This window comes from Pseudogymnoascus verrucosus (genome assembly GCF_001662655.1).
Source record: "Pseudogymnoascus verrucosus strain UAMH 10579 unplaced genomic scaffold scaffold_70, whole genome shotgun sequence".
Lineage (NCBI taxonomy): Eukaryota > Fungi > Ascomycota > Leotiomycetes > Thelebolales > Thelebolaceae > Pseudogymnoascus > Pseudogymnoascus verrucosus.
Window position 1 is genome coordinate 1 of NW_017263721.1, and position 130,481 is coordinate 130,481.

General features: G+C 48.0%; 38 protein-coding genes across 38 annotated transcripts; 20 read left to right on the forward strand and 18 right to left on the reverse strand.

Annotated features, from left to right (window-relative positions):
* Positions 1 to 96: 96 nt before the first annotated feature.
* VE01_10278 (uncharacterized protein) lies at positions 97 to 1,991 on the reverse strand. Its single transcript, XM_018279681.2, has one exon. The coding sequence runs from the start codon at positions 1,878 to 1,880 to the stop codon at positions 372 to 374; it is 1,509 nt and encodes a 502-aa protein (XP_018125764.1). The 5' UTR covers positions 1,881 to 1,991; the 3' UTR covers positions 97 to 371.
* A 255-nt stretch (positions 1,992 to 2,246) lies between these two features.
* Positions 2,247 to 4,609, forward strand: VE01_10279 (uncharacterized protein). Its single transcript, XM_018279682.2, has 2 exons — positions 2,247 to 2,641; positions 2,694 to 4,609. The coding sequence occupies exons 1-2, from the start codon at positions 2,377 to 2,379 to the stop codon at positions 4,538 to 4,540; spliced, it is 2,112 nt and encodes a 703-aa protein (XP_018125765.2). The 5' UTR covers positions 2,247 to 2,376; the 3' UTR covers positions 4,541 to 4,609.
* On the reverse strand, positions 4,536 to 5,953 carry VE01_10280 (uncharacterized protein). The gene is made up of 2 exons (XM_018279683.2): positions 5,458 to 5,953; positions 4,536 to 5,337 (listed from the first exon to the last, which is right to left on the reverse strand). Exons 1-2 carry the CDS (start codon positions 5,660 to 5,662, stop codon positions 4,634 to 4,636), a joined length of 909 nt encoding a protein of 302 aa, XP_018125762.1. The 5' UTR covers positions 5,663 to 5,953; the 3' UTR covers positions 4,536 to 4,633.
* A 130-nt stretch (positions 5,954 to 6,083) lies between these two features.
* On the forward strand, positions 6,084 to 8,377 carry VE01_10281 (uncharacterized protein). Its single transcript, XM_059464142.1, has 2 exons — positions 6,084 to 6,312; positions 6,484 to 8,377. The coding sequence occupies exons 1-2, from the start codon at positions 6,310 to 6,312 to the stop codon at positions 8,170 to 8,172; spliced, it is 1,692 nt and encodes a 563-aa protein (XP_059319280.1). The 5' UTR covers positions 6,084 to 6,309; the 3' UTR covers positions 8,173 to 8,377.
* A 201-nt stretch (positions 8,378 to 8,578) lies between these two features.
* VE01_10842 (uncharacterized protein) lies at positions 8,579 to 9,957 on the forward strand. Its single transcript, XM_018279684.2, has 2 exons — positions 8,579 to 8,903; positions 8,965 to 9,957. The coding sequence occupies exons 1-2, from the start codon at positions 8,876 to 8,878 to the stop codon at positions 9,780 to 9,782; spliced, it is 846 nt and encodes a 281-aa protein (XP_018125763.2). The 5' UTR covers positions 8,579 to 8,875; the 3' UTR covers positions 9,783 to 9,957.
* On the reverse strand, positions 9,365 to 11,890 carry VE01_10282 (uncharacterized protein; the record flags this gene model as incomplete). The annotated part of the gene is made up of 1 exon (XM_018279685.2): positions 9,365 to 11,890. The coding sequence occupies one exon, from the start codon at positions 11,888 to 11,890 to the stop codon at positions 9,863 to 9,865; it is 2,028 nt and encodes a 675-aa protein (XP_018125760.1). The 3' UTR covers positions 9,365 to 9,862.
* On the reverse strand, positions 11,658 to 14,137 carry VE01_10283 (uncharacterized protein). Its single transcript, XM_059464143.1, has 2 exons — positions 13,604 to 14,137; positions 11,658 to 13,558 (listed from the first exon to the last, which is right to left on the reverse strand). Exons 1-2 carry the CDS (start codon positions 13,795 to 13,797, stop codon positions 12,499 to 12,501), a joined length of 1,254 nt encoding a protein of 417 aa, XP_059319279.1. The 5' UTR covers positions 13,798 to 14,137; the 3' UTR covers positions 11,658 to 12,498.
* Positions 14,138 to 14,420: 283 nt separating this feature from the next.
* Positions 14,421 to 20,488, forward strand: VE01_10284 (uncharacterized protein). Its single transcript, XM_059464144.1, has one exon. It carries the CDS (start codon positions 14,946 to 14,948, stop codon positions 20,046 to 20,048), a length of 5,103 nt encoding a protein of 1,700 aa, XP_059319278.1. The 5' UTR covers positions 14,421 to 14,945; the 3' UTR covers positions 20,049 to 20,488.
* Positions 20,489 to 20,952: 464 nt separating this feature from the next.
* Positions 20,953 to 24,266, reverse strand: VE01_10285 (uncharacterized protein). Its single transcript, XM_018279688.2, has 3 exons — positions 23,024 to 24,266; positions 22,688 to 22,971; positions 20,953 to 22,621 (listed from the first exon to the last, which is right to left on the reverse strand). Exons 1-3 carry the CDS (start codon positions 24,128 to 24,130, stop codon positions 22,129 to 22,131), a joined length of 1,884 nt encoding a protein of 627 aa, XP_018125759.2. The 5' UTR covers positions 24,131 to 24,266; the 3' UTR covers positions 20,953 to 22,128.
* Positions 24,267 to 24,662: 396 nt separating this feature from the next.
* Positions 24,663 to 25,648, reverse strand: VE01_10286 (uncharacterized protein). The gene is made up of 2 exons (XM_018279689.2): positions 25,309 to 25,648; positions 24,663 to 25,232 (listed from the first exon to the last, which is right to left on the reverse strand). The coding sequence occupies exons 1-2, from the start codon at positions 25,517 to 25,519 to the stop codon at positions 24,925 to 24,927; spliced, it is 519 nt and encodes a 172-aa protein (XP_018125756.1). The 5' UTR covers positions 25,520 to 25,648; the 3' UTR covers positions 24,663 to 24,924.
* A 133-nt stretch (positions 25,649 to 25,781) lies between these two features.
* Positions 25,782 to 28,145, forward strand: VE01_10287 (uncharacterized protein). The gene is made up of 5 exons (XM_018279690.2): positions 25,782 to 26,742; positions 26,806 to 27,144; positions 27,198 to 27,569; positions 27,624 to 27,725; positions 27,773 to 28,145. The coding sequence occupies exons 1-5, from the start codon at positions 26,653 to 26,655 to the stop codon at positions 27,974 to 27,976; spliced, it is 1,107 nt and encodes a 368-aa protein (XP_018125757.1). The 5' UTR covers positions 25,782 to 26,652; the 3' UTR covers positions 27,977 to 28,145.
* Positions 28,146 to 28,277: 132 nt separating this feature from the next.
* Positions 28,278 to 32,056, forward strand: VE01_10288 (uncharacterized protein). The gene has a single exon (XM_018279691.2). The coding sequence runs from the start codon at positions 28,451 to 28,453 to the stop codon at positions 31,067 to 31,069; it is 2,619 nt and encodes an 872-aa protein (XP_018125754.1). The 5' UTR covers positions 28,278 to 28,450; the 3' UTR covers positions 31,070 to 32,056.
* Positions 31,034 to 31,742, reverse strand: VE01_10289 (uncharacterized protein). The gene is made up of 2 exons (XM_018279692.2): positions 31,608 to 31,742; positions 31,034 to 31,544 (listed from the first exon to the last, which is right to left on the reverse strand). Exons 1-2 carry the CDS (start codon positions 31,655 to 31,657, stop codon positions 31,115 to 31,117), a joined length of 480 nt encoding a protein of 159 aa, XP_018125755.1. The 5' UTR covers positions 31,658 to 31,742; the 3' UTR covers positions 31,034 to 31,114.
* Positions 32,057 to 33,366, forward strand: VE01_10290 (uncharacterized protein). Its single transcript, XM_018279693.2, has one exon. It carries the CDS (start codon positions 32,185 to 32,187, stop codon positions 33,283 to 33,285), a length of 1,101 nt encoding a protein of 366 aa, XP_018125773.2. The 5' UTR covers positions 32,057 to 32,184; the 3' UTR covers positions 33,286 to 33,366.
* Positions 33,367 to 34,534: 1,168 nt separating this feature from the next.
* On the reverse strand, positions 34,535 to 34,951 carry VE01_10291 (uncharacterized protein; the record flags this gene model as incomplete). The annotated part of the gene is made up of 1 exon (XM_018279694.1): positions 34,535 to 34,951. The coding sequence occupies one exon, from the start codon at positions 34,949 to 34,951 to the stop codon at positions 34,535 to 34,537; it is 417 nt and encodes a 138-aa protein (XP_018125772.1).
* A 1,214-nt stretch (positions 34,952 to 36,165) lies between these two features.
* Positions 36,166 to 43,366, reverse strand: CCH1 (calcium channel protein). Its single transcript, XM_018279695.2, has 2 exons — positions 37,246 to 43,366; positions 36,166 to 37,189 (listed from the first exon to the last, which is right to left on the reverse strand). The coding sequence occupies exons 1-2, from the start codon at positions 43,056 to 43,058 to the stop codon at positions 36,565 to 36,567; spliced, it is 6,438 nt and encodes a 2,145-aa protein (XP_018125775.1). The 5' UTR covers positions 43,059 to 43,366; the 3' UTR covers positions 36,166 to 36,564.
* A 467-nt stretch (positions 43,367 to 43,833) lies between these two features.
* On the reverse strand, positions 43,834 to 47,090 carry VE01_10293 (uncharacterized protein). The gene is made up of 5 exons (XM_018279696.2): positions 46,672 to 47,090; positions 46,517 to 46,611; positions 46,340 to 46,457; positions 46,187 to 46,285; positions 43,834 to 46,135 (listed from the first exon to the last, which is right to left on the reverse strand). Exons 1-5 carry the CDS (start codon positions 46,849 to 46,851, stop codon positions 44,153 to 44,155), a joined length of 2,475 nt encoding a protein of 824 aa, XP_018125774.1. The 5' UTR covers positions 46,852 to 47,090; the 3' UTR covers positions 43,834 to 44,152.
* A 227-nt stretch (positions 47,091 to 47,317) lies between these two features.
* HIR3 (Histone transcription regulator 3) lies at positions 47,318 to 53,406 on the forward strand. Its single transcript, XM_018279697.2, has 2 exons — positions 47,318 to 51,608; positions 51,661 to 53,406. The coding sequence occupies exons 1-2, from the start codon at positions 47,575 to 47,577 to the stop codon at positions 53,249 to 53,251; spliced, it is 5,625 nt and encodes a 1,874-aa protein (XP_018125769.1). The 5' UTR covers positions 47,318 to 47,574; the 3' UTR covers positions 53,252 to 53,406.
* Positions 53,407 to 54,052: 646 nt separating this feature from the next.
* Positions 54,053 to 55,956, forward strand: VE01_10295 (uncharacterized protein; the record flags this gene model as incomplete). The annotated part of the gene is made up of 3 exons (XM_018279698.2): positions 54,053 to 54,305; positions 54,374 to 55,770; positions 55,832 to 55,956. 3 exons carry the CDS (start codon positions 54,053 to 54,055, stop codon positions 55,883 to 55,885), a joined length of 1,704 nt encoding a protein of 567 aa, XP_018125768.1. The 3' UTR covers positions 55,886 to 55,956.
* Positions 55,957 to 56,721: 765 nt separating this feature from the next.
* Positions 56,722 to 58,153, reverse strand: VE01_10296 (uncharacterized protein). Its single transcript, XM_018279699.2, has one exon. It carries the CDS (start codon positions 58,056 to 58,058, stop codon positions 56,910 to 56,912), a length of 1,149 nt encoding a protein of 382 aa, XP_018125771.1. The 5' UTR covers positions 58,059 to 58,153; the 3' UTR covers positions 56,722 to 56,909.
* A 115-nt stretch (positions 58,154 to 58,268) lies between these two features.
* On the reverse strand, positions 58,269 to 60,134 carry VE01_10297 (uncharacterized protein). Its single transcript, XM_018279700.2, has one exon. The coding sequence runs from the start codon at positions 59,921 to 59,923 to the stop codon at positions 58,550 to 58,552; it is 1,374 nt and encodes a 457-aa protein (XP_018125770.2). The 5' UTR covers positions 59,924 to 60,134; the 3' UTR covers positions 58,269 to 58,549.
* Positions 60,135 to 60,982: 848 nt separating this feature from the next.
* Positions 60,983 to 62,896, forward strand: VE01_10298 (uncharacterized protein). The gene has a single exon (XM_018279701.2). It carries the CDS (start codon positions 61,236 to 61,238, stop codon positions 62,658 to 62,660), a length of 1,425 nt encoding a protein of 474 aa, XP_018125767.1. The 5' UTR covers positions 60,983 to 61,235; the 3' UTR covers positions 62,661 to 62,896.
* Positions 62,897 to 63,208: 312 nt separating this feature from the next.
* On the reverse strand, positions 63,209 to 63,529 carry VE01_10299 (uncharacterized protein; the record flags this gene model as incomplete). The annotated part of the gene is made up of 2 exons (XM_018279702.1): positions 63,209 to 63,399; positions 63,469 to 63,529. 2 exons carry the CDS (start codon positions 63,527 to 63,529, stop codon positions 63,209 to 63,211), a joined length of 252 nt encoding a protein of 83 aa, XP_018125766.1.
* Positions 63,530 to 64,160: 631 nt separating this feature from the next.
* Positions 64,161 to 66,371, forward strand: VE01_10300 (uncharacterized protein). Its single transcript, XM_018279703.2, has 3 exons — positions 64,161 to 65,059; positions 65,109 to 65,302; positions 65,359 to 66,371. The coding sequence occupies exons 1-3, from the start codon at positions 64,801 to 64,803 to the stop codon at positions 66,070 to 66,072; spliced, it is 1,167 nt and encodes a 388-aa protein (XP_018125746.1). The 5' UTR covers positions 64,161 to 64,800; the 3' UTR covers positions 66,073 to 66,371.
* Positions 66,372 to 66,601: 230 nt separating this feature from the next.
* Positions 66,602 to 69,509, forward strand: VE01_10301 (uncharacterized protein). The gene is made up of 6 exons (XM_018279704.2): positions 66,602 to 66,783; positions 66,978 to 67,104; positions 67,173 to 67,300; positions 67,362 to 67,642; positions 67,705 to 68,663; positions 68,714 to 69,509. The coding sequence occupies exons 1-6, from the start codon at positions 66,761 to 66,763 to the stop codon at positions 69,254 to 69,256; spliced, it is 2,061 nt and encodes a 686-aa protein (XP_018125753.1). The 5' UTR covers positions 66,602 to 66,760; the 3' UTR covers positions 69,257 to 69,509.
* Positions 69,510 to 69,971: 462 nt separating this feature from the next.
* On the forward strand, positions 69,972 to 72,994 carry VE01_10302 (uncharacterized protein). The gene is made up of 4 exons (XM_018279705.2): positions 69,972 to 70,176; positions 70,225 to 71,385; positions 71,481 to 71,893; positions 71,950 to 72,994. Exons 2-4 carry the CDS (start codon positions 70,692 to 70,694, stop codon positions 72,835 to 72,837), a joined length of 1,995 nt encoding a protein of 664 aa, XP_018125744.1. The 5' UTR covers positions 69,972 to 70,176; positions 70,225 to 70,691; the 3' UTR covers positions 72,838 to 72,994.
* On the reverse strand, positions 72,970 to 74,423 carry VE01_10303 (uncharacterized protein). Its single transcript, XM_018279706.2, has one exon. It carries the CDS (start codon positions 74,319 to 74,321, stop codon positions 73,053 to 73,055), a length of 1,269 nt encoding a protein of 422 aa, XP_018125743.1. The 5' UTR covers positions 74,322 to 74,423; the 3' UTR covers positions 72,970 to 73,052.
* A 248-nt stretch (positions 74,424 to 74,671) lies between these two features.
* Positions 74,672 to 77,348, forward strand: VE01_10304 (uncharacterized protein). The gene is made up of 3 exons (XM_018279707.2): positions 74,672 to 75,125; positions 75,173 to 75,200; positions 75,256 to 77,348. The coding sequence occupies exons 1-3, from the start codon at positions 74,728 to 74,730 to the stop codon at positions 77,116 to 77,118; spliced, it is 2,289 nt and encodes a 762-aa protein (XP_018125752.1). The 5' UTR covers positions 74,672 to 74,727; the 3' UTR covers positions 77,119 to 77,348.
* Positions 77,349 to 77,718: 370 nt separating this feature from the next.
* VE01_10305 (uncharacterized protein) lies at positions 77,719 to 79,711 on the reverse strand. The gene is made up of 3 exons (XM_018279708.2): positions 79,487 to 79,711; positions 78,589 to 79,198; positions 77,719 to 78,534 (listed from the first exon to the last, which is right to left on the reverse strand). The coding sequence occupies exons 2-3, from the start codon at positions 79,119 to 79,121 to the stop codon at positions 77,898 to 77,900; spliced, it is 1,170 nt and encodes a 389-aa protein (XP_018125751.1). The 5' UTR covers positions 79,122 to 79,198; positions 79,487 to 79,711; the 3' UTR covers positions 77,719 to 77,897.
* A 1,090-nt stretch (positions 79,712 to 80,801) lies between these two features.
* VE01_10306 (uncharacterized protein) lies at positions 80,802 to 82,425 on the forward strand. Its single transcript, XM_059464145.1, has 3 exons — positions 80,802 to 81,095; positions 81,151 to 81,304; positions 81,377 to 82,425. The coding sequence occupies exons 1-3, from the start codon at positions 80,895 to 80,897 to the stop codon at positions 82,162 to 82,164; spliced, it is 1,143 nt and encodes a 380-aa protein (XP_059319277.1). The 5' UTR covers positions 80,802 to 80,894; the 3' UTR covers positions 82,165 to 82,425.
* A 1,271-nt stretch (positions 82,426 to 83,696) lies between these two features.
* Positions 83,697 to 85,406, forward strand: VE01_10307 (uncharacterized protein). Its single transcript, XM_018279710.2, has 3 exons — positions 83,697 to 84,269; positions 84,331 to 84,407; positions 84,476 to 85,406. Exons 1-3 carry the CDS (start codon positions 84,131 to 84,133, stop codon positions 84,923 to 84,925), a joined length of 666 nt encoding a protein of 221 aa, XP_018125749.1. The 5' UTR covers positions 83,697 to 84,130; the 3' UTR covers positions 84,926 to 85,406.
* A 622-nt stretch (positions 85,407 to 86,028) lies between these two features.
* VE01_10308 (uncharacterized protein) lies at positions 86,029 to 87,891 on the forward strand. Its single transcript, XM_018279711.2, has 3 exons — positions 86,029 to 86,867; positions 86,921 to 87,392; positions 87,507 to 87,891. Exons 1-3 carry the CDS (start codon positions 86,509 to 86,511, stop codon positions 87,825 to 87,827), a joined length of 1,152 nt encoding a protein of 383 aa, XP_018125748.1. The 5' UTR covers positions 86,029 to 86,508; the 3' UTR covers positions 87,828 to 87,891.
* Positions 87,892 to 88,328: 437 nt separating this feature from the next.
* Positions 88,329 to 90,566, reverse strand: VE01_10309 (uncharacterized protein). The gene has a single exon (XM_018279712.2). The coding sequence runs from the start codon at positions 89,922 to 89,924 to the stop codon at positions 88,488 to 88,490; it is 1,437 nt and encodes a 478-aa protein (XP_018125747.2). The 5' UTR covers positions 89,925 to 90,566; the 3' UTR covers positions 88,329 to 88,487.
* A 407-nt stretch (positions 90,567 to 90,973) lies between these two features.
* Positions 90,974 to 92,122, forward strand: VE01_10310 (uncharacterized protein). The gene is made up of 2 exons (XM_018279713.2): positions 90,974 to 91,214; positions 91,269 to 92,122. The coding sequence occupies exons 1-2, from the start codon at positions 91,007 to 91,009 to the stop codon at positions 91,754 to 91,756; spliced, it is 696 nt and encodes a 231-aa protein (XP_018125776.1). The 5' UTR covers positions 90,974 to 91,006; the 3' UTR covers positions 91,757 to 92,122.
* A 584-nt stretch (positions 92,123 to 92,706) lies between these two features.
* VE01_10311 (uncharacterized protein) lies at positions 92,707 to 94,033 on the forward strand. The gene is made up of 3 exons (XM_018279714.2): positions 92,707 to 92,988; positions 93,051 to 93,408; positions 93,550 to 94,033. Exons 1-3 carry the CDS (start codon positions 92,801 to 92,803, stop codon positions 93,886 to 93,888), a joined length of 885 nt encoding a protein of 294 aa, XP_018125777.1. The 5' UTR covers positions 92,707 to 92,800; the 3' UTR covers positions 93,889 to 94,033.
* Positions 94,034 to 95,209: 1,176 nt separating this feature from the next.
* VE01_10312 (uncharacterized protein) lies at positions 95,210 to 96,703 on the reverse strand. The gene has a single exon (XM_018279715.2). The coding sequence runs from the start codon at positions 96,479 to 96,481 to the stop codon at positions 95,444 to 95,446; it is 1,038 nt and encodes a 345-aa protein (XP_018125778.2). The 5' UTR covers positions 96,482 to 96,703; the 3' UTR covers positions 95,210 to 95,443.
* Positions 96,704 to 97,332: 629 nt separating this feature from the next.
* On the reverse strand, positions 97,333 to 100,398 carry VE01_10313 (uncharacterized protein). Its single transcript, XM_059464146.1, has 6 exons — positions 98,759 to 100,398; positions 98,250 to 98,711; positions 98,101 to 98,196; positions 97,803 to 98,053; positions 97,715 to 97,751; positions 97,333 to 97,654 (listed from the first exon to the last, which is right to left on the reverse strand). The coding sequence occupies exons 1-6, from the start codon at positions 99,911 to 99,913 to the stop codon at positions 97,382 to 97,384; spliced, it is 2,274 nt and encodes a 757-aa protein (XP_059319276.1). The 5' UTR covers positions 99,914 to 100,398; the 3' UTR covers positions 97,333 to 97,381.
* Positions 100,399 to 101,261: 863 nt separating this feature from the next.
* Positions 101,262 to 110,580, forward strand: VE01_10314 (uncharacterized protein; the record flags this gene model as incomplete). Its single annotated transcript, XM_018279717.2, has 14 exons — positions 101,262 to 101,327; positions 101,377 to 101,472; positions 101,536 to 102,465; positions 102,523 to 104,418; positions 104,476 to 104,880; positions 104,928 to 105,083; positions 105,136 to 105,571; positions 105,620 to 105,636; positions 105,687 to 106,321; positions 106,376 to 107,045; positions 107,177 to 107,773; positions 107,822 to 108,484; positions 108,531 to 109,736; positions 109,785 to 110,580. Coding segments are annotated over 14 exons (8,569 nt in total), but the record flags the coding sequence as incomplete, so codon positions are not given.
* Positions 110,581 to 130,481: the final 19,901 nt, after the last annotated feature.

Below are 130,481 nucleotides of genomic sequence, written 5' to 3' on the forward strand. Positions count from 1 at the left end.
GGTATATCTGATAACGACGAGTCGATTATTCTAGGGATAAATATCACTTTATACAGCATTACTACAGGTCTCACGACGTTGGAAAAAAGAGGTCTTGGCTATTCTTGGCTATTCTTAGCATGTATCCGGATACTACTCGAGAGTATCCGGATACGCCGGATACTCCTAAAATATCGCCGGGTAGGTAATTACTCGAGGATATACCCGGATACCACGGGTATTTTGGTATCCGTGCCGAACACTGGAAAATGTTCATTCCGACGATAACGATTATACTCGTGATGCGCTTTAAATGTTATCCAAGTTAGATGTAAAAGAAGCCTAAACGTAACTAGATCCTAATCTCTACTCAAGCCCCATCCACTATATCTTCAAACGAAGTAACGAAACTTGAGCGAATTCTCGCCATCAGAAAGCTCGCTAGTACTGACATCTTGAGCCCTCAAATTAGTACCTATGGCCTCATTTCGTCTCCTATTCTCGGCTCTCATCCAAAGGCCTAAGATCAACACTGAAGCAATAGCAATGACGTTGCAAATGCAGGTAGTAATCAAAGTCGGAATATATTTGGGAGCATACTCGACACGAAAAGTGGCTGCTGAAAGGATACCAGCAAAGTTGCCGAGGCCAACAAGGAGTCCGGTGGTTGCAGCACGGCTATTCTCGTCGAGGTTGTTGTTGTTGTGCCATGTTTGGACGAGACATGACGGGATGTATGCCCCTGCAGCCATTAAAAAACAAGCAAAGTATGCAACACCCTTATGGTCCAGAACATCGATAGTAATGAGTATAATCATACCAATAAGGCTGGTAATTAAGGAACCGATAATGTGGAATGTGCGCTCGCGGAAGTAATCCGACGATTTGGCAACGAGAAGCAGTACGATGAATCCAACGGCGTTCGGGGCTACTGTCCATAGATTTGTCTTCACGGTTGAGTATCCAAGGCGCTGGACGATTTGTGGAAGAAAATTCGAAGTGGTGGCAAAGGCGACTGGATAGACAAAGGCTATTACGCACCACAAAGCAAATTTCCAATCTTTCCAGATCTGGAAACAATCCTTCAGATTAAATTTGGTGCTGACCTTATTGGAAGAGTCGCGCAGGGATCGGGCTGTTGCTGCAGCTTTCTCATCTTGGTTCAAGAACCATGCAGTTTGAGGAGAGGCAGGAAGCCAGAAGAAGGCGATGACGCCGAAAACCAAGGTCAGGCTACCCTCAATGATCATGAGATATTTCCAACCTGGGATGGTAGTATTTATATGGAACACTCCGAAGGCTATAAGGCCGCTGAAGGCCGCTGCAAGAAGAGCGCTGCCGAAAACAATGGCGATGCGGAAGCCGAGTTCCCCGCGCGAGTAGAACAGTGTTAAGTAAAAAACCACACCAGCGAAGAAGCCCGCTTCACAGGCACCCATGACTAGACGGCAGACAAGCAAACCGCCAAAGTTAAAGGCAGCACACTGGAGGAGAGACACGGATCCCCAGGTGATCATCAAGATGGGCAACACCAATGCAGCTGTGAATCTCTTGGTGAGGATGTTGAGAGGCAAGTCCAAAGTGCCAAAGGGGATGTAAAAGAGAAGAATGAGTAAAGAGTATTCGTTCCCAACAAAGTGGAGATCCTTTGAGAGGCCATCCGTCTCCGCATTTCCAAGGTTGCTGCGGTCGACAGCGTTAAAGAAATACATCAAGGCCAAATAGGGGAGGAGATATATATCCAACTTTCGCACGTAAGATCTCTCTGAGGCCTTGTCGATATGGTCTGTGGTGGCCTTGTCGACATGCACCGAGGCCCCTGATTCGATGTCGGTAGTGGTGGCTGGACCCTCTTCCAATCTCTTGTCCAAAGAAGGAAAGACTTTTAGAGATAGAGACATGGTGATGGGATAAGATTAAGCTCTCACAGTCCGTTAAGAAAGAGCCTTGGAGTATAGATATGATACTCTATGGTATGGACTGAATGAAGATCAAAGAGTGAGAAATTTAATTGATGTTTTGATAGAGCAAAAGAAGATGGGTGTTAGCTATACTTTTATTTACTTCTATCTAAACTTATCTACTGTTACTCAACTCCGTTATCATGTCAAGAGACGTCTTGCAAGGTTCTGCGACGATCTGGGGACAGGGTGGATGAAGCAATCTAGCGGAGTATCCCGGAGAATGCCGGGCGAGGCGTTTTCCACTAAATACCACCCACGTTATCTGTAAGTAATGGGACTCCCCACTAAATACTACCCCGCTTTATCTTTAAGTAATGGTGGATGATCTTCGTCAAAGGAGAAATCATTTAGATGGAAAGTGACCCCGAGTAGAGGGAAATCCAGGATTATATTCTTTCTGTGGGGGCTGTTATCCTGTCGAACGTCGATAGTCATGCCACCGGGCATATCCAACAGTGTCCAGAGCCAAACTCCCTCAACGAGGACCCGATCGTTTGGAGGCTGTTTGACTTGCCGCGCCCGGAAGGTGAAGTGTGATGAGGTCCGGCCATTTTGCGGCCAATGCATACGAGCTGTTGTCTCGTGTGAAGGGTACCTGGCCAGGCTAAGATGGCTCCCATACTCGCTCAGTGCATGTTCCACAGTAACACACAAGGACGACGAAGATGGGGGCCATAGTAGACGAATGCTGTTCACAGGTATGTGATATCAATCCTGTTCTTTCAAGCGTAATACTGACAGTTGATGCAGAAGAAGAACGCATGCTTATGTCAAATCATTTGACACAGAGTGTCGGTTACTATCATCTAGACAAGGCACTCGAAGAAGTTGAATCATCATCTAGGGTACAGTCTGCTGTGACCGCCATCGTTGGGCCATTTGGGTCCTTCCATGTGTCGGTGTTGAGCAGTTGTCCAAATTCAGACCAATCTGCCCGTCCTCGTGTAGTAAGTTCAAGCTCGCAGCAAGACTCCGAAGATGAGAGGGCCATCACCTCTGCCAGCCCTCTGATCGCCCCCGACGGTTGGGCCCAGGCTACCTCTAATAACGACCCATTCGAAGATTCTTCACTTACCTGGGGTCTGACGGATAACGGTACAGCTTCCTTCACCTCTCCAGTGTTAACCTCGCTCCTCGAGATGGATGGATTAGGATCTGGCAACTGGGGCGTGGGATTCCCCACAGATTTCTTACAAGACGTGACTATATCTCAGTCACCCAGATCTCTGCAAGTTCGAGGAAGCATAATGGACTGTGGCCCAATACCGGAAAATATGCACTTTCTCTTGGATCATTACAAGAACCAAGCGGAAACCTCTTTCTCTCCTCTACGAGTGAGAAAACCGCCATGGAGTGTCCTGCATCTCCCCAGTGCTTTATCAGCCTTCTCTGAACTCACATTATTCAAGGAGACTAACAATGCCAAGGCTGCTCTGCTCTACGCAGTACTTGCGGTAAGTGCGTTCCATCTAGACAAGGTTGTGGCTTCTGCTGGCAGTTCCAATTACTGGTGGACGGTGGGGGAGGACTTGCGTCATAGGGCAAAAGCCCAGTTACAGTCCTGCAGCTATAATGAGTTAGTCGGTCCAGGTCGCTCGAAGTACAAAGAGATACTGATGGCTATTCTGACGATGGTCACCATATGTGTCGTCAATGGCCAACAAAATGAAGCCAGGTCATACCTGCTCAACGCAGAGCTGCTCATCTGCACGAGAGGAGTAACAAAACAGTTTAAATCTCGCAAAGTTAGAATGCTGCATTACATCTATCTCTTCCTCCGAGTAATGGAAGAGAGTACATACATCTACCCACGAACCTGGCGGCCACTTGTCACTCCCGACTACAGCCCCTTAATGCGCTTCCCATCTATTCGAACATACAGCGTCGGACAAGGAACAGATATCGACACCATCAGCGGCGGCAATTTCGAAATCGGTCTCTTCGGCGAATCTTGCGAAGCCCCCACCTCCGAGACACTCTTCGAGAAAATATACGGAATACCTGAAGCTATTCTCTCCCTAATATCGCAAACAACTAGCCTGGCAAATGAAATCTTGGCTCTAGGCGGAGATGAAGCCTGCCTGCCACCGGACCTCGCCCATCGGAGCAAAGTCCTCGAGAACGAAATCTGTTCCTGGGCGCCGCCCGCCAGCGTGTCCGACTACGAACCCAACAACGATGCAATTCCCGAAAACCGCACCATAATGCCGCATCTAATCCTCGGCATCCACTGCTCACTGGTCATATATTTCTACCGCCGAATACGCAACATAGCTCCCCTTCTTCTCCAAAGTTATGTCCAAAAGACGATTGAACATTTGGAGAGTAACGAGCAGGCTAAGCTGGACAGCTCAGTGATTAATACAGGGATTGTATGGCCGGGATTCATTGCTGCGACGGAGGCTATAAGTCAGGAACTGCAAGAAAGGTGTGAGAGGTGGTTGAGGGAGTGCGCTAGACAAAGCGGGATGCGCAATTTTGATACAGCAGCAGATGTTGCTAGGGAGGTGTGGAAGGCTAGGAAGGAGAGCAGGGATATGGGTGTTAGTTGGGTTACGTTGATTAGAGATCGTAGAGTAGCTTTAATTTTGACTTGACTTGATGGATATTTAGATTTATTGGGATCAAATTGGTTCGATAGATAATAATGTAAGAACACTTGCTGAGCGTCGCTCGACAGGAATTTATCTCTAAGTGTCGACTTTACCTCTCAACCGTCTCTCGCGGTTCCCAACTGAACACTCCAGTTCCCACTGCAGATCTGGTTGAAACTCGCAATAAAGTGTCTCCGAGTCGCTAGTCATGCGGTGTGTATACTCTGCCACCTCATCATCGACGTACACCTTAGTAATGCCATTCGCAGCCGCGGCCTCTACTAGAAGTTGTACCTCACAGCTCTTCTCCATGAGCATAAACAAGTAAGCCGCTTCATCGACCGTCTTCCCAACAGTAAATAGCCCATGGTTCCTCAGTATCATACCCTTCCCCTTCTGACCCAAGGCCGTTGCCAACCGTTGTGCCTCAGCTTCATCGAATACTACCCCACCAAATTCGGAGTAGACAGCCTGCGCATCCCCGTAGAAATGGGTGACGTCTTGATTTAACATCTCCAAACGGCGGGAGAATGTGCTCCATGCCTTGCCCGCTTTGGAATGCGTGTGGCATGCTGCGATCACGTCGGGTCGTGCTTTGTGTACCGCAGAATGGATTTGGAATCCAGCTGCATTGGCAGGCAAGCTAGTATTGCCGCCGATGGGTGAGCCGCTGTAGTCAACCAAGATCATGTCGGATGGTTGGAGTAGACCGAAAAACTTTCCCAATGGATTGGTCCAAAATGTATGTGGGTTTTCAGGGTCGCGGACGGAGATGTGACCCGACATGCCTTCAGTGAACCCTGTGTTGAGGGAGAGTTAGATCAGCTAATGAACGCCAATACGAGGGGAATGGGGAAGAATGAAGAGGGGTGGGGAAGAATGAAGAGGGGTGGGAAAGGATGCGGATGGGATGTAATTACCTTTCCGAGCGAAGACCTGAAAGGCTAGAGCCATATGCTCCAGCATCCAGTGTCGCTGCTTTTCGAAGTCATTGAAGATGGGAATCCCTGGTAGGCAGACTCCTTTTGAGATAGCTTGAAGAGCCGTTTTATCTGTAGTTTCACACTCCTGCTTCTCGTTGCTGTCGGTCAAAATATGGTTCTGATGAAGCGCTGATGGAGCCATTTTCGTTAGCTAAGAGATATGAAACCTTCCTTAATATTGTTAATTTCAAAGAAAGATGGACTATGCAAAGCAAAAGGGCTCAGTCAAAGGAGCGGCGGCGAATGTCGACATATATCGTTCTATGGGAAAAGCGATCCATTTCTCCATATTTACGCCATTTACGGCGGTAACATCATCTTGCATCATGGCGGAGAAGGCCCTAGGGCAATGCATCACAAGAATCTCCAGAAAAATGATTCCTCAGTCGGTGTTTGGCAAGTAAAGCCAGGGAGAGCTTGGGCGGGTGAGCAGATGCCAGAGGCAGGTCGGAACGGGAAGGTCATCCCGAGTGACGACGGCGATTCGTCAACAATATTACATAATATAGATTCGGAAGGAAGGCCTCCCCGAGTTTTGCGCAACTGATGGATGGTGGGGTAATCGCATTATACATCAAACGTAACAGTTGGGGGGGAAGTTCTACTCCACTTCAGATTTCTGAGATGGGATTTGAGCCTTCGTCTTCATACATAGGGACCTTGGGTTCCGAGATATTGTAAAAAATCAAAAGCAAGATCATATCCGTGCCAAGTCCCAAAACACAGCATTCAAACATCAGCGTTCTTTACTGCAGCCTTTGGCCGAGCATCAACTGTATCTCGATAGACATGGTATGTAGAATGTAAATTTCCCTTTTATGTCTTACGTTCTCAGTTTGAGTGAATGGACGCGTGCAGTAAATGTAGCGAGGTCTTTTTAGTTGTCGGATCTGAAGACAGAGGCTATTCATAGGCGTTCAAATAGCATACCACGTAGAGGACGTTAAATCTAACTTCTAGCAGGGTTTTAATATCGTTGAATTATCCATTGCAGACCTTCAGCAGGCCCTCACCTCAGACCTAATTACCAGTGTTGAGCTGGTTGACAAGTATCTACAACGTATCAACACATATGATTCCAGCGGCCCATGCCTCAATTCCATTACCAAAATTAATCCCAACGTTTTCGAAGAAGCAGCCGCATCCGACGACAGACGATCAGCTGGGCTCCCACCTCGCCCCCTCGAAGGGATCCCGTACACGCTCAAGGATGGTTTCAAATACAAAGGCATGACTGTTGCTGCTGGTTCCCCAGCATTCAGGAACCTAGTACCAAATGAAGATGCTTTCATTGTGAAAAAGCTAAAAGAAGCTGGCGCCGTACTTATTGGAAAGACGAATATGCCGCCCATGGCTGCAGGAGGTATGCAGCGTGGCTTGTACGGCAGGGCCGAAAGTCCTTACAACCCCGAATACCTTACAGCTGCGTTCTCCTCTGGCTCTTCAAACGGCTGTGCTACATCCACAGCTGCTAGCTTTGCAGCGTTTGGTATCGGATCTGAGACTGTATCATCAGGAAGGTCACCGGCGTCTAATAATGGATTAGTTGCATACACACCTTCTCGCGGAGTTATCTCGTGTCGTGGACTATGGCCTCTCTATCCGACTTGCGATGTTGTGACGCCGCACACGAGAACAGTTGAGGATATGCTCACAATTATGGATGTTCTAACAGCGGAGGACAAGGCTAAGAAAGGCGATTTTTGGAGAGAACAGCCCTTTGTTACACTACAGCAGGTGAAGCACCCGGCCACTTATAAGAGTATAATGGCGACTTCATCTCTCTCAGGCAAGAGAGTTGGTGTACCAAAAATGTTCATTGGTGGTCTTGATCTAAAGGGAAAGCCTACACATGTCAGTCAACCTGTTATTGACCTTTGGCGGAGAGCAAAAGCCGACCTTGAAACCCTCGGAGCAACAGTCATCGAGACAGACTTTCCTGTTATTTCAAATTACGAAGACGACTCAGTATCTGGCCAGAACAACAACGTCGAAGGATGCCCACCAAGCTGGCACAGCCGTGAGCGTAGTGAAATCTTATCTTATGCGTGGGATGATTTCCTTATTGCAAATAGGGATCCGAATTATCCATCTCTGGGCAGCGCGGATCCAGCACAGATCTTCCCCAAGCCTGAAGGATATATACCTGACATGTTTGGGGAGGTCAAAAACATAATCCCGTACCCAGATATAGTCGCTTTCATCAAAGACGGCAGACGAGAAGGACGCACTCTATTCGACATAGCTGATATGCCTCAAGCTCTTCGAGCCCTCGAAGATCAACGTAAACGCGACTTTGAGGACTGGATGGACAGCCTAGGCCTCGATATGGTTGTCTTTCCAGCGAATGGCGACGTTGGAAAAGCGGACGTCGAGACGAACTTGGCCAGCGCTGAGCATGCATTGAAGAATGGTGTTAAATATTCAAACGGAAACCGAGCACTGAGACACTTGGGCATTCCAACAGTTAGTGTCACAATGGGTATGATGGCTGATACAGGCATGCCTGTCAACCTCACTTTTGCTGGAAAGGCCATGGATGACATCAATTTACTAAGATATGCCTACGCATTTGAGCAAAAGAGTAGGAGGAGGGTACCACCGCCCATCACACCACCGCTTTCTTCCGACGAAATTCCTAGACTAGGTTGAAACTCGGATTTCTTGATATTAAACGGACAATTGTTAGACTGTTGTTCCTATAAACTATACATTAATCGATAGCTCTACAAAATAGGTGTCCTATTGCAATATCCTTGGTTTTTCTTACATAACTAACACTACATTATGCCTCCTACTTGCCATCGCATAGTTTTTACTACGTAATAGTTAAAAGGATCTAATATTTGCTACTACCAACTGCTCGCTATATGTTGTATCCAGCCTTGCAGGCTCGTTTATGTGCCTGCTATGAGGGTGTAGTCACATCATGCAGAACAGCAACCACTTATAATCATCCACGTAATAGGATTCTAACATTAAGCGCCACTTAGGCAACAAAGTATCATCTAGAATTTCAAGGCTATGGTTCGCCATTAAGTAGTCCCATAAATAAGCTGCTGCCTCATACTGGATTTGAACGAGCCGACTACATCGAGGATCTAAATGAACTATGTATCGAAGCATGGCAGGATAAGGGAGCGTATTCCACCAGAGATCAATATCGCATGAGATTCAAGATATAATTCGAGAAAAACTTTCAAATGTAGCGCCTGGAAATTCTTTGGAAGATTTGAAGGCCGTGATAGAGAGGCTCTCCGCAGTAACCACAACTTTCGAGTCTGTTCTAGCAGATGTCATTGCACAGGATCAGGAGCCTCCTCTCAAAAACAATGCTTCTCCGATAGTGAAAGAGATGAAGAATGTGCTCGAATGGACCGAACGTTCGTTTTTTATATCCTTGTTTCGTGTATTCTAAGACTGAGCTAATATGTGGTGTTGTAGTTCTTAACACCAAGGCCGACACCACTTCCTCCGAGCCTGAATACCTCTTCCGCGCATACAAGTATACAGGCACAGAAACAGGGCGACCTACGTTTACCCCGGAGATAGACGTACCTTTTAGCCTTGGGCATAGGAGTACTATTCCTGTCGATGAATTTATAAGGGACTTGGCCGGGCATCTTAGCAAGACCCGCATGGAGACGGAAACATATTTTGTTTCAATGAGTCCAATGCTCGAGTGGACACTCCATAAGGCAGGACAAATAAGGGGAAAAAACAAAAATACAAAAGTTGGCCTTGCTATATTTGATGTTACGAAGCTATGCAATAACTCGGATACAACTATCTTCCGTGTTTGGGATGTTCTAGAATTTCTCATACAAAAGAGCAAAGAATACATGATCCCACAAGACGTCTCACGATGGGCAAAAAATTGCAACGAGTATGTGTCTGTTGGTAAAATCCCCGACAACGGCTTAGTAAGATGGGTGAAGTGGGAAGAACTGTATCCGTCTCCTGTTACTGTTATTTCTTCTACGTTCGTCTGGTCCTATACTATTAAGGTGTTCCGTGACAAAGTAGTCCAACAAACGCTTGAGATAGACGACATCTGTGGCAGAATTATAAATCTTGGGAAGGTTCTAGCTGGTCCGCATGACAATCTCATCTTACCGTTAGTGTTGCTGATTCTTAAGCCAACAATCCGATTTTGGGGCTTCAGTACTGAGATGTCTGACGATGTTATTGAGGCGAGGATACATGATCTCCTCGATGACACAGCTGCAGAGAAGATAGTTAAGCTCAACATCAAGGATTAGACTAAGGAATTAGTATCTTCTCGTTTCTGTTCCTTCTATAATAATCCACGCACATGGCAACTCATATACCAAGTAATATCTTACTCTATAACTCTCATCCACTCGCCGCTCCAACCTCCTCCGCCACTCCTTACCCACTTCATCGTTTGTTGTGCCACTTCTCTAGATGGCAAAGGATGAGTTATAGCTTGATCATAGGACTCATTAACTGAGTTTCCCATTTTGTTACCGGTGTAGCTAGACTTTGACGTTAACACGCGGTGTGATACATCTTCCGTACCTGCGGCAAACCTCATTTCGGCGCTATTGATACCATGACTTTCAACATCATTTATCGGTATATGATTACCCAAAGACCTCACTGGGCCGACAACAGAAGGCTCGCGAGACGCTGGGAGAGGGACTAGGTGGGCATCGAGGCCGTTACGTTCAAACGCCGGTGATGAAACCGGAGATTGTTCAACAATCACATCGCGGACACTTGGTGCCCTCGACGAAGCACGTGAACTAGCTTCATAAAGGAAGAAAGAAGGAGTAGGAAGATCAATATGAGGGGATGGCGTGTTCCGCTGGCCAAATTCCGCGGAAACTGGAGATAGGATTGGGAGACTAGGATGTGGCGTTTCCGAGGCCTCAGAGGGCGTTATAAGACCGAGTTGAGGTGGTGGCGAGGAATGGATAGCTTGAAACATTTCATCAGGGCGCTCCCAGGAACGCGGGTGCTGCGGTGTTGGCGCGAATGGATCGTTTCCGTCATGTGGGTATGGGATATTAGTGACCTCCCAGGGGGGTGGAAGATGCGGAGTTGGTGAGAACGGATCCCTCACATCGTGCTGGATTTGAACGTCGAGGTCCGCGTCGTGTGGCGTAAGGACGACTGGAAGATTTGTCGGTATCTCCAGTGGGAGATTATGAGAACCGTTAGCGTTGTCATCAGCATCTAGCGTCGGGACTATGATGGGAGCCTGGATGTCATCGGGGTTGATACTGCTCTCTAACTCAGCCGGCTCATCTTTGGGAACGTCCCCCTCGGCACTGTCATCAGGATCAGGGGCTGGAACTAACATATGAGATTTGATATCATCAGAGTTTAAATCGCCCTCTGATTCCAATGGCGCATGATTCGAAGGGATTGGATCGGAACTGTCACCGGGGTCAGGCTCTGGGACGATGATAGGGGGTCTGATATTGCCGGGCTTGATGTCGCTCTCGGATCCTGGCAGCGTATTCTTGAGAAGAGCAGGCAACGGGGCCGATCTATCGTTATGGTTGCAGTCTAAATTGTCGCCAGCGTCTGGAGCGGGAACGATAGTGGGCTGGCGGATGTCATCGGGGTTTATATCGATTTCTAATTCAGGCTGCGTATCCTTCGGAGGGACTTGCAATAAATTTGGCCCAGGATCACAGCCGCCTTTGGCATCGTTGTCAGGGCTAGGAGCTGGAACAATGATCGGAGGCTGGATATCTTCGGGGTTGTTGTCGCCATCAAACTTCAACCCCGCGGCTATAACCTCTTCTGCGTCGAAGAGCATTTCCACTTCCTCATGTTGTCTATGAGGGATTTCGCCAATATTAATATGCCCATCGTCGCCGGCGCCGTCGAGATTTAAACCTGGCATTCCCTGGTGAGCACCAGCACAGGTCTCACCATGAGAAAGGATACCACCATCATAACCAGCAGACTGAACAGTATCATTCTCAACTGTCCCTTTCTCTGGTTCCATAATAGCAGGAGTATCCTTTGGCAACTCCCCCTTTGATATCCCACCACCATCTTTCCCCGCATCACCACCACCACCACTTGAAGCATCCCCGCCTTTCTCCACCTGTCCCCCCTCAACACCCCTCCCCTTCCGAACCCCCTTCCCCCCCAATCCCCTCAGCCCAAGCAACCGCATAACCCGCGCCCCCAAACCAGGGACATCTCTCAACGCCTTATCCCTCTGCACCTTCTCCTCCCTCATTTTCTCTTTCCTCATCTCGCGTTCCCTTCTGATCTCTTGCGTCTTTGCAGTCCGTTGTGCGGCGGCTGCGAAGAAAGCTGCTTGTGTTGGGCGCGGACCGGTGCCGCCGGTTAGGAAGAAGAGGGTTTCGTGGGGGGGAGGCATGGTGGATGTGTGGGGATAGGAAGGAGGCTTGGTGGGATGATGGTGGGTGTGTAGTGCTGGATTTGTAGTAAAATTGTTTTGCCATGGAAGGTTTGGAGATAATTGGAGATGTGGGTGGAAAAGCTTGAAATATATAGATACTTCAACGTGTAATCAGGTGTGAATGAGGCAGTTGGCGGTAAATATATGGTTGACAAGGAATCATACACTTGCTGCCTGGTGGCATAGGGATTCAAACAAACAGCGTTAAAGAATACGCTGTGAAAGAGACCACTCGGTGATTCACCACGGAAGCATTAACAGTATGGAACGTGAAGTTTACTTAATACTGAAGATTCAGAGTATATCGCTGTTGTAGTCCGGGCTAATCGTGCAGATAAGAGGAATGAAGCTTTGTGCATCCTGCAGGGTCAATTGATAATGGGACACCGAGGCCGTAAATATCATCAACTAGAGTACCTATAATTTCCCTTGTGCAAAATCCAAATTTGAATACATCCTGCTCTGCTTCCAAATAAGCCGCTTCGCAATCCAACTTGCTTAACACCAACCAAATATAAACCATATATCCCAAACAGTATACAAATAAAAATAACACCAGTCAGGACTCAAGAGTCAGCTCCCCACCCAGTCCTCGCCTGCCGTCCAGTCGCGATACTAACAGCAGCGCCCACCACACCTTGCAAAAACGCCGCCCCAGTGCTCTGCACCCGCGCGTTATCATTCCCCGAAATCGCCATCTGCGACGTCTGTGCCCTGTACACCTCGTCCACCCAGCCCTGATGCTGTCCCAACACGGCACGTCTGAGGGCATCGCGCCAGCTGGCTACGAAGGCCGGTTCAGCCATGACGAGGGGCTTGGCGGTGCAGTTATTAAGGTTCTTGGCGTTGATCTTGTCGGCTTCCTCGCGGCGGTAGGGGAAGGCGGCTGTGATGCCCGTGTAGCGCTTAGTCATAAAGAAGAGGGCGGGCCAGGTGAAGAGCCAGAGGAAGGTGAGATAGGTGAACCAGCAGAGATACTTGTTCTGGCGGAGGGTATTGATGCGGTGGGGAGAGTAGATGATGATTTTTGAGTTTGTGGCGACGGCGTGGACCTTGGTGTGGCCGCGGTAGGAGGTGCTGTCAACGATACGGCGGACAAGGCCTTCGACGACGGAGGTGTCATGTAGGAGGACGGTGCGAGTGATTTCGAGAGACTTGATGGACGACTTGTCCTCGACGTAGGCTTGGCACCATGAGTGAATCATGCTCTCTCCGTCTTCGGGCTGCCAGTTGATGTCCTTGCTGTTGGCGAGGACCGTGCCGCGGTGTGCTTTCTCGCCGGCCTGTGGGGTGAGGAGGTAGCGGCATTGCGTACCGCGCTGGTCGGTGCAGTGAGAGGCGTTGGTCTTGTGAATGGGGTTCGGGCAGATGAGCAGGTGCGTCATTGGCAACTTGATGTCGAAGTCAACGACTGTCTCTTTCTTGTTGCCTTTGTCACCACGGCCCCGGAAGGTCTCGGTGTGCGTGCCCTTGAGATATAGGGTATAAGTTGGCGGGTATGCGGCCTGTTCGGTGATAAATGTCGACAGAGTCTCGACTGAAGTAGAGAATGGGGAATATGTCGTGGAAATAGTCTTGAGGTCGCTGGAGACAGTGGATTCCGGGACGGCGGGGATAACATGGTACCTGGGTAGTTAGCATTGTGTGAGACATTGGGGTGGGGGCACGAACGAGATCTCATGCTGCGTCTGAGGGACGATATCAGGGACGTCGTGATACGAAGGGAGATGTTCTTCCTCGGGGTATTCATCCATGGTCACGGCCGAGGCCATTGAGGCCGTTTCGGCGCGGTCCGGATCATCGCGGTATGACAGCTGCGGTCCCCTGGAGGATTTTCCCGTAGGAAGCTGGATCTTGCCTCCCATACTGACTGACTGAGGGTGATTGGGCAATGGAGTCGACTGGATGCTGGTTGTGTCTAAGCGATCAACGGTACTGGGTACGGCCGAAAGATAGCACGTCTAGAGCATACAAGACCATGCAGAGGATGAAGACGTTGGAGAGAGTCACGGCTATGAGGATATAGGGATTGAGGGAGAGGGTAGAGAGGGAATACATGAAGAGAAGAGAACGGAGAGGAGGGAGAGAAGAGTAGGGGAAGTGAAGAAAAGTAGAGATAACCAGGATAACGAGCGTAGCGGCTGGTGCCTATGGGAATGGGGAAAAGAGGGGGGATGTGCGGGATCAATGGGGATGGTACATGGGTGGTAAGCACGAAATGCTGCGCCGCAGAAGTAGATCCCCAGTGCTTTCCGAATGGTCAAAATTGCCAAAAATGGCCAAACAAGGAAGTCGTCGCGTGGGTGTGGAGAGTTGCTATTTCTGGTCTTTCTGCCCACTGGGCTCCACGCGGCCTAGGCGGTCTAGGCTATTTTGGGTCGCCGGGTGGCGGTGAGTGGCGCTTGTCGTTTTGAGCGTTTAGCGTTTAGCGACTATTGGTTTTTAGAGGGTTTTAGGGATATTTAGGGTGGAGATAGCTTCGGGATCAAGGCAAAACAAGCTCCTCAGCAGCTCCCTTGACCCCAGCTCCCTTAATGATCCTCGTTCGTACCGTCTAAGCTCGACTAGCTTCTTTTTCCTTTCAACATATCAATTTCTCAACTTCTCCTTGTGAAACCGTCGATAACCGTTGAACCCTTAACCCTCATTCCTTTTCACCAACAGCCCTTCTCTTTCCTTCATATTGATACATATGCTACTGTGCTTCGGACATCTATTACTATATTTTCCACTTATTTACCGTGCATACCTTCCTTCCTTCGAGACAGGGGTCCCATCATACGCCAAGCGTATCCCCCCATAGCTAATGCGGGGTGGTCAGGGCACTACTGTTGGCCGTGAGAGTCACCGGAAACTCTATTTCTAAATCTAAACTATAAGTTCGGGCCCACCCTCGATGCTTTATAGACTCGTTAATTCGTGAGCTATTCATCTCCCTACACTCGAGGTTCTAGGAGAAGCTCTGTTTTCCCGTCCAAATATTGAATTTCGCGTTGACGCGGAGCTCTAAAACATGGCACCGGCCAACATTGAAGCCTCCCTTCAGCCAGGGCTCATCCTCCGCATGAGCCCGGCTGACTTTGCCTCCCACCTTTGCGGCCTTGTTGCGAGTGCTCCCGCTGATCAAGGTGACGCAACTGTCGCTGCGATCACGAGCCAATTGCAATCCCATGTGCACAGCAACGCCATCCCGCCCATACTCTTTTCCATATGGCTTCCCATGGCCCTGGCCCATCTGCCTCAACTACTTGGGGATGTACTCGGCGACAAGGAGTCAAGCGGCATGCGGAAAGCTGGTACGAGACAGTTGCGTCGAATACGCAGGGGCCGGAACTGGTCCGAGAACGAGTGGAAGGCCCTTGGAGGGATTGAAGGCGTCCGGAGCCTCTTCAATAATTTATCTGTGTCAGATGTCCGTCCGCTGGTTATGGCCATTTCTGTGGGTGCGAGAACCAGAGGGGCCGCCGGAGACGAGGCAGTGGACCATATTCTGGAGGCTCTTACAGGTGGGAGTAGCGAGGTGCAGCGACTTGAGTTGAACGACATTGCGAGTCTACTTGTGTCATGCAGCACTCCCTTTGTTACTAAGTGGCTGTCGAAGGAGCCCCTGCCATCGTTCCCTCTACGTGCCCTGTTTAAATGGCTTGTGGGAAGCCGACCAGATCTAGCACGGAACATCGCGACAGGCGCCGCGAAGGTTCATCCTGAGGTCAGATCTTCCTTGGTGACGAACCCCCCAGCCGGACTTATTTGGTCGCCTGCGCCATATAAACCAAAATACACCACTGTCGAATTATCACCAAAATCACCCCCAGGGATGCGTTTCTGTTTCGACTTGTTACATTCGTTGCGAACAGAACCGATGTCTAAAACGGGCCCTTCTGCGGAAGATATCCTCAAGTTTGTACAAATTGCCGAAAATCAGGCTATACGGCATAAGACGCCATTTGACGATATACTGTCGTTAGTCCAAGTCGGCTTGGACGTGGCTGAGCTCCAGGTTGAAAAACTAAAACTTAAACTGACTGATCCACGCCTGGTGGCATTAATATACTATTGGTCTATGGCGAAATACCCCGATTACATCCCGGATTGCTCCATCAATCACAAGAAGGGCCCTCTGTCAGCGGCATCGCATCCATCGCGGCCAAACGCCAAGCACCAGGCGGACCTAGAAACGCTCATTGTGCATATCATAAAGTCAGCTATCCCATATAGCAACGTGTATTACATGATATATGAACTCTTTGAACTACTGCCAAAGAAGTCGTTTGCGCCCTCTGCAGGACTGCCATTGCTAAAGCTTTTATATTGCCATATACCGACTGTACGGGTTGACTTGGACAGCCCGCACTTGATTGATGAAGAATGGCGACGCATTGACTTAGATGCCGCTATTTTGACCAAGCTTCCCTCCAGCGACTCCAAATGGCTTTTTGGCCGACGACCCAATTTGCTAGACGCGGGGAGTTTGATCACATTCTACCAGAGAGGTTCGCCTTGGACAAGTGTAGATACCGATACACCCTGGTGGTTCAAGCACGGCCTGCTAAAGATTATGTGGGAAGTCGAAGACGCCCAGCCGAGAAGTGGCTTCTACGAGACTCTCAAATTTCTTGAAAAGGTTAAGACAGAAGCCGAAAAAAGCCGAGATCCAGATATCAGAGCGAGTTGGGCCCTCAGAGCCGCTGAGGTGGCTGTAAGTAGCAATAGTGTTGCCATCATGAGGGACGTGACAGTCTGGTCTAGACGTTATCAACGCGACCATAACGTCTACCCTGTTATCACTGAGAAACTACAACACTGGTCGGCTGGCGATGTCCTATCATGTGTAACGCTTCCTCCGAACCGACGACCAGCATCTCTTTCAGAGCTCAAGGCTCTTGTTGACGAAGCAAACTCGATTCTCTCACTTCATATTGAAGCAGCCGTTCAATACCTCAGGGAGCCTAGTTTCATACCCAGCATGTTTATCAGCTTGGACAGATTGTTACGCGAAGTTTTAGACACGCGAATAGATGGGGTGCAGACCCTCCGGAAACTAGGCTTGGGAAGCAAAAGCGAGCTTGTGTCGATTCTGATCGAATCAATGATGCCAGTATTATTGCTCTACGAAGAAACGTCCTTGGTCGATGGGAACGGACCATTGCGTTGGGATACTCCGAATGGCCCTCTACGAACGGAACCAATTTTTAGCCCTCGCCGCTTATTTGCTCTGCCGTTTCTTGACAACTTAGCCAAACGCAGAGACGAGTTATGGGCCCAGGCACGCCTAAAGCGGAACGATCTTGTTGCAACTCTCGACAAAGGCTGGCCCAGAGGGTTGCCAATCCAATATCTGTTTCCTGAGGACCAGTGGATGGTACAGGCCCTTGCAAATCCTGAAGCAGCACCATTCGTAGCGGAGAGAGTGAGAAACGTCATATTCTGCGATGCTGAAACTGCTCTGGTACCAATCCCCCACAACACGGAAGCCATTGGTTTGTTTGTCGACAAGCTGGATGTTGCAATACGGTCGTATGTTGGCAGCGGGTCGTCGGCTGGGGCGTTAGGACGGATTGAACGCGTCTGGGAGCACTACTCTCACGTCGTTCCTGCGGCTGCTGGGCACATTCAGTTTGTAAAATCGGTCTTAAAGGATATTGCTTCATCAGGTGGAATAGAGTGGTTGAAGGACGACGTCGTGTCTCCCCTGCCACCGTCCTTGCCTGTCTCCGAAAACAACTTCGAGGTTGACCTGGAGCCGACGGAGTGGGACCCTCGGCCCAATGGTGGCGGCCGTGACGACAAGATTACCAAAAATAACAAAGTAGACGAAAAACCCCAAAACCTACTCCTATCTCGAGTTTCGGCTACCAAAAGTGTGCACTACCGGTGTTCATGGTACCAGCAAGAATTCAGTAAACCAGTACACTCAACTCTGACAAAGTCAGTTGACTCAGAGCCAGGTTTCTGGAGGACATGGATCAAGGAGATCCATAAACTACCAATGTCGAGCAGAGATGCCCTCGTGGCATCAGCTATGTTGTATCTTGATGCATTCGTGGCTGGAAATAGTCGTCTTCTTTCCAACCAATTTCCTGCTGGTGCATTCCATCCTCGATATCCACCAATGTACCTAGACTACGAATTTCTCTCCAGTGCTGGAAAATCAAGCAACACCGAAGTGTACGTCAAGGATGCTATTATTGCTCTTCGGAAACTGAAATCGATTGTTCCACCACTGTTATTAAGAGACTTGGCAAATTCGATGCTCAACAAGCTTGTCGATATGGGGAATGATGAACATAATCATCAGCTCGAATCCGCTACGTTTAAAATTATCTCACTTCTTTCGCACTCGGATCAACCTCACCTTGCCTCTGATCTAGGCCTTAAGGTAATTGAGAAGATGCCGGATTCTTCATCATGGCACCGGAGGGTTATTTCCGTAGGACTGTGCAAGAGATTAACTTCTACGCAAGTCGAAGACATGCTGCATAAGTTTTCCCACTACATCGTCGATTCACTCAAGGGGCAGCATGCAGGCCATGAAACCGAGAACGTGGAATATAGCCAAGACCATCCTAAGCGCAAATACGCAAAAGTAACAACCATAAAATTACTGGCGGAGTTGCTTGAAAACGGAGATTTAGTCTCGAACAAGATCTCTCTGGATATCCTTCGGTCTCTATTTGTTACAAGCAATCACATCGACGTGAAGGTCGCAGCCCTCAGTGCAATTAGAGAACTACTTGGAAAAAGTGTTCGTTTGGGCCTTGAGCCAGACCTCAGGGCCTACAAAACTTTCACTTCGTTTGCTTACGCGGCAACTGGCCCCGACGAGAGATCAGTTGTTTCAGAAGCCGAATGGCTAGCTGCGGAAAATGGAGGCCCTCTTCCCAACTGCGACAAGAAACGGCCCCTCCTCGAGCTTTTTCTTTGGGCAAAGAGTAGAATACCCGACAAGTTCCATGAAGATTACGTGAGCAGTGTCTTGTTGAAGATTCTTGATGAATCTACGAGGCAGCATACTCGTTGGATGCGGATATTTCTTGGAAGGTTTAATCTGTCAGCTAAAGAGGCATCTTTCGCTTCCTTCGGCCCCTTCGAACAAATTTTTCATTCCCACCCCCCCGGCGTTGAGAACTATGCGGACAAATTGCTGTTAGAGTGGCCGGAGTACATTTCAAAAGATTATCTCCTTCTAAACCGGGAATTGTCATTGTCACTGGGGTACCGCGACTGCGAAAAACATGCACATATTAATAAAAAGATAACTGCCGAAGACCCGACATTATGGGAGACGAATGCTGGTGATCATTGGAGACACTACCTCGAGACTCATACGGAGTACAGAAGTGCATTTGAACCTCTTGGCCGGCTCATGCGACAAAATATACAACCTCGTGTCCCAGACGGGATAACCCTCGAAGATGTGGAAGAAGAATACTTTCAACGCGTTGCAATCGCAGCTAGGGACCCCCGTTGTTACAAAGACAGAGATTCCATTGTGTCCCTGGAGCCATTTGAATACGCGATTAGCCTATTGGTATCCCCTGGTGACTCGAGGCACAATTTAATTAGCATATTAGTATCTTATGGTGACACGGGGAACATGGTAGAAAGCAAACGCCGACTTTTGGAAAGAATCGTTACTGACGTTCGGGATCTGCATACCAAAATCAGGCCGGACGAATCATCGGAGAGGCCTCCGCTTCTCCCTTCCCTGTGGAATCTCCGCTGTAAGCTCGCTATGACCTCTCCATTGATAGAGTTGGTAGAGCGCGTCAACTCTCTGTGCGAAGAATGTGCTCAATCATCATTTGCTATGGGCCAGTACCAGCAACTTGTCAACGCTGTTAGCACCATTCCGTCCGACAGCAAGACCTTCCTCTTAGTCAAGCTAGGAGTGGCGGCACAGAATCAGCACGATACTTTTGCGGGGTGTATCAAGGCGCAATTGGTGCATCACCTTCTTCAGGGGACCAAAACTATAACTGCACCGGATATGCGTATGGAGGTTCAAGCGCTGTTGGCGTCGTGGTTGGATAGCACGAATGATAATATCCGCAGGCTTGCTTTTGGCCAGGCGGAAAGGTTTTCTAAAGTCAAAGCAAAAATCACTTTGGCGTGAAACTTGTCATCACTATCCTGATTCTGAAGACGCAGAGGAAGACTTGGAAAATTAGAAGATGAATTCGAAGAGGGCGACAATGGCGAAAACAAGAACGAAAACGGGGAATTGTAATTTGCTGTTGTGCAAGGCGTGAAATGCACCTTTACCAACAACACGATGGGTTGGTGAACATAATATATTTGAATGAGTATCCCAAATTAAATATACTTACAACTACATTTTATTTGAATGAGCTGCCTTGGAAATTAAGTATGGGTTTAATCTAATGTGGAAATTTACGGTGAAATCAAGAGCAAGGTGAAGCATACAAGACAGCTTCACATGAGTGCAAAGTAGGATGTATCATTTTATTCGCTATTCCACTATATAAGAGATAAACATCTCAAAGCCATATAATCTCAAAATAACGTGTTATTAATATTTTACAAGATAAAAGGGGTCGCCCGTGTGGCTGGTTGTAGTATTTCTATTCATCCTGTCAAAATCGCTTGAGATCGACACAATGCTTCCACACCGCGGACGGCTGTGGGGAAGCTGAATATTGTGCTTTGGTGCCACTGGGGCTTTGAAGAAATAAGCCCAACGCGAGACATATATTTTAGATCGATTCGAAGAGGACGATAGCCGAGAATTCAATATAAAGGGGGGGTAGGTATGAAGCACATATTCAACCGAAAGAGAGCTGCTATTCCCAGGCAATGTCAATTGCTGCACAATTACATGACAAGAACATATAGATGGCGATTTAGTACCGTTTTTCATTATATGTACTTGTAAGCACATACTGACATTAGACTTTGTCGCCTGTATGTGGGGCCGGGTATGCACAGGGACCGCCATTCGGGCGGGTCATGCGTCCCAGAGATTTAGTTTAGTAATCTAGCCATAATACGAGGTCCAACTAAAGACGAGAGAAAGAAATTTGATCCATGGCCCTAAAGCTCGGGTATTAGATGGGCGGGGAATAGCCTTTAGGCCGGGCATTGCCAGAGCATTGCCGACGATCTTATAACATACTTACCATTGATACTTGAAGGCAAAGAGTTGGCGGATGGAAAGGCAAGTGGCCCAGATTTATAATACATCGCCAGATCAAAATATGAATTATCCATATAATAGAAGATATATAGAAGATAAACAGGGGTCGTACTAGATATTAAATAGACCCCAAGTAACTAACTGCACCCAACCATATCACAACTACCGCAATCCCTACCACATGCCCCACAGACTACTATAACCATGAGCTTCCCCTCTTGGACACATATAACCCATCATGATGTCTACACACCTATCGACTCTTCCAGCCTTGAGCTATGAGGTAATGGAAATGTGGTCATTGTCTCCGGCGGCGGGCGCGGCATAGGGCAAGAAACCGTGCTCGCATTTGCCAAATCAGGTGCGAGAGCCGTCACCATCACCAGCCTCAGCGAGAGCGCAATTGGCGCCGTTACAGGCGAGAACATTAACCTCGGATGCGAGGCGTGCTACTATTCCGCTGGCGCGGCTGACCAGACGCGGATTTAGGAGGTGTTCACATCGACCAAGGCGAAGAGCAAGATCCCACAGCAGGACATAGGTAAAGATGTTTTGTTATGCTTTCGTTATGGTATTTTGTGTTCCAACGCTGACTTATATCCTTAACACAGTTGATGTCCTGGCGGGTTTCTCCGTGTGGCCAGCCAGTGCCGAATCCAACTCTGTCCGTGGGAGAATGCTGTGGGAAAGCTGGGATGTGGATGAGTTGAATACCAAAACCGACGACATACTGAATGAAAATTTATTAAAGATAGTACTCAGCGGTTTGTCGTGAACTTCTTGTGATTGGGTCGTTGTCGTCGTCGCTCGTTGGTCCGATTTCCGGAAAAATATATCACATCGCGTTGAGCGGCAGCAAAAGTGCAGTTTACTGTGCGCCAAGGAAGTGTGAATCATTAGATAAATTTGTGGTAAGATATGAGAAGCAAAACTTCGTACAGTGTCGTTGGAACGTCCCCCTTGAGTATTACGAGGTCGCGTACCCTTGCACCTCGCCATCGCACGCTGGGAGGTTTGAGTTCATCGCCGCACATTGGCTTTAAGTCATGACAACTTCAAGGCTGCCATCTGAGCCAGTCGAGCCATTCGAATTGTTAGCTATCGTTCCATCGTCGCCTGGCCTCTGCAAGGACAGTACGTCGCGAGCGATAGTTTGTATTTCTCCCACCGTTACATGACCAATGGGCCATACCTTTCCTAATACTTTGATGGCACCTAGACCCAACCTGACGCGATCTCTTGCCGCTTTATATTCGGCGCCCTTCAATTTGAAGCGGCAAGCCGACATTTGAGCTAGTATCAATAATGTCAAACCGCATATAGCCAGAGGCGAGTGCGTAGTAAATGAGCTTGGTAAGGTAAATAGTCCAGTGCCTGCTTCTGCGGCTTCGAGCACTTTCGTGGTGTGGAAGTCAAAGGCTCGTTGCTCCTCTTCTACCAGTTTCTCCGATGGTGGATGTGCACATCGAGAGTTACGTTCGACAGAGCCATAAGCCAGCTGGGACCGCGGCCGATGAAGATAGACCTTAAGCCTATATAAAGTCAGGATCTAATTCCTGGGTTGAATCGTGATCGCCATGAAGAGGAATATAACTCACGTGTTATAAAGCATAATGGCATGAAACATAACCTCATCAACCTTCCCAGGATCTTCGACAACGAGCTGCTTCTCTTTTGGGAGGTACATGAACCAATTCATCAGTTTCGCATCAGCACTGATGACAGCAGGCTCGAAGGTACCCTGAGGTTCCGTCCCCAATGCCAGGATCGAGCCAGCGATGTAGCCCAGATCGACTAAGTAGGCGCAAGAAGAAAATTTGAGTTCCTCTCCGGCAAATTCACGGGAATTGTACTCTTCCAAAGTGTAGGGTCGTGGTATGTTCTATAACCGGTTAGCAAACCCGTAGCACCACCCAAAAAACAATCATGCTTACCCCTGCGTTATAATCGGCATCCTCACAGGGCAGATTGACATCTGATTTGATGTCCTGCAATGCGAACGATGGGCAGTTCCGAATACCAGCAAAGATGCTATCAGTCAGAAATAAAAACCACCATGTCCTCCTCCAACTTTCAGCCAGTACAGCACTACCCTCTCCATTCGAAGTTGCAAAGGCCTCCGAGTTCATATTGATGCTAAGAGCTATGCGGATTGCACGATCGAGTATAACACGTGCATTTGTGAATTCATCACAGGAGTGCACCGCAATCGCAAAGGTTAAAAGAGCCTGAACGGAAAAGCCATTGGCAGGCAGAGAATCTATTAGTAATGGACTCTCCGCCCGTTCCTGCATGGAGCTCCTATCGGAGCCTTGGTCGAAGAGCGACCCGATAAACTCCAGTACTGGCAGAACATGCTGCAGGGAGTCGCTGTCGGTCTGTAACCGCTGATTCAAAAACTTTTGAGGAAGGACATAGGGATGAGCATCATGGAAGAAGGCGTAATACAAATCCAAGAGTTTGGATGAGTTTTCTGGCTCTGATATGCACCCCGCTGTGGTTTCATTGGCAGTACCAACAGGAGAGAGATCGATCGGACTCGTCCTCAAATAGAAGCTGCTGCTCGTGGAATCCATAGAATGCGTAGTCGAGTTCGCGCCACTCGCGGACCTAGACTGCCGCTCCTCGCTCTCCACCTGCGTTCCTCCATTCGATGAAATCTGGCGTTGCTCCAAGATGGCCAGCTTGCCGCGCCCTCGCCTCGACTCGGCGTAGACGCACGTTTTGCCACTTCCGATGCACTGTGTGCACGCCGGAGAAATTGCATCACATTTAGTATGACGGCTACGGCATGGAATGCATGCCAGAGAGACACGAGTCTTGGGTCGTGGCCGAGAGTCCGTTGAAGACGTTGCGGGGGCTGGAAAGTCTATCGGCGGGAACTGAGAGCCTGAAGCGTTGAATTCAAAGGGATCATTAAAGTCTGCGGCAGAGAAGTCGTAATCCAGCCCTAATTGGAACAAGGCTACCCTGTTAGCAACCGCGCCGTATTGATCCATGCCGTCTGGATGGGACCAGGTAGTTAAATCCGGGGTATTCATTTGCCGCCACACTTGATCTACACCGTTGCATACGTTGGAGTTGCAGGCTAGTCTTCGCAATTGAACAGCTGTTGTGGCCTATATGTCTATATAACCGGAAATTTACAACATATATGCCTGGTAGTGGCGAAGGGACAGAAGGGGGATGTATACGGGATAAGGGATGCAGTCAGCTTCGTCGTTACGATATTTGGATGACTCTTGGTGCTAATCCTGTTTAGTACTAAATTAATATTCGCACCCCTTAGTGTGGATAGACCCACAATTGGGTGGTGTAAAAGCTTAGTCATTTTTGTCAATCACAGCCATATTCAGTCGGGTAATTCTTCACTCAGGGTGTGTATAAGACTCTTGGAGTTGTCATATCTGCAGGCTAGCTGGATTCATAACTCGTAAAAACCTAAAGTTGTGGACTTGAAAATTCTCCAGGGTTCTAATATCCAATATCAGGACATAATAGATACAATAGATATCAGTTTCACCATTGAATATTCGATCTCTGGACGCCACCAAAATATGACACTCGAATCATCTCCCGCTGGTGCCTGGGCCGCCTCGGCCGAGGGTCCAAATGAAAATAAGAGACACATTATTTCAGACCACAGGTTACTAGGAACGTATCACACACGTGCTGGTTTTGAGTTCAATGATTTTATATCCCTACTTTATCCCGCCAACTCATTCATCCACATGACAATGAGAATCTCTCGCCCAGTATTTCATTTATAGAGCTATATAAATCAACGAAAGCTGCAAGATTTTCTATTACACTTGCGAAATCGCTTCAGATTACATCAGACTTCCTTATATGGACTCCCATGGCCATCCTTATGCATAATAACCAATCCATTAGCGCCGGGTTCAAGTATCGCCATCTCCATCGTCTTCTTGTAAAACTTTATGCAAGGTTCACCCTTCGTGAACAGCATTGCGCGGCGGAGATCAGGCCACGAATCTAGGGTCTCGTTGATACATTCCAGCAGCCATCGACCTAGGCCATTCGCCTGATGTTCGGGGATGATGAAGACGTCCGTGAGGTAGGCAAAGCTGGATTCGTCCGTGACGAGACGGCCGAGACCGATCTGGGTGAGGGAACCACGGCCTAGAGAGGGGTCAGGATGAGAACCGACCGAGTTATGGGGTATAATAAGTTGAAAGAGTAATATTATTCTACTTACCTGCGATATCGGAAGAGGATTCGGGTAGGATATAGACGCCGAAACAAAGAGACTTGGACAGCATCTTCTTCATTCTGTCTTCGGGCATACCCTTCGTCCAGTACATGTAGTCCGCATTGAACGCCTTAGTTATAACATCGATCTGGAGCAAATCCTGAGATGTGGAGATGAGGAATTGGTCCTTGTACCATTCTGTCTTGGTTGCGGACATTCTCGATTGAAAAAAAGGCAAAAATTTGTTCGTATGTAATTGACAGCTGGTATTTTATTATCCTCTGTAAATATTGACGATATTGTTCGCCAGCGATATTTATTATATTCCTCGTTGACTCACAGCCTGTGAATCTAGAACAAACTGATACTAGAGTACGAGTACGAGCAGCGTGGATGACTCGACCAAAATCGGCACCGGCTGTCACGTGGAAGGTGCGACCAACAAGCCAAAAGCTCCTCGTCGTTCCTTCCCTCCATCGCAACTCTGATCCAGTCGCACCTTCCTCTTGGCTTACTTTATCTTTATCTTTATTTTTCACAAAAAAGGAAGGACCGGGAAATCGTGATGTTTCTTGCCCCAGTCCCATTCAACGTCCTCTCTGGCAGCCGTCGCGCCGCGCAATTGAGAGGAGGATTGCTGGTCTCTGCGAGTTTAAAAGCAGATATATAGGCACCCTATCAAGTAGAATATGTGAAAACAATTCTTCATGTTTTCGTGTAACTACTGGAGGAGAAGCCCTGGCACACTGGGAAGTATTAATGGATATTCGAGTCTCGTTTCTCGACCCCGTTTGGCTTCTTGCGCTCTCCCACTTCGCTTTTCCACAGAGTCTCTGTTGTTTCCTGCACCTTGTCGACAGTTCCAGCATCGCCGTTGCTATTCGGTTGGCAAGGGGCATATCTGATTTCTCATCTTCCATCTGTGGCAGTCTTACAGAGAAGAGGCAGAAACAACCCCCTCAAACATCGGCGATTCACCATCCCGTGCAGGCATATCGTCAGCCAGTTTGATACTATCTCCAAGATACATGATTCGCCGAGACGCCAAGGTGGGCTTAATTCATCATGCTCAGGATCACGATATCGCGGCCTTTCCCCATGCGATGGCCGTCACCGCGGGGTATCGCGGGTAGCACGCCATTTGTAGTCTATCATATCGCGTTCTGGCATGGGAGGTCGGCGATTCAATCCCAAAACCTCCGATGGTATGTCGAAATATTATTTCTATAACTTGACTGCTTTTCCAAGTCTTTGCCCCATTCCAGTTCTCAGTTGTTTTATGCGTTATACCCCCAGATTTCAATCTCAAACTTACCAACCTTCACTGTTCATCAACAAATAAACATTATAATGGCAACAACGACCACCACCATACAGGAGTCGACAGGTGAGAGTATCGGGAAGATAGCCGTAGCTTTTGATGAGAAGGTACATGAAGGAGTAAGTGGCCTTACATAAGATTCCTCAATTCACCGTCGGCTGACATATCATCCCACTACACAGTCGAGGTACACAGCATACCTCCCTGTCTATGACAACGAGACCAAGTTTCCGCCTACCCAGCCGTTTGAATTCCGCGATCGCGGGTTGGATGCTGACCCTGCCAAACCAAATCTGTTGAAAACAGGTGATCCAAACATCGAGGTCACTAGGCTCACACCTCGAATCGGCACTGAGATTAAGGGGCTACAGCTGTCGCGATTGAATGACGCCCAAAAGGACGAACTCGCCCTCTTGATTGCAGAACGTGGCGTGGTTGTATTCCGTGACCAAGATTTTAAGGATATTGGTCCAGAGAAGCAAAAGGAATTTGGCCAGTCATTCGGACCTCTACATGTCCATGTTAGTTTTCCCATATCTAGTCTAATATTGGCTTGCTAATCGGATTAACGCAGCCCGTTGGTGCACATGTTGAGAATCATATTGAATTTCACAGCATTTATCTCGGGTCTGATAACCTCTATCGTGCTCAACAACGCTCGAGCAAGTTAACAACTACGGGATATCACTCTGATGTTTCATATGAGCACCAGACCCCAGCAATTACAATCCTGACACTCCTCGAGGTTCCATCCACTGGGGGGGACACGGGATGGGCTTCACAGGTGGTGGCATATGAGAGACTATCAGAGCCCATTAAAGTATTGCTAGAGGGCTTGCGTGCTGAGCATAGTGGCCATGAGCAAGCTGCAGGAGCCATACGTGACGGGAAAACCGTGCGGAGAGAGCCCGTAAAATCTCAACATCCGATCGTCAGAGTTCACCCCGTAAGTTCCATTAATATTCCAAATGTATCCAGTTGGAAACTAACTCGTATTCAGGTCACCAGACAAAAGGCGCTCTTCGTCAACCCAGGCTTTACCAGGCGCATCGTAGGCTTGAAGGATGAGGAATCGGACGCCTTGCTGAAGCTTTTATTCAAGGTATTTTGTGCAGCACCAGCAAATCATTAATACTGACACTACTGTAGCATATCTCGCAAGGTCAAGATTTCCAAGTCCGTGTGAGATGGGATGACAGGACGGTTTCTCTCTGGGACAATCGAGTGACCGCTCACACTGCGATCTCAGATTACGACGTTCATAACCCCGAGGAAGGCTTGCGCCATGGGTTTCGAATTACAACCCTTGGAGAGAAGCCAGTGGGCGTCAATGGATTGGAGTCTACGTGGTAGATTTATATTTTAATGATTTCTATTTTGATGGGGCATATACTGATCTGTGGTTTCGTCCATTTTTTAACCGCAACTACACAGGCATGCGATTTGTCATACATTTAGACACTGTCAATATGATAGGATATTATCATTCTTCGCTATTTTTATAATGAACATTACTGCAGGTATTCGGCGTGACACAACTCACAGTTTCCCCTGATATAATTGCCAAGAATCACGTGAAATAGAAGTGGGCGCAGCAAGTTTACGGATTCCGTGACTCACGCCGAACAATTCTGTTGTCTTGAATATAAGCGCAAATAAGAACCCAGAGAAAAACTCACACTGGAATCTATTTACTATTATATATATGCTTATTTGTTGCCATAGACTAAGGTTGTGCGCGAATATCTCCACCACGGCCAAGGCACAAGAGGCCAATCTTGCCGATAAACGAAACAACCCAAGAATTTGTACAGCAACAACTTACATATGGCGACGATTCAAGAAGCCCGAGGCTCTGTAAGCCTTATCGGTGAGGCTATTGATATTTTGGCTACTAGCGCAATCCCGGACTTGAAGCGTAAAGTACGGGACTTTCAAATCCAAACAACCCCGTTTCATATCACACTCGTCACGAAAGATGAGAAACGCAATCTTTCGCCCGCTGCTCTTGCATCTCTAGTTAAGTTTACTGCAGCTAGCGCCTCAGAAATTGGAATCTTTCACCACCTGGGCACTGCTTGTATAAAAAGGGGCGGCAGCGATGTTGCATTTATCGTCGTTATCTGGGTGTCCGGACAGCAGATTCGGAAACGTTTGGGTCTACCACACAAGGATTTCCACATTACCCTATCCGCTAATGATAATCACAATATTGATAAAAGTATCGCCTGTCTACGTGTGGGGGAATTTGATGTTCAAAATGCGTCATTGGAATGCCTGGACCATCTTACATTTACTCTCCATAATGCGGGGCGATATCTCGACGCAAAAGCGTACTCGCAAGAGATTCTATTAAGGGACCCTGAATCATCAAAGGGATGGCTTCGATTAGCAGATGCGGCTCTCCAACTGGGAGAATTTAAAGTTTCCATGTTGGCATACGCGCAAGCTTGGAAAGCAAGTGAGAACGACAAAATGAGTGCGTATACCGTGAAAATGTTACATAAATGCTCTACGGATACCGAATGGGGACACTTGCTGCAAGAAGAAGAATTGACCCAGCTTGAGAGCGTCTCAAAACAAATAAGACAGCGTTTGTTGACGCCTTGGCCGAATAATCTGCGTGAGTCCATCGCAGATATGGGGGTTCCTCCTTCGCTGTGTCTCGAGCCGCGTCGGCATCTTTCCATACCAGACAGCATTGGAGTGTTTTCTCTCCCTCGTTTTTTTCGATGGCTTGTGCCTTTCAAAATCGCAGTTATGTCAACGCCACGCAACGGACGAGACATCCGGGCATTAAGCTCTGACGGCATTGGAATTAAAACTGTTCTTACTCTTACGGAGGAAGAACCACTGGATCAATCATGGTTTAATACGAGGATTAAGAATGTATTCCTTCCGATTCGAAATTACTATCCTCCTTCGATTGAGCAGATGGATATCGCCATGCGTATTTTGACAGACGAAGAGAGCCTTCCAGTTCTGATCCACTGCGGTGGGGGGAAAGGCCGTGCAGGTTCAATCGCCGCCTGCTACATGGCAGCCTGTGGCTTTACTAAGCCAAATCTACAATCCGACGACTGGCAACCAGCAATGTCAGCGCAAGATTCGATTTCAAAGCTCCGTGCTATCCGACCTGGGAGCATAGAAACCGAACAGCAAGAGGTCTTCATATCGAAATGGGTGAGCGTGCTCTGGAAACGACAATCCCTCTTCCCCACCGCAGTCCCTGAGCCACCAGCCTGTCCACTCGATATCACGGGGCAGCTCGACGGCTCCGTTGATTTCCTCATGCTCGTCGGTATTCCCGGCTCAGGAAAATCATGGGTGGCGAAGTCACTGCTTGCCCGTGACCCACGCTGGACCTACGTCTCACAAGATGAGTCGAGTCGCTCCGCCTGCGAAACAGCTGTCAGTCGCACAAAAGGGAAACTCATACTCGACCGGTGCAACACGAGTGCCGCGGACCGGAAATTCTGGCTTCAGCTTGCAGATGCCAAAAACGCGGTGTGCGTACTCTTCGACTACGATACTGAGTTATGCGTGTCGCGCGCCCAACAGCGGGCTGACCACCCCACTCTTCCTCCAGGGTCAAGGGTGCTAAATGCGGTGAAGCAGATGACGGAACAGTTTTCTGCGCCAGAGTTTAAAGAGGGGTTTAAGGCAGTGCTCACCGTGAAGTCCTTTGCGGCGTCTGATGATTTAATCTCTCAACTCTCGCCTACTATTGGACTCCTGAAATTCCCTCGCACAGCCCATCTTATCGACCTTGGTGCCATTGGTTCAGATGATATTCTACTCCCCTCTGCGCCTGCACTCTCACCTGGATGCACTGTGGTGATCACAGAAAAAGTCGACGGCGCGAATATGGGATTTAGCTTGTCTTCAGATCGGCAATTGTTGGTACAGAACAGATCTCATTTTGTGAACTCCAGCTCGCATAGCCAGTTCAAGAAACTCGATTCATGGATGGCAAGACATAGGGAGGAATTATTTGGATTATTGAACCAAGACAAGTACTTCCCGCAGCGGTATATTTTATATGGGGAGTGGATGCATGCTGTGCACTCAGTCTCGTATAATTCTCTGCCTGACAGATTTTTGGCATTCGATCTGTTTGATCGCGGGGAAGGCAAGTTTGTAAACAGAGAGACTTTGGAAACTCTGTTGAGCGGAACTGAAATTCATATCACGAGAGTTATGGAAAAGAGGGATACAATACCGACAGATATTGAATTGAGAGCATTGGTACAGAGGCAGTCAGCATTCGCAGAAGGTAGGGTAGAAGGCGTGGTAGTAAAGATTGAAGATAAGAACTGGGTAAAGTGGAGAGGAAAGGTTGTGCGGGGCGATTTTCTGGCAGGTAACCAGCACTGGAGCAAGAACATCATGCAAGAAAACGGGATTTTGGTCACCAATATGGAGGAATTAGACATTGCGTCCTGAGACTGATCTTTACAACTTTCTCCCATCTCTAGCGATAAACCTGGTTCACTTCGCTCCCTGTTGCGCCTGAAGCTTTTTCATCTGCGCGCCGACTGCCTCGCGATACTCTTCATCAATGACGACCAGTCCGGCTGCTCCTTCCTTGTTGACAATCTCGTCCATCTTCTCGGTACTCAGCATAAGCGTGGCGATGATGACGGCCTCCTCCGTCTCCGAGGCGTTATCGCTGATGCGGTGTCTGCAGCCAGGAGCCTCGTAGAAGCTATCGCCAGCATTCTTAATTGTCATGGGATCATCGTTCATCTTGTTTAGGACAGATCCGGTCAACACGTGAACTGCAACGAATGCGCCTGCATGGGTATGAGGTGGCGTGGACCCTCCTGGGGGGAAAGTGACTTTGAGTGCCAGCACGGAATTGCCTGGGGCGCTGAGGACTTTATAGTGGTATAGGACTTCGAGAGCTGGGAATGGGCGTCTGTCATGTGTCAGTAGCTTGTTTGTCGAACCCCAAGGGACTTGTGAGATAGAGGTATCTCACGTTGCATCATATACTGGCTCCTCCCTGTTTGCGACCTTGGAGAACACCATTTTTGCTGTATTAGAGTAGAATCTGTTGTTTTTTGTATGAGGTTCTGATGTGTATAATTTGCTATTTCGCTTTGAGGTTGTGGTGTATAACTTGAGAAAATTAGAAGTTATATAAATATCACCTTATATTACAATATAGCACTCACGTGATGGACCCATTCCAGGTCTAGAACAACGCGGCTTCCGTTTAGGGTATTCGGGGACTGATAGGCTATGCGGGTAGACGCCACACCCGTCGTTAGTTGGCCACTAAACGACACCGCGCCCCGCTAATTCCGCCTTTAAGAAAGGGCTGGGATTCTCCATTGTAAGCATTCCGGAGTATGGACTTCCAATTGCTCCGTGGTTACCTAATACCCTAATGCGTAATATAATACCGTCACCACGTAATCATCCCACTTCTTCGATGAGACACTCAAATGCCTATTTGGGTACCTCTGTTTTCTTCCAATAATCCGACAAGAAGAAGGGTATAATTACTGGTAAGTCAACGCACCTCTGGAATGTTTCACTCAAGCTGAATCTCGATGCTGTTCTCGCATCATCTGCGCCCATTTACATCTCTTGCTGCCCAAATCCAAGCATCAGCACCTCAAACCACTTTACGGCGAACTTTCGTATCAACAGCAGCCATGGCAACCCCAAAGCTCCAGAAGGCTATCCTCCAGCCAGACGTGCAGTCCACAGACGTGATCCTGATCACCGACCACCCCGTTCCAGTCGCCAAGCCGTCCTCTACCGAGCATCTCATCCGCGTCCACACAACTGCCATAACCAACGGCGAGTTGCTCTGGGGGAAGAACTTCCCCATCCCCGCCGAGTACAGCGCCACGAAGATCATGGTCCCCTGCAACGACGTCGCTGGTACTGTCCTAACGGCCCCTGAGTCCTCCCCATTCCAGCCTGGCACAGAAGTCTACGCACGCTCCAACTACTACCGCACAGGCTGTGCGCGCGAGTACTCCATCTTGTTGACGGAAGAGATGGCAAAGAGGCCACAGAGATTGACATGGGCAGAGTCGGCTACGGTTCCTATGTCCGCTGAGACGGCGTGGCAGGCTCTGTTTGTCCAGGCCGGGCTTGAGCCCAAGGCTGGAAGCGCCAAGGGGAAGCGTATCTTTATCACCGCTGCGTCTGGAGCTGTGGGAACTTGGCTTGTTCAACTCTCGAAGTGGATCGGGGCAGAGGTGATCGGGACATGTGGGTCGAGTAGCGTAGAGTGGGTGAAGTCGCTGAAGGCAGATACTGTGCTCGACTACACCAATACAAATGTCAAGGAATGGGCCAGCGTCGAGGGTAATAAGGTTGATCTCGCAATCGACTGTTTCGGTGGAAAGTCTCTCGAGGATGCTTGGTGGGTAGTGAAGGATGGCGCGACCTTGATCAGCATCTACCAGCCTCCGGAGCAGAAGAAACCTGCTGGCGTAAAAGGCAACATCAAAAACTTCTTCTTTATTATGGAGTCGAAGGGAGATCAACTCCAGAAGGTCACAGAGCTGATCGACTGCGGGTTCGGAAAGACAGCGTTAGACAGCTCCTTTCCACTCGACCACTTTCAGGAGGCGTTTGCGAAGCTGAAGAGCGGCAAGGCTAAGGGGAAGGTTGTCATTGACCTTGGTGTGGTTTAGAGGGGTGTGTGCAGAGTGCAGCTTTCGTATTAATAGGTGTTTGGGTTATGATTGTGAGGGAGTCTTTATACATAAAATTGAACATAAAATTGAACTTCAGTTTGCAAATTCCTAGATTCCTGAGTTCCATCTCGCGTATATTCCAATTCATGTCTAATCAATGTATACGAGCGTGCTGTACTAATTCGAGTTTCAATTACACCATGTACGTAACATAATCTGCCAGTGGATTACGAGAAAACTCACTAACTTCCGATTGGAACTATAGCACTCTTCTTCCCATAGCCTACGACGGTAATTGAAGATTACCCCCCAAGAAAGGCTTTACGCAAGGTGTTACTGCCCTACTGTGGCACTTTTCTTCCATAGCCTACTAATTGAAGATTAACCCACCTAACGAGACTTGATGAAGGGCTTGATGAATCGAAACCACATGCTGAATTGATTACTACTGCACGCGTTAGTTAGGACCATGTTATCCTAGAGGCCGTACAGTCTCTCGCTATGAAATGAAGCCAGTTGTCATGCACATTAAAATAAAGCCGGAGTATAGACATTCGATATAAAATAAAACATGTGAGTGCGTATGATATAGTGCTTTACATGCATAAATTGTCAGAAACCATTTTAATTTTTAACTGTAAAAAATGATTTACTGGTGATTTATTTAAGCCAACAAAATATAATTTCTTTCGGATCCAAGAAAACGATGTTTATTTTTGCACTTTATAGTAAACATTATAATTAGAACTACTGTAATCTAATATAATAACATCTACCATTTAGTAACATAACCTTTATGGAAAGTAGAATTCCCGTTTCATAAGTTGTCGCGTTGAGGAGACGCATCTCGCCATAGAGACGATCGAAGCTATGGCGGCGTTGCATTACATAGACAAGTATGACTATTATGCACAACCGCTTCCCTCGCCTTTGTGACAATGCAAGCACTAGTATTGTGATAGGATATTGAAGAAAAGGGCGAAGGACGAAAATTTTCATAAAGTAGTCTCTGACTAATGAGACTGACAAGGCTGAATCGCCATGTCCATCCCCAGAATGAAGTATGGAAATAACATAAAACACCGAAACCCATCGTATCAATCATGTCCTGTCCCATCCAACCATCATAAACCCCCTCCAACCCAATAGTCCCAAACGCCACTGCAATCCCCTCCAAAATCGCACAACTGAACAGAGAACCCTATCCATATACCCATATCATCCTTCCCCAGAAACCGATCCCTTCTTAAAACCCCATTCTCTCCTCAAGCCCCTGCCAAAACACCACTGGCCTCGGCTCCAAAACCCCAATCTCCCTCCCGAAATCGCGCTCCTCCTCCTCCATATCCACTAGACTCGATTGCCTAGACAAGATGCTCCTCACCGTCGCAACAGGCGACTGTTGGCGGCGCGCCGCACGCAGAGGGTGGCGACTGAGAGGGTTGTAAGACAGAGAGCTGAACTCATCCGCGGGGCTTGAGCTTGCGCTTGAGCCAGCAGAGGGGGCGAAGGTGTCATGATGGTTCCAGGACGCAGAAGCGGTGGAGGGGGCGCGCGAACGCGTGCTGGATGCGGTGGAGGAGGAGCGGGAGGAGCGGAAAGAAGAGCGGATGGATGCGAGGGAAAAGGTTGAGCGAAGGGGTGGAAGAGCAGAGTGGCGCATTTTGGCGGCGGTGATAGTAATGTTGCAGGGTGTTTGTGGAGAGTTGTAGGTATGTTCTTATCGAGCGTGTGGTTGAAGTGGTATATGTGTGTTTACCGTATTATTCTCAGTCGATTGCCGTGAGATTGAAAGATTGGCAGAAGCCTGGTATCCGTGTAGTGTGTGTCAAATAAAGAGGTCCAGCCGAAGAATCTTAGTTGTGGTGGGTGTGTAATATAAAAACTCTCAATGTCGAACTCGAAAAGCACCTGGCTTGTGATAAAATATGAACGAATGTCTTGCGTTTCTGTTTTCAACAACGCACTATCTCAAAGAATCTTCGAATTCGTCGAAAAACAAAATTACCACCGTTTACCTTTCTCTCTCTCTTTTCTTCCAGAACTCGGAAAAGCAATCGCATTATAAGATGAACTGACCCCCAGCCCCCGGCCCTCTCTGAGACACCGCCCAGCCTGGCACCACACCCGCATATCGACGCCTGCCGCGCCTGCTACGCCGCTGACACACGCGCACTGGCCATCTTTCGTCATATTTTCATGGGCGAGGCCGCTGAAGAGGCGGCCCCTTAAACGCCCCTGGCGCACGGCTGCGTCGCATGACATTCGCTTAGGGAGCCACACTGCGCCGGGTAATGCGCCCCGGTTTCGAAGTTGGGGACGAAACATTTGAGTATATTTTTGAATTCTTTTACAGTTTTTGGAACATGTGGCAAGAAGATGGGGCATTACAATGGATGAATATAGATCGCGAAAAACTACTTTGATAATGCGATTGTTCGTGGTGGATTTGGCAGTTTGGTTAGTGAGGATGTTTATCATGATGTGAGATGTTGTGCGCAGTCAGGGGCTTCAAGAGTTTCAGAGACTCTCGGCTGCCACTCAACACCACCTCAGCACCTTGGCAGTGCAAACCGTACCTGATAGAGTGGGGAAAATCAAGGGGCGACAAGAAACATTTTCTTATCACGATACTACTCTACCTGTACGAGCTCACCAAAAAAGCATCTGCCGCCACCGCGATCCCAGCCAGAAAAACTCAGCCGGGGATATCTCGTCCCTCCTCCAAACCGCCGTGAAACACCGTTTGCAGTCTATCGTTACTCTGGGCTCCGCATCACCAATACAACAGGCATGATTCACCTTCCCGTCCCGACGCCACAAACATCGCCTACAAAAAAAACAGTCTGATCATTTCATCTAAGGTATCATGCTTTCCATCGGTACTATACAGCCCCCTCCCTGCCTAGACTCTCTATCACACCCCCTCCATCCATCACCATCCCCGCTCTCACGCTCAATGCACACCCCGACCCACCCTTCTCCCAAAAAAAACACCATCATGCGCCAAAAACTCCACGCCATGCACCATCAGGGCCCTCTCCCCTTCTGGCGAAATCCAAAAGCAGCCTCGCTGCGCCTCCCAGAACGGGAACGCAGCAGCAGAGGCATGAACGAAGAGTGTAAAAAAGGAACTCGTAAGCCATTAGCCAGGCCACACCCCCCCTCCACCACAAATACACCCCGCTCATCAAACGTCTCTCATGCCTTGCATGCACCCCACCCAGCGACTTATCTTCATAGCATCACATGACACCGCCCATTACGCCGCTGCTCTTACGTCCTCCTATCCCCCGACTTCCTTGTCGTGTAGCTGCGTCTCATACTCGCACCCCACGCACTGTCATTAAACGCCTCCACGGCCATCTCCCCCGCCGTACTGCCACTGCGACTGTGCATCCCCTCCCTCCTTGCGGGAACCACATCGCTCAGATCCATCGTTGCGCCACTAACCGAGCTATTCGTCCGATGCGGCCGCAATCTGGGGCTGCGACTCGGACTGCTCGCCCCGCTGCCCAGTCCGCTGATGGCCCCACGACTGCCACGACTATCAACGCTACCGTCGCGTGAATGCAGCCCGCCCATCCCCATGCCACCGATCATATCGCGCAGGCTGGCGTGTCTGTCTGAGAAATCCACTGTCGCGCGCATCGAGCGGCGGGTGTCGTCGGGGTCGGCGGATAGGGCCACGGAGCGAGCGTCGGCGTCGTCGCCCTCAACGAAGATCTCGGGTACTGGGAAGGTTGAGATCTCGGTGATGCGCGAGAGTGAGTGGCGATTGAGGTGACGCCGGAAGCGGCGAGCCCAATACATCGTATCGAAGAAGCCGATGACGACGCGGCGGTGGACTTCCTCTTCGACGCGCTGGAGGCGGGCGCGACGGCGGAGGAACTCGTCAAGTCTGTAGTTCTGTTAGCTATTTGTAGAAAGAACAAGTGGGGTTAGGGTATGACTTACTTCAAGCTCTTGTTGTCGCTGATGATGTTGTAATGCGCGAGGATCATGAGCACACTCGTGAACGAAATACCCAGCTCCGGATCTGCGGAGACCATCACCTCCTCGTAGAAGATATTGTACAAGTGCCTCCGCTCCCTCACCTTCTGCCCATCAATCCGTGCGATCCGATCGTTGAGCTTCTTGAGATCAATTCCCATGGCACCACTCACAGTCGCCACGGACGTCGTCCTCGACCCCATCGGCTGGGCCCGCACATCCTCTAGGATACGAAGTACAGAGTCTTCCTCATCATAAATACGCATGGCAAAGATTCCCGACAGCTCGCCGAGCAAGCGTGGAAATTCTTCTTTGGTGATATACCCTGTTCCATCCGGATCGAACGTTGCCCACGCCTGCTTGAAGCGGCGCGTCTCCTCGCGGTTGACAATCTCGTGCCCGCTCGACCGTTGGTACACGTACGAGAAACTCTCGTAGATGAGCGACACGAACAGCGACACGAAGATGTACATGCTTAGGATGTTCCACGAAATGAACAGTGCGTACGCCCATGACGAGCTGCCGCAGTCGCTATCGAAAAAGGTCGACTCCTCCACGCACAGCGGCGGCCGCGTGTTCGCGTAGTCCATCATGATCTGATTCCAGCCCTCGCCGACGGACATGCGGAAGAGCACGATAAGCGCACGCGGCACGTCGCGAAAGTTTAGGTTGTTGGTGCCTTGACTGCCGAAGCGCGTGAGCCCGAAGGTCTGGGTCATGGCAATGGCGTATACGAGGAAAAGGATAAGCCAGGTCGCGAGGAGATTGCCAATGGTGGTCAGCGACGCGGCGGCGGTTTTGAACAGCTGGTCCAACGCGTTGTTGCGTGGAATCAGGAGTAACGCGATGGAGACGAGGAAGATGTTGTGTAACTGATACAGCGTAACAGAATCTTGCTTCCCAAATAGCAAAATAGTCGTGGTCATTGTCCCCGTCACCGAGACTAAGGAATACAGATCCCACGAACTGCGCCTGAAACGCGGCCACGTGAGACCGACAATCCGAATAACGATGTTTGACATGTATATGACAGTGAAGAAGAGGAAGAGGGCGTCTCTCGTACGCGTCCACCAGAATGGCTCGGGGTAGAACTCAAGCATCAACAATATCAGATGAAGTACCAGTGTAATAGTGACCGTCCGGCTCCAGAACCCATGCTTCTGCACAGCCTTCTTATAGCACCAATCCTTCCACTTCGGCTTGCTTTTAGTCGACGGCCTCTTCGATGGGGCCACCTGCCGCAGCAGCTTCCGCAGTTCCATCCAGGACCGTTGCTCGGCCGTCAGGAACGCCACACCCGTCTGCTCCGTATACGTGCGCATGAAGACGGAGATGAACAGCGTCAGGACGAACACAGTTGCCATCAGGTTGAACACCACGAAGAACACCGCGTTGCCCTGCGATGCAAAGTCCCGCGGCTGCAGCCCACGGCCCACGATCGACTGCGCGCTCCACATCACGTCGGTCCAGCCTTCTTGCGAGACGATCTGGAAGAGGATGAAAAGCGAGCTGCCGAAGTTGTCAAAATCGTAGTAGGGGTTTGCCGGCACCCGCGGGGCGGGGAACGTCCACTCGCTGCTGAAGGGTGAGCTGTTGAATTCACCGGAGCAGTCCGAGAGATTGATGATGCCGCTCCCGCCGTCATTGCAGACTTGCATTTGGCCGTTGAAGAGATTGACACCGTAGATGGCGAAGGGGATCAGCAGCGATAAGGAGACGAATATCGCAGAAAGAACCCGCCACCCTGCGACGAAGATGACGGAGTGAAACGTATCTCTGGCGCTGTCACTGATATGTAGTAAGCGCAGAGCTCTGAGCGCCTTGAACGCCCCAACTGCTCTCGATATAGCACCGTCATTCAAGAACGATGTAATCACATTGATCCACAGCGTAATCAGCACCCATCCATCAATGAAACCCCACAAACTGCGGAAATAAGCATTCGGCGTCCAGAAACAGCCATCGGCAATCATCTTAATGATAGCCTCGACGCTAAAAACTGCCGCGAACGCCATATCTGTCCACACGAACCAGTTCCGCAGCGCAAAATTATGTGTCTCAAAGTACTCTTTCTGGTACAATGGCGTTGTCACACACGCTAAAACCACCATCGTCAAGATCGCCGCATAGATGAATGCCGAGAATGTGTACCACACGATCTTGTTTGGCTCCACGCCGTCGATGCGCTCTGCACCGCGCCCCGGACCCACAATTTTCTGGCAGAACCGCCGTATCGGGTTGTCCGGCTTGAACAGGAACATCGCCGTGTTGTAGCTTGGGTGGCGGTTGAGATAGTCGCGCTGGGCGCGCTTGCGTAGCGCAGTTGCTGACACGGCTTCGCGCGCCATAGTACGCGGGTCAAGGCCTTCGGCGGCATTGGTGAAGCGGATGCTCGAGTAGAATGGGTTGGGCTCGCGGTGCCAGACTTGCGCGACAAACTTGCCCCATAGCCCTGAGAGGGAGCCTGGGGCAATTTCAGGCGCGTTGTCAAAGGTGTGAGAGGTGTTTAGGCCTGGTTGGGGCTCGCCGCTCTCGTCGTCGAGGAAGTCGCGCACGACGGAAGCTTTGAGCAGCATTTCCATTGTGGACTGGCCATAGTCGAGCGGGTCTTTGGTCTTCTTGGTTTTGCCGAAGCGGAAGATGGTTGAGAGGGAGAGGTTGCTCGAGGAGCTGCTGACATCTTTCTTCTGTAGGAAGGCCTTGACCTGCTCGAGGCGCTTTTCGTCCTCGGACACGTCAAAATTCTCTTGAATGACAGCAATAAACATATTTATCAGAATGAAGTACGCCAGGATGAACCAGCCAATAATGAAACTTGCGCCCATCCACGCCGTATTGTGGTGATCGTTATACGTCTGCACATTGTACAGGATGCTCGTCCAGTTCTCACTCGACAGGATCTGGTACAGTCCCAGGAACGCATTCCAGATCGAGAAAAAAGTCGTCCGCACCGTGTTTCCATCCGAATCGTACGCCGGTATATCGCCCCTGAACATCTGCACCGCCAAGATTGAAATCAGAAACGTAATCAGGAATACGAACAGCACCAGGTTCAGAATACCCGTCGCGTTACCCAACATCTTCTCGATAAGTTTTCGCGTGATGGGCACCGCCCAAACAACACGGTAAACACGAAGGATCTGGAACACGGTGAGCCAAGCATATGGCTGCCCTGAGTTGCGGATCGGCGGTAAGAGGATGACGGTCGTGATAATGGCGAGAAGTGTGTCGAAGCCGTTTTTCCAACTGCGTGGGAACTTGCGGAAGTCACTAGCGAGGCGGAAGAAGATCTCGATGTCGAGCGCGAAGGTCACCATGATCTCAGCCACGAAGATAAAGTTCGCGCGCCTTGCGGACATGGTCGCACTGCGGCAGGCTTGGCTCACTATGCCGAACATGATGACGAGGATCCAGAACCAGAAGGATCGGGTGTAGATCTTCTTGAGAACGGTGGTGCGGCTGCGGGGCTTGACCTCCTCGACAACGGCGACGGGGGTGTTGATCATTGTGAAGGCGCTGCGCTTGCTCTCCTCTCTGATGACTTGGAAGGAGGACGTGATGACGGCGATGAGCAAATTAGTGAGCCACAGCAACATGATAACGATTCCGGCTGCGAAGAATAGCGCCGCGGCCAGGTAATCAGAATCCGTGGTGTAATACATCAAATCCGTGAACGTATTTGCGCTCATGATAACGAAGACAAGCTCCAACGAGTTTACAATGTTGTCGAAGCTGACTGTTCCATTATAAAGCGATTCGCCTTCAATACAGAGGGAGCCTCGAGGACAAAGATAACCCTTGCTCGCGCGCGCACCACTCGTCCCATTCTCGTAGGTCCAAGGAAGTGCGACCCCCGATATATTATCAAGGTGCCCACCACAGAGCTGGAAATCGCTTGTGTAATTCGACTGCCCCTCCGGATCAACCCATGTACACGTTCGACTGAAACTTGACTTGAACGCCTGGACGCCCACGATGGCAAAGAGCAGCCAGAAGAAGCCGATAAGAAAGGACACGTTGACCAGCAACGGAGCAGCTTTCTTCAAGCTCTTGAGGATGATGGCCGTACCATTTGTCAGCCACAGCAGTCGGAGGATTCGCAGGCAGCTAATCATCTTGAAGAGGTAGAGATGCTTACGCGTCTCCACCCCCGTGATTCCGATCGCGAAGGATATCCAAAACGCGACAACCGCAACGATATCGATTCTGTTCAGCGAGTGGCGGAAAAACGCTCGCCGCGCGAGCTGGTACCGCTGCTGCTCCTCAATTGTAGTGGGATATGCCACTGGGGTTTTCATCGCTGTTGTAAACGTCCGACTGATGGCTTCCGAGATAGGGGGCGCATCAAGGTGCCTCGGCACTCTGACGGACTGCTGCCGCCGCGGCCCAAAGAACGTCATATACTTGGACATGAATGTAGTCTTAAGCCCCTGGTTGACATCCTTGCGCGTACTGTACTCCTCGGCGTTGAAGAAGAATCCCGAGACGATGATCTTGGCGGTAATCTCCAGCGTGTAAATTCCAAACAATGCCAGCATTGCGTAGTCCATAGGCGAGCCGCTCCAAGTGTTCGGCATCGGGTTCGTGAACGAGTCCTTGCTCGATTCCACCGCCAGCAGAACCGTCTGCAGGATGATCAGTATTAGTATTATTGGCTCCGTCCACGGGTGCACTAGGAATTCGCAGAGGCGCATCCGTATGTAGTTGTCTGGCGCGAAGATACGCAAGCTGTTCCCCCGTAGAGGATTCGTAATCGGCCATGGCGGCGCTGCCGGCTCCTCGGGCAGTTCTGCTGTTGGCGTGGATGGGACCTTCTCGATGGGCAATTGTTGCATCTCAGGGCCGTAATCCATATTCTCCTCGTCCGTGACAAGTATAGGCGGAAGCCCGGAATTAGGCAGCGTTTCATCTGCTGAATCCTTCCTTCGATATGCCGGCTCAGGCAGCTCGGCATCATTACTGAAATTAACCACTCGCTGTGACATAGCGCGCATCATGGATCCTGCCCTTGTCAACGGCCCTGCGCCCGACGGCGACGGCGACGGCGACAGGCGCCGCGAATCTGGACTCAGACTCTTCCCAAAGCTGCGTGACCGCTCCCGCCCTCCACTCCGCCCGTTCGGTGACGACCCCAGGTTATCACCCAGCCGCGACTGGCGCGATGTCTGTGGGGAGTCGAAGCGCACGCTCTGGAAACTGGTGCGGTCCCGGTCCGATGACTGTCGCGGCGTCGAGGGGTTCGGCGCACCGCTGATGGGCGCAAGGTAATTCGAGTCCGTCAGCCCGACCTGATCCGAGTCGGTCGTTGTATTAAAATACCCATCCCCCATATCCCCGTATGGCTGCTGCGTACCATAAGGCGAGTTGCCCACATCTCCCCGTCCATAACTCGGGCCATATGGGTCCGGACTCCGCGGCGACAACGGTTGGCTACTCGGCGGCATGCTCAGCCCGACGACAGCCATCTGGAAGGCATGCGAGTTCTCCACCGGCGAGCCGCCCGACAGCTCGTCCTCCACGCTCGGTTGCATGTGCTGCCCGGTTGGGAGCAGCACTCGCAGTGTCGGGCTCGGCGAGCTGTCGTCTAAGCGCGAGTACCGTACTGCTGGGCCTCGCATCGCTGCATTGCCAGTCATGAGGCTGCGGCCACGGGTGTGTCCCCTGTGCTCACCCTCGCTGGGGCCAGCGTCAGTGTCGGGGGGGCGGGAGAGGTTCTGGAGGGGTATCGATTGCGGCGGGGACTGGGAGTGCCGCGGGGAGGGGTTGTTGGATGCCATTGCGTTGGCGCGCTGGCGGTTGAGGTTGAGGAGAGGAGGTGAGTGAGGTTCGGAAGTTGGTGGTTCCTGGGGAGACGTATGCGCGACGAGGGCATACGAGGTGTTGGTCTCCTTATCGATTGGAGCTCATGATGGCGACGCGACAGAGGGAGAGGGGAGTATTCGCCGTGTCCAGAGAGTTGGTACGGTAATCAACCGTTTAAATCGCAGATTGGATGTTCGTGAGGGTCGTTGAAAGTGTCGTGGTCGTTGATGGCAATGGCAGCTCTGGGGGCGTGTTTGAGGTTTTGCTGAAGGGATGGGTTTTGGGAGTTTTGGGGTTATGCGGTTCAGCTTTCGCGACACGCTTACTCTACGCTTACGCTAAATCGATTTCTGGAACAAGAGCGGCGCAGCGCAACAGCCAACGAGCCACGGGGAAAACGGCCAGGGGGGGGGGAGGATGGGGGTCTGACGTACACCTGGTCCTGCGCTAAAAATATAAAAATAGAAAACAGATTTTGGGTATTTATTGTTGTTATTGTTGCAAATGGGGATGAAAGGTCAACAGAGGGTATAAATAATTCAATTAATTGCTACAATTTAATACAGTGATTGTATACGACTAGAATTAAATGTATAATTAAATACAAATGATTATTGATTATTATTATCGAAAAAACATCATTTTTCATGTGCGCGCGCGTCTTTAATTAGTCCTTTTAATTACTGGCTATTTCCGGCTTGGCCGGAAGAAGCTATACGAGAACGTGCATAGGGAGGGTAAAGGCGATAGTGTCGACAACTTCATTTCCAGATTTCAGTATCCTACATTCTGAACTTCTAGAGAGAGTATTAAGATAATTATAACAGCCTAGAATGATTGATGAGCAAGTCACTGTGAACACTTCCCACCTCTCCAGACCCGGGTAGCCCGGGCCCCCTTAAAACCCCAGACTTCAAGATAATACACGTTATTCATTACTTTTCGGCGTCTATCGAATCTCTGATCATCTACGTATATCGTACATCCTCATTCCATCGCTTCCGTTCCCCATCATAAACTTCCAACACCCTTCCTCCATATCAAATTCATATCATCGACGTCTGACCCCTTACGTCCTCTCCCCCCCTGTCCACCTTCCCGGCTCACTCGCTTTAACGGGAGGACTCAAATCCTGCACCATCGGACTGGGACTCAACGGCGCGATGGCCGGAATATATGTCGGCGTTCCCATTGCCACACTCCCCGAAAAACTCCCCGCACCATTCGCCGTCATTGGCCGCGGTGGCGACTGTTTTGTCGGCGACATCCCTGCGCTCGTCGGTGGAAGCACCGCGTTGGACGCGTAAGGCGTGCGAACCTGCGCCGGCGTGGAGGTGGGCAGCCCGTATGGCGGTGGAGGACCAGCGACGCTGGAAAAAGAGGAGCCGGGTGTGGAGGGCGGGTTGAGCACGGGTGCGCTTGCGAGGGGAGAGGGGAACGAGAGCGACGAGCGGCGCCCACTCTGGTCGTAGGGCGCGTAACGAGCACCATTGGGGGCGGGGGTGGATGTTACACTTGCTGGTGCTGGCGGCGCATGGCCGCCGTTGATGAGGGCGTAATTGTGCGGTGGAGCGGGAGGAGGGAAGCTGTTTGGGCTGTGTGGGAGGGGCGAGGTGAATGGGCTTTGCCCGTTGAGTTGTGCGCCAAAGACAGGACGGGCGGGCGTGCTTCCGTTCATAGGTGGTGGCCAGTTTGGTGCGGCTGGCACGGAGCCCTGGCTCACTGGTCTGTTGTCAAAGGTTGGGAATGGCGCAGCCGATAGGTTTGCGCTGCCATTGGAATAGGCAATGGGCTGTCTGGCTGGCTGGCCGTTCGAGTAAGGAGAGTCATAGGGTGACCGTGAAGGCGAGGAGTGGACGAGTCTGTGCTTGAGAGGCGAAGAAGGAGGGCTGCGGACTGTCTCGTCTTTCTGCTGGGGCGGCACCATCGCCGCGACGGGAGGAAGGGTCGGTGGCGCATTAGCCGTGACAGGAGGAAGTGTCGGTGGCGCATTTGAAGCTGATGAGGTTGGCCTGTTGAATTTGATGGTTATCGGCGGCCGTTTCTTAGCCTCTTCTGCCTCCTTAGCACGACGGATGCACGGCTTGCAGACGAACTGGAAGTTGTCCCGGTTGGCATCAGCATCGCTAACGCCAACACACTTGGTGTGTTGCCACACATTACACTTCTCGCAGGCAATGCTGAGAGTGCCATCATCAACATGTCCGTACGCGCCGCAGATGCAATCGAACACCCAGTCACCATCCTCCTCTTGGAGCTCATCAAGCGCCGCCTTCTTCCGTTCAATTTCCGCCTTGAGGTGGCGTTCGGAAAGGCGACCTTGGCCAGATTCGAGTTTTTTGTTGTCCTCTGAGAGATTGGCAAGCTCCTCTTCGTGCAAGATCCGGCGTGCCTCGCGTTCTTTGAGGCGCTGTTCACGGGTCTGCATGCGCGACTCTCTTTCCTTCTCCAGCTTTCTCCACTTCTCCTGTTCCTTCTTCGCCATAGCAAGCTCCTCCTGGCGCTTCCTTTCCTCTTCGCGCGCCTCTTCTTCTTGGCGCTGATGCTCGAGTTTGCCAGCGATTCTGCTGGACCTTTTGGCGGTGGCTAATTTCTCTAGATTGAGTAATTCGCGCTCCTTCTGGATCTGTTTTCGCTTGCGCGACTCCTCTTGCTTCTCCAGCAAGGGCAGGAGATCATCAACTAGTCGCTGCCTCAGAGACTTTTCGTTCGGGTCGCGCGACTTTGCAAAGGAGGCAATGGCGTTGTTCAATTCGTCCAGGGTTATGGCCAGACACTCCCACTTGATGCCACCAAATCCATCGTCCTCGGCCGCTTTGTCTTCCTTGACCTCTTCAGTTTCCTCGGTCTCCTCCTCGCTGTCGCTTGCAGGTACTCGGGACAGCTTTCTACGCTTGCTCGCTCTTGCTGCGGCTCTGGCTTTCTTGGAGTTCTTCTTGGGGGTAGCTTTGGGTGCAGGCGGTGGCGGGGGTTCTGTCTGGCGATACAGCCTATTGTCGTCTAGAACGATGTATGTTCGGTCCTCAGAGTCCCATCCGAAGGGTTCAACGCGCTAGGTTTGATATTAGTACCAATGGTAGCAAGTGCTAAGGAGTAGGCGTACCCAATATGTTTGTTCTGAATCCTTCTGCTCCTCCATTCGTTCCCTGATTCGGTCGGGGTTTGTGAACGTCCATTGCGTAAGCTGTTGTAGGACTTTGATCTAGAGGCCATCGTTAGTACGTAGGTGCGAGGATTTTATAGACATGAGTCTGACCTTTGTGAAGATATCGAACTCGGCGAACTTGGCAGGCTCGTCTTCGGTGCCAAAGGGGTTGCGCTCTGGCGCTTTCGCAACATACTGTCGGCGCGTATATTCATCAAAAATCTCTGGGCTGCGCATCGTCAGTGGTTGTACGCGATATCATACATATAGTGCATGGATAGAACCTACATTAGGCCCCTATGAGAAGAGACAAACTTCAAGAGCGCGAGCCCTATTTCTGCCAGTTTTGTCGAGTGATGCTTCAGGCATTCCATCTCGAGATCCTATGATAAGTATCAGTATTGGCCTGTAGATTGATTCATCGTTATTGCGACGAGCCGTACCTCGATATCCAGATCCTCCTCGAGCTTTACAACCTTTCCGAAGAGGAATACCCATTGCGCAAGATTCGCGAATTGCCACATGTTCCGTATCCGTTCAAGCAGTCCAGGCTCTTTCGGCGCAGGAGTAGGAGCCTCAACAGCCTCCACCTCCTGTCGTCCTCGCTTCCTAGAGGAAACCATCTTGGCAAGTCGTTGAGTTGGCGAGACAAGGATTCCAGAACGCCGATGGCGAGACTTTTTAAGAGGACAAAGGATGCGGTGACGGCAGTATAGTTGTTCTCATCCGTTGATTATGAAGTGTTTAACTCTGATATAGCACTGCTGAAAAACACTATTCGAGGGCCTCCTAAGTTCGTAGAAGTGTGGCCTTTTAGGATTCTGTGGTAGTAATTCCCCGTCGTTGACGCGATGAAGCCGACGCGAAAAGGTACGGTACAACGTAATGGACTGGGTCTCGCTAAAATAAAATTCCGGTCACGTGGGATCAGCACCAGTTGTGTTCCAGCCTTGCCCGGAAATAGGTTTAAAGTGGTTTAAAGTTGGACCAATCAGATATTCTAATTTAAGCCGAATAGTTGGAATTATGGCGAGGCTGAAGCACGGTCTATTTCTGGGGTAATCGCGAAGATGGGCGTATGTACAGTGAAGTGTACGAACGCGACGGAGATGCCAATTTGACACGACGGCGACTTCTGGCGGCAACGCAGCAACGCGATCATTATCCTAGAACATCATTTGAATGCGTGGATCTGTCGGAAGCCACTGGTAGCTATAAACGCCCAAGAGACTGGAAGAGAGCGACGGAATCGCGCCATATATGCACCAGAGACAGTCATTCGACCCCGGATTAAGATGCGCACGTAGTCGAAGTCGAGTTTTAATTGACGCTACGAAGACAACAAGATGTCTGCATTCACGGCATTGAATGTTGAACCCGACGAGAATCCCGAAGATGACTTCGATCATACGCGCGAAATCCAGCTGGAGGAGGCCCTGAAGCTCTACCAAAATGCCCTGAAGCTTCACGCGCAGGGTCCAACATACTATGAACAGGCCGCCGAGGCCTATGATAAGCTCTTCAAATCCGATGTTTTTAAATACCCCGAGAGTCTATTAGACTTCACCCAGGATATACCTAGCGTCAACCTCGAGCCCGAACCTGAGACTGAATCACCACTCGAAGTTGCGTTTGCGCCGACCTACGACGATGGACCCAGCACCCTACCGCAAATTCTCTATCTCGCATATAAGAACCATGGACAGTTTATTATGGACTGCCTCAAACACCAGATGAAGATTGCACCGGCTATGCCACGAAGTGGCCTGGCACCCCAGGCACAGCATGCCCTTGAACAGTTCACCCAAGCCCTGGCACGGGACGAATCAGATACTGAGCTTTGGCGGAGAGCTGCTCGTGTAGGCGAGCTGTTGGGAAGCAACACAATTTCGAGATATTGCCTGGAAGCTGCCGTCGAAGTTGACGATGATCCTACGCTCGGCGAAGTTGACCCAGGGAACCTTGAAGAGGGGTTTGCGGGCATACAACTGAAAGAGCTGCTGGTCGTTCTGTCCGATAATATGGCGCTGTCTCATCCGATTATGGCTCCATACGAAAAGAAACATATGCCGGTGAAGTTAAAGAAGTACCTGGACCCCTATCCATTTCTCAGCAAACTCTCAGCTAGGGATGATGACGACGCGGCCAGTGCTGCGACGCTGGAAGGACCCGGTCTAGGAGAAGTTAAGACATTCACTTGGAACTCGGTCGCAGAGGCTATCGGCAGGATATTCGGCGCATATAACGGCGAGAGCGGCTCAGCGTTGAAGCTTACGGGAGGCGAATCCATCACTCTGCAACTGCCGGAAGGGGATATAGAGATGATCGACCCCGAGGTGGAGACCCAGCAACCACCTGATATTGCAGTGACTTCCAGCGAGATAACGCCCCCGGCTACGGATGCCCCTCTAGGAGGACAAGAACCGCAAGAAACTACGCAAGACGGAAACGAGGTTAAAGCAGAGGAAGAAGAATCACCGCCACTCACTCGAAAGCGCTCACAATCGACGGCAGGCCTCCCCGAAACCCCAGAAGAAGAGGCTGGCACTCAGAAGAGGAGCAAGAGGATCCGCAACAGGGATACTCTCGGCGGCGAGAGCGCTCTTCCAACAGACCCTAATATCGGCCTCAAATGCGCATACGACGCAATGTGTAGTGGAGACCAAGACATGTTCTCGTACATTGACGGCCTACTAGACAAACTTAATGTCAAGGAACTTGGCAAGGCATCCGATATACAGGCTCTCGTGGATTCCGACAGGCCACAGGTTGAAAGTTCTGTTCAGAATATTGCAATGCGTGACTTGCGAGATCTTATTCACAAGTGGGACTCTGCCCTCGCTGCAAAATTTCAGTCGGGTAATGGCTTGGACATTATGGGGACCTCTGCTGGCCTCCAAAAGAATGGCCTCACCGCGTTTCTTGAACATTCAAAGACCGAATCATTAAAATCACAAACTCAGGCTGAGCCTACCAGTGCTGCTGGGATCTCAACTTTCGTCAAGTTGATAAATGGGAATTCGCTCACTATCCAGGAGGTAGCGTACCGATACTTCAAAGCGATTTGCTCGAGTTATAGGACCACGTTGTGGCCAAGTACGCTGAAGGACGAAAATATAAAGCTTATGCATATCATGGATTCTGTGTTATATTCGCAGCTGGAAACAGAATACCAGGAACTACAATATAAAGATGCCGAGCTTGTAGAATGGGAACAGCTCAAAGAGTTCTCACAGATGATGTTGGAGCTTCACCTGGACCATTATATCAGCATTGGCAAACCCCAGAAAGCGGAAGATGATAACGCGTACCTGACAGCTAAGGGAAGGCTTGATAAATGGGCGATGCTCACTTCGGACATCATGCAAGGCCAACCAAACGAACCTGCAAGTGAAATCGTGATGAGATACCTTTGGGCTTCGGTTTTACTAGCTAATGCCACCGAGCATGTTAGCCGGGAGCACATGGTTCTTTGCTGGACTGATCTACAGAGTCTCTTGCAAAAATCCGAAACTGCAAAAATCGAACTATATAACAACGTCGCCATGCCGGAGGTGTCTGCCGCAGCGGCAGATCGTGAAATCTCGAGGCTTACAACCATGGACTTTTTTCTCAACCTCTTCAAAGACAACTCCGACCCCACGGCGATCATTGAGACACTCGAACCTGTGATCGATGACCAAACCAATGTCAGTGAAGACAAGGAAGGTGATGGGGAGAAGGAACCCGCGCCAGAAGTTGTTATGTCGCCAGCCACGCGGGATATGCGGAAATTCCTCGAGAACGGCACCCCCTCTCTCCGCCTGTATTTATGGCAACGGTTGAGGGAAGCCTACCAAGAAATAGAATACCCCACGAGAGTCTTTTCTTGCCATCTCAAATGCATCGAAATCATCGTCGAGTACCTTCAATCTCCAACGTTCAGCCAAATCCCTCAAGAAGCTCGGCACGCTGAGCTACTAGGCTATATCAAAACTATAGACGAGTTGTTGGTTAAGGCTTTGACGCTGGCGCTCAACGATCAGACTGCTTTTGAGATTGTGGATGAGTCGCACCTGGCGGCCTCAACCACTGCTATTGCGAACCTGTGCCGCATTTTGCACACTGGCACTTTGATGGAAGACCAAGTCACTGCCGGGCTTGTGCCCGATAATACTACAGTCGTGTCGAAAGAAAAAGGAAAACCCAATCAGACCTTGTTGAAGGCTTTCCTACTGCGATTATCCGAAATGGCAATCCGAAGTTGGGCGCTTCTCTACACACTGGTGAGAGAGGGCGTTTCACAAAACAAGGACCGCTTTACAGCACCAGACAATGATTTGTCTACATACTTGGCGACTGTGCATCACACCTTGGGTCTTCGGGTGCGCTGCGAGCGCTCAAACAAGATTTTCCTCAAAATGATGAAGGTCGAGTTGATCCGCATGAAGTATGTTGACAAGTGGGAAGATTATCTTGGCCAGGTATTATGGGATCTTTATGGACTACGACTTGGAGAAAAGATTGGCGTTTTTGAGATTATGGACCACGGCTGTGATCGCGAAAAGTTGGACAGGCGGACTGCCATGTCCTTGGTTGAACACGTTGTCCTGCTCGCTAACAGAAAGAGCATGAAGGATCTTCTACGCGATGAGTTACGGAGCACTATTGAATCTATGCAGCAAGTACTCGGGGCCGCGAAGACAAACGCACAAACGAGCCACAACCTGCGTAATATAACTGAGTATTTGAAGTTATCAGTGAGCCCCTTACGCCTGAACAAGGCCTTGAAGGGAATGGAATATATAGACACTCTTCCGGTCAACACTACGGAGTCAGGACTGGCCGAGAAGGGCTGGTTCTTCCTCCTGGGAATGGTATCTCTTTCTAAGTTCCGTGCGCAGAAACGTACCCATGCTGGAGCTACCGATGATCTAAGGGTGGCAGCAAGCTTCTTCCGCCTACAACTTCAATTTACAGCTGAGCACTGGGAGACCTGGTATCGTTTAGCCCAATGCTTTGATTCAGAACTAGAGGAAGATGTGATGTGGTCGACGGAAAAGTTGAATAATGACCAAGCGCCATTGATTTCTGAGCAACGTTCAGCTATACACTGTTACACAATGGCAGTATCAACGGCGATGCGCACAGCCAACCCGTCGTTTGAGACAGCGGAAAAGATGTCCGCTGTATTCCACGACTTTGGCCTTCGGATATATTCATCGTCACGAGATCCGTTCCGCATGGAAGCTTTTTATATGGATGACTTCGAACGCCACATGAGTGGCCCATCGGGGATGTACAAGAAAAATGTCCATGAGGAGTTGACTCGGTACAAAGCCTGGCGCTTTGCTGCCGAACTCTTCAAGCGCGCCATTGCCGAAAGACCCAATAATTGGATGTAAGTTTATCTCCTATCCGAGTTTAGCAGAGATACTAATATACAGTATTAGGAGCCATTATATGCTAGGCAAATGCTACTGGAAAATGTTTACACGCGTTGAAGATGAGCCGGATGCCAGGGCTAGGGCAGGAAGGCCTACTGTTGCAGCTCTTGTTCAAGTACTTGAAAGGGCTATCGAGACCGTCCCGAAGCCTCGCGACAGTCGTTCTGACCCGACGCTTGAGCCGCACTATAAGATCGTGTCTGTGATGCACAAGCTCGTCCAGTTTCGCCAGATTGACCCACAGGAAGCAGCCAATATCCTCCAGCGACAACACTATCCGATCAAGAAAGGCGAACAAGTGGTCATCACTGATGATGCTTCGTGGGAAGCCTATATTGTGGAGTGTGTCCGCCATCTACGAAATCTCGACCGATCCAACTGGCAGCATCGCTTCATCGCGCGCTCTGCGCACCTTATCTACGACAACAAGGAACAGGACAACGCTGTCATATTAGCTACCCGTGCTGAACTAAGCATGAGTATCTTTACCAAGACTATGGTCGTCAACGTCTGGAAGCCGGAAAACGAGCGGCCCGGCCGCCACTGCGTCTACATGTCCAAATATGTCCAATGGATGGTGCATTTGCTAGCGCAGCTCGACGACAGGGCCAGCATGGAGATGTTGACGAAGCGTGTGAGAAAGAAACAGACGGAGTACTACCATTTTAATGAGGTCTGGACTGCGTGCTGTCTAGCATATTGCAAGCTCATCCGTCGAGCTGGCAAGATCGATCTCAACCAGGACGAGCTCGTGCGGTCTCTGCCACCCGAGGACTTTGAGGAAATGGCGGCGGACTTGGAGCTTTGGGTCGACAACCTGCATACGCCGCATACGTCTTTTGACCACTTAAAGGAGTCGCTCGAACTAAAGAAGTTGAACAGCAACCTTATGAAGGCAATGCCCATTGATGACCTCATCGTCGACATCTACTCTTCGCTAATTTGGGAAGTCGGCCGCCACCTAACCAAGGAACGACGAGTCCGCGAAGCGGCAGAGGCGGCGGCGCGACCACCTGTAGTTGAAGCACCACAGAGACAAGATCCGATGAGCATGAACAACTTAATCAACAATACCGACAGCTCTGTCACACCGATGCAGGGCGTCATAGAGTCTGCTCCGAAGCTGAAACCTAAACCCCCTGGGCGCAGGGAGATTCTGAGGAGGGCGGAGGTACTCGCCAATCGCGGACACGAGGTGAAGGAGAAAGAGAAGGAGAAAGAAAAGGAGAAGGAGAAAGAGAAACCGGCGGGTAAGTCTGAGTCGCACAGGCCGTCGGATCTACAGAACCTACTGCGGAGGAGAAGTAGGGATAAGTCGTCCAGATCCGCCGAGAAGGATGAGGGAAGCAACCAGGGCCACCAGGAGGAACACGACGATGATGATCGGGAGGGGGGTGACGCTGATGGCGAGGGGGGGAGCAAGGATAATGGTGACGATGACGCACATAGTAGTCCTCCTGGTAGTGTGCATGATAGCGCGGACGACGAGAGCGACCTCAGCGACGCGCCGGGGCCAGTTGAGAGGATGCCGCAGCCGTCGATTAATGGCTGGCACAGCGAGTCGCAGGATGCGGGTAGGAAAGCGCTAGGCGAATAGGAAGGTGGGCCTTGTCTTGATAGAGGGATTATGGTATTTTACGGGCTTGCTTAAACTTGGCTGGAGTATATGGAAGCATGGCTTTATTTTTGGGGAATGGGGGATGGGAAAGGGGGCCGGGGAGATCTGTGATCTGTGTACCACTAGTAGCAGGCATTAGGAAGGCAGATAATAGATATTATGTTGATCCCTTTAGCCACTGTTGGCGAACAAGTGAGTATGGTTGGTAGTGATAGGCGAAATAGGCCCATCAACTACTGACGCCAACAAATACCTGGGTCAGAACTGCCGTACCAAACGACAGTTACGCCAAAAGCTTGTTAACGTGTGGATCCCACTCCCGTTGCGTCGCAGATATAGAGGTTTAGCCTACACGGTGCCGGCGGCCCTGTCCGCCATCAACCCCTGTGATTCCCCGCCACTTCAACTCCGGCACTCAATGCCTCCGCGTCTCCACTCAGGGATGGGCTTTTTAGATTAAGGTACCCTGCCTTCCCCGCCAAATCTACAAAAACATTGTTTCTAGCGCCTTGGAACGCTCAACTGGAAGCCCCCGCCGGAGTAATGTACTCCCATTTTAATATGCATACTCTATATCCCATGTTAACGGAGAAACCTCGATATTAAATGTGGCGCCGGCAAGCGGCGTGTTCGCTATGTGTCGCATTGATTGGTGTCGTCATTGCGCGTTGATGAGATGGATTGATGGTGTATAAACATGTGTTCCCCTTGGTTGGAAACCGTGTTGCGTGTGCACGTCTTGATCTTTGTCTACAATATCCTTAACTTCGACCTCTCAAAATGCGTGGAACAGCTGCCCTTTGCGGTCTCGCGGGCCTTGCGCTTTGCAATGCCGAAACCATAACTGACGCTGCTTGCGAAGCTTCTTTCGAGACAGTAACTGCGGCTGCTGCGGTCAAGGATCTTAACCCAGGTTGGAATTTGGGGAATACTCTCGATGCCATTCCCGATGAGACGTCGTGGGGCAACTCGGCGCAGGAGGCGACTTTTGATAGTATCAAGGCTTCCGGCTTCAAGAGCATTCGGATTCCAGGTGCGTGATTTTCCTCTCGAAGCTCATCCACACAGTTGTCTCTTTCCATGGTGCTAATTGTTTGTTAGTAACATGGGCCGACCACATCACCACTCAATCCCCTTCATGGACTATCGACACCGCCTGGATGGACCGTGTCGAAGAGGTCGTCGACTGGGCCATTGCACGCGACTTATGGGTCGTCCTCAACATCCACCACGACTCCTGGGAGTGGGCCGACGTCACCCAGTCCGGAGCTGACCTCGCAATGATCGAGGAGAAGTTCTCTGCACTCTGGGCCCAGATCGGTGATCGCTTCAAGTGCAAGTCTTCCAAGCTGATCCTGGAGCCGATCAACGAGTTCCCGGGTGACACCCAGGCGCACGGTGACGAGCTTAACAAACTGCAGGATATGTTCCTGGATGAGATCAACAAGGCGGGTGGCTACAACCCGCAGAGAGTCGTCTCGCTGGGTGGGCTTGGACATGACAGCGCCAAGACCAGCCAGTTCTTCGAGAGAGGCACCACCTACCCCGACCAGCCATGGGCAATCCAGTTCCACTACTACTCACCATATGACTTCATTTTCGGCGCCTGGGGCAAGACCCTCTGGGGCTCCGACGACGACAAAGCTGTCATGGAGGCCGACTTCGCCAACCTCCGCAGCAACTTCACCGACGTCCCCATCTTCATTGGCGAGTGGGAGGCGAACGGCAACGTCGAACCCGCGGCCCACTGGAAGTATTTTGACTTCCTCATCCGCACCGCGAACGCCAACGACTTCTCCACCATCCTCTGGGATAACGGCGCCCACTTCAACCGCCCCACCAGCAAATGGGTTGATCCCTCCGAGCCGGAGTTGATTACCGCTGCCGTCGCTGGAACGAGCAACTCCCTCGCTGACAGCACCGTCGACATCGCCGCCACGGAACAGGAATCGAGCGCGTTTGTTTTCCACAAGGTCGGCGACCCAGTCGTTGCACAGAAAGTCAGCTATGCCTTGAACGGGAACACAATCTCGTCGATCACCAACTCTGCCGGGACTGCTCTTGCTGCGACTGACTACACTGTCGCTGACGGGGTTGTGACCTTCACTGCTGAGTATCTTGGCAGCCTATACAGCGCCACCGATGCCGCCGGGACAAAGGAAACCCTCACTGTCGCCTTCAGCGCCGGTGCCAGCCTCTCCATCACCATCGTGCTCTGGGACACCCCAACAGTGGCAACGAACTCTTTCGCAGTCGATGCCTCCACCGACCTCAAGATACCAGTCGCCTGGAACGGGCTACACCGCGTCGCAGCCGTCAAGGCTCGCAAGGCTGACGGCACCTACCTCTCGGATGACTGGACTGTGTATCTCCCAGCTCTGCAGCAGGGATACTGGACTTTTGGCAGCTGGGGCTGGGATGATGAGAACATAATCGTGTATGCATCGGGATTGTCGACCATTAAGGCGGCTGGGCAGGAGGTGACGCTGTCGTTCGAGGTAAGTCCTTCGTCAATAATTGTGCAGGTTGATGATGGATCGTTACTAATTGTGCATGCAGTCATTCCCTCGCATTATGGGCGAGAATGCGGTGAACATCACGTTCACGCAGTAGATTGTCGATGTTGTCGATGTGTTGTTAGACTGAGGCAGTCTAGATGGGTGTTTGAACATACTATATATGTGGTTCCTGTATATATTACTTGGCAAGTTATGCCTCTGAACAATATATGTCTGATTATTTGTTTACCTACGTCGTCCCGCGTTCGGTCCTTCGGCTGGCTGCTGTGTGGTGCCTGAAAATTCCCTTTGTTGACATAATGCCTGATAGCCAGCCCCCTTTATTGTCTGTTACCTGACTCACCATCTGGCGAAACCCAAACCTTATAACCCAACTTATGCTCTCTGATTCCTAAGTCGGGCCGCGTAGCTGAGTGGTCGCTCGCTCAGTTGTGCAGCCCGATAATATGAAATCACCCCGTCATTGTGAGGATGTACCGGCTGGCCCCCGGTACATCTCACAAGTCCGCCGGCGCGGGCGTTTGGTTACTGGTTTCGTATCAGTTCAGGCTGCTCCTGACACTGATACGGAGCCTGGTTCTTTTGTCATTTTGACTTTTTTTTCTGTTGTTTTCATACGTTGGCGAGTGGTGGGTGGGTGAATGAGGTTCGAACTTTAGGTTTATCTCAAAGAAGGGGGTTATATATTAGAACGATCTTTTATAAAGGGGATTCGTCTTCAAACTTGTGTTTATTTATTTATTACAGGATACTGATGTTCGAACTGGAGCTCTTAAAGATGTTTTTGAGGCTCGAAGTGTCCCCATTATGGGGATTTTGAGGTTCGAATTGGCGTCCTTTCAAAAAAGGGGGTAGTTGCGTAGCGACATCCGCTTAAGTTTGCCGTGGCATGTATCAAACAACAAGCGAACCTACGATATGTGAATAACTCTCCAAACAAACAATGAAGCTATATTCATTATTATGATTTTTATACCTGCTGCGTGGGCATTGTCGAATATCGATCGGTACTTCATTTACACATCTATAAACGAAATGTCTAGTATAGTTATTTCGATTTTATGCTTCCAAGACCTCTTCAAAACCAAGTCAACAAAACACCGGCATCACTTCACCCCTCACCAAAACGCGATAACCCTCACCTCAATACTCTCCCTCGCCTCCTCCCCACACACATCCCCAATATCCGGACTCCCATGCCACGGCGCCTCCGCCTCTTCCTCACCCCGACCCAACGCGGAACTATCAAAAAATTTGATAACAAGCACCTCCTCTCTCGTTTGCTTCGACACATAATACCAGTTCAACGCCCCCGCATCAACTGCACTCCCCACCCCAACATCTTCCCCCTGCACACCCAGCAGCGCCACCTCCCTCAAAAAATCCCCTCCCAAACCCGCATTTCCTGGAACCCGGAGATCATAAGGATACTCTACCAGCTCTCCTGTATTCGTTTGTCGCGGCGCAATACACAACGGATCCCGCTGCACCGTTCTCAGCGGCCGCCAGACGCTATACGCTGCATATCTCGGCCCCAATTCGCCGCGGTTATACCGCTCCGCGATCACGGAATTGGCCTCGGCGCTGGTGGCTGGGAATGGTAAGTCCGCACAAATCCCGTCTTCAGCGTCGATTACCCCGCTCTCGCGCGCCTGCTGCTCAATATCCTGCCGGTAAAAGCGGATGCACCGACGCGCGCTGAGAGGCGTGTAGTCAAGATGCGGGAGACGGGCAGGACCAACCCCAGCGCCGGCGGGGATATGCTTCGGCACATTGGTGGCATTATCGTGGTGGTTTACGGTGCCCCGGAAGTTGGCGTCAGCATGGTTGTTTGATCCGGCGCGGCGGGCGATGTTGGGCGGGTTGGGCCTGGTGATGCCGCGGGGCCGGCTTTTGCGGACGAAGCTGTGGGTTACGAAGATGTGCTTTGCACCGGTGGTCTTGGTCAAGAGGTCGCAGATCTCGGGGTAGTATGTTTCATGGAGGAGTTCCTCATCGTCTATGCTTAGGTGGGCGTTGGAGGGGTCGAAGAGCGCGGATTTTTGGTCGAGAACCCCGAAGCCGTGGCTCTTTAGTAGATCGGCGGGGTTGTATCCTGGAGATGAGATATTGGGACGGATGTCAATCAGTGGGAATGATCTGTTGACGAATTTCCTGAATAATGGTGTTGTGAGGTAGGGCCTCTGCCAAGCGTCTGCGTCGTCAACCCCCGCATCGATGACGAAGAGATTGAATTTGCCGTGGATTTGCGCGTCTAAGGAGCCCATGACTGAGAAATATATACGGATGAATAGAAGAAATATAGAAGGAAGGAAAGTTTGTCTAAAGATATAAGAGATGGTGGATATTATAAAGGAAACACCGCAACCGTAGCCTTGCGTTGTCTGTTTGATATCACAGCGAGTGCCAAGCGCCGCGGTGTGGCTGAGGTGGCTGAGTGATGGATGGAATGAAATTCGAATATTAGACCACAACATCGTCACTTGAAGGTCAGAAAATTTGTTCACTTGATTTTATAATCGTCTTTAAGATTAAGGTTTGGTTTGGTTTTATATTATTGCGCCGTTCTAGATGCAAGGATTGTGATGTCTATCCGGTTGGAAAAAGTAGTTGAACGCCCTGATTGTTACTTTTAAGACCAATCTCGCCCTACCACCTCAATCACTTCTCGAGAATGAGCCTCTTGTGTTTGGAAGGTATATCTTGCCGCATCTGTATCATGGGTTCGCCGTTTTGCAATGAATTTCCGTAGTATACTTCACCCCAGGTACTCGACAAACTCCTCCCACTGTGCGTCTTTCCTCAGGGCCTCATGATCTTGATCTGATAGCGAAATGATCAAATCAACGTCGCCTTCTCTCGTCAGTGGCATCATATAGGCCAGCGATAGCGCATCTGGCAACTTCGGCCTCCTTACGAAATCGGGCTTCCCCAGAACGTCCCCAAAGTTGGTGTCGTAGAGTTTCTGGGATACCCAGCTCGTAAGAATGATGTCCGTCTCCGCTTTCATGCTCGCGCCGTAGTTGATCGTGGTTTTGTCCTTCTCGGTCCGTAGAATATGAAAGAATGATCGCATAGCATGGTCGTCGATTTGACTCAAGCCCTGGCGGAGCTTGATTGCCATCGCGGAGAGACTCTCGTTCAGGGCCTCGTCAAGGGTCACCTGGACGAGACTGCACATAACGGCGTGGCCCATATACCCTTCATGAATGGGAGTATCGAGCTTCTGGCGTCCGTTCACAGCACGCAGCACCATTGTTTTGCTGTCTTTTGGGAGATGTGTTGAGCGAGCAGCCGCAGTTCGAAGCCAGATGAATGTCGAAATAGCATCATTGCTTGATACGTACTTGACGTCGGAGTCCGGAGAGCACAGCTTCATTGCCTCGGTTTTCAATGCAGAGATGCTAGCACGAGGGAAGCGAAAGGTCCTCCAGGTTCCCGTTGATGGCGGAGGGGGCCATGATGGTTCTTCTGCGCCTAATTGAGAGGGATATCTGATCCACTCCATAGGGAGAGGTTCCTCTCCAGGTTTGAGTGGAGGGATAATAGTATCTGCATCGATATTTCCCCAACGGACGTACTCCTCTGCAAGCTTCTCTCCGCGACAAAGGCTGCCGAACTGGCTAATGAATTGATCATTGCCATTTGCATCCATCACACCGTGGAAGGTACAGATCGTCAGAAGTAGGCCGCCTTTAACGAGGTTTGCCTGCATAATGCAAACGGGCTTGACCACATGGCGGGGATAGCTGTTGACAAATCCATATGCCGGAGAGAGGATACTTCCATCTAGCATTGATGAAGGAGCCCGAGCTTCAACCAGATCTGCGTAGGCCGGGCAATTGTCGGTACAGTCTTTGACATGCACGAACCTGGATTTTGTTTCATGCAGTTCGTACCCGACAACCTTGTAGGTGCCTGAACTGCCATCTCCAAAGCCTTCAATGACAACTTGACCAGCAAGCCATGGATATGCTTGAATTATTTCTCCCGCTGCCTTCTCAAGGGTGGAAATTGCAGCCGCTTCCTGCGATTTTTTCTCGATGGAAAAGCCCAGGGTCACCAGTGTATATGTCGGGGTTATCTGACCCAGAGGGCCGAGGCTCTTTTCAGTGCCCATAGTTACGCGCATGGAAAACAATGTCCAGTTGGGTTCGAAGTGAAGGGAAGTGAGGTTGAGTTGTGAAATAGGCTTGAGAAAGGAAAGAGAAAAGAGAAGAAGCGAGAGGAAAGAAGGAAGAGATACGAGACACGAAAAGAAAGAATTGATTGCATTTGTATAAGTGCGCGATAGTGTAAAGTAATTTGGAATTTGGAATTTGGAATTTGCTCGTATACAGATTTGTAAGTTTACGTGTGGGGAAGGAGGGGGAAGGAGCCGTTGAGTTGTAACGGCGGTGAGCTCTGTTGATCGTCTCGGTTAAAGTGGGAAGGAACACACCACGACTAAATCCTCAATGACTACTACAATGGAAGGTGAATAGAATAGATGTAGATGTAGATGTAGAATAGATACTCCCTGATATAAATATAAATATAATTGTATAGACTCATCTCTACTACTTGTGTGTGCTAATCACAAATTCAATGATGTGAATTGGTTCGCATAATTAAACGTAGTAGAATTATGCACTTTAAATTAATATTAAAATAAAAATATCCTCTAAAACATGATATAAGTGATTAATCAAACAATTATCTCATACTAACTACTGTAAACTTTATTTTACTCTTGATTTATATCAACACTCTAAGCAGCAGCAACATTTTAGTGCTGCTCTTAGTCCTAAGGGGACCATCGTATTAGTAAATCCCATTGCAAGACCTTTCTTTGCCCTTTAGTCTCATTTTGAGCCGAACTTGTCTTATTGTCTGCGTATATTCCATCTTATATCCTATATCCTATATAGTAAATGTAAATTTTCGATTTATGCATGAAGTAGGAAGGAGCGAAGGGCAGTTTTTATCGGTTTGGCAGGGAAAGAGCAGACGAGGTTGATCGATAAAGATGGCAGTGGTATGATAGTGGAGTGATAGCGGAGTGATAGCGGAGTGATGGTGTGGTGTGGGGCGATTTAGTGATCGCGGAAGGCCCGTGCCTGGAACCTTGCTGCCTGGGCCCTTGCTGCCAATCTTACATCATGACGACAGACGAGATTTATAGATATATATAGAATATCAACATAAAAAACGCTGTAAAATAAACAGCCCTTCTAGCTATTACTTTGGAAAACAAGAAGCATTATACAGCTATAATGTTTTGTATTGTTTAATTTTAAAATTTCATTTTCTTACTTCTCGACGGCTTAAATTTCCTCCGCCCATCTTGGCATGACGGCTTCCCATTTCCTTCATTTCGTTGATGAAGCGCCTCCTGACTTCCTGGGGATCAATCACTAACACCAATATTCTGCTGCTGTTTAGCAGCATCATTTGAACACGCGATGAACTCGCCATTAGCTATCCTGAAGTTCCTCGTTCTTAAAACACCATTTATCCTGAAAACTGCACTGTTCCACGTCTTCTCGCTGTCACCAACTGCCTCAAAATGGGACCTCCGCACCGCCTTTGTCGTTAACATCATTCGTGAGATGTTGACTAACTCCCCTCCATCGACAATATCCAAGCAGCAAGAGGGTACGCTGAGGGACCCCGGAATCAAAGGCAAGATGTGGGTCAGCAAAGTCGCCATGCCAGCCCCGTCGGAAGATGCGCTGCTGGATCTGTTGGTCAGCACAATCGACGCGCTCAAGCAGGAGGATGAGTCGTACTCTAGGCCGGCTCTTGTGCCAGTCGAGGCAGAATGGACAGGTTACCGTGCAGACGTCGCAGATAACGCACCCGAGCCATCAATTTCAGAAGCCGAGAAGTACGAGAACATGATGAAGGAGGTCACCACCGATGTCACTTTACTCTACTTCCACGGCGGATCACTCTATCTGATGGATCCCTGCACGCAAAGATCAGCAGTATCGAAATACAGCAAAATCACGGGAGGCCGAGTGCTCTCTGTGCGCTACCGCCTTGCTCCACAGAACCCCTTCCCGGCCGCACTACTCGATGCATTCGTCATCTATCTATCCCTTCTCTACCCACCAGCCAGTGCGCTCCACAAGCCGGTTCCGGCATCCCAAATAGTCTTTGCGGGTGACTCCGCAGGCGGAAACATCTCCGTTGTCCTTCTCCAGACCCTCCTCCAGATCCACCGCACCGCGCCTACCGGAACCGTCCCCACCGTTCTCTTCCACGGCAAAGAGGTTGAAATACCCCTTCCCGCCGGCCTTGCGCTCAGTTCCCCCTCTCTTGACCTCACGCGCTCCATGCCATCGACACAAACAAACGCAATATACGACTATCTCCCCCCACCAACAGTCGCACTCACCAAATCACCCCCCTGCGCCATCTGGCCCGCCAATCCACCCCGTGCCTACCTCTATTGCGAGGGAAGCATGCTATGCCACCCTCTCGTGTCCCCTCTCTCTGGGGAATCCTGGGCAGGCGCACCGCCAATATTCGTCGTTAGCGGCGAGGAGATGCTGGCGGATGAGGGGAAGGCGTTTGTGCAGAAGGCTGCGGCGCAGGGAGTTACAGTGGTCTGGGAGCAGTATGAGGCGATGCCGCATTGCTTCTCGTTGCTTTTGGAGGGCAACCCGGTGGGTGCGATGAGTTTCGATTCTTGGGCTGAATTTGTGAAGATGGCAGTGCAAAACCCGGCGGAGATTATGACGAAGGCGGATTTTATCACGGCGAAAGCTTTGGTTAGGCAGCCAGTGGATATTGGCAAATTAATGGAGATGAGTGATGAGGTTATCCTGGGGCGTATGAGGAAGTCGAGGCAGGAGATAATTGAGCGCGCTGCCACGAATTAATGAAGTGGCATAGGTCTCAATTATATGTATAACTCTCTCTCTACTATTTGTTGTACTTTATTATACCCATTAGCTTTGCCTAAACTTTATTATCGACGCAGATGTGTTGAGATTGACACAAGGCTTTGTGCAAGACACATCAAATGTATTGCGCATAAATGATTTACATCAAGGAGGATACAATTTGATTCTATGAAAACGTTAATAAATAAATTCTAAAAGTAATGTAGTTGGGGTTAATGGTGCCAATCTCGACCACAAGCGGATGATCAGGCACAAGTGCCATCAATGGGATATCGACAGCGCTCTCACCTCTCGCGGTTGCAGTAAGAGTGGTATCTCTGAATCAGTTCTGACACGGGGCAGTGCAACACAACTAAATATTATACAGATCTCGCCATTATCACGCAGACACTACGTTATGACATGGGGTTTGAGAACGCATCTCCACTGCCTCGACATTGGGTATCTGCTTGTGATTTTCACATTCCTTCAAATCTAGCCTAATGCGAAGTAACGCATCGATTTCTGCAACACAAGGTAGGGTATTAGCTCGCCTCAGCCACTGTCAAAGTCTTCAACTTTTGATCAACTGTTTGATCAACTGTCGAAGTCTTCTCTAACTGCTGACTCTTTTCTTTCTTTGCCTTCTTCGCCGCTTTCTTTGCAGCAGCCTTCTCGACCTCAAGACGCCTCTGCTCCTTTGCAGCGCTTCCGCCATATACCTCTTGCCACTCCTCTACCTTTGCCGTGGGGATAACCGTGAATAGCGGAAATGCGGCGTTGCGTTAAGAGTACGGAAGTGCACTGAGGATCAATTTGTTGGGCTCTCCTGGTACTGGCAGGACCGGAATGGTTCGGCTCGCCATTTTGAGTTGTGTGTGGTGAAGATGTCGTGGTAAAGGCCAAAAAGGTCGACACCGAGAGCGAGAATGGTACAAAACGACGTGGGGTTGGGTGACTCAGTTGAGCCTTGAAGCGCGGGGTGGAGGGAGGGGCAGCCGCCTGCGGGGGGAGGGGGGTGACGGGGGTTAGTTTTTCCGCTCCATTTGCTGGTCATTTGCCGCCCCATTTGCACCTGCCACCACCACGACATCCTCCACATCCTCCATCCTTTCCCCGTGTCTAGGCGCGACGTGCGCGTAGCGGCAAGGGGCGGATATGGTTCGGTGTAGGATAGATCAGGCGTAGATCCGGCGTAGATCCGGCGTAGGTCCGACGTAGATCATCTGGCGGCAATACTGTAGTAGGCGCCTTTTCGGAGTTCGGGGCAGTGGGTAGTGTAGTGGTAGTGTAGTGGGGTAAGCGACTAGAGCAAGGTTGACCGACAAATGAGTTACTAGGTACTAGTACATGCATTAACTATAAATATATTATAAAACTGCCATACTCTTAGCTACTTGCCAGAGGTCACAGGTACAAGAGCAAGCACAGGAGATCATAGGAGACCACAAGAAAAGTTAGGGAACCCCTAACCCAGAACTTCCCACCCATTTCCTACCCATTTCCCACCCCTTCCTACCCTTTTCTACCCTTTCCTACCCTTTCCTACCTTAAAACCCCCCCGTCTCAATAGCGTCGAATGGCGTCGATAGGCTCAGCCTCCACCACCAACCTCAATCTTTCCTGATCGGGCGATTATACACGAGATTCCATACCAAAGCGTCACACACGTGTCTGAATCTGCCCGAGTCTGACTGAGTCTGCCTGAATCTACTCTGCTTTTCGACACAACGAGGCTAACTCTACGCGACAATATTGATATCCCCAAAAATTCAACCTTGTCAGTCATGTCCCCTCCGTTTCTCGGCGAGGCTGGGTAGTCTGAGTAGTCGTGCATTGTGCATTGTGCACTGTGCACGCTGAATAAAGTCTATCCCCCCATCCCTACCACCCACAGGCAAGTTTGTCGTCTCTTTGAAATCTACTCCCTCTCTCTCTCCGTTCTCCTTCTTCCACATTCATCTTGATCCGCGCCTTCGTCTTCGTCTTCTTCTTCATCTTCACCACCTACACTTGCACCTACACCACCTACACCCACCTTCACTTGCACCTATATCTCCAATCGTCGTCCTCGGACCCCCGTACAACCTACGAGAGCGCAGACACGCCCAGGCGCACCTCGCGCCGCAATAGACCGATGCGTTCCTCAACTCTCACCCTCCTCTCCCTCCTCACCACCGCTCACTCCGCTCACCTACCACCACCTGCGCGCCTCCCCCGTCGCGTCGACCAGTCCATCAATCCCCGTGCTGAATACATCGGCGGTTGGGCCTGGTCAACCTCCGACACCTGTACAGGCGCCTGGTCGCAGACATGCGGGACCAGCAATAACAGCTGCTGCCCCACCGGCGAGACCTGCTTCACGACCGGCTATGGCGCATACTGCTGTCCAACTGGTCTGTCTCCCCCATCACCCGTTTGCAACTCTACCTAACCACCTTCCAGCCGCGGACTGTATCAACAAACTCCTCACCCTACCCGCCTGCGCTGACCAGTCAATGGAGATGTATCCCTGGCCCTATGCTCCGCGCTACTTCTGCTGCTCCGCTGGCCTCGTCGCCATAGTCCCCTATAGCGGCTCCGGCGGGCTCTGCCTCCCTGCAGATCAGAACATTCCCGCCTCCCTGATCCTCACAGCTGTACGTCCCCCTCTACCCTACACCAAACCCAAAAGTTCACCACTAACGCCTCGCAGTCAGCACAAGTAGGCGTAGGCATCTCGCGAACGTCTGTCCCCGTCGTCAGCGCAACAAACCCCGCCAGAACCTCGGGCACGGTGTCAGGCTACAGCCCCTCCACCCCCACCTCTGGCAGTGCGACCAGTACGAGCAGTACGAGCTGCACCTCAAGCCCCTGCCCCGGCACCACCGACACAAAATCATCTTCCGGCTCCAGCAAACCTCTCAGCAACGCGGCCATCGGCGGTATCATCGCAGCCGGCGCGGTCCTTTTCCTCATCCTCATTTACTGTGGCGCAAAACGAAAGCGAAACAAGAGCAAGATGAACGTCCCCCCAAGAATGGAGGTATACCCGCCTATTGCCCCGCTCCCAGCGAAGCCGATGTACGTCAGCACCGGACAGCCTTACTACACCCCGCAACCCGCTCGCGGCACCGAGACATTCAACGCACCAGCTCCGCAGGGGTCGGCAAACACCCAGAGTCCTGTCCCGGCCAATGCGGTGCCTGTCAGCCCCCTCAGTTCGAGAGTAGCGTCACCACCACCAGCGTACGGAGCGACCCCTGCGGCGCAGTATGGGGAGTTGCACAGCCAGGCGGCGGGGCCAGGGGTGCAGTATGGAGAGTTACACGGTCAGGCGGTGGGACCAGGGGAGCTGGATGGGGGGAGGGCTCAAGGGTGGGCGAGGACAGACGGGAGAGAGAGCGTCACTGGGAGACAGGAGATGTGAGGTGATGATTGACTTCAGGCGGAAGAGGACCGACGGGAGGGAGAGCGTCACGGGGAGGTAGGACATGCGAGGGCATGGTTGATTGAATTCAGGCGTTTACTATGATGGTATGGTGCTCTAGAAGGTGTTATTGGAATTGGGAGGGTGTTTTGGCGGGATATATCCGATAGTTCTGGGCGTTTTTATTGCGTTTTATTCCATTCTGGCTGGCATATCTGTTAATATTCCGTTAACGCAGGGGAACAAATGTATACATCCACTATATATTTAAATTGTATATAAAATCTACATACACGTACATCTTCATTGTCCATAAAATTAAATAAATGGTCTCGTCTTGGAATTTCTTACTGGAATTTCCATTTCCATTTCCATTGTCTCTTCGACTCGAAATCACCTCAAAAAGTACGTACCTCCATCCCGCTACGTGATTGGCCAACTCCCCTCTCCCCACGGCAACTCCCGTACCAGCTTCCCACTGCGGCAACCACGCAAAGAAAGCTACCTTGCTGTTCATCCGCATCCATACCGTCCCTGAGGCTCAACCAACTCAAAGAGCAACAACGTCAATTGACAACCACGCACATCGCTGATTATATACCCCAAAGGCACGACAGGAGCGATTCGCAGATTACGAGCTAAGGGGGATTGTTTGTTTTTGTTTGGGTGGGCGAAGGATTGAGCAAAGATGGTTGCGCCGGCGGTGCCAGAGTAGGTTCACTCCGAGTCCCGTTGTGCCTTTTGACGACAGGGGATGAGCGGTTTGAAACTGCAGCCATCAGTGTTGCATGGACATGTGCAGCTATCCAGAGCAATCATGAGGTTGATCCAGATGGATTGACGCTGAAAGTTCACGCCGCGCGGCCATGGCTGGGTTGAACAATGCTGACGTTTCCCCCCCTTAGGTTGACGGAGGAGGTGATGCACGAGAGCGTTGAAGCGCGCACAGAAGGACTCTCATCTCTCCGCGAACTTGGACCCCCAGATCTAGTACACCTGGTCAAGCAGGCGCCACGAAACCCAGCGAGACAGGTATGCACCCCTCCTCACCCCCCTGGACTGTGGGGGGAATTTGACTCGTGGGCTGACGAAGGGGGTAGTCGGGAATCTATCACCATGTTACGGGAGTGGATGCATCGTCATCGGCGAGTCTAGCAGCGTATATTAATACACTCACATATACGGTCTTCGATAAGGCCGTCGCGAAGATTGTAGAGGGGACTTATTGGTTCGTTCTCCCCACCCCCTCACAACCACGATGAAAGGGTCAAGACTCTAACAAATACCAGCTGCTACAATGCCTTCTCCCGCGTTGACATGCGCGTCCAGGTCACGATTCCCGGCTCCGTCGAAAGCTACTGCATCGACGAGCGTGGCGACAAGCGCGTTGCTTCTGACGAACTCTGGCTGGAGACATACCTGTGCAGCGTCCTGCGCTCATATTCATACGCTGACGATGGAAGCGGCGAGACTATTCGCAAGATCATGGGCGTGAGGCGCTTCAACCCAGTCACAAATACGGAGACGGAACATAGATTTTTGGCTGCGGCGGAGCATCTGTTTTTCAGAGGTATGTTGGGAAAGTTGTGTGGTGATAGCGACAGTGGTGTGATGATGCTGACTGGATTATAGGATGGCAGCTTGGATCGGATTCGATGGTTCAGGTCCCCAACAATGTCGCGAACCACCTCACCGCCGGACTCCTCCGATACTTCCACACAACCGGCCGCTTCGCGTCTGGTATCAACCTCTTCGAGAAGCTGCGTGTCAAGAATGTCGAGGTCTCCTCCCTCCTCGCAAAGGTTATGATCATGGGCAACGAAGAGGTACAAGCTGTCCGCGTTCTCCACGAAGCAGTCAAGCAATCCCCCATGGACTACGTCCTTCTCGACACCCAAGCCGACTTCCTCATGAACAAAGCCCTCAACCCGACCACCCCCGAGCTGAAGAAGGAGCGCCTTGCTTGGGCCCTTGGTTGCGCTGACCGCAGCACTATCGCCGCCCCGAGCGAATTCGGCACCTGGGCACGCCTTGCGCAAGTCTACGTCGCAATGGAGGATTGGGAGAACGCGCTCACGACCCTCAACTCATGCCCGATGTTCACGTACCAGGACAAGGATGCGCCGTTGATGCCAGAGCCGAAGGACGTGCACCTTCCCACACTTCCAGAGACGCGCCTCGATGAGATCGACAGCGAGCCCGACTCCAAATTCTCCGAGCAGGTCCACCCCAGCCTGCTCGGCCTTCGCGCCGCGCAGTACAAGGGAACCTTTAAGAAGGCGTATAGCATCTTGACAGAGATGACGGCCAAGATTGGCTGGGATCAGCTGCTCAAGATCCGTAGCCAGGTGTTCGTAATGGAGGAAGAGTACCGCACCGATCGCCAGCCGGGTGAGGAGAAGCGCAACCCGAGCACGGATGTGCTGAGGGGGACGCCGGATCCACAGGCGAATGGCGCAGAGGAGGTAGAGTCTGAGGTGAACGGGTCTCCTGCTGAAGATGCCGACGAAACTGCCTCGGACGCTGGTGCTGCCCTCGAGAAGCCCGAGCAGACCGTGCACAAAGAAGAAGCTAAAGCCGGCAACGAAGACGTACACCTCCCCCACCCCGCTACCTCAAAACCCTGACTAACATATCCTAGCCTGACACCACCGAAGAACAACTCGCGCGCTTCAACAACAAACGCCTCTGCGAGCGCTGGCTCGACAGCCTCTTCATGGTCCTCTACGAAGACCTCCGCATCTACACCATCTGGCGCACCGAGATGGCCCAGTATCGCGCCCAGTCTCTGCAATACCAGAAGTCCGCCGAGGAATGGGAGATCCTCGGTGCCCTCGCTACCCGTCTACACCACGCCCCCGAGGCAGCCGAGGCCTACCGCGCCTGCCTTGCTATCCGATTCAGCCCCAAGGCGCTGCGCGGGATATTGGGTGGGTACGAAAAGGAGCACCGCACGAGGGATGCGGTGCAGGCGGTTATTAGACTTATTACCTGGCAGTATCGCTGGTACTCGGAGTTCTCGCCTGAGCTGCTGTGGACGGTTAGATCGCTGATTGAGGAGGATGGCGCGATGAAGGTGAGGAGTATTATTCAGGCGAGCAGTTTGCCGCAGAATGTGCTCGAGTTGACGCATCATTATGCGGCGTTGTGTGCGGCGTTTAGAAGCAGTGGGACTGAGGGTTAGCGTGGGAGTGTGCGGATGTGGCGGATGACGGGAGGGGACCGCTATTGGATGGGTAGTGTTCGAGGCGGTTCATGGGGGTAGTAGATAGATATGGTGGTAATGTGTAGGAGTGTATGTATGACTGGGAGCTTGTATGCGTGTGGTGATCGGCAATCCCTGTATGTCAGTTTGGGGTATTCACGTTTATCATGAGCATAGATCTAGCTCTCGCACTTCAGCCTATATTATAGCAACATCGTCAACTCACACTTCCAACGTATGCTCTTTAGCCAGGTCTCCCTAATATTCTCGTACATCTAGACTTGATCACACTCACCCCTTTCTCTCCGTCTTCACCAGCTGACAACTATTTCCAGCGTGTAGCTTCTGTGCGTACTCCCACGCATCACCAGCAACAGGCAACCCCTCCATGAGTCCCTTGGCGAAAGAATTTCATCATGGAGGCAATGAAGTTGATACCTGGCGCCGTAAATAGATAGACGTCATGTTATGTCAGCTACATTAATGCCAAGCCGTCGAGGAGGAGAGGCAGATGGCGGGGAAGGTGGGGAGGGAGCGATGGGGGTAGCGCTAATAGTCGGATCGGTTTAGCGCGTGTAATCAAGCTGCGCGCTAGCCAAGCGATCGCCCGTTAGGACCCAAATAGAGTTTACCGCATCGATCGTTAGGGACGACGCCGAAGCTAGTCTATATTAGGACCAGGGTCACCCGCAACGTTACTTCTGGGCAAGCCTGGGCAGAGTCGACGTGATGGCAGCTATGAGAACGTACGTAGGATTCGGTAGTTGGCCTGTGACATATTAATCATGGTATGCATCGTGATATTGGATATCCATACTCCAACATGCACCCCATGCCATACTAAAGCATAAACACTCACATGCATCTACATGCTACAGCATACACACTAGGCACTGCCGGTAATGTCTCAGACACCTCACGGGGACACATGCTAACGCTGTATTCAGGAGCAAACACACCAGAATGCCGCTTTCGGTCCTTGATATACCGGCTCAAAGCCGATGATTGGCCCCGGCTTACCCTCTCCCTCGGCGTCATGCCACCGATCAGACACCCGGCATGCGAATCAGCTTTCCGATATCACATTTGTGTCCTCGTGCCTGACCCTGTTCGCATCATTCCGCTCCCCTATTGCAGGTTCCACGGGGCTGATTAACCCGAACCAGAGGGACTTGGGGACACTTGGGGACCGGGTGAGGCGGCGCAGGGATGGAGCCTCACTTCTCTCCTTGTTGCATTTCTTGACTTCGTCATGGAGGGGCACGAACGATGGTGAGGGGTTGTCAGAAGACAATGAGAGGAATGACGTTATTGCGGTGGTATGAGATAGGTGAGGGCCTCGGCGCGTTGAACGCGCGGGGCCTTTTTTATTCATACCGAGCTTTTCCTCGAAGTACGTCTATCTCCAAACAATATGAGGTTTTCAGGCCTGCTTCAGGGAGCTCTATCTGCTATTCTATTCTCAGGATGCGTCTCCGCGGTCAAGTTCCAGGAGTACATCCTTGCCCCAAGTGACCGCAACGTGCAATGCAGAGACCTTCTTAACACCACTAACAAGGTCGAGAACCCCGGTGCTCTCTGTACCGCTTCTAAAAACAGCGATGGCACCACTTTTACCGGCGACTCGGCCATCACCATCGATTTTGGCAAAAATGTCGCCGGCACTGTTCAGTTTAACGTCAAAGCCGTCTCAGGCGACGCTGAGTTTATTGGCTTCACCTTCACCGAGAGCAACATGTGGATCAGCACCACCCTCAGCGACTCCGCCAACGCTGCCACTTTTGACAGCCCGCTCTGGTTCCCTGTTGGTGCCGCCGGCGTCTATGCAGCCGACAAGACGCATCAGCGCGGCGGCTTTCGCTACATGAGTCTTTGGCACAACTCCACGGGGAAGATGGCCATTGACTCGCTGTCAGTGAACTTCACGGCGTCTCCAGAGATGGCGAACGCACAGGACTATGCAGGGTACTTTAATAGTGATAGCGAGAAGTTGAATCGTGTGTGGTATGCGGGCGCGTACACTAACCAGCTATGCACCTCGGATCCGGCATATGGAAATTCGCAGAATGTGCCAGGTGTGGGTTGGTACTTGAATGGCAGGCTGTCAGGTTAGTTGGCTCCTTTATGAGTGAATTCTTCATATTCTAGCAGCGCGTGGGGATATTGGTATATGGGAGTTGGACGAATGGCTAATGCATAATAGAGGGCACATCGGTTCTCATGGATGGAGCAAAACGGGATCGCCTTGTCTGGCCTGGTGACATTGCAATTTCTGGTCCTTCGATGTTCGTGTCAACCAACAGCCTTGATGGGATTAAAAATGGTCTATCGGCTTTATTTTCAATGCAGGAAGCGAGTGGGCGATTACCATACAATGGAATTGGCTATTTCCTCAAGGGCTACTTCGATTACAGCTTTACATACCATCTCTACACACTTCTTGACCTATACGATTACTACACGTATTCGGGCGACCTAGCGTACCTGGAAAAGTACTGGCCTCAGTATAAGCTGGGTCTTGCCAATACGGTCGCACTGATTGATAGCACCGGAATGGCCAATGTTGACAGCCCCAACGATTGGCTCCGGTCCGGCATGGGCGGTCACAACGGAGAGGTTAGTTTTCCAGCTCTGCCAAAACCCCACTTACAGAACTAACACCCACCTGGTAGGCAAATTCAATCTTTTATCACACCCTGGAAAAATCCATCACTCTTGCCAACGTACTCAATGACACGGCTTTAATCCCCACTTGGACCGCCGCCATGTCCAGCATCCGCACCGCCCTGAACGCCAACCTCTGGGACCCATCCCAAAACCTCTTCTTCGACAATGCTGAGGACAAGTCAGCCACCGCAGTCCATCCGCAAGACGGAAATTCGTGGGCCATCATCGCTGGCCTTGTCACCCCTGACCGGGCATCCGCAATTTCTAAAGCCCTCGCAGACCGTTGGGTTCGTCCGTTTGGTGCCCCTGCGCCAGAGGCAGGTAAGGCCATCTCACCATTTGCATCCGGATTCGAGGTACAAGCCCATTACCTTGCTGGCGCAGCGCATCGTGCCATCGACCTTATGGAATTCATGTGGGCAGATTTCATGCTCGACGACCCACGCATGACAAACTCCTCCCTCATCGAAGGGTACTCTTCCGATGGCTCTCTTCACTACCCCCCTTACGATAACGATGCGCGCGTCAGCCATGCACATGGATGGGCCACCGGTCCTACATCCGCGCTGTCGTTTTTCGGCGCGGGAATTCAACTTACCAGCGCGATGGGCCGAACGTGGGAGATTCATCCGAGGTTGGGGGGGCTAAATAGAATCAGCGCGGGGTATGAGACGGGACTTGGGGAGTTTGAGGCCCAGTGGGAGGCGTCTGGAGTGGTGGTAGTGGGGAGTTTCACGACTCCTCAAGGGACGAGTGGTAGATTGGTGTTGCCGAGAGGAGGGGGATATACGGTTACGGGATCGAATGGCGTGGTGGTGCCGACTGAGAAAGGGGGTGATACCTTTGTGTACGCGGATTTGCCGGGGGGCACCTATGAGATTGCTTTGGCCTGAGTTCTGCGGTGGCAAAGCATTAGGCAAAGCATTAGGCTGATGATATAGAAATGAAGCTGTTGTTTATAATCTCGTGGGCTACAGCGTGATAGCGGGGAAAGTTATAAGGAAACAGGCCATTCTTTTGAAATATGTCCGTAATTATTTATTGTGCGGAGTTTCTACTATTTATACAGCACAAGTTTTGCGCATACTCACGACATATATTCTTCCAATCACGCTACCCACTCATACTCAGGAAGCCCAAACTTGTCAGAACTGGCGAAGGCACTCGCAAAGTACTTCTGCGCAAACTCCAATATCCTAGTCCAAGCAACGAAAGCAAAAATTCGGTTCCGCACCCACAGCCCCCATGCCGTCTGAGGTGCAAGAATTGTACGTATTAGCGGCGGCTCCCTTTGCAGTTTCGCGATCATAGGACGCATTTGCTCCTCGTATCCCTTAATTCCTGCTTCAAGGTTGCCGGCATGCTTATTTATCTCGCCTGCTAGCAAGTACGCGCCTGTGATGGCGAGGGTCGTTCCAGCGCCCGTGAAACCCGCTGCATAACCTGCGTCGCCGACAAGGACAAAACGGCCGTTACACAGACTTGGGGTCTTGACCTGAACGATCTCGTTGGCATAGAAGTCTGTGGAATTAAGCATGCACTTCATGATTTCTTCGGTCTTCCAGCCAGCACCTTCGTAATGACTGGCGACAAACTGTTTAAGCCCATCATCGCCCCTTTTCATCGCATCGCAGAAGGATACCGAGGCGGAATGGTCGCCTGGGGGGCTAAGTCCCATCAGCACCACTTTCGTGATGCCCGAAGGATCTGAGCCTGCAGCTATGAAACGGCCACCAACAGCGCTGTATGCATGTCCCATTGCATTGCCTGCAAATAGATCCTCGTTTATCGAAAAGAACGCGGCCCAGCAGTTCGACGGGTACACATAATCCCTAGAGCCGCGGCCGAGACCCATAGCTCGAGTCCGCGAGGTAGCCCCATCGCAGGCAACGACGAGGTCATATTCCGCTGTAGCCAGCCCATTCGCAATTTCAACTATGATTGGACCGTTGACCTTTCCATCGATCTGCTGTCGCATCGACATCACTTGCTCACCAAAGACGTACTTGATACTCTTATTGTCCTTCGTCAGATCAAACAGGATTTGCGACAGGTCTCCCCGCAAGATCTCATATTCCGACACGAGAGACTGCTGCTCGGGGTTTCCAGTTGGTTTTATACACGCATATGTGCTGCCATCTGCAAGGACAAAGTTTATTCCTTCCATCTGTGATGTCTTGGCTCGCACGGCGGTCTCCATCGGCATCTTGCGAATGACAGTTACGCCGGAAGTGCGGATGTCGACGTTCTGGCCGTTGGAGCGCAGGGAAGGGAAGCGTTCGATGACGGTTATGTCTGCGCCAGCTTTGGAAAGCCAGTAGGCAGCCGTGGGGCCAGCGATTGATGCGCCGACAATGAGGACTTTGAGGTTGGGCATTGTATTTGGCAGTTGGTTTACGAATTATGAGATCAAATCATCATGGAATATTCGTACACGTTGGGATTAAGAATATATATTGTTAAATTTATGGAAATAAATTATCTAATAAGAAACAGAACATAAAAAACAGCAAAGAATCTAGCTACTCCATACATCTAATATAAAATATAAGTATAGTGCTCGAGTAAAGTAATGCCACCTTTGGCTTGGGATGTGGATGGTACAAGTGAGGCTTGGTAAAGGCTCGGGGATTTTGAAGCTCGGGCTCCGAGCTCCGAGTCCAAGAATCCCACCAATCGGAGTTGACTTCGTCACTTTTGTCCGACGACTTCTCTTCGTTCAATTATGATACTGAGAAAAGTATTGCAATATTGGCAGTCAAAGTCATAGTCATTCCCTCACCATGAACGCCGCCGCAGCATCATTGAGGATACCAATGACCAAAGGTAACTTTGCTTGTGTCCGATGCTCCGAGCGGAAGGTCGGGTGCGATAGAAAGAATCCGTGTGGTGCCTGCGTCAGACACAATGTGCCATGTATTGTCCGTCCACCCAAGCCGCCTCGAAGGAAACAAGGACCCTCAAAGGAAAAGCTAGTACTCGAACGGTTAAAGCGCTATGAAGCGTTGCTTCAAGAGAAAGGCATCGATCCCCACCAAGTCGCTGGTGGTTCGGAGCCCGAGACCCCTTCCGAAAGTAACAGTCTAACGGAGTCTGAGACGGTGTGGAGGTTGCCAATGCAGGCGACCATTTTTAAACCCAGGCTAGTACATAGACAGAGTGGCACAGAGCTTGTGGACAAGTAAGCAATCCTGTCGATCATGGATAATGGTGCTAAATATCTCACAGCAACTTGTGGTCGAGGGTGGCAGAAGAGGTGCGTCATTCACTCATATGGATACTACAAGCTAGATAATGAGCTGACCCGTTAGATCCACGATGATGAAGCCACTCTGGGAGACGACTCGGAGAACGATGGAAGTGATGGCGAAGCGTCTGATGATGACTTTTCCTTTGTTCTAGGCTCGAAGAGCCCCATTACTACACCCCCCTCGCACCCACCTGCTGAAATAATTCGTCAATTATGGCAGACTTTCATTGAAAATGTCAACCCTCTCATGAAAGTAGTGCACATACCAAGTTTACAGATTGCGATGGATAAAGCAATCAGCAATATCGAGAATATTCCCAGAGGCTTCGAAGCGCTCATGTTCGCCATTTACCATATAGCCATTATTTCGCTAACGGATGACGAGTGCAAAGAAGTTACGGGAGAGACTCGAGCGATACTGCTGCGCCGTTACCTGGCCGCCACAAAAGCTGCATTGTCGCGGGCAAGGTTTATGAGCACGTCCAGCATTGTTGTTTTGCAGGCACTGGCAATTCATCTTATTTCAATCCGCGATATCTACGAACCACGTGCTGTGTGGAACCTCACTGGGGTTGCCATACGCATTGCAGAAGGTATGGGCATGCGCATTGATGGTAAATTGTTGGGCTTATCACCCTTTGAAACCGAGATTCGTCGACGTCTCTGGTGGCAGCTCAAGTTGCACGACTCCCGGGCAGCAGAACTTTGCGGCCAGGCCAAGTTTCAAGATTTTGCACTCAACAATACTTCCCCAAAGAAACCCGCCAACGTCAATGACGCCGATCTCTATCCGTCAATGGTGCAAGCTCCCGAAGAATCAATTAGGCCTACAGAGATGCTATGGTGTATGTTTAGGACTGAGCTAGCTGGTTTCGATTCTGCTCAGATAGCCCGAATGCCTAAACTAGACCAGGCTATGTTCACAAACCACGAATATGCTGCCATGGATGGTGTGAAAGTAAAGGAGAATTCTATGGAAGGGCTGATAGATGATCTTGAGACTAAGTACCTCCGATTCTGCGATCCTTCTCAGCCACTACAGCTCATGGTTCTGTTTGGCGCTCGGTGCGCAACGAACATTATCCGATTCATGACCTACCACCCGCGGAAATGGGTCAACAACCAAGACCAGGTCCCAGCATCTGAACAAAAGCTGGTCTGGGATATCGTTCTTCAGCTCCTAGAGCAGTACAACCAGATGCAGTCAAATCCACAACTTCGCCGCTTTGCTTGGAATGTCCCATACTTCATCCAATGGCACGCTGTTATCCATGTCCTTGACTCTCTCCGAGCAAAACCCCTCCATGTAGACGCTTGGAAAGCTTGGGGGCTCGTTAATACCCTGTACGAAACAAATTTGGAAATGTGTCTTAGCACCAAGAAAGCGATGTTCGTGGCAATCGGTAGTCTCTGTCTAAAAGCATTCGATGCCCGCGAGGCCGCCATGGCGAAGGACAATAAGAGCGTCTCTAATACACCTAAATACATCATCAGGCTCCGTGAGCAACGAGAAGAGGCCAGGGCACGGCGAGAAGCAGCAGTCTTAAGAAACAAACAGCGAGAGGCTCAGAACGGCGAAAAGCAATCAACGCCAATGGATGCTGGCACAACATGGCAGGATGTGAATCATAGCCCAGAAAATGCCCGGGTTGAAGCACAGGCACAGCAAAATCCAACGGCAACGCAGGCAGCGAACACCGTGCAAAGTGGCGCTCGCACAGGAGATGATGCATTCTGGCTTAATGATGCTGCGAATGGCGACATCTGCGCCTGTGGATCAGCCGACCCGATGAATCTAGATTCAAATAATATTTTGGCCCAAGACTACTGGTTTGATACTCCCAGCGGCGAGGTCATCGACTGGGCAAAGTGGGATACCTGGCTTGGCAATAATGATCCTGTACGTCCGAGTTTTGCCTCATGACCTAGGCGACGATTTGCTTGGATGGTAGAATGTTGGTACAAAGTCACGGTTTATCCCACTCTAGAGGCGTCTTGAGATGTCTAGACCATGGGGTGAGACTTGTCGGTGTCATATGTCCGACGTCCGGCAGTAGAAGGCCAGGCGCATTATGAGTCGGGTATGTAATAGTAGTAGCTATAGTAAGAATAGCCCATCTTCGGCACACGATAATTATCACATTCATAAGCCACGTGAACCGTTCGCAAGTTGATTACTAGTCACACTGATTTAGGGCTGCCAGACGTTGTATAACCCCGGATTACAGCCGATAACCAGCCTCGTGCCGAAGCTGTGTAACTGCTACGGTGTGATCCAATGATATCAACTCTCACTTGTCCTTTCCTTCCCGAGTTAACGGGAGTGGAACCTTCGTTTCATGCACGCACGCTTATCTGAGGCTCCACAAGATGTGTATTCTGCACTGGGTGGGTGAGTTGTTTATTATCCGTTCGAAGGCGGATAGGGATATAATATCAATGACATTTCTGTTGTGGTACCGTAGGGGGTGCACAACCAACCCACGTACTTGCAAAGGGTCTAGAAGCCAATAGACCGAGTTACATTCAAATTATGCATTATGAGATTGGACAGTGCGATACTAAGAACGCCCAATTTAATCGCTCTCTTACTATATATTCATAAGTTCGTTTAGATCCATATTTACATTCGGTATTTCCAAAGGTCAACCATCCAAAATTCATCAGCTAGAGACAAGTGGAAACTTCTGCCGCAAACGTAACTTATGACACTCCGGCCGCAGCAACCAGAAGATCCAACGCTGAGCTCTGAGAGTTTACATCAGCCTGGATATATGGTCCGGACCAGACTGGGCCAAGGAAGTTTCCTTGTTGATCTTTCTCCCACACCGTGTCGGCGTTCAACTGTAAGAAGGCCTTGAACTGCGCCTTGGTAGCATCCGAGAGCCCGTTGGCGCGGTTGTACATGAACTGGACGTTGCGGGCAAGTACGCCTTTAAATTGGCCGCCATCGCCCCCGCAGGTCCCGCATGCATCAGTTAAGATGCCATCCGCGTTTGTTAGTTTCGTGATTGCTGCTGTGGCGATGTTGACTGCAAGGGTGGTGTATTTAGCATCGCCGGTCGACCAAGTGAGCTCGGTAAGGCCACCAAGAATGACACCCTGGTTGTAGGACCAGGTCGTGGCGCCGTTGTTTTTACAATCTGCAGTTAGACCATCATTGATGAGGAACTCGCTGTTGATCATGCCCGATTTGAAAAACCATTCATAAGCCTTGATCGCCTCGTTGAAGTAGTAACCTCCTGAGGGCGAGCTGGGCTTGCGGTTTGCAAGTTTGGAGGCAGCGGTGAGGTAGAGCTCATTCTCGATCGCATTGACAGCCGGGTCACCCTTTTTCCAACTAATATTTGCGTTAGACAAATATGGGACACTGGAGGAAAGGGAAATAACTCACTATAGACCGCCGCAAGCAGGTTGGCCCCAAGCCTTCTTAGCATCTTCAAAGATCGAGGATGCCATGTCAAGATACTTCTGCTCCTTCGTCACATCGAAGACTTGAATCCAAGCAAGACACCACCACAGCTCATCATCATAGTAGTCGTTGATGAATCCGGTGAAGGCACCCCACGACGGAGCATTTGCCAACGTCTTTGGGAAGACATCGGCTGTGTAGCCGCTGACCTGATCGGGGGAAAATGCTTGAAAGTCGGCAAGCATGGTAATGACATTGGCGCTGTTCCACCAGTGGTTATCCCAGAGACCATTGTCTCCATACCACTGATGTAAAGCTATAATGCCCGCAACCGCCTCATTGGCATAGGTTAACCGTGTAGCTCTCCCCTCGAGCGTCAAGCCTCTTCGCTGGTACTTGGAAGTTCCATGAATTGGGTCTGGCTTTGGGACGGGATAACTGATCGGGTTTGGTAGGGCTATCGCAGAATTACTGACGACGAGAGCCAGGAGCGCGGTTTGGAGCAAGTTGACCATTGTGATGAGCTGTATGAACACCCCAAAAATATCTTACATTTCGAGGGGAACGCATTTGTCCCTCCCTTTATACAAGTCTATAATACCATTGTTAGCTTTGCGATCCTTCGGTGGGATTGTGGGGCAGGAAGCTGATCCTTGCCAACAGTGTCATAATAGCGCTGTTCACCCCCTCGAAGACAATCGACCGAAGGATCATGCGGTACAAAACACACCTGACCCATCCATGATGTGTCTTAAGAGATTGATTCCGGACTTTAAATTTGGCTCAAGTGATCCCTGAAAAGATTGGGGACGCACAGCCCAGCCAGCCGCCAATGGCACCTGCTAGGCAAGGGCCGAGGCATCTTATATGGATAGCTTACCTACTCATGTGAGGGAATTAGAGTTCTATCATGCACTCTTAAAGGCCTTGCTTCGGGGAAAGCGACTGCGCTCTTTCTCCCGTTATCCGCAAGTATGTATCGATGGAGGTCTATGGATCGTAATTGTGTTTTAATGGCCTTTGTTGCGCTTTTCCGTTCAACACAACAAATACCTGATGTGGATTCCTATACCGCACTATATGTGATCCTACAGAGGCTTGTAAATCAGCGCTAGCATGTTTCGGCCACAGCCGCAGTGGAAAATGCCTATTTCTGGTATTGGGCTCACTTTGCACCAGCCGAGCCAATTATAACTCTCGAGATCGCCACATTTTACTCTATATTTGGTATCCTTGCATACACTGTTTCAAATTGCAGTTTGCCGCTGCAACATGCGGTGGAATATTAAAATGTTTAATTCAGTTCTTATTGCAACCAAGCTACTTCATAAACTATATGCCATTGTATGTCCTGGGAATGAGCGCGGGATTGCGATGGCGAGTCCACGGGATTTGAGACCAGCAGCGATAAAACTGAGAGCGCTCGCACATAAGCGCTAGCCAAGCGCGTAGGATCATGTGCAATGGACGAAGACCGTAATGAAGCCGAAGATGCAAATAAGCGTCAACAAGGGTAGAGGTTATATATTTGGGGCCCATATATTTGAGGGAACGTTGTATTTGACAGCGGTGGGCTGCAGTTTAACCTTCGAAACTCCACGCCCACCCCACTCATGTCCTAGCTCAAAATCAACTATTCTGATGGCTACACGGGGGTCAAAGCTGCACCGCGACTGGAACTTCTTTATTTGGCTCCCTGTCAGGTTTGACAATAGCGTTTATATGATAAAGACTCTCCCTACGAAGGTTGACGAGATAAAATCATTTCGGCACGAAGTGATGTTAGGACACTTGCAAAGAATTTTAGGCTCATACCAAATAATCTGTAAATATTCATGTAGTAATAATTTCATTATCCTAGGCATTGAAACCTTAATGTGGCTTCGAGTGAAGCAAGAATAACTTCCATATATCATATCACGTGACATTGATATATCAAACCGTGATGCATGTACACTTGATTACGCCGTGCATAATGCCATCCACCATCATTCCCATCTACTATGAATTCATAAAGATGGTATTCTAGAGCACAAAGCGCCACATGAGAAGGCCTACCTGACAGTAAAACCCAAGGGTCGAAACTAAACTACCGCCACGCTAAAAGTGGTCGCGTGCGCGGGCCGAGACACGGGGAGAAGAGGGGTACAAAAGGGTCTGCTCCAATTTTTTTTTGGCCCATTTGATTTTGCTTACAGTGCTCTATTAGTCGACGCCATAGGGTTTTTGCATATAGATTATATTTATCCATCGTCGGGTCTTCATCGTTTTTATATTTTACACTTAATATGTCTCTTCGGGCCAGCGAGGATGCACCACACGGCGGGCATGAGACTGACCCGGCCCCGGCTCCACATGCAACATGGAAATCGACGTGGAATAATAACAAGGGACTGATCTTTATCATTCTTGCTCAAGCTATTGCATCATCTATGGATGCGATAGTTCGCTTCCTTCAGCAGGGCGAGCATAAGATGCACCCTTTCCAGGTGCGTAGCTTGCCACTCAGCGGTGAACTGCCGTAGTCGCTGATTGGATAACTAGATCATCTTCGCGCGAATGGGCATGACGTTCGTTCTAAGCTCGCTGTACATGTGGTGGACGAAGGTGCCAGATTTCCCACTTGGGAGGGCTGATGTCCGAGGCTGGCTTGTCGTCCGCGCGCTGTTTGGTTTTTTTGGATTGTTCTGTTTGTACTGTGAGGCCCACTTACCACAGGACTTACCCCGGATTCGGGCCATTTGAGGGTTGCGATACTGACAACATATAGATTCCGTGCACTATCTGCCCCTCGCTGAAGCAACCGTCTTCCGCTTCCTCGTTCCCATCGTCACTGCATGGGCCTGCTCCATCTTCCTCGGCGAGATCTTCAGTAGCCGCGACCTTCTTGCTGGCGTAGTGGCTCTGGTCGGGGTCATCTTCATCGCCCACCCCTCCAGCCTCTTTGGGCCCGCCGCCAATGATAACATTCCCCGCCCCAGCGACATCGATCACGTCTCCCCCGCTCAGCGCCTCCTCGCCATCACCGCCTCCCTTCTTGGTGTTCTCGGCGCCTCAGGGGCTTACACCATGATCCGCGTCATCGGCACTCGCGCCCATGCCCTGATATCCGTCAATTACTTTGCCGTCCTCGGCACGTTTGGTTCTGCCGCCGCTCTCCTTGCCGTGCCAGGGATGTCCTTTACGATGCCACGCGGGACTCGCGAATGGGTCCTCATGGTGCTGCTGGGTGTGCTTGGCTTCGCCCTACAGTTCTTGTTGACCGCGGGGCTGCAGCTCGATCGCAGCAGTAAGGCGACGAGTATGTTGTATACGCAAGTGCTGTTTGCGTTATCTTTCGACTTTGCGATCTGGGGCGTCTTGCCGGGCGGGTGGAGCTTGTTCGGTGGGGCGATCGTGATTGCGAGTACTCTGTGGTCCGCACTGTCGAAGCCGACTAAGCATGCGGCAACACCGGCGAAAACAGTGGTGGTCGATGAGGAGAGCGCACTCCTTGGGGCCCAGCGAGGAGAAGATGCAGATCAGACACCACAGAGGAAAGCAAGTGTCAGTGCCTGAGAACGGACTTGATGCGAAAGATATTTGAAAGACTGTGTAGAGTGGAATCTCGGAGTATCAGGGAGCTTGGGCTATTGTTGTCTCGGCGCGTTCCGTGTTTTGATTTTGATTCGTTATGATACCATGGAGAGCATCACGTGATAAAGGCATATGGCCCACGCCTCATGAGCATGGAGGAGAGAGGGTTTTAAGTTTACAGATTAGAGATGAGTATTAAATAGAGGATTTAATGTGTTTATCATAGCAACACTGTCGACCAGCTTAGTCTTATCAATAAACGTAATCACGTGTTTATATTCTCAAGTCAGCTTGTCACGTTGTCAGCTTGGACCGTTGCGATAAGGATATTTTGTGATGTGGGACAGGACAGGGGTCGGGAGATCGGCACGGTTGGCAGGGACATTGACAGGTGCTGCCAATCCGAGGGAATCGCTGAAAAGGTCGACAGTCAACAACACGGAGCAGATAGTCATACAATACAGTGGGTGGTGAGCGGTTCCCATACATGCGATTCTTCATTATGTATGGCTATAGTCAGCGACAAGCACGAGCTATGCAGCGCGACCGTGGGATAGGAAGAGGCGTGACTTGACGGTTCAGACGGTTTAGTTTAGACAGGGCGTGAGTTAGACAGCACAGTACGACGGTCTCACCCTCTCACCACCTCTCTCTCAGCTCTCAGTTGGTGGAGGACGTGAGTGAGTGAGTACGTAAGCGTAAGTACATGAGACTTGAGCATGGTCTGTCTGCAGCGGTACCTTGCATGTGCCAAGACGCGGAGAGAGCTCCTCTTAGAAGTTCTCGAGTCAAGGTATAGGAGGACGTGGTTGGTTGGGGATTGGTTGGGGGTTGATTGGGCTCATCTCGGGTGTTTATAGTAGAGTATAGTTGTTGTCAGACTTATATGACTTGTTGAGTCTGCGTATTATTGTATACGAATGCTTTCGTAGTCAATTGGATATTCCATAGAACATATTCAATAGGACAACACGTGCAACACCACTACAGCTGAGCTATGTATGCTGGGCATATTACTATAGTAACAAATACTATAGTAACAAATACTATAGTAACAAATACTATGGTAACAAATACTACCAAACCCAGACAATCAGACACAATTGAGACAACGTCACAGATAACACAGACAGAACAGGACAGCGCACACAACACACACGCCAAACCCTATCAGCCACTAGTGTTCCCTAGAGTTGCCTAGTTTATTCGCTAGTGCCATGTCCAGAGTAACTTGCCCCTCGGTTGTCACAGAGATACGAGCACTAGTCTCAACTAGTCTCATCTAGTCTGCATACTAGCCCAAGTCGACTAGCGTAGTGTCTCTGAATCTCCGTCCCCCTCTCCTCCCAGCCAATCACCGCCCCGCAATATCCGGAGCGTCCCTGAATTACTTGGAAAGTGCATTTAGGGAGCACTAGTTGAGCATTAATGATTGGTCAACCTGGCCTTACCTTCCCTGTTGCGCGTGGAACCAGACTTTCTCGCTGTGTCTTGCTGTGTGTTGCTGTCCGTCGCCGACATTTCCGTTTCTCCCCCTCCGTTCGTTCCTTCCCCATCAACACAACACCATGCAGTACATGGCAGCACTCTATTTTACTGATTATCCACCGTGCCTTCCCTGTTAAAACCTGCCACTGCGTCACTCCCTCACCCACCCGCCTCCCATTTCCTACTAGCGTCTTTCCCGCCCGAACAGCTTCCTTTCTTCCTCTTTCGCTCTTTCTTCCCTTCCTTCCTCTCCTCTCCTCTCTTCTTCCCTTCTTCTCTCTTCTCGCTTCCTCTCTCTCTCTCACCATCTTCCACATCACATCACTTCACATTGTAGTCCCTTGATCATCTTAATTGAAACCAAGCGTATCAATCTGAGAGTATCAATTCTGCTTTCGAGCCAATCTCAATTCAGCTCTACACAATCCCATCATCCTGCACAACCCTCCCCCGCGCAAACATGCTCACCACCTCAATCTTCGCTGTCGCCCTCGCGGCTGGCTCCGCCATCGCCCAGACCACCACCACAGGCTCCACGGGCACCACCGCCCTCAACTTCACCTACATTGACATCGCTAACGTCGATCCCCAGGAGGCTGGTGAGTTTCCGTGATCCACGCCCGCATCCCCTCCAATTGATTGACTGACGCTCTCCCGCAGCTTCCTGGTGCATTGGTGAGCGCACGGGCTGCCAGACCCTTTGCGATGGCAACGCCCCAACGAACGACTGTGATGCCGTACGTCCCTGCCACTCCCCATGTGGCTCCCTCCCCGACGCCCATGACATCCAGCTAACCCGCCACAGCAAAAATTGACCTACAAGTGTCTCTGCGAGGACGGCTCCACCCCCGATCTCGCCAAGTACAAGAACACCCTGCCCGACTTCGTCTGCCAGGCCAACTTTGCCGGCTGCATCAAGGCCCACCCCAACGACGCCGTCGGACAGGGCAACTGCAAGACGGAGATCCAGGACACCTGCGGCACCCTCAACATCACCGACTACAAGTCGGGCTCCGGTTCCGGCAGCAGCAGCGGTTCCAGCAGCGCGTCCGAGACGAGCTCCCCCTCCTCCACCGGTGGCTCCAGCGGTGCCGGTGGCGCCAGCGAGACCACGGGTGGGTCGACCCCATCCAGCACCTCGGGCTCTGGCGCAGCTGCGTCCACCAGCAAGGCTGCCGCTGTGGCAAATGGTATGGACATCAGCGCCGGTGTCCTCGCCGCTGGTCTCTTCGGTGTCTTCGGCTACATCTTGTAAGCGTTGACGCGCACACATCTCTGCTCGAGCGAGCAATGCTACTCTTCTACGAAACATCCGATCCCCTGCGCACCCGCCCTTATGTCCTGGCTCATGATCCCTGAGCGATGCCGTACTGTTTGCATTGCGATAGCATGGTGTTCTGGTGCGCTTCTTCTTTGATCGTTGGACTGTTTTTCTGCTGGTTCGGGGCTTTATTTTTACGAGGTACTTTGCGTGCTGCGCGTGGCACGATCTAATTATGTGGGGAGAGTCTTGATGGCTGGATGGATATGGCTTGACGACCGTATGTGGAGGGGAGTGGGCTGTGCATTTCTGCGCGGTGAGTGCGAGTGTACTGATTGCGTGGCGTGCCGGTTTTATATCTGCGGTTGAGCGAATGGACGGGGGTGATGTTATTGCTTTGACTGTTATGAGGGAGAAAAGGATGGAGAGTGTATACAGTTAGTACTCGCTGGTGGTAGACGACGAATTCTTCACTGGCTTAATTATGATATATTGTCTTTGGCTCGTGATATAGGATCGTGATGTAGCCATCTCGACGACAGCCCCGCCGACGATCTCTCTGGAGATGAGCCTAATCTACGGCACGACGGATCTGATGCCACCTTTCCGCAGGATCCCCTGCCATCCACATCCCTATTCTGTCGTTCCTCTTCTCCTTCAGGTGTATGTGATCCTCGATATATATTGCCGTACGTATTGCCGAAGACGCCTTGCCTCCCTGGATACGTGATGCCTATCGCGGCGAACAGCTGCATTCCCTGATCTCTGTGGATGCTGGCATAACTCACGACTCCATGGATCCACCGACATCAGTCTCATTCTTCAGCCCCAAGGGCCCGATGCTACCCTTTCCGTGGAAACTCTTGGGGTCGTGATTTCTCTTCGGAGTGTCTCTTTCCTTGAGATAGAAGTCATTCTCGGTATGTATTGCCGTAAAAAATGCCGAGCGAACGCTTGTCTCTTTAGATGCCGGGTAAACATATGCATATATCTGCCACCAGATCTGCCAAGCGAAAACACCCTGTTCGGGATTAGCGCCTACCCCAGGTTATCTACATGAGAACGCGTCGGCTGTTTCGCCGAAAGCCCTGTCGAATCAGCCCGCGGCCATACTGCGGGTTGTATGATATACAGAGTATGTCGATGCAGATCTACCGGCATTGCTAAGGGTCTGGGATTGAGCATCGAGTGGGGTGTGGAGTGAAGCAGCGGCACCATATTGCCTCTTGTGACGAAAAAAAATCACGAGAGGCAAAATGGTGCTGCTGACATGGCTGATCGCTCCACTCCACCTGGCATGTCAACTTCCCCATACATATCCCGACACGCACTCTCCTGTGCAACCGTTCAGGAACTTGCGGTTCCCAATCCGCTATATTGGGATCTGCCTCGTCATGCGCCGGTAGAATAGAGTGCGGGGGCACATGAAGGGAAGCGTCTTTTTTTCTATCTAGAATCTCGGGCCTTCTCTGTCTGTCTCGGGGGCACGTCATAATATAAGTTGCCGCCATCCCCATTCTTGTCGTCTTAATTCTTCATTCCCCTCTCCTCATCACCGGGCACAACAGCAACAGACAATGCGTTCCAACTCCCTCCTACCCCTCGGGCTCGCCCCCGCCAACGCCCTCGGCGCCATCCTGTACGCCACCCACTACAGCGGCACGCTCTCGGTGCTTTCCCTGTCTGGCAGCTCTCTGACCGTCGTATCGAGCGAGAAGAACTGCGGCCCTTCCCCTAGCTGGGTCACTTTCGATTCGGTGAACCAGGTCCTCTACTGCGTCAACGAGCTGAACTCAGGCGGCTCGGTCAACGCCTTCAACGCAGATGCGGAAGGCGCACTGACGGCCATCGCAAGCGCGAAGCTTCTCGGGAACCCGGTGCATAGCGCCCTCTATGGAGGCGAGGATGGGATTTCCTTCCAGGCATTTGCGCATTAGTATGTCCCCGTGAATATCCCACGTCAACCAAATACTGACCCTTTTCACCTAGCTCAGGCTCCCTAATCTCAACCATTGCCCTCCCCATTACCAACGACTCCAAAACCCTCCAAACATTCTCCTACACCATGGACGGTCCCGGCCCCGACCCCAGCCGCCAAGAAGCTCCGCACCCGCACATGGCGGCGGTTGACCCCACTGGCGGATTCATCATCGTTCCTGACCTGGGGGCGGATATCCTGCGCGTCTACTCCGTTGATAAGCCCACCGGCTTCCTCACGTCTTGCGCCAACGTCACCGCGGCCCCTGGTAGCGGGCCGAGACATGCTGCGTTCTGGGAAGGCGCAGGCGGGACCATGATGTACCTGGCAAATGAACTGGGCAATGACGTGACCGTATACTCGGTCGCGTACCCGACGAAAGAGGGGCAGTGTCTGAGTCTATTTTCGATCCAGACGGATACGCCTTATCCGGCTGATCAGGCTGTGAAGAACGGCCAGAAGATTGGGGAAGTTCGCGTGTCGGTGAGTTGAGCTCCTGTCTGGCGTGGCTTTCACATTACATTTCTGTGTTTTCAATGCAGGTCGCATCTATGGCGACAGTTTATCAATGCATCCACTAGCTAACCTACACAACAGGGCAACTACGTTACTGTCTCCAACCGCGCCGATCAATCCTTTGGTACCAACAACGACTCCATCGCTGTCTTCCCCATCGACGCCTCTGGCGCGATCTCCACACCGGTCATGTCCCCGACCTACGGCTCTTATCCGCGCACCATGCAGATTAACGCAGCGGGTGACCTCGTCGCGATCGGGAACCAGAACTCCGGCACGGTGGTCGTGGTGAGCAGGAATCCCGCGACGGGCGCGTTAGGCAATGAAGTTGCGAGCGTGAGTGTCGGACCGCAGGGTTTTAATGGAAATGGCGGGTTGAGTAGCGTAGTATGGGCAGAGTAGGATACAACGTATAATACATACATATAGCTATATATTTACTACATATTCCTCTACTCCTAACAGCACATACGTTAGTATTTGTAAGGCGTTTTAGTATATTAGGTCTAGGAACCTGAGAAACCTACCGCGACAGTGGGCACTGACGTCCCAGCGGCAGGGGGGGAGGGGGATCCGTTGCAGGTCTAATTCTTTATTGAGAACCGCATTTATATCCATTGATTTTGTGATTAAGTAGACTATAGCCAACGAAGCCGAAAGGGTATTAAATCGGCGACCTATTAGAGGGTGCGTAAAGCAGCCCCTGTGCCCTGCCAAATTCGGCAGCTCCAACCGTAGGAAGTGGCTTTATTCTATAAAGGCAGCTAAATTGTCTAGTATAATTAGCTGGCCCCTTTATAGAAGAGAATAACTTGATTTTGATTGCAATTAGGGATAGACTAGTATAGGAATTTTTTACACTTATATTAGCTAAGAGATTTACATCATTTAATAGACGAGTCCCTTCTATTAAATGAATTACATAGAACTACAATGTAAGATACAATGTATAGCTATAGTAAAAGCTTTATTAAAGAGTAGCAGTAAATAGATGTAAGTTACTTAAGTCAGCACACTTTGCTTCCTCGAACCTAAAGCGAAGCGAAAAGTTAGTCCTGACGATTAATTAGGTCCATCATGTTCCATAGCTCTTGTCAGTGCGATGCAGTTACAAATGTCGCGGCAGCATGTTTGGATGTCCTTTTCAGCCTTCCAGTTCAGTTCGGTCTCAGCTCTTGTTGGCATTGCAACACAGATTCCGACATCACCCTTACGGCGATCGGTCGCGTTCAGTTGGATCTTGGTCGACGACGCAGATTCCATTGCCTTTACAATCTCAAAGACTGAATTCCCGCTGCCACTGCCAATATTGTATGTCCTGAATCGTATCTGACAACATCGGTCAGCTGCAGCTGCAAGTGCAGCGACGTGTCCTCGAGCAAGGTCGGTGACATGGATATAGTCGCGGACTGCAGATCCGTCGGACGTGGGGTAATCAGTTCCATACACGTCCAGGACTGGGGATAATCCAGTGACTACGTTTACCACGACTGGCATCAAGTTGGTTGGGATGCCCCGTGGATTCTCTCGAAGCAACCCTGACTCGTCACATCCTACTGGGTTGAAGTATCGCAGAGCGAGGATTGTCCATTCTGGGTCGGCAAATGCGAGATCAGCTAGAATAGCTTCGCACATCCACTTGGTCCTCCCATAAGGATTGGTAAGTCCTGTACAGCCTGGTAGTACAGTCTTGTATTGTCCGTCGTGGTCCACGAATCCTTCCGACTGGTGGACGCAGTACTCTTCTTTCAAGGGGACCCCGTCATTTGCGATAGACCCATAGACAGTCGCCGACGAGGAAAATATGAACTTTTTGATATTATAGCTGTCCAATATAGCGCAGAATTTAATCAATCCAGCCACATTGTTGTTGTAGTACTTTAGTGGTTCTTGGATGCTCTCCTGCACCGATTTGAACGCGGCAAAATGTATGACCCCATCGATTCTCGAAATTTTCTGGGACGTAGTTGACGGACGAGGGGAGTCATTTGTATCGTCAACAACGTAATCATCTAGGATCTCTCTTGTGGAACTTTCATCTCGGTAGTCCGCGTCGTAGAGCCTCATCTGGGGCATAGCCTGACATTCTGTTTCGCTGTATTTCCTGGCAAGTTCCTCAATACGGCTGAAGACGCTTCTGTATGAGTTGCTGAGGTTGTCGATAATAATAATGTTGTATCCAGCCTTCATTAATTCCAAGCTCGTATGTGATCCTATGTACCCAAGTCCACCGACAATGACAATGAATCTGTCGTTCGACGGTGACGAGTTGACGAAGGGATTGTTTTCGAAGAGATCTGACTGTGATGTCAACGGCGTGCTGTGATCTGATGTGGAATCTGAAGACCCAGAGTTGTAATTCGAGGGACTCGTCAATCGCTCGGATGTACTTTGTTCAGGTGGAGAATTTGCTGTAAAGTTGACTGGGGAGGGACATCTTAACGGCGTTCGTATCCCACACATTCTTGGCTCTATTAGAGAGTTTGATCCTATATCCATCTGGTAAAAGAGATATCACGAGGAAGAAAAAAATAAGTAGTGCCCGAGATCTCCGGTCTCTTCAGCTGATATACATTTGATAAATAGCCTCAATGGTTCTTTTGCTGAGAAAACCAGCTCTAACGACGTCAGATATTGGCCAGATGCTTGTGAAGCTTTCTGGATATCAAATATGTCTATCAAATGACGGGCCAAAGGTATTCAATGATGTGCAAGGAACTTCCCATCTTACTACTTCTAGTTCCATTTTTCGTTGCGTCGCTCTAGTTTCGTAAGGGCTGTGTTTTTATCCCATTCCGCGCTTTCAAACCCCGCATATCTTCCCGTTGGTAGTCCTGGTAGGAAGTATCGCAACATCTTCAATCGATCGAGATTGCTTATTATTAGAAATTAGTTACCAAGGGAGGAAGTATCGCAACATCTTTAACCGATCGGGATCGTTTATTATCAGAAATCAGGTAACAAGGGAGTGATGTAAGAGAAGCCAGTAACTGCTTAGCTAGAGATTCGCTACATCGCCGGTCGCGTTGTCATTGCGCCTCGTGTAGGACGATCCGTCAGAAAATAGTTCCGTTTCGTGCTTGTTTAAGGACAAGTGGTTTGACAGTTTTAGTAACAGACGCGGGATCTGCTGGTCACATTAGCGCCAAGTAAGCCGTAAGCCGTAAGCGTCCTGTCGATCTGCCGAACCATCGAAGCTGTTTTCTGGGTCCAAAACGTACTCTTAGCACGTTTTGGACCCAGAAAACAGCTTGAGCCATCCGTTCTAGATTCTCATACTAAAATTATCATCTAATCCTATGGAAGACCTCGGCCTTCCGAACTAATCCCTTTATCAATAAAAAAAGCGCATATTATTCGATGAGACGCCATTGCAATACAGCAATACTTGCGGAAACTTCCGACACAGCCCTAAGGGACGAGGAGCGGGCTATCGCTTAAAGAAGGTGGCACATGCGTGGTGGTGGTATTTGGAGGTGTTAGCAGTGATGGCAGAATAATATATTTAATCTTAGCCCTGGGGAATTCTTGTGCTTGCTCGCTCCTCAAACGACCTATGGACCTGTGCATCTCACCTCGCCATGGCGTTCTCGTTTCCAACTAAAGCCCGCATGCTTAACCATGTCAAAGATTACAATGAGTGCAACTTTGACGATGAGGACAACTACTTCCTAACATACGTTCCACTCTCCTGCTTCCCTACACCTCCAACCTCATGCCACACCTCTAGCCCTAAGGAACCAGCTTTAGATTTTAACACAACCAACTCCTTCGACACAAATCTACAAGGTACGAACTACACCCTATACCTCCCTTACCCATTAGCTAACCTAAATCCACTAGGCTCTGCCACCTACCTCTCTTATCTCATCCCCTGTACAGCGTCTCTCCTCTTAACCTCCCCATCTCTTGTCCAATCTCTCCTATCTCGAGCGAACGTCAATCTAAACACAGTTGCTCTTGCAGCTTGCATCCTTGACAGCCTTACCTCTCGCTTCGCGGCCTCCTGGCGCCACTCACTCCCTCTCACCTCTCTTAGCCTCAAGACTCAGCATATCAACTACGTGCGCCCTGAAGTGATTATCCTTGGGGCCCTTCTAGTAGCTAGCAAATTTCTTGACGACTCTACTACACACATCAGCAGTTACCAGCATGATATCGCTAATGGGCGCTGGACATGCGAGCAGATCAAAGCCACAGAGAGGTGTATACTAGAGAATCTGGAGTGGAGAATTATGCCGCTGTGGCGGGAGGACCTAATTGAGGATGCGAAGGAAGATATGAGGAAGGTGGGGATGGTGGTACAGAGGAGGAGGCAGAGTGCTGCGTAGACACAGGATACGACGACAACAGAGAGGGATCATTGATGGCGCGATGCGAACGGCATAGCGGCAGTATATCGGCTTCGGACCTTCCTAGAAAGAGTCTGCATCGGCGATGATCTAATTACGAATAATCAAGCGAGGGGTCGGCGGGAAAAGTGATCAAATCTTCTGGTCATATTAAGGGCAAATGGTCAATCGGTACATTGTGTAGAAGTCTAAGGATATTATTCATATGACATTTATCTAACCCCTGTACAATTGATTGGCTATCAAATATTGAAATTCAGGATTGGCTGCCTTACCCGTCGTCAGCGCCAAGCGCTGATCGAGTTTACTAGTCTAATTATACTTTACTTCGCAGCAAGAATACCCCGCATTTCTTTGCTAGCGTGAATTGACCTGTACTTCCGCGTTTACCATAGTCTGTCTAGCTACCAGGGAATGGGGATTATGGGCTAGTGCAGGGTGCCCGTAGGATGGGTGACATACTGAAGATAGCTATCACAATCCTTGCGGCCCTACATATTACGATGGACGAATTACATTTTTACTCATGGCCACTAAGTTAGTGCTGTAGGATCACTAAAACGATAGGGGGCATAGATCGGTCTGGAATCAGCTGGTAGCGCGGCTAATGTTCATAGAGGGCCAACCCCCCAACCGTGGCAATACTACGAATTGCTTTTACTGGCAGATATTAATATCACACAACATCCCTCGGATCATTCCAGACCCCACTGCTTTGCGAACCGAAACACGGCCCTGACGTCTGGACCTCCACGCCGATCAATAATGACCTTGTCGATCTGGTTTGCATCTAATTAGACCTACGGATTAGGGTGATTAGAGGCTTATGCGGGTTTGCTTACTAGCGGCTTGAACCCACGTATTAATCGAATGGTAACCAATGATCTTTCCGTCCTACATTTTTAGTTAAATAACTATTTTCATCGTGGCGCTCTAGTCTCATGAAAGTACTTTTAAACCGCTCTGCACCTTTAAATTCTGATTCCTCTACATCCTCAGTGCACAATTCTCTTCTGATGGGCAATGAAGTTCCAATACACATCCCGACAAAAAATCATCTACAGCACGATATTTGTTACCCTGCTCCTCGGAATCATCATCCCACTTGCTGTCATGCTCGGACTCCGAAGATACAGCACGCCAAAGTCCGCGATAATTGTCCCACTGTACATATATCCAGCTCCTGGCGCCTGGGATCCGTTGCTTGAAGCGTACGTCCACTCTCTACCCAAGGTTCACTCTCCATCCATAAGACCAGAGCTAATGTTTCTAGAATTTCAATCAATCCAAGCCTCAATTTCATCGTGGTGGTGAACCCACACAGCGGGCCAGGTGCCGCAGCTGTACCAGACGCAAATTATACACGGGAGATTCCACGCTTAAACTCCCACACCAACGTCCAGACTGTTGGTTACGTTCCTACAGCATACACGAAGAGAGACCTTACGTTGGTAAAGCATGATATCCGCACTTATTCAGAGTGGAGATCCAATTCCACAGTCCCAGGACTAGGCGTTCAAGGCATATTTTTTGATGAGACACCCTCGCAGTACGATGATACTAGCGCCTACTTCTTGCTCGAGGCCCAAAAAGAGGCTAGACAAGTTCTTGGTTTTACTTCCCGTTGTTTGGTATGTTCTTGCTTCCGTCCCTTAGTACTATTCTAAATATGCATGTATGACGTTGTAATACATAACCTTCACTTCTTTGGAAATCTTGCCTTCCGTTACCGCGTCTATTACTATTATCGACTAACCAATCCCCGCGCATAGCTGATCAATAATCCTGGCACCATCCCGGACACCCGGTTCCTAGATGGGCCCAACATGACAGTGGTCTTTGAGGGCACCTACGACACATACCAAATGCATGGCTTCAGTCACAAGATCGAAATGCTGGGCCGCTTGCAGGGTATCAAAGCCTCGCGACAGGACTTCGGTTGCATCATGCATTCGCTCCCTAAAGACGTAGCAGGTAGCGAGGCCTCTGTGAAGAAGGTAGTGCGGGAGCTGAGAAATATCGCCGGGGCCGTCTTCCTGACAGATCTTGGGGAAAATTACTACAGCACATTTGGTACTTGCTGGAAACAATTTGTAGAGTTAGCCAAGTGATTAATTGGGCTGTGATCTGATTAGGAAGATTCAAGCAGCAGAGTACTCCAAGATGGATGACGTGCTGAAGCGAGCTATCCTAATGTCATACAGTTCCACGTAGTACAGAGTATGCTTCATATTGATATCTCTCGTTGCTCGTGCCATCCGAACTATGGTTTTCTTTTTTCCCGCGATATATAACACAAGCTCTAAACGAGAGCGTCTAGACTCAAACAAAACATAGAAAGAGAGAGTACTTGGAGTGCAAGTAGCTCTCAAATGTGAAACATATACTTCCCAATGTGAAGCTTATGTTGCTGGCGCCACGTACGAACGCAGACCAGCACAAGCCAAACGTTGGATTATAGGACGGGATGGGGCAGTCAGATGCTACATTAGAATTGTCGCATCGGGACGGGGAAAGGAGCTACATCAGTGGCGTTATGAGTTAGGAGAGCGCGTATTAGAGGTAATCGTGGCAATAGGTAAGGGTAGCATAAGTTACAGAATAAAATTAGACGCTTTAAAGAACAGTCTAGACTAGCAAAGTTCGAGAGCCACTCTCATTAAAAGAACAGTCTAGATAGGGATCTAAGATTGTCTCACACAAGTATGGCAGATGCTAACTAGCTACGCCAGTATTAAGATTTGATGATCTATGTAATGTCAACTCTAGGGGACTGCAACAAGTGGCTTCCAATTCCTCCTCATTAAGCTATAGATGAAAACTACTCGCCTCCTTAGATATAGCACACTGTCACATGATCATTTTACGTAGTAATGTCTCAAAATAGCTCCTTTCCCAAATCGTGCACTCATCGATCGTTGATGTAACCCTAATACACTACGGCAGTTACTGAAACTCTCTAGCATAGCCTTCCCGCTCTACTAAGCACAGCCAAGCGCCATTCTCGTATACTAGCGCGAACCATGCAATTTGTTTTGTCATTTCTCAGTCAACCTCGTATCCACAAACGGGGACCAGATCCTTCGTTTCGTGATTGCAGAACTAGGTTGGCGGTGAACCTTTGTGCACTATACTTTCTTTCAATCTACATGCCAAGGCGAACGGGCTCCTCGAGGCCATTGCTATTATGCCAAACTTAATATTATCTCGATGCACGCTGTCATTGTCGTATGACCATCTCTTTGATGTGTAGTAACTCTAGTAGCGTAGAGAAACACACCTCTCATTGGGGTCAAGGGGAAGCTCTGGCAAGTAGTTTGTGTACCATTTAGAACGAAACTCGAATTTGCTGTCTTTTCCTCTATTGCATCATTTTCATCGAGACCAAGGGAAGACGCAGGGAAGACGCACGTTATAGGACGCAGAAGTACACATCAATTTACATTCCATGCCCCCTTTTATCTCCTTAGGCAGAGCTTCTCTATTCTGTAAAGATCAAAATGCATATTTTAGAATTTTACACTTCTTTCTCTCATTATGAAGCATATCAATTGTCAAAGATCAAAATCCCTGTAGTTCATTAAATTCCCGACACAATTTCTTCCCACTTACAACCCTGTATGAAGTTATTAATTTCAAGTACTGTAAAAATATCAGAAACGCCAGCTAACAAGCATCAACCCACTCCCCTAAGTCCATCTCTTTAAGAATGGTCGAAAACCCTTGGGAGTCCTTATTGAGACAAATTTCAGTTTTAGTCTTACTACTCACAGTCGGAGCAGAAGAGGGGTACTCAATGCCAAAAACCGGTTTCTCATCATCGATGAAAGGCTGGAACTGCGCACATTCGTCATACTGCACACACTGCTCATTGACCTCCCACTGCAGCTTGCCCACAACCTGGCTTACGATGGCACCTGCGTTCTTCAACCCGATGCTCAAGCCCCGGGAATGTGCAGCGTCTGCCAGGAATGAAACGTAAGAAATTGAAGTCTCAGTGCTAAGTCCAAGCCCGTTCTTGTTGTCATACCCATCAACATTGTCCGGGTCGACGCCATCGCAACCCTTTGTTTTAGCCAGATCTAACCTAGCAAGCATGATCGAGCGTACATTGGTACTAGACGTGTTAAGCCAGTACTCACCAGGCCATTGATCGAGTTCGAAGCCCATTTCGGATTTTGAAAATTCCCCGGAATCCGGCCGGCCAGGCTCGTAAGAACCGGCGCTGAAGTAGCATATGACTTTCTTGTTTGCGCCATGCAGCGCTGCAAATGTAGAGGTGGGGTTGGCGAAGAGGTCGATGTCAAAGATCGACGTGTTGCTCCAGGTGCGACCGAGGGCGTTAAGAATGCTCGGTGACAGGGCGTCTAGTAGGATGATCTGCCAGGTGCTTCCCACCGCTGGCTGCCAAATGGTAGCGTTTCCTGTGCCCACTCCGCCACCGTCCAAGGGCGTGGTGGTGGGTGTAGGGGTTGCTGTCTGATTGGCATCTCCTGAGTTGTCGGATGAATTAAGACCTAAACCGAGTCCAAGGCCCAATCCGAGCCCTAGAACAAGCAGGAAGAGGGCGAAGAATAACAGGTAAAGATTGCGTCGGAACCAAGGCTGCGGGTTTTTGATCTTGGTGGGATAATTTACAGACATGCCTGTGTACTGTGCGAGTCGTGTGCTGGGGTGGTGAGAAGGGAAGACGGGATAGCTCATAAATCACTTGTCCACGAACAAGCTGAAATGGAGTGGCCTAGGCGGAGAGGTGGCATTTAGGACGAAGTTTCTGTGTATTAAAGCCCAGTTCATATGATTGAATACGGATGGCGGGATGGGTGCACTGTAACGAGTTTGAGGATGACAGAGTGGCGAATTTAATAGGATCTGAAATCCGGAATGTTCCAAAGTTTAACATGCGTTGATACTACTGAAGATAACCCTAAGAAAAAATCTAATAGTGCCATGAAGTCATGGATCCGAATAAATGCACGAATTTTTCGTATTCGCAAAGCCGGCGGACTAACACAGAAAGACGTAATTGGCGAACGAATCACGGATGAAGTTATTTTGGTTTTCTAAAGGCAGTACAATAGCTAAAAAATATTACGACACTCAAATTCACTGCCGAATGAGAGCAGGGATTGCTTTAGGAAAAAACATGCGATTACAAAGCAGCTCCCAATAGCCTGGCGCCACTGTCTTAGTCGTAGGCCAACCGGGGAGCTGGATAATCCCTGGCAGAAAACCTGTCATTTTGGGCGTAAAAGCCCACCATATCCCACGGGAATGTCCGTTTCCCCCAACATATATCGAGGAATTTGTATAATAGTAGTTTTGCGAGATGTTATCTCGTAGAATGTTTCTCGATTATGTTTTATCACAGAGAATTATTTGTTTTAGAAGTTTTAGACATGTACCTGTGATTATCACTAGACTAGACTGAGATACTAAACTAGACTTTCATAGCACACTCGTAACAACCAACGCAACCAACAGCCACAATTATGTTACTTTGTGCAATTTACTACCCTCAACCCATACACTACTTATTTAGAATGAAATTTGACCTTGTTGAATGGTAGCCCTTGTCTTTTGAGATTTCGACACCATCTGCGCTTACAATGGAATAGGCGTAGAGAGCGTAAATGTGACCGGAGAACCTCCCATCGTCACCCAAATCGTCAGGGGGTCTGAGCCAATTTGCTCGGTCGTATGGCCAGATGTGCTAGTAACTGAATTTGGTACCGTCACAGGGATGGGCTTAGCGCATGTGTTGCCGTTGGTAGTGACTGTGATAGCAGTGACAGTGTTTGCCGTGGGGTTGATGGTATATCTCAATTGAGGATTGCAAGCATCACGGGTCATGCGATCCATGAAAGTTGCAGCGAGCTAGGAACGTTGACATATTAATATAGCGCCTCCAAAATAGAACAAAGAGTAACAACTTACGGTGTCATGCTTCAGGGTGATGATTGGCCATGTGACACTAGGGAAAGTCAATACGAGTCGTGATGTATAGAAGCAGTCGGAAACTTACAGTCTGATCATTTCACCTAGGACCGTCTCTACCCAAGCCTGGAGGAGAGAATATTGGCCAGATACGCCGTTGATCGTCACGGTGGCTTGTTTCGCTCTCAGATTGGCTTGATGGAACATGAACGGATCGTGATGGAGGCCGAGCAGATTGCGGGTATTGGTATTCTTCTCCAAAGCAAGGAGCGCGTTAAAATCACCGGATCCAGCCGAAGTGGCAATCCATTCTGCAACTGTGCAACTGGGAGTATCACACTGGGACGGTTAACAAAAGGGTCAGTTATTTTATAGAGTTGACTTGCATTGTAGTAGATATTTGTAGCCCATCGAGGCATGACAGTTATCCCATCATATCCGTTGCCCGAGACTGTAGTAATTAGAGGATAGTATTCATTGTTCTTTACTTCGTTAGCCTTTAGTAGATTAGGAATCGTTGGCGGCATGATCTTACCTGGTTCCTCAATACTGGGCGAGTGTTGTCTCCAACGACATTAACGATACCGTTCGTTTTAAATGCCCTGAGTGCATCGCCATTGTGCAACCCTGTAATTGCAGGAGGGATGAGACCATTCTGGCTGAACCTTGCAGCATTTCCCGACAGGCCGACTTGAGAGAGCCAGGCTTGGTTCCAAGTGATTTCTTGGTTGACGTCGAAATATGTAGCATTGTTGATTGCTTCGTGAGTAAAAGTGTGGGAAATGTGGTAGAAGGTATCTCTGTTAGAAGTACTTGCAAACCACGTTTTAAGGGTATCACCATTAGTGCATGTCGTGGTGTACGGGTATTTCAATGGCGTGCTTGGCCACAGGTTCGTGCCGGTGCCGAGCGGCTTTTGGAACTCAAGAGCAGTATCAATCTGGTCGTTGTACTCAATAGGACCAATGCCACAATTTCTACCGTTGCCATCAGAGGTCTAAGAAATGTTAGTGAAGCCTAGAAAGCCTTTTAAGAAATCGATACCTCAATATTTCCGTTTCCGTTATGCCCAATCTCGGGCGCATAGCTGCTTCCAGCAGGGAGTTTAGCATTGATGGTTGGAACCCAGGACTTGTGCGTATTAAGATCACTCGTGGAAATACGGAAGGTGTTGCCGGCAGGACTGTAGATATCAGAGGTAAGGAACATGTCATCAATCTGGGTGTTGAAATTGATGCGGCGGTACCCAGCATAGAGACCTCGAGTAGCCCAGTGAATCCAGGCATGTTGGTAAAGATTTGATCCCGCGTTCCAATCCGTAGCAAATGGAATGAAAAATACCATTTGCTTCCTTCCATCAATATTGTTAATGACAGCAGCGGTGGATGTTGCCGCGAAGCCACTAGCAGGAGCGAACTGAAGGAATGGCTTGGCGATGGTCGAATTGACGATGCTGGCGGGATAGTGCCACATTCCTATTGTAGAAATAGCTGCTCCAGTCTTAAGGCCAGCAGTAGGAAAGTCTGAAGTGTCTGTCAATGAGACCAATTGTTCAACCCCAGAGCCACAGCATCCGCCAAGAGCAACGGTGCCAGAACCCGCGCCGGGGTAGACATCGATTCGAACCATGCGTACACCAAACGCCAACTGATATCCATACAGGGTGGCCCATTGGGCAGCAGTTAGTGCGCTCTGGAAGCCTGTTGCGCCATAATCGTAGCTGACTTCGCCAAGGACAACGATGGCTCCGAAGTTTCCAACGGTTAAAGATGAGTTGAGGCTCGGAAGAGCAACGCCTGCTTGGGGGACGGTAAGAATTTGGTAAGGGATACCATAGCCTCTGAGTCCAGAATATCCAGAGTATGCCGAAAGCGTGTCTCTTGCAATGACGAGAACGGTGCTGCTCACTGAAGTTCCAACTGCACGGGGAAGGGTTTCAAGGCGGGGGCGGTTTTTGGCTGGAGCAACATCGACAGCACCAGAAGTATTGACATGAATGGTTTGTCCGTTGACTTCCACAGTTGCCAGTGGGAGCACAGGTGGTCTCTTGTGGGCGTTCTGTGATGCAACGTGGGTGTTCTCATTGCTCTGATGGTGGTGATGTTTCTTGGCCGCCCTTATAGGATGAGGCTCAGCAACTGATGCTGCAACAATGGAAATGCTGCAAAGCGCTAGCGTAACGAAACTGAGGAGCTTCATAGTTCCTGCAATGAAAAGTGATTAAATGATGTGAGATAAGATGAAGAATAGAGATTCAGGTAGAGGTATACATATGCAGAAAAGCTCCGAATAACCATCCTTTTAAACCGCAGGACCAAAAGCGAACCTTGGGGTATCAGCACATGGTGCCATAACCCAAGGTGAATTTTCAGTCTAGGGTCTAGGCAATTCCGAAATGTCAGCTGTGACAAGGGCGGGTGGAGTTTCGTCATAACTCAAATATTCATGCGTGGCTGCTTATTGTATGTGTAGTCCCCCCTACCTAAAGCTAGAGTCCTCGTATTGTGAGATATGACGAGCGCGGACAAGAAGCATTTGGGACTAGTCTGAGGTGGCACAGCGTGGGAGCTTGTTAGGAAGAGCATGGTATCTCGTATGAAGCGGGAAAGGTGGAGTCTAGAGGAGGCTTGCCGTAGGTCGTCTGAAAGCGGTTCGAGATAGCGGCTGGGCTTTAGGAGCGGCTGTGGGAATTGATGTGCAGAGGCAACGTGAAGTGTTGATGGTAGTGATGATGTTGGGCTTAACCCGATATACACCATTATCCAATCAATGTATTTAGGCTAAACCCTAGGGGGGTCTAATGCTGTGGTACAAGTGGTACCCCATATTTTAGCGAGTTTCTGGGGTAACAAGCGGGATCGCCCGATCATTTTCACTAGACCAGGATTTCGCCATTTGACGTCTAATTTCTGGGGTAACAAGCGGGATCGCCGATCATTTTCACTAGACCAGGATATCGCCATTTGACGTCTATTTTTAGTATACCCACGGCATAATTCAAAGAAGTTGATAGATGCATATTTGAGCCTTGGTTCTAAAGGACACCAACTAAGAGTGCGCCGAGTGACTTTCATACGTTGTACAGGGATACATGTTCTCTTCCTCTCTAATCCGAGACCTCTTTCTTTGGTCCATCCATAGAATTTCATGTCTAATATCAACTGCCAAGCCTTTGCTGTCTATCTCAGTATTAGCAACCCAGCCGCCAATCTAGTCATGTAGTGATAAACGATGATCATCAGATTGTTTTAGCGTTCAGCTCACGGAGCACTGACGAGATCTTAACTTGTCTCGGCAGTCCATTTTTTTAAGATTGACCAGTAATGTGAGCGGAGTTGAGCTTAAAGGCTATTGACCATGGCGTAGCTAATCCTGACTTTCCACTATCATTCATTTTCTTTCTCTCCCTCCTCTGATAATTATACTCTGATATCTCAATACCAACTCCATCACTTTCTGTTGTCTTTGAGTGATAATTTCTATACCATTTTTGTTGTTCATATCTCGTATCTAATCACATGCGAACGTCCCCCGGCTGGCTTTAAAGATGGTTTACAAGTTTGATATCCATGTTGTTCACCTCTCAGAACTAAAAAAGCACTGGTGGCAACTGGTACATGACCATCCTGTTCGCAAGCGAAGGTTGACACTGACAATCGTAGGCTATCCTGAGTCTTGGTCTCACGGCAGCATTCATTGGTATTCTGTATATTGGGACCAAGTTGATCCTCAAGGTCCGACGTCTTCTGAGATTGAAGGTAAATTTTCTTCTTCGACGTAGTAATCTCAATGCCGAGAGATTGATTTACTGACTTCTACAGAGTTTGAAAGACACTTCGACACAACTTGCATTGAATGTTCGGACCTACTTTCAAACACTCAATACGGTTCCAATTGCTCCATGTGTGTCCGAAAGGAGCAAGGTCCACAATCCAACATCATTTCGAATATATCTTGGAGCGCTCGATGACCTGGCATCTGGCAGTCAATCGAGAATACTTTCGGACTGGGATCTAGTTATACTTGATCCGTTGCAACCTGGTGTCAAAAATGCGATAACTTCGACGCCTCGCAGCAGGCGGATAGCGCTCTTTATTCTTGGCAGGCTCGATATTGAGGCTCTGCTAGGCACAGCGCAGCATGACTCTGATATTGAAGACTTCACGATATATGCGTTGGACTGTATCCTTGGTCTCGTCTCCACATATTTCCCTGTCCCGAACGAGAGAAACCATGGCTTTACTGGCATTGTTCTCGCGGGCTGGGAGAATTTATTTTCAGTCGCCACACTCCACGAACTCAGTAAGGAACTTTCCAAGAGAGCACTAGATGTATATCTAGAGACAAAGCCGCCTCACTTCCTTAATGAAGTCAATGCTGTTGTCCATAACTCAATCGCTGGCTTAGTCATCCGAAATGGTCTTCTTTGGCCCAATGGTGAAAGAAGAGACTGTTTTAATATGGATGAAATGCGCCCAACCATCAAAGCTTTCATGTCTCAGGAAATTGTTCGAGAATTTACAACAATGATGTGGGAAGAGCTTGACAATAATGCGGTTGTATCAATTTCTGTCCTAAAGAGAACCTATTCCTGGTCTAGATTTCACAATACTCTGGCATGGATTGCTCCCAGCTATGCACTTTTAGACGCAGAAGCCATAGTTACACAACTAGAGCCTCTGAGTGCTTTCGATTGGCTGAAGGAGAGTAGCGTCACCGAGCTTCATGACCTCTGGAAAAACAATCAAACTGTAAGAATAGCGATGCAACAACTTTGTCAAGTTTGCTTCATACTGATTTTGCTCTAGGTATCCAGCGCAAGTTCCCATAGACTAGTGTTTGGTCCTATCAACACTCTCCTTCCAACTTTGCGCACTATGTGGAAGGACAACACTTGCAACTTTTGTGAAAGCTCCGAGGCTACCTATGATCCAGAATCGGAATCACATGAGCCGGAATGGACTGGATTAGATTGCTTCAAGAAAACTGATACCCTTTCTGTATCAGAGACTGGGTTCAATTATGATGGCATGGGATGCTTTCCCATTGGCATAAATGTCACACTGGAAGATTTTGTTCAGGTTGTCCATTCTCAAAGACGACTACGAAAGCTTGGGTTACTTGATGAGATTGCCCCTAATATCCTCAAAGAATTCGGTATCCTTCTCGGAGATTTTGTCCGATCAAAACTTGTAGGGCAGTCCATAATTACTTCCCAAATCCGAGATACGATCCTACAACTATCGAGAAATTTGACGGAAACGCTGGACCGCGGAATAAACAATGTCCGTGTTTACCAAGGTCTAGACACAGGTTTCCATTCCGCTGGTGCTAAGCGATTCTGGGGGGTTTACTATATTCGTGAGTCGCATGGTACGGAGATCTATATCTCGTCAAAGTCAGAGGACGTGATTGGTACAATACTTCATACATACCTGTCAAGTCGATACTGTCCTCGTCGTCAGCGCTTCGAAGCTGAGTTTGCTCTTGCAGATTGGTCAGGTACTCTAGCTCCAAGCCGACGAAGCACAAAGCAAGTCCAACAAGACATTCGATCATTAACACCTTCCGAAAGCCTGATTCTGCTACAAAAGCTTGCCCTTTACGACTTATCACTGAATAGTTCTCTGGTGATAGGAGTACAAGACGAAGTGGAAGCGCAGCTCATCAAGCAACCCTCAAAAACCCAGCTAAAGAGCATCGGCACAGTCGACTATCTCAACGGATCTGTTGATGCAAAGGGCCTTATTTTTTCTCGGATAGCTAGTCATTGCCAGCATGGTCTGCGACACCCAAGTCAACCTGCTAGCCTGCAACTATTTTCCGATGTAGAAGAAGCAATTCAGCAGATCCTCAGAGACAGAAGAATATCGGACCTTGAATCCATACTTATGACCCTACGGCAATCAATGAAATACTCGTGCGCTGATACTGTGACGGATATTCTGGCACTAGCCGTATTCTGTGTCATGCGAAAGTTGGCCTTTGAGGAGGTGTACATTGAGGTGACTGACAGAAACCCTCTTTTCAACGATCAATCAGATCAAGGAGCCGCGTTTGCGGAACTATTTGCCCTAGGTTCGCGTTGCGAGGTGTATTTCGATATGTCCCCGAGCGCATTTGGAAAGCTTCTTCTGTTGAAATTTCGAGAGCAATACAACAATCCCCTACGCCAACCACCTCTCTTTAAAGAAACATCTATGGCACTGCAAACAGCATACTCTGAGCCGCAAATGGATATCGCGCCAATCTCTACGTCCATGAAAATGCCGTCCTATCAGCGTTTTACGTTTATGGGTGTCTTTGCTATCCCTGCTCTAATAGATGTGCTCCTTTTGACAACTACGAAACATGGTCTCTTTCTTAGTGGTAAAATGAGTGAAGCCGAGCAAAAATACGCTACCATTGCATTTATGCTGTCGTTACCTCTTTCTGGAGCTATTGGGACTTGGATTGCTTGTGGTGGAACCTATTACCTTGCGTCCATGGCATTTTCAGCAATGAATTATCTTGTGGTCACACGCCTTTTAGGAGGCTTGGTATTCCTGGTCTCCGCCGCCACAATTGGCTTCGTTGCAGTCAGCTGCGTCACTGGCGTCCAACCTGCCTTGATTTTCTTCCTCTACCTTATCGCTTTGACAGCGTATCTATCATTATTAGCTGCTCTTGCTAATTACAATCTTAATGGCTCGTCATTTCAATCCGTAAGTTCAAAAAAGGGTTCCTGCTTCTAACATCACTAACGGCTTGTCAAATTTTAGGGTCGTAAAATTATCCTGTTGTGCATTCCAGTTATGTTCCTCTCTCCTGTTATGACAATATTAATTCCAGGATATGACTCTGAAGTTTACCTAGCTGTGCTTTACGTTTTCATTACAATGTTACTGCTAGGAACTCGACATATTGGATCCCTCTGGACTACGTGGTTTCAAAAAATTGAAATAATCGACGACAAAGCGCTAAAAGACTGGTATCTTGAACGAAAGATAATGAGTGAGGATAGAACTCCTCAGATACTCTCAGAACATGCCCTCTTAAAACAGGCCCAGCAAGATATGCTGCGTGAAGTTATGGAGGCTCTCCCTAGCCTTTTCAACTTTAGAACTACGAAAGATCCCATGGTCCTGAAGCTTGCAGAATGCTATGAGGCAACGTCATTCATGATGGTGGGTCTCTAAATTTCTTCGTGGACATTCGAGATAACAGATGGCAGGACTGGTACTCTCTTTCTACGGGCCTGCCCACGCCAATTCCATTCAGTTCAACATGGAATATTCAATCCAAGGTCGCCCTGAAACAACTCGTGGAATCGCAGCGAGGTATCCGATTTCATAATTGCTTCCTCCACTGGCGTCAGGCAGGAGATGAGGTAATGAAGCACCAGTGACCCAACGCAATCATTAAAATGCTTACACCTCTAGATCGGCTGTACAGTTCTATACTTTATCGTTGCGCTGCTAGATAAATGGATTGCGCTCCTTGGCGGAAAACAGTCCATCAGCGGTCAGAAGGGTGGTATACTCCTTGGCTTGACATCAAATAATCCCGAGTTTGGTCATGCCGTTGGATTTGGCCTCGCCTACTACCTTATCGGAGCCGTCCTCCTAGATTATAATGCTCAAAAGCTCCACGAACTCGCAACCAAATGCAAACAAGAGATTGTCGCAAACGACGATTGCCTTTTGCATGCGACCAGAGAAGTGGCTCGCGAGCGCAGTGCTCTTTATTGGAAGACTTTGCGACTATATTTGCTCCTCGACGTTTGGAGCTTGGCCATCACATCAGCGATGATGTTGTTGTTTAGTTATACCAAGGATGCCATTATTTTGTTTCTTGCTTATGTTTTCAGCTATACCGGTAAGTGGTTTTTGAATACTAGAGAAGCTAAAGCTAATGTTTTTAAAGGACTGTTGTGGTACCAGGTTAGTGAAACAAAAACAAAAAAATGAATGGTACTAACCTCTTATGAAAGTATACGAAAACATTTACAGGCCCTCACGCACTAAAACCTCTCTTAATTAGCGCATCCTTGGGTCTAATAGTAGGCTTCGTCTTAAGATCCATTTTTCCAAATTTCATATACAGCGACGTGGTTGCACTTGGATTTGCAACATGGTTAGTTGCTATTCTATGTCTATGGGCTGTCAGAATTGTTGGAAGGTCCTTGGATGAGCCTATAAGACTGCCTAATACTGGTTACCATGTCCTGTACAACCCAGGCCCAGATGCATCTTGGTCGCAAAGCGAGCTCCGGCTGAATTATGATTTACTCCGGTCTCTTCCCGACGATAAGCATCCTCTTCTTGATCCTAAGTCATATCAAGGACAGCAGATCCAGTTGATACTGTCATCAGCTTCTCGGGAGAAGCTCTCTGATCTTGCTGGACTTGCATTCCCTTCTGCTGGGAAGCTTTTTGAAAACAGTCTTAGGGCCTTCCAAGACCAAAAAGTTGTTGTCGAGCTTGTTTCTATGAAGTACCTTAATGAAGAAGGACACTCCACCAGAGCTATAAGCTATGCCACTGACGACCTTATGCGCGTTCTTGTTGACTGCGACCCTGTGGCTCTCTCCTCAAAGCAACAACTATCACAGCACTGCCTCTACAAGTAAGCTAATATAGCATCCGTTATGCCGCATTCAATGCTAACAGAGTTTGATAGTGTTGCGGAGATAATTTTACACTCTGTCGCTGAGAGCTTCCTCGATTACAGTCACAGCCATGCCTGCCTATCAGAAAACCTCTTGAAGAGCACAGTTGACCCCGAAATGCGGATGCCGCATATTTTTAGGTGTCAAGCAGAGTGTTGTTCCAATGTTAACGATGAGACGTTTGCACTGGGTACTTATTACAAGCAAGAGATGTTACAAAACCTGTGTCTAGGATTCGCCCCCGATCTCACATGGGACAGTCTACCGGAACAGATCAGGAATCATCTCATTCAGCGCTGCATTGGGCAAACAAGCTCCCTAACAGAGGCCAGCAAGAAATGCGTCCAGTCACTTTTAAACGAGGGCGATTTCAACACCCACCTTGCACGCTGTGATTACGGTGCCAATATGTCGGCGCTGTTCTACGGTGACACCAAGATATCCCCAACCAGAGCTATAATGAGTTCAACTTCCTCATTAGCGCATGAGGAAGTGAAGAAATACTTGCCCACTCCGTTGTCTCGGTCAATGATGTCCATGCCACGCCGGACTGCTAGTTATATTTGGCACAAGATTGGAACAATGGCAAAATTCTTTGCCGTCGCATTTGTCGCAGATGCCGAATACCAACGCGAACTCAATTGCAGTTTGGATAAAAATCCCAAGGTTGTAGTCGAAATAGTAAGGGTAATCCTTAATGGGATTTGGGTGGCTGCAAAAGCCACACAGAGCCTCTTGCTTCCTTTTTTTCTTGTAAGCTGAATATCTTCAACTGTCAGATTGCTTGGTGTATAAATCTGACCATTAAACAGTTCCACAACCGGAAGAATGTTGCCACCCTATGGAAGAGCATTCAAGGGAGGAAGATCAGTTTCAAACGGAAGCATATCGACATCTATGTTTCGGATGGTCAATACACTGCATTTATTCATCACAATCGTGACGGCTCGTTTAATCTCTACCAATATCGAGGTGAGCATAGCAGCGAACCCAAGTCTCAAGACAAGTTATCTTACGTCAACACCTATTCCGAGAAAACTTTACTCTTGCGGCGAGAAGAACTCCGCGGCGGGGAGACTGTCAATATTGCAGACTATGACTACTGCAATCTGGGTGAAGGAGGTAGGACGAGACTTTCTCGATCCACAGGCCCATCTGCCCTGCCCATCACTCGGAGGGTTATTGCTGGTCAGGATCAATTCCAGCTCATGCATTATAATCGAAAGGGATTAATCGAGTCCGGTTCATATATCAAGGATGGCAATCTTGTTCGGTTTCAGTACCACTACGGCAAGGTCGCGAAACTTGACGGCGAGTTGTTGAGAGCAGAATTCGTCCTCCCTCATATGAGCTGCACCGTATCTTGGTGCGCCACATCTCCTCACCACTCAGATAAGCTTGATAAATGGGTAATGTCAAAGTTTTATTTATAGGAATTTATTTCTGACTCGTTCTAGATATCGAGTTCGGAAGTGACCGAGTCCACCTTTGTTCTCGGCACAGATGTCTGGGAGAGCAAATACACCTACGACCACAAATGTCACCCAACTATCGCGACCACCTTGAACGGAGAACCTGAGGACACCCCACCGCTGATCAAGTACGACTACTTGGATATCCTCAAGAAGCCCAAAAATATCTCCTTCCTCGACGATAACCCTCTATACTCCTTCACTACTGTCCGCCCCAATCCAGTTGCTCGATGGTTGGGACTTTGTACTCGGCAGTATCCCTTCTGGACATCTCAATCCAGGTATTTGCTTTGGAAAGCATGGAAGAATGATCATGATTATGATGGAGTTGTGGTAAGATGGATGGACGAGCAATTGTTGCGCCGTGATAATGTTCTGAAGCCATACTGGAGAAGGAGGGATTGGGGTAATCTATCGTCGGCAGAAAGATACCTACAGCAGAATGGTGACGCTGTAATGGCAAAAATTGACCTAGACATGACGATATCTAGCTGGACCCCGCTCGCTATTACGATGAACGATCTTCTGACCTTTGGACCTGGAGGCGACGCCTCTGCTCGCACGAGGTCTAAACTTGTCTGCCAGGAAGATGAAGATGATGGTGCTTTACACGTCATTGCTGTTGACACCGGGACATGGCCCAATGAGGTAAGGCTAATATTCTCCTGTAGGGGATTGATACTGATATGAAAAGGGTGGAGGAGTGTCTGCCTGTCGCCGCGACCTCATTAACAACCTTACGAGTATCAAATGGCACATGGTTGCAGAATCTGCTAATGATTTCGGTCTTCCCAAGCACCAAATTGAGAGGAATGTACATTCATTAAAGGTAATAGCGCTATGGGGCCTCGATTTGATGAACCCCACTCACGGTCTGTTCCAAAATCGCTTGGATTCCGAGATCGAGCATATCTCACGCTGCGAAGATCTCGAGGATGTCAAGAACGGCTTCATTCCTATTCTAGCAGCTCTAGTATATGGCGCCAGGTCTCTCAACTTTGAAGAAAGCGGCATCAAGCAGCTAACGCGTGCGCTCTTAAGTCTCAACGCCTACTTTGGAGAGGGCAGGCATCATTGGGGCATTGTCTGGAACAGCAAGTTTGTCAAAAATGCATGGAGGCGACTCTGGCTTTCTAAACACTCTGATAATGCCCGTCCGTGCTCTGCCTGGCTTGCTACCGAGTTACCAACACTGGCACAGTTGGACCAGGGCCTCGAGCTATGGTCCCGGTATCTCTTCATCTTCTCCATTCCAGTTCCGGAGAAGATGCCAGACGTGTTCCAGGCCTCGCACCACAGCGTCAGCGCCTCATATGGCATCGTCTGCAAGGTTAAGCGACAGTGCATCTTACAGATTTGGGACCATGCCATTAGCTGGCGGGAAACCAACCTGTATCTATCTTCAGCTCTGTGTCCACTAGCGCCTTTTGTGAGGAACTCGCTATTGGGCCTTTTGCGTATGACCTCTGTGCTTACTCTACACCATGCGGATACAATCTTGCCGTGCGCGGACATCTTCAATCCTAGCTGGGAAGTTGAAATCGGGACATGCGAAGGAAGAATTGAACATCGCAATGCTTTCAGAAGGAAGGTCGACCCAGTGGTTAATGGCATTACGGATACGCGGCGGTTCATCCCTGTAGAAATCAAGACCAAGACTCCAACAATCACCATGCTGTCTCATGTCTGGTATGCCAAAGATATCAAGACTGCAATACTTGCTGCAGACATCATCGTCAATGAATGGGGTTTCAAGGATTATCAGCTCGATGTATATGGGGCTCTCGATAAGGCACCCGCATATAGCACTAATTGCCTAGAGATGATCTCTACCAAGTCACTACGGCGGAATGTTGCTTTGCGAGGGGAAGCAGATCCGATTGCTGTTCTCGAGCAGACTGTAAGTTTTTCTTGTTTCCCTTTTAAGAATTATCTAACTCCTCCCGAGTGGCTCTTCCTCAACTCGTCTGTTTCCGAAGGTTTGCCCCTCGCCCTTGGCGAAGCGGCACTCACGGGCGCACCCATTGTCTGTACGGATGTCGGCGCTTCCCGTCGTGTCCTAACAGATCCGCAAACCAACGAGTGTTACAGCGCCATCGTAGCACCAAACGATGCACGCGCCTTGGCAATAGCGCAGATCCACTTACTCGCCATGATGGGTGAATGGCATTCCCACTCGGACAAACCAGAGACACAACGTTCATATACAAGTTCTCATTCGTCACTACCGGACAGCAGCTTAGGATTTGACACTTCAAGTTCGAGCAGGCTTAATAATTCCACTACTTCACTTGTCGAAAAAGCCTTGACTTCGCTTCCGGAAAACCCTACGAGGGAAGATGTGGAAATCATAACAAGACGCATGTATGAACAAACACCTGCTCGCAAAAGGCTTGGAATGCGTGGTAGGGACATTGTGCAAAAAAGCTTTTGCGGGGAGCGGTACCTCCGAGAGCATGAACAAATGCTTTGGATCGGCAAAGGAATGAAGGATATGCGCCAGCTAGAGGTTGTTGCAGAGTCACCTATAGAGAGTGCTGACATGGGCTATCGGTTCAGGGCAACAAATACTACGATGGATGCTATTTCGCGCACGAGCCAGACGCAGTCTTCAACTCCACTAAGCTCAAGGCTAACATCGTCTAGAAGCACAGGCATAACACAACTAACTTCGGGTAGCACGGATATAACGAGTGTGTTAACAGATAGTGTACAGACTATAGTAAAGTTGCCTACAAAAACGGTACTAGGATGTTCCCATTTATAATAGTTGTAAATAGTCTAAATATTTTATCTAATTTAAATAATTTAAATAAAGTAAAAATTAACTAAGTTATAGTAGAGAAAGAATAATATAGTATTATTAATTAAGGTAGGAGAGCTATTCTAATATTATATGATATAGTTCTTAATATACTCTATTTAAAAATTAAGCTCCTTTATAGTTTAAGGAGTCTTTAAAGTCTAATTATTACTCTTAACTATAGAAGAAGTTAAAGTTCTTAAGTATAGATTTAAGTAAGAGAGGACATTCTATAGCTTATATAAAACTAGTCTTATAGCTTAGAATCTACTCTTAATATTCTACTTTATAAATATAGCTTTAAATACTTCTTTAAATATAAAGGGAAACTTAAGCTACCCCTAGCATTTATAGTAAGTTAACTATAATAACTACTTCCCCCCTACTAAATATAGGCTTAGTATATATATATATAGGCTAGTTAACTATAATAACTTAACTATAATAACTACCCCTAGCCCCCCCCCTTATAGGATCTATCCTTAATAAGGCCCTCTAGAGCTACTCTAACTAATAGTAGTAGAGATAGCCTTTAGTAGGGGTAGTAAGTAAGGCCTTTACCTACCTCTTAAAGTAGGGTATACTTCTATATATACTCTATAGCTACTACCTATAGCCCTAACTAGAAGTCTAGGTCCTATACTTATAGTAGTACCTATATAGCCTATATAGGGCCTAGCTTAAGTATCTAAGGGAGCTCTTTAATGTAACGCTAGGTCTTAAACTATAAGACTTATAGAGGTTTCGTTGCGTTAGTTTACTTAATAGAGGAGGTAGGGGATTAGACACAAAGGCTTTTATAAAACACATTATAGTATATAACAAATACTATATTAAGTTAAGCATAAAGCTCCTATCTAAGAAATAACTATCTACTTATATAGTAGCGTCGTGCTAAAGGGAATAGTTGGAATAGTAGACTCTCTAACTATTCTTACTATTCCTACTAATCTAATTACGTGTGCGTCCTATAAGAGGTGCTACACTTATTATAGGTACTGATTCCTATAGGTACCCTTCTAAGGAGGCACCTTGCTCTACATAGGTGCCTTTCCTAATAGGCACCTTTCTTTTGCTAGGTACCTTCTAAGAAAGGTACCTTTTTCTAAAGGTGCCCTTATTAACTAAGCTACTTACAATCTCTACGTCCATTTCCTGCTGCTAATTAGCTGCAAGCTATTTTACCTTATTATTCTATCTTATAGCATATAGGTTGCATGTTTTAGCTATAACACTAGGTCCCCTCCCTTAAGGCCTAGTCCTATAGGCCATTGCTAACTAAGAATCCTCTAGCCTACTTAAGTATAGTAGGTCCCCTATATTTGTAGGGTAGGCAAGGCTACGACTATGTCTTCCTCTAAACACTTAAAAATCAAAGAACGTAAACTGCTCGCTAACTGCATAACCTACAAAGGGGTTAAAATGCCTTCCTATTCCTACTATAAGAAACGAGGTCTCTACTGCCTTGCTTCTACATCCTCAAAACGATGTAATAAATGTGTTCGTTTAAATTCTTACAACTGTGACGTCTCTAGCCCTTCTACTAGCAACTAGCAGTTACTATAGAAAGAAGAGGACTGTCTTTAACTTAAAACTTACATAACCTATGAGGCTGTAGTAACTACTATAGCCTGTCTTAACTGCCTTAAGCAGTAGTAGGATCTCCTTAAGACCTAAGGTACTAAGATGCTTTGCTGCAGTCTAAAGACCCTTAACAAACTAGAGGAGGTAGAAGAACGTAAGCGGCAAGAAGCTAAAGCCTACAGTCACCTTGCTAGTCCTTCTATAACTAACCCTAGGAGCGCTATCCCTAAGCACAACTACCTATTAGCCCTTTCCCCTAGGTTCTTTAATCGTTAGGGCGTTAGTAGTAGAACTCTGCTAGTAACTCTAGGCAGCTAAGGTTTCTCCTTAACTCCTATAAGTTGTCTGTAGGTTCATAACCTTTCCATTTTATTAGAAACTCTTCTTAGTGTCTTACTAACCTTCTGTCTAGAATCGCCTTAACCTTATATTTAATGATCTCATTCTTAGGTTAGAGTTTAGTGTCTATTGCAATTAGGGCGTCCCCTCTTGCTAGTTCTAATAATAAGACATAAAACACTAGGTAGAGTCTAGAGTTCTTAGGTAGCTGTAGCTTGTAATTAACTAAGCTAACCTTTTCTAATATCTTAAATAGTCCTAATTTCTTAAAGTCCAACTTCGTACTTAGTCGTTTCGTTTTAATGTGCTTCTAGAGTAGGTATACTTTATCTCCCTCCTTAAAGGCAGGTTCTATACTATACTTCCTATTTACATATATAGTAGATCGTTCATTTAAGAACTAGATGTCTGTTGTAAGTTGTTTCTAGAAGGAAAGTATCTTCAATACTTCTAACGTTCCTTCCTTAGAGTAAAATTTATCTAGTCTTAGCGTCTTATATGCCTCTAGTTACTATCTGTTATTAGTAAAGAAGGGTAAGACTTTCGTTACCTCTAACAGTAATGAATTATATGCAAACTCTACTAAATGTAGGTACTAAACCTAGTTGTCCTGTTTAGTATTAACATAGCTTTGTAAATACGTCTCTAACGTCTAGTTAGTTCGTTCTGTTTGCCTATCTATCTATAGATGAAAAGCTGTAGACAGCTTATAGTTTGTTCTAAGCTACGCCATAACTGTTTGCTAGAATTTAGATGTAAAGAGCTTGTCTCGATCTGAAATTATCTCGTCTAGTAGTCTATGTACTACAACAATGACTTTTAGGAAGATATAAGCTAATGCCTTTATGTCTAATGCTTCTATAAACAGCGTAAAGTAGGCTTCCTTTATAAGTTAGCAGTTAGAGACTATAATAGCGTCTATAACAAATCCTATCATTAGTTCCTTTAATGGCAGCAACTTAACAATGAAGTTAATTGCTATTAAGGACTATGCTTGTCCTAGTGTTAGTAGTGACTTTAAAAGTCTATATAGTGCGTGTCTATTTGCTTTTAACTTCTAATAAATGTTACATCCTAACATAATTGTTTCTACCTACTTCCTTAAACCTAGGAAGTAGTAGTGTTATACAATTCGTTTAAAGGTTTATGTTACTCCCTAATAACTATGTGCTAGTAACGAGTGTTGTTCTTACACTAGTAGGCGTCTCATTTAACTTAGGACATACACTAACCCTTTAAATTAGATCAACCCTTGTTTGTTAATAGAGAAGTTTCCTTCAACCTTATTTAAGGTTTGCTTTGCTATTTTGTCTGTTATATAAGCATTCTTAAGTCTCTGCTTAAGTTCTATGTCTTCTACAATGGCAATTATAGCTAGTAGTTCGTTGTATTACATTCCTATATCTATTTTCTTTAATATTGCTCTAGGTCTTTCTTCCTTTAGGCCAATGTAGTTAGTCCTTCTACTAAGAGCATCTGCTCTTACATTCTTAGAGCCCTTATAATAGGTTATTGTAAAGTTGTAGGCTACGAGGGTTTCTGCCTAGTAGACTTGTCTATAGTTTAAAACCTTAGTTGTAGTGAAGTATATAAGGTTCTTATAATCTGTCTACACTTACACTATGTAAGTAGATCCCTTAAGATATACACGCTACTACTTAAAGGCAACAACAATAGCTAGTAACTCCTTGTTATAGATGTTATAGTTAAGCTCTATAAGTAATAGTTTCCTAGAGTAGTATGCAATTAGTTTAAACTTACTATTCTTGCCTAGCTGATTTAGACATACTCTAATTGCAAAATCAGAAGCGTCTGTCTTAAGGACGATCTTCTTTATAGGGTTAAATGTTATAAGGATAGGTGCCTCTATAAACTTTGTCTTAAGTTCCTAAAAGGCAGCCTCTACTTTGTCTGTCTATTTAAACACGAGATCCTTCCTAGTAAGCTCTATAAGTAGTTAAGCTACCTTAGAATATCCTATAATAAACTAACAGTAGAAGTTAGCAAAGCCTAAGAAGGCTTATACTTCCTTAACTATAGTTAGTGTTAGCTATCCTAACACTACTATAACCTTTACTTAGTCTATCTTAATACTGTGCGTTCTAATAATATAGCCTAAGAATTCAACTTAGTTCTTATAGAACTTACATTTCTCTAGCTTTAATAGTAGGTTGTATTCCTTTAGCTTCTAGAGGACAAGCTTAACATACTAAGCATATTTGTCCTTGTTTGCTAAATATACTAGTATATCGTCTAAGTAAACAATGGTAAATATGTCTAGATATTTATATAAAGCGTTATTCATTAAGCGTTATATAGATATAGGGGCGTTAGTTAGCCTAAAGGGCATAACTTAATATTTAAATAGGCTATAGTAGGTATAGAATGCTGTTTTCCATTCCTTGCTATTAGCTATCTAGATTAGGTTGTATACGCTACGTAGATCTAGCTTAGTAAAGATCTTAGCTCCTTAGAACCTATTGTGTAACTCATTAATTAATAGTAAGGCGTATTAATCCTTTATCGTTATGTTGTTTAATACTTAGTAGTCCACATAGGGTTGTTTGCTCCTATCCTTCTTAGGAACCTATAACATTAGGCTTCCTATAGGAGATTTAGACAGTCTAATAAATCCTTTCTTAAGGTTATTGTTAATATATTCTTTTAGCAGTTTTAACTCATCTACTAACATCTAGTATATTAGTCTAAACGGTGGACTCTTTCCTTCTTCTAAGGGTATTACATAATCCTATAGTTAGTGCTTAGGAAGCGCCTTGTTCTTAGGGCCTTCCTAGAATAGCTACTTGTATTCCTTATACTCTACTAGTATATTCATTAGTAAGGGTGCCTAGGCTAGGTCACTAGGCTCTATAGAGGTTGCACACACCTTACGTTAGCCTTAGGAGGGTTCCTCCTATTATAGTGTGTCCGTTTGTTGTTTATACATATACTAGCTCATTACAACTTTCTTGTTCTACTAGTCAATTTAGGGGTTGTGTTTCTTAAGCTATAGCATACTAAAGATACATGCATAATTGTCTATATGTATAATGTTAAATTAGATCGTTTCCTTGTGTCTACGTAGCATAACCATCTCTAATAGGACTGTTTTATAGGTTACCATTCCTTTATTAGTTAAGATAGGCTCTCTATCTATAACCATTAATAGGTAAGGGTTGGCTTTTAATTGCATCTTAAAACCTTGCGTATCTACTACTTTCTTTGTTATAAAGTTGCCTATTGCTCTAGAGTTAATTATTACTTAGAGATGTCGCTTTTATACCTTAGCAACTACATATAGCTACATGCTACCTTCTATAGCACATAGCTGTTTCATACTAGGCCTCTTCTCGTTGCTTGCTAGTAGCCTACTATTAAGGACTCCTAGTTTTTTAACTTATTAGAGGGAGAATAGTATTTGTCGTCCTCTATTAGCAGTCCTAATAAGGGCAGTCCTTCCTATCTTACTGCCTCTCTTAGTAGGTATAGGTATTTCTTATATACCTATTTACTCTTTATAGGTAATTCTCCTTTAGACTAACTGCATCTAAGGGCATAAACCTATTCTATGTCTTAAAAGTGTATCTTAGGTAAAGATTAAGGGAATAGCTAATGCTAGTGTTTCTTCTTCTAGTAGAGTTTGTAGTTGTCTTTACTATAGTACTCCTAGTAGACATATGCATACTAGGGATAATTAGTCTCTATTGTATCTGCCCTTGCTAATTCCCGTTGTCCCTTTACCTATTTGCTGTCTTCCCTTAGAGGTATAGTAAACGTCTCTAATTGTTCTATAGCTCTCTATTCTATTTAGGTAGTAGGTCTTATGTTTTCCTATTAAATCATGTTTCTAGCTTTCTCGTTGTACTTCTTTAGGGCCCTCTTTCTATCCTAGTAGTAAAGTTTAACGCTTTTTACACTCTTTAGCATAGCTATATACTTAACATCTGTTTATAGTCTTCCTACTTTTAGAACTAGGTAGTCTTCTATCTCTAATGTCGTTCTAAGCTGTCTAAGCTCATTAGTTAGTATGTTGTAGTATCTCTAGAGGTTGTCCCTATAGTTGTCTACCTTGCATTCTAACAGGAGTCCCTATAACAGGTCCCTATAGATGCCCTTAAGTATAGGGATTCTCCTTAGAGCGCTAGGCTTGTCTTGTTTGTCCTTAATCTTTAAGTAGGCGTGTTTTGCTATACGTTATACTATGCTCTTATACTACAGACTCATTAGTTCTATAGGTGCAAGCTCTTTAAAGGTTCCTTGTTCTAAGACAGTAAGAGATTCTGCCTCTAATTCCTTATCTAAGCTTTTATCTTCTAGGGTGCTATCACCATTAATTCCCTAGTCCTATTTGTTTATAAATGTGGCGTTTAACTGCATTCCTAAGGCGTTATAGCCTCCTTAGCCTTGCTAGGTAGCGTTAAGTTGTTTGCTGAATTTATGTCTACTGTTCCCCTTCTTTAGCTGTCTATAGTCTTAGGCTATATAACCTAGCTTGTTATAGTTAAAGCAAAGTTGTTCCTTAACTTACTTATCCTTTTTTAGGTTACAGGGTTGTCTAGGTTTAAATGTAGCATTGAGTTCTATTAGGTCTAACTAACAGTTGTCTTATAGGTGTTGTTCCTATTGTCTACCTTCGTTCCCTTAGTAGGGATAACTTTTCTTAGGTTTGTTATAGGTCCATCGTTCTTTCTAGAATTTGTATAGCCAATTGTTAATTTAGACTATATGCTTAATTAGCGTCACTATGTCTGTTAGTTGTTGTTCTAAGTAGGTAAGTTCTATATGTACATAGCTCTTTAGCCTATGTTAGTAGTAGCTAATAAGTGCACTAGCGTCCTATCCTATCTAATTACTATATCTCTAGAATTCTATAGAGTACATAAGGGCGCTACCTATCTACTTAAGCGCAAACAGGTAGTCTACTATAGTCTTAATCTCATTAATATCTTTAAACATATGTTAGATCTCCTTATAGAATCCTTTCTAGCTGCTAAACATAGTTTAGGTAGCCGCTATGCTTCTATTAGTACTTTTATGTTAGAAGTAGTCCTTAAGGAAGGGTTCAATCCATTAAAGGGCCTCTCCTTATAGGTAGGACGAAGTCTATAGAGCATAGCTTTCTCTAGTAGGAAACTTGTTGTTGTTAAAATGCTAGTATAGTTTAACCTATAGTAGGAATACTTTAAGTTCCTTTTAATTGCTAGAATAGGTGTTAGGGAGCTTAATACACAAGGCCTCCCTAAGTTCTAATGTTGTAGGCGCGTTAGGCATCTCTTCGTTCTTAGTAGTAGGTCCCTAAGACAACTATAGGGTAGGTGTGTTAGGTTGTCTAACAACACTTCCTCTTAGGCTTAGAACATTTAGAGCTATAGTTGCTTTAGTATATAAGCTAGTACCTTATAGAAGTGGTGCTTAAAGTGTAACGCTAGGTCTTAAACTATAAGACTTATAGAGGTTTCGTTACATTAGTTTACTTAATAGAGGAGGTAGGGGATTAGACACAAAGGCTTTTATAAAACACGTTATAGTATATAACAAATACTATATTAAGTTGAGTACAAAGCTCCTATCTAAGAAATAACTATCTACTTATATAGTAGCGTTGTACTAAAGGGAATAGTTAGAATAGTAGACTCTCTAACTATTCTTACTATTCCTACTAATCTAATTATGTATGCGTCCTATAAGAGGTGCCATACTTATTATAGGTACTAATTCCCATAGGTGCCCTTCTAAGGAGGCACCTTACTCTATATAGGTGCCTTTCCTAATAGGCACCTTTCTTTTGCTAGGTACCTTCTAAGAAAGGTACCTTTTTCTAAAGGTGCCCTTATTAACTAAGCTACCTACAATCTCTACGTCCATTTCCTACTGCTAATTAGCTATAAGCTATTTTACCTTATTATTCTATCTTATAGTATATAGGTTGCATGTTTTAGCTATAACATTTAGCAGCTATAGGCTTAGTGCTCCCTAGGACATACTAGCCCCTAAGTAGACTAGGGCTAGTCCTATAGTAGCTATTAGTAGCCTCTAGGTTATAGATAGCTAGTAGTACCTTACCTATATAGAAGGGCTTATAAGAAACCTTAAGATAATAAAGGTATATATATTAAAGGTATACTAGTAAAAGCCTAGCCTATATAAGAGGGGCCCTCTATAGTAGGGTTATAAGTATTATAGCTCTTAGAGGAACTATAGACTATATAGGGTTCTAATGTTAGAACATAGTATCTACTATTAGAAACTAGATAGTATCTAACCTTATTAGGTTAAACAACTAAGCTAAGCACTAGAGCATTAGTAGTACTAGACCTAATTAGGTCTAGGGACTAAGGTAGGTGTAATGCTAAGTCTTAAACTATAAGACTTATAGAGGTTTTATTACATTAGTTTACTTAATAGAGGAGGTAGGGGATTAGACATAAAGGCTTTTATAAAACACGTTATAGTATATAACAAATACTATATTAAGTTGAGCATAAAGCTCCTATCTAAGAACTAACTATTTACTTATATAGTAGCGTTATACTAAAGGGAATAGTTAGAATAGTAAACTCCTTTACTATTCTTACTATTCCTACTATTCTATTATATAGGGTTCTTATAAGGAGGTGCCTATAAATAGTCTAGTACCTACTATGTCTAGTACCTAGTAATAGTTAGGTACCTAGGAAGAGTTAGGTGCCTACTCTATCTAGTACCTAGTAATTCTTAGGTGCCTAGGAATTCTCTAGTACCTATAGAAGTAGGTGCCTAAGAAAACTCTATTACCTAATGTTAACCTTACCTTAAGGGCAGCTAACTCACAAACATGTTTATTACTACTATACTTAGGGTGTTAGTAATAGCACTACTAAAAACCCTAGCTATAACACTAGGTATATAACCTAGGAGTATAAGAGCTAAGTAGCTCCTATATCCTATAGTCTTAAGAGTAGGAGATGTTATAGGATTAGTTAGCCCTAGGGACCTCTAGTCCTTAGAACTAATTACATTATAAGACCTATGTAATAGATAATAATAATATGTTAGATCTTTAATATCCTTTAGCCTAATGCTACTATATAAGTAGATAGTTAGTTCTTAGATAGGAGCTTTATACTTAACTTAATATAGTATTTGTTATATACTATAGTATGTTTTATAAAAGTCTTTATATCTAATCCTCTACCTCCTTTATTAAGTAAACTAATATAATAAAACCTCTATAAGTCTTATAGTTTAAGACCTAGTATTATACTTTAAGCACTACTTCTATAAGGTACTAGCTTATATATAAAGTAACATGTCTTCTATTAGAAAGAGTAAGTCCCTAGAGCCTACTACCCCCCTAACCCTAGTAGCTATAGTAATAGCTATAGTTATAAATAAATAAGTTATTAAGGTTTAGATGCCTAAGCCCTATAGTAGAGAACAACATAAGCTTAAGATTTTCTCCTTAAGTGTAACTTATACATTAGGTTTAATACTTATATGTTAGCTAGTAAAGCTAACTAGGTCTTATAGGCTATTACACTCCTTAAGGGAGTAGCCTTTAACTAGATTAAGTTCTTTATTAACAACTACTTAGAGAAGAAGGGACCTAAGGGACAACTCTATACTAATATAGTAGTTACTACTAGAGAAATCTTTAGAACTTAAAAGGGATTTAAGATCTAGATTACTAAGGTGTTTAGTAACTTAAATACTAAGAGAATAGTAGAACAACACCTACTAAAGATCTAACATATAGGATTAGTTATGTCCTATACTACTAAGTTCTAGTAGTATATAGAATAAACTAATTAGAATAATAATACATTATAAGTAAGGTACTATAATAGCTTAAAGGACTCTATTAAGGATAAGATTACTTATAGCGTCTATCTAGATAATTTAGAGAAGTTAATCCTTACTACTACATTAATTAACAATTACTACTATAAGCACTAACTTAAGAAGGGAGGGTAGAAACCTACTTAGTATTATAATAAGTTTCTATAACCTCTATACTAACACATTAATTAATAGAGTAATCTAGGTTATAGTGTTTTAAATGTAGATTATAAGGATATAGGTTCACTTAAGAACGCTCCTAGGAGAAGTCTTATAGAAGAGTTCTCCTAGAAGTAATAAGCTTCTAGAAGAGTTCTCCTAGAAGAGTTAGTCTACTAGAAGAACCCTCCTAGAAGAGGAACTCTCCTAGAAGAGAATTTATATAATTAGATATATTAGATATAACGTAGGTAGACATAACCCTGCGTACAATAGGACCCTACACACTTTTTGCAAATTCCCTACCCTCTTACTTTAGAATGCGTTTTATCTACCTTCTACTATGTTAGTTATTACTAAAGAAGCAAAAATCATTCTAGCTATTAAGGCTATTTAAACGTCTAGAAAGCTAAGCTGTTAAGCTGCTACAAAGCTTTATAAAGTTCCTAAATCGTTACTTAGGCTTAGAATGAACAGCTACCTTCCCCTCCCTAAGCAACAGCTAGCAAATATCAAATTGTCTAAGTTAGAGGAGGAAGTGATTGTTTAGAATATACTTAAGCTAGATTCTAGAGGGTTTACACCCTAGCTAGCTAGTGTAGAAGATATAGCTAATTTTATTCTTAAATCGCGTAGGGGGACGTGTGTTAGAGGCTGCTAGGCACAGTGGTTTATATAACGACAACTAGCCCTTAAGATGCGTTTTAATCGCGTTTATGATTTCTAAAGGGCCTTATGCAAAGATCTTAAGCTAATTAGCGTGTGGTTTTAACTAGTAGAAAATATAAGGGCAAAATACAGGGTTTTAGACTGCGACTTCTATAACTTTAACGAAACTAGCTTTATAATAGGTGTGATTTGCCCTATAATGGTTGTAACCTATATAGATCAACGTAGTAGAGGCAAGGCAGTTTAGCTAGGGAATTAGGAATAGGCTATAGCAATTGCTTATATTAATAGTAAAGGCTAGAGTGTTCCTCTATTTCTAGTGGTTTAGGGCAAGAACCACCTTTTAAATTAGTATATAGACAGTAGCCTCCTACCTAACTAGGTTATTAAACTAACAAGTAATAGATAGACAAATAATGAGACAGGTCTAGAATAGCTAAAACACTTTAATAAACACACTGCTACTTATGTAAGGGGTCTATATTGAATACTAGTCTTAGATAGGCATAAGAGTTACAAATTAGCTAAGTTCTAAGAGTACTATAAGTTACACAACATTATAACTCTTAGACTGCCTTCTTACTTGTCTCATTTAACCTAGCCACTTAATGTTAGGTGCTTTAGTGTGTTAAAGCAGGCGTATAGTTAGTAGATTAAGACGTTTATTAAAGCTTATATTAACTATATTATAAAGGTAGAGTTCTTTCTAGCCTTTATAGCAGCATATAAGGAGTTAATGACAGCCTAAAACTGTTAGGCTAGATTCTATAGAGCTGGCTTAGTGCCTTTTAACCTATAAGCAGTGCTTTTAAAGCTTAACATAAAGTTATGAACTCTAACTCCCTCTAGACCTTCTACTGCTAACACTACCCCTTAGGTCTCCTAGACCCCTTCTAACCTAACTAAGGCTCTTTTATAAACAACACTTGTTTAAAATCAGATTACCCGTTACTAAGGGAGCTTACCAACTCTACTTTTTAAGATAGTTGTTGCGCTAGCAAAGGGTATAGAGCAACTAGCCTATAAGAACACCCTTCTATCTACTAAGGTATATACCCTTTAAGTAGCTAATAAAGCCCTTAGTAAACGCTATAGGGCTAAAAAGGCTTGTGTCTATAAAGGGGGTGCACTTATAGTAGAGGATGCATAGGATATTATTATATAGGAGGATGTAGATAAGCAGATACAACGCAACGTATGTGTAGTAGGGGGTAGTTATAGGGAGGGGCAATAGTCTAGGCAGCGCTATAAGATCTGTAGAAAAGCTAGTCATAACGTACGAACTTGTTAAGAAGCTATAGATATATCTAGTTCATTTAATTCCTTTTAGTTATAGTTAATTTAATGTGTTGTAGTTAATTTATTAATATTTAAAGTTTAATGCTAAGGAAAAGTGCATAGGGTCCTGTTGTGCGTAGGGTCATGTCCACCTACGTTATAGATATATTATTATATCTATTAATATCCCTATATCTATTAGGTATAATGCTACTATATAAGTAGATAGTTAGTTCTTAAATAGGAGCTTTATGCTTAACTTAATATAGTATTTGTTATATACTATAATGTGTTTTATAAAAGCCTTTGTGTCTAATCCCCTACCTCCTCTATTAAGTAAACTAATGTAACAAAACCTCTATAAGTCTTATAGTTTAAGACCTAGCATTATACTTAGGTTTAGAAGAGACCTAAGTAAAGGAGCTATTAGACTTAACTAATAGAGCTTAATGCTACCTTTAAATAAGGTAACTAACCCTATAATCCTAATAAAGAGTAATAGCTTAAGGAATAACTCTACTTTAATTATAATAAGCCTAGCTATATAGCTAGGAATTATAAGTAGCTAAAGAAAGGGAATAGAGGGTAGAAATATAGTAAGTAAATTAATGCTACTTAGCAAGGGTAACTAGCTACTATGTCTAAAGGAAAAGAGGTCTAGGAAGTTACTACCTAGAACCTTAAGGATTTAATATGTTAAATAGAGAAGATAAGAGCAACGATTTATTAGTAGTTAAAGAGGTCTTTACTAGTTCCTAGGAACGTAGAATAAGTGCCTTTAAAGAAAGTATATAAAAGACCCTCTTTAAGGAATAAGTAGTAGGAGTAGTAGAAGTCTATAAGGAGATAGTACTTTAAAACGTTACTAATAAAGGAATTCCTATACCTAGGCTACTAGTAATGTAGTAGGGTACTATATAAGACTAGAAGGTTATAGTCTATAAAATGAAATGCTAACCTAGATACCTTACTTAGTAGGAACTATATAGAGTAAACTATATAGAATTAGAAGCTATAGAATAGCTAAAGTATAAACTTTATAAGTATAATGTCTAGGATGCTATTACTAAAGGAAAAATCATTAATATATATCATCTATAAGGACATAGGGCACTGTATTATAAGAAGTTACATATAGGAGTGTAAGTTAGATATAAGTTAGTACTATCCTATAGGTCTACTATAAAGGATATAAAAAAGATGAAGGTGTAACCCTATATGGCTATTCCCTTAAAATACCTAAAACTGCTCTAACTTAGCTAGCTCCCTATTTGCCTAAGGCTTCCTTACGTTATGTGCCTAAGGCTGTTAGTTACAACTAACCTATAACAGCCCTAAGTCTTAATGGCACTACATAACGGCTATAACTACCCTAAGTAAGGAGGCATCCTTATACTACCCCCTACCTTAAGAAGGTGCTTTGTCCTTAAAGTATGTAAGCCTATACTATATATAAGTTGTTGTATAGGTTGTGTAGTGTAGAGGAGGAATTAAGACTAAGGAGCAACTATAATAAGCCTTCGTGTAGGTTACTAGGTAAGGTATAGGCATAAAGACTAGAATGCCCTTTGTTTGTTAAGAAGGCTAATGGTAGGCAGCTGTATAGGCAGTAGAAGTAGTCTAAATCTGTTTACATAAGGTTGCGTCTTTGTTATGTATATAGCAGTTAGTAGGCAAGGGTCTATATTAGTATCGAATAGAGTTTGCATAGTATATGTGTTATCCTAGAATTTTAATGTAAAGGGGAAATTTAGCGCTAACCTAATTTAGACAGCTTTGTTATAAGCTAGAATATGAATTTAAGCTTTGCCTACAACTTGTTGTTTTCTTTACAACGACGCTAAACCCCCCCCCTCCTAAGACTAGTAAGTAGCCCCTCTAATAGTATAGCTAGATACTAATAGGTTGTTTTTAGATATAAAAACACATCTAACGGTTTAGTAGGTGCTAGGACTATGCTAGCGTAGTAGTGATAACTTAGGCTAGGCTAATAGGAAATTGTAGATTTCTAATTTAAAGATACTAGTTCCCCCTCCTCCTAGCGCCCTTACTATGGCTTTCTACTAGTAGTATATACACTATGTGTACACTAAAGGGTGTAAGAAGGACAGAGATCCTACTGTCTTATGTATGTAGAGCTTAAAAAGCTCTAAGTGTAAGCGCTATGTAGCCTAACACATAACGTATGTTCTAGTAGGTTCTTGTTTAGCTTTTAGTTTTATAGTTTGTCTGTCTGCCTATTGCTAACCTCTAGAGATAGATCTCCTAGTTTACTAGCCTAGAGTACTAGAAGCTCCTAGCTGCTAAGGCAGCAACCCCTCCTGTCCCTACTGTCATTAAGGCTGCTATAGTAGAGATTAGGTGTGTAGTTACATTAGCTACTACTAATGTAAGGACATAGGGCACCGTATTATGAGAAGTTGTATATGGGAGTGCAAGTTAGATAGAAGTCGGTGCAATCCTATAGGTCTACTATAAAGGATATAAAAAAGATGAAGGTGTAACCCTGTATGGCTGTTCCCTTAAAATACCCGAAACTGCTCTAACTCAGCTAGCTCCCTGTTTGCCTAAGGCTTCCTTACGTTATGTGCCTAAGGCTGTTAGTCGCAACTGACCCGTAACGGCCCCGAGTCTCGATGGCGCCACGTAACGGCCGTAACTACCCTAAGTAAGGAGGCATCCTTACACTACCCCCTACCTTAAGAAGGTGCTTTGTCCTCAAAGCACGCAAGCCGAGTAGCTGCCGCGACGAGCCCTTAGTCGGGTTAGTAGGTGAGGTGCGGGCGCTAAGACTAGAATGCCCTTTGTTTGTCTAGAAGGCTGATGGTAGGCGGCCGTATAGGCACTAGAAGTGGTCTGAATCCGTTTGCGCAAAGTTGCATCTTTGTTGTGTGCGTGGCGATTAGTAGGCGAGGGTCCGTATTAGTATCGAATAGAGTCCGCGCGGTATGTGTGTCGTCGTAGAATTTCAATGTAAAGGGGAAATTCAGCGCTAACCCAATTTAGACGGCTTTGTTATAAGCTAGAATATGAATTCGAGCTTCGCCTACAACTTGTTGTTTTCTTCACAACAACGACGCTAACCCCCCCTCCTAAGACTAGTAAGTGGCCCTTCCAATGGTACAGCTAGATGCTAATAGGTTGTTTTTAGATACAAAAACACAACTAACGATTTAGTAGGTGACGGAACCGCGCTGGCGCGGTGGTGATAACTTAGGTTGGGCTGACGGGAAATCGTAGATTTCTAATTTAAAGATGCTAGTTCCCCCTCCTCCCGGCGCCCTCACTGTGGCTTTCTGCCAGTAGTGTATGCGCTGCGTGCGCGCTAAAGGGTGCAAGAAGGACGGAGATCCCGCCGTCTCGTGTGTGTAGAGCTTAGAAAGCTCTAAGTGTGAGCGCTACGTGGCCTAACACGCAACGTGTGTTCTAGTAGGTTCTCGTTTAGCTTTCGGTTTTGTGGTTTGTCTGTCTGCCCGTCGCTGACCTCTAGAGATAGATCTCCTAGTTTACTAGCCTAGAGTACTAGAAGCTCCTAGCTGCTAAGGCAGCAACCCCTCCCGTCCCTGCTGCCATTAAGGCCGCTACGGCGGAGATTAGGCGTGTGGTTACATTAGCTACTGCTAATATGCTAAAGTTCCGCTCCCCAGCCGAGCTTTCAGCCTATATGGAGAGTTGCGCCCTCTACGCTACCGTCGAGGACGGTCTAGAGGTAAGTTTTCCATTTCCCTTGTGTGTTTTTAGTTCTCGCGCTAACGACCGTAGCGGGTCCGCTAGGCCGTGGCCGTCGTGGGCTAGAAATCGGCCCTAATCCTAGTGAACTAGGAGAAGGAGATCGCTGCCCTTGATGGGGTGGCTTCTGCGGTGGATGCGGTGGGGGAGTTAGTAGAGAGGATCCCCGACGCCCTCGCCGCGGCGGCGAAGGTAGGCGGTGGTAGGGGGAAGAAGAGGAAGAGGGGGGCGGAGGAGGTGGAGGAGGAGGGGGTGGCCGTCGACCTTAGGTGATAGGCCCTGTGTCAGAGGGAACTCAGGCGTGGTCTTTTGCGTGGGGTCACTTCAACCCTTCGTCTCTCATGGTAGTAGCCGCTTGTTACGACGCTAGTGAGACGTTTAGGAAGGGTGGCTTCTGCAAGGGCTACGGCTCTAAGGGTGCCCTAGCTTAGAGGGTGTTTAGTTTAGTGTCGTAGGTAGCAACGACGCTGTTTTCCTCTGCTTTGCCGTGCCTCTCGTGATCGTAGCTTAGTTTGCCTATCTCCCATTCCGTGATCTAGCTAGGTAGGTCCTACGGCAGTCCTAGTAGGTTTAGGTACTCCGCGTAGAACTCCCGGATTTTGTAGGGGGAGTTCTTAAAGTTTGAGGCGGGGTACCATTCTAGGTCCGGATCGTATCCGACCTAGGATACCTAGTATTAAAGTTGTTTTCGCCGGATCCTTACGGCGAGGATCTTTTCGACCTCCTACTCCTCTAGGCCGTCTACGACTTTGCTACTTAGCTTAGGCGCTACTTAACTAGGCAGCGGGTTATTCGGAGCCTTAATGAGTACGTCTAGAGAGAAGACACTGTGTATTTAGGAACCCTTCGGTAGGTCTAGTCGGAAGGCGTGTCCAATTTGTTCTAGTACCGTATAGGGTCCGACCCATTGTTGCCCTAGCTTACGGCTAGGGCGGTGATTTTTCAGATTCTTAGTTGATAGGTAAACCTTGTCTCCTACGTCCTAGTCAATGGCTCGTTAGTATCGATTCGCGTATTTAGACATATCCTCTTGTGCTTTAGCCATGTTCTCCTTTGCGTAAATCTATGCGGAGTGCATGCGGTTTGCTACTACTTTAGCTTCCTTCTAGTTCATGATTTCCCTAGGGGTCGTGGCTTTTGGGGTTTCCTAGTCCTAACTAGTGCGCGGATTAGTTCCGTACTTAAGTCGGTAGGGGGTCATTCCGATCGAGGCATGGGGAAGGGTCATTTGCACCCGATCCATGATGGGAATGAGCTCGCTCTAGTTATCCTAGTAATGTGATACGAAGGGCCTTAGTCTCTAATCGATATACCGATTCATGATTTCCGTCTACCCGTCGGTCTGCTTGTAATAGGCTGTTGACAGCTTAATCTTAACCCTTATAATTCGGTAGAACTCTCGCTAGAAAGCTGATATGAATTAGGGTCCGCAATTACTAATGATCGACTCTAGGGTGTGTCCGAATCGATATATCCATTCGATGAATAGCTGCGCCATTTAGTGGGCATCGGTAGTCTTATGACACGGTATGGACACCGAACCCTTACTAAGTCGGTCCATGAACATAAGGATGCTGTCGAATCCGTGTTTATCCTTTAGGAATTCCTTAAAGTCCATCGTTAGGTGTTGCATGGGGTATTCTAGTACCGGTAGGGGGTATAAGAAGCCTTGCTGCTTCGTGACGTTAGTGTAAGTGAGTCGGCACGTCACGTAGTTACGTACGTATCGGAGACAATCCGCTTCCATTCCGACCTAATGATACTTTAGGGCGAGTAACTGATAAGTTTTTCTGCCACTAGGGTGGGCTACTAATACTTAATCGTGTGCTTCCCGTATGAGTTTCGTACATAACTTAGTGTGCTGGGTTACGTACAGTCGACCCTTATATAACAATAGTTGGTCCTTCATTATAAACCCATTAGGTAGGGGGTCTTTCGTGCGAGTGTCGGTAAACGACCTCCTATTATCCGCGCAGAGCGCTTCTATTAGGTCAAAGGGGACCTAGGTGTTTAGGGCGTCCATTGCATTGATTGAGGCCACGTACGTTTGTGCTAATTCGGCACTGATTTAGGGGTGTAGTTGGGCTAGGCCTAAAAGCACCCTCGCATAGCTGTCTAGTTTGACCTTCTGCTGTGTAATTAGGTCTTGCTCTCTTCGGCTTAGTATATCTGCCTTCTGATTGTTCTTGCTAGCTATATATGTAATATAGAAGTTGAAGTTAGAGAGTAGCTCTATCTACCGAACCTGCTTCGCCATAAGAACCTTCGTCGTCATGAAGTATTCTAGCGATCAGTAATCGGTGTAAACGTCGATTTAGTGGCGTACCGATGTCAATTCTAGCCTCCATTTTGCGAACGCTTTTACGATGGCGAACAGTTCCTTGTCGTAGATCTCCTAATTGATCTCGTGCCTAGATAGGACGTGACTGTAGAAGCTTACGGGATACCATTGCTTATCTAGGTGTTCCTAAGAAAGAACACTAGCTACGACTCCGTTAGAGGAGTCTGTTTCCAGCTTTGTAGGCAATTCGGGGTTGAAGTGGTAGAGCGCCTACACGGCTAAAAGCTGTCGGCACATTTCTTTAAAAGCGTTCTTACATTCGTCAGTCCATAGAAACGGTTCTGAGGGGCTGGTGATAGTAGTAAGAGGCTTGGCTATTTTCCCGAAATTTCTGATAAATTGGCAGTAGAAGCCGTAGAATCTAAGGTAAGACTTCACGCCTATGACAGTTGTTGGCCGGATCCAATTCCGGAGGGGTTCGATCTTCTCGGGATCCGCTTCGACACCGGTAGTAGTTAGGATATAGCCTAAATACTTTGTCTAGGTTACGTTAAACTTGCATTTCTTAATGTCGGCTTGTAGTCCTGCTTCTTAAAGCCGTTATAGGACCTTATGTACGTGGTCCATGTGTTCTGCAGGGTCCTTAGAGTAGATTAGGATGTCGTCTAGGTAGGCAGTACAGAAGTCGTCTAAGTATTGCATAAGAACGTCGTTCATATACCTCTAATAGGTTGTAGGGCCGTTCGTTAGACTAAACGGCAGCACTTTGCATTTGTAGGATCCATATCGAGTTTGGAAGGTTGTGTACTCTTCGGAGTTGGGGTCCATTCGTATACGATGGAAGGCTTGCCTAATGTCTAGCTTCGTGAAGATTTTTGCTTTCAACACCCGTCCTAGTAGTTCGTCGATACGTGGGATAGGGTAGGGGTCGTTATGGGTAAGTCCGTTCAACTTCTAGTAGTCGATACAAAATCTTAGTTTGCCATCTGCCTTCTTTACGAACAGTATAGGGGAGGCAAACGGGCTATTGCTATTGACTATAAAGCCCTTCTCGAGGTTCTCTAATAGGTATTGCTTAGTTGCCTTAAGCTCTTCGGTGCTTTGTCGGTATAGTGGCGAAAAGGCATTTAGTAAAGGGGCTTCTAGTTGTATCTTGTAATCGTATATGCAATGTAGGGGAAGCTGATTAGATTCCGACTTTAAGAAGACATCGGAATAGTTGCAGTGCATATGCGGAAGCTTGTCCTAAATAAGGCGGAGCGTTTCTTCGTCCTCAGCCGCTTCCCTCTCCTAGATGATCTAGTCGATCTCGTAGATGCTTGTCGTGAAGAACTTAGAGTCGCTTTGCATCATCTCATAGTAGAAAGCGTTTGCGCTAATCTCGCAAATTTAGACTAGCGTGAAGCTGCGTAATAGGGTCTAGCGTCGGGAGGGAGAGACAACTCTGCTCCTCCCATGGTTCTTTCTTTTATATGCGGATGGTCCGTTTCTTAGAGGTTTCGCCTCTACTTGTCCTAAGGGTCTGTCTTTATAGGTTTCTACGGGCAAGGCTCGTGTCCTTAGGGTTTTGGGGTGTGGGTAGGTCGTTCCCTCGTCTTACACCGAGCTCGGTAGGGTGATCATAATAGCGTCACGATGGGCCGTTATCACTTTCATTAGTATCGAGCGTCTGCCCTCACGTCGTCTGTCGTCATGGTCGATGGCATCGTCCCGCTAGTTCGCATCCGATTAATGGGCGGGGTGACGTATAGACAGTTCACGCGAGTGGTAGGCTAAGGTGATCTCTTTGCTCTAGCTAGGAGTAGGCGGGTACTCCTTTAGCCATACTAGCCAGCTCTTTGCAGAGTCGAGTAGGATTCAGAAGCAGCTAAAAAGCTTCTTCCTAATTATTACATCTTGCGCTCTAAGATCTAGGAGCACAAAGGGGCAGTTATAGATTTAGCGTCCTTTGACTGTTAAGTGTAACCGAATATACTCCGACACGT

Bases quoted from the DNA above. Each gene is read 5' to 3' on its own strand.
- VE01_10278 (XM_018279681.2), bottom strand. From the start codon at position 1,880: ATGTCTCTATCTCTAAAAGTCTTTCCTTCTTTGGACAAGAGATTGGAA.
- VE01_10279 (XM_018279682.2), top strand. From the start codon at position 2,377: ATGCCACCGGGCATATCCAACAGTGTCCAGAGCCAAACTCCCTCAACG. The intron at 2,642-2,693 runs GTATGTGATATC...CAGTTGATGCAG, and splicing joins TAGACGAATGCTGTTCACAG to AAGAAGAACGCATGCTTATG.
- VE01_10280 (XM_018279683.2), bottom strand. From the start codon at position 5,662: ATGGCTCCATCAGCGCTTCATCAGAACCATATTTTGACCGACAGCAAC. The intron at 5,338-5,457 runs GTAATTACATCC...CCCTCAACACAG, and splicing joins TCAGGTCTTCGCTCGGAAAG to GGTTCACTGAAGGCATGTCG.
- VE01_10842 (XM_018279684.2), top strand. From the start codon at position 8,876: ATGAAGAATGTGCTCGAATGGACCGAAC. The intron at 8,904-8,964 runs GTTCGTTTTTTA...GTGGTGTTGTAG, and splicing joins TGTGCTCGAATGGACCGAAC to TTCTTAACACCAAGGCCGAC.
- VE01_10283 (XM_059464143.1), bottom strand. From the start codon at position 13,797: ATGGGAGGCAAGATCCAGCTTCCTACGGGAAAATCCTCCAGGGGACCG. The intron at 13,559-13,603 runs GTTCGTGCCCCC...CTAACTACCCAG, and splicing joins CAGACGCAGCATGAGATCTC to GTACCATGTTATCCCCGCCG.
- VE01_10284 (XM_059464144.1), top strand. From the start codon at position 14,946: ATGGCACCGGCCAACATTGAAGCCTCCCTTCAGCCAGGGCTCATCCTC.
- VE01_10285 (XM_018279688.2), bottom strand. From the start codon at position 24,130: ATGAATACCCCGGATTTAACTACCTGGTCCCATCCAGACGGCATGGAT. The intron at 22,972-23,023 runs GTAAGCATGATT...AACCGGTTATAG, and splicing joins ATGCCGATTATAACGCAGGG to AACATACCACGACCCTACAC. The intron at 22,622-22,687 runs GTGAGTTATATT...GACTTTATATAG, and splicing joins GCCATTATGCTTTATAACAC to GCTTAAGGTCTATCTTCATC.
- VE01_10286 (XM_018279689.2), bottom strand. From the start codon at position 25,519: ATGTCCGCAACCAAGACAGAATGGTACAAGGACCAATTCCTCATCTCC. The intron at 25,233-25,308 runs GTAAGTAGAATA...ACCCCTCTCTAG, and splicing joins ATCCTCTTCCGATATCGCAG to GCCGTGGTTCCCTCACCCAG.
- VE01_10287 (XM_018279690.2), top strand. From the start codon at position 26,653: ATGGCAACAACGACCACCACCATACAGGAGTCGACAGGTGAGAGTATC. The intron at 26,743-26,805 runs GTAAGTGGCCTT...CCCACTACACAG, and splicing joins ATGAGAAGGTACATGAAGGA to TCGAGGTACACAGCATACCT. The intron at 27,570-27,623 runs GTAAGTTCCATT...ACTCGTATTCAG, and splicing joins CGATCGTCAGAGTTCACCCC to GTCACCAGACAAAAGGCGCT.
- VE01_10288 (XM_018279691.2), top strand. From the start codon at position 28,451: ATGGCGACGATTCAAGAAGCCCGAGGCTCTGTAAGCCTTATCGGTGAG.
- VE01_10289 (XM_018279692.2), bottom strand. From the start codon at position 31,657: ATGGTGTTCTCCAAGGTCGCAAACAGGGAGGAGCCAGTATATGATGCA. The intron at 31,545-31,607 runs GTGAGATACCTC...GACACATGACAG, and splicing joins GAGCCAGTATATGATGCAAC to ACGCCCATTCCCAGCTCTCG.
- VE01_10290 (XM_018279693.2), top strand. From the start codon at position 32,185: ATGCTGTTCTCGCATCATCTGCGCCCATTTACATCTCTTGCTGCCCAA.
- CCH1 (XM_018279695.2), bottom strand. From the start codon at position 43,058: ATGGCATCCAACAACCCCTCCCCGCGGCACTCCCAGTCCCCGCCGCAA. The intron at 37,190-37,245 runs GTAAGTCATACC...ACAGAACTACAG, and splicing joins AGCGACAACAAGAGCTTGAA to ACTTGACGAGTTCCTCCGCC.
- VE01_10293 (XM_018279696.2), bottom strand. From the start codon at position 46,851: ATGGTTTCCTCTAGGAAGCGAGGACGACAGGAGGTGGAGGCTGTTGAG. The intron at 46,286-46,339 runs GTCAGACTCATG...GATGGCCTCTAG, and splicing joins AGTTCGATATCTTCACAAAG to ATCAAAGTCCTACAACAGCT. The intron at 46,136-46,186 runs GTACGCCTACTC...TATCAAACCTAG, and splicing joins ATTCAGAACAAACATATTGG to CGCGTTGAACCCTTCGGATG.
- HIR3 (XM_018279697.2), top strand. From the start codon at position 47,575: ATGTCTGCATTCACGGCATTGAATGTTGAACCCGACGAGAATCCCGAA. The intron at 51,609-51,660 runs GTAAGTTTATCT...ATACAGTATTAG, and splicing joins GAAAGACCCAATAATTGGAT to GAGCCATTATATGCTAGGCA.
- VE01_10296 (XM_018279699.2), bottom strand. From the start codon at position 58,058: ATGGGCTCCTTAGACGCGCAAATCCACGGCAAATTCAATCTCTTCGTC.
- VE01_10297 (XM_018279700.2), bottom strand. From the start codon at position 59,923: ATGCGCGTAACTATGGGCACTGAAAAGAGCCTCGGCCCTCTGGGTCAG.
- VE01_10298 (XM_018279701.2), top strand. From the start codon at position 61,236: ATGAACTCGCCATTAGCTATCCTGAAGTTCCTCGTTCTTAAAACACCA.
- VE01_10300 (XM_018279703.2), top strand. From the start codon at position 64,801: ATGCGTTCCTCAACTCTCACCCTCCTCTCCCTCCTCACCACCGCTCAC. The intron at 65,060-65,108 runs GTCTGTCTCCCC...ACCACCTTCCAG, and splicing joins CGCATACTGCTGTCCAACTG to CCGCGGACTGTATCAACAAA. The intron at 65,303-65,358 runs GTACGTCCCCCT...AACGCCTCGCAG, and splicing joins CCTCCCTGATCCTCACAGCT to TCAGCACAAGTAGGCGTAGG.
- VE01_10301 (XM_018279704.2), top strand. From the start codon at position 66,761: ATGGTTGCGCCGGCGGTGCCAGA. The intron at 67,301-67,361 runs GTTCGTTCTCCC...AACAAATACCAG, and splicing joins ATTGTAGAGGGGACTTATTG to CTGCTACAATGCCTTCTCCC. The intron at 67,643-67,704 runs GTATGTTGGGAA...ACTGGATTATAG, and splicing joins GGAGCATCTGTTTTTCAGAG to GATGGCAGCTTGGATCGGAT.
- VE01_10302 (XM_018279705.2), top strand. From the start codon at position 70,692: ATGAGGTTTTCAGGCCTGCTTCAGGGAGCTCTATCTGCTATTCTATTC. The intron at 71,386-71,480 runs GTTAGTTGGCTC...AATGCATAATAG, and splicing joins CTTGAATGGCAGGCTGTCAG to AGGGCACATCGGTTCTCATG. The intron at 71,894-71,949 runs GTTAGTTTTCCA...CCCACCTGGTAG, and splicing joins TGGGCGGTCACAACGGAGAG to GCAAATTCAATCTTTTATCA.
- VE01_10303 (XM_018279706.2), bottom strand. From the start codon at position 74,321: ATGCCCAACCTCAAAGTCCTCATTGTCGGCGCATCAATCGCTGGCCCC.
- VE01_10304 (XM_018279707.2), top strand. From the start codon at position 74,728: ATGAACGCCGCCGCAGCATCATTGAGGATACCAATGACCAAAGGTAAC. The intron at 75,126-75,172 runs GTAAGCAATCCT...AATATCTCACAG, and splicing joins GGCACAGAGCTTGTGGACAA to CAACTTGTGGTCGAGGGTGG. The intron at 75,201-75,255 runs GTGCGTCATTCA...CTGACCCGTTAG, and splicing joins GGTCGAGGGTGGCAGAAGAG to ATCCACGATGATGAAGCCAC.
- VE01_10305 (XM_018279708.2), bottom strand. From the start codon at position 79,121: ATGGTCAACTTGCTCCAAACCGCGCTCCTGGCTCTCGTCGTCAGTAAT. The intron at 78,535-78,588 runs GTGAGTTATTTC...CGCAAATATTAG, and splicing joins CCTGCTTGCGGCGGTCTATA to TTGGAAAAAGGGTGACCCGG.
- VE01_10306 (XM_059464145.1), top strand. From the start codon at position 80,895: ATGTCTCTTCGGGCCAGCGAGGATGCACCACACGGCGGGCATGAGACT. The intron at 81,096-81,150 runs GTGCGTAGCTTG...TTGGATAACTAG, and splicing joins ATAAGATGCACCCTTTCCAG to ATCATCTTCGCGCGAATGGG. The intron at 81,305-81,376 runs GTGAGGCCCACT...GACAACATATAG, and splicing joins TGGATTGTTCTGTTTGTACT to ATTCCGTGCACTATCTGCCC.
- VE01_10307 (XM_018279710.2), top strand. From the start codon at position 84,131: ATGCTCACCACCTCAATCTTCGCTGTCGCCCTCGCGGCTGGCTCCGCC. The intron at 84,270-84,330 runs GTGAGTTTCCGT...GCTCTCCCGCAG, and splicing joins CGTCGATCCCCAGGAGGCTG to CTTCCTGGTGCATTGGTGAG. The intron at 84,408-84,475 runs GTACGTCCCTGC...AACCCGCCACAG, and splicing joins CAACGAACGACTGTGATGCC to CAAAAATTGACCTACAAGTG.
- VE01_10308 (XM_018279711.2), top strand. From the start codon at position 86,509: ATGCGTTCCAACTCCCTCCTACCCCTCGGGCTCGCCCCCGCCAACGCC. The intron at 86,868-86,920 runs GTATGTCCCCGT...CTTTTCACCTAG, and splicing joins TTCCAGGCATTTGCGCATTA to CTCAGGCTCCCTAATCTCAA. The intron at 87,393-87,506 runs GTGAGTTGAGCT...CCTACACAACAG, and splicing joins TTGGGGAAGTTCGCGTGTCG to GGCAACTACGTTACTGTCTC.
- VE01_10309 (XM_018279712.2), bottom strand. From the start codon at position 89,924: ATGGATATAGGATCAAACTCTCTAATAGAGCCAAGAATGTGTGGGATA.
- VE01_10310 (XM_018279713.2), top strand. From the start codon at position 91,007: ATGGCGTTCTCGTTTCCAACTAAAGCCCGCATGCTTAACCATGTCAAA. The intron at 91,215-91,268 runs GTACGAACTACA...TAAATCCACTAG, and splicing joins CTTCGACACAAATCTACAAG to GCTCTGCCACCTACCTCTCT.
- VE01_10311 (XM_018279714.2), top strand. From the start codon at position 92,801: ATGAAGTTCCAATACACATCCCGACAAAAAATCATCTACAGCACGATA. The intron at 92,989-93,050 runs GTACGTCCACTC...TAATGTTTCTAG, and splicing joins TGGGATCCGTTGCTTGAAGC to AATTTCAATCAATCCAAGCC. The intron at 93,409-93,549 runs GTATGTTCTTGC...CCCCGCGCATAG, and splicing joins GTTTTACTTCCCGTTGTTTG to CTGATCAATAATCCTGGCAC.
- VE01_10312 (XM_018279715.2), bottom strand. From the start codon at position 96,481: ATGAGCTATCCCGTCTTCCCTTCTCACCACCCCAGCACACGACTCGCA.
- VE01_10313 (XM_059464146.1), bottom strand. From the start codon at position 99,913: ATGAAGCTCCTCAGTTTCGTTACGCTAGCGCTTTGCAGCATTTCCATT. The intron at 98,712-98,758 runs GTATCGATTTCT...AACATTTCTTAG, and splicing joins ACGGAAACGGAAATATTGAG to ACCTCTGATGGCAACGGTAG. The intron at 98,197-98,249 runs GTAAGATCATGC...AACGAAGTAAAG, and splicing joins GCCCAGTATTGAGGAACCAG to AACAATGAATACTATCCTCT.